The sequence below is a fragment of the Tachysurus fulvidraco genome, chromosome 13 (genome assembly GCF_022655615.1).
Source record: "Tachysurus fulvidraco isolate hzauxx_2018 chromosome 13, HZAU_PFXX_2.0, whole genome shotgun sequence".
Lineage (NCBI taxonomy): Eukaryota > Metazoa > Chordata > Actinopteri > Siluriformes > Bagridae > Tachysurus > Tachysurus fulvidraco.
Genome location: NC_062530.1, coordinates 6,144,896 through 6,289,074, shown reverse-complemented (window position 1 = coordinate 6,289,074; position 144,179 = coordinate 6,144,896). Strand labels below are relative to the sequence as shown.

At 36.4% G+C, this 144,179-nt stretch overlaps 2 protein-coding genes across 6 annotated transcripts in view; one reads left to right on the top strand and one right to left on the bottom strand.

The window, feature by feature from the left end:
* The first annotated feature begins 26,674 nt into the window (after positions 1-26,674).
* Positions 26,675-131,070, top strand: b3gat1a (beta-1,3-glucuronyltransferase 1 (glucuronosyltransferase P) a). Of its 5 annotated transcripts, XM_047822664.1 has the most exons (11): positions 26,675-27,199; positions 76,028-76,324; positions 95,874-96,011; positions 96,089-96,211; positions 114,707-114,821; positions 115,169-115,294; positions 118,399-118,470; positions 118,563-119,077; positions 126,740-127,036; positions 128,814-128,917; positions 130,600-131,070. In XM_047822664.1, exons 6-10 carry the CDS (start codon positions 115,183-115,185, stop codon positions 128,898-128,900), a joined length of 1,083 nt encoding a protein of 360 aa, XP_047678620.1. In that variant the 5' UTR covers positions 26,675-27,199; positions 76,028-76,324; positions 95,874-96,011; positions 96,089-96,211; positions 114,707-114,821; positions 115,169-115,182; the 3' UTR covers positions 128,901-128,917; positions 130,600-131,070. The 5 variants fall into 5 exon arrangements, with proteins under 5 accessions (XP_047678620.1, XP_026991265.1, XP_047678621.1 ...); XM_027135464.2 differs by lacking the exon at positions 76,028-76,324; XM_027135796.2 differs by lacking the exon at positions 118,399-118,470 and having other exon boundaries at positions 26,678-27,199.
* An 11,808-nt stretch (positions 131,071-142,878) lies between these two features.
* Positions 142,879-144,179, bottom strand: part of bckdha (branched chain keto acid dehydrogenase E1 subunit alpha) — an 8,124-nt gene continuing 6,823 nt past the window's right edge. Inside the window, exon 8 of the mRNA XM_027135351.2 lies at positions 142,879-144,179. This exon is cut by the window's right edge and continues 10 nt beyond it. Within this exon, the coding sequence (XP_026991152.1) occupies positions 143,847-144,179 (333 nt within the window). The 3' untranslated portion in view covers positions 142,879-143,846.

The following is a 144,179-nucleotide window of genomic DNA, read 5'->3' as shown; positions in this document are numbered from 1 at the left end:
ACTTAGATTCATGTAAATCCAGTTTTTTTTTTTTTCAGTGTTTCTCCAGTAGCACAGCTCATAACACCTGAAGCTGGTACAAAACAGAAAGATTTTGGAACTAACAAGCAATATGATTGACAGCCTCACAGAGAGGCCTCGCTGCTTGGATGTTAAAGACCAACATCATTTTTTCCCTCACATTTATAACAAAAGTATGGAGAGATTTTTTTTTCTAATGGCTAAAACGGTAAACTTGTGTTCCACAAGGAAAAAAACATATCATGGAACACTTGACTCAGAAAGAAACTTTTTTTCAAAGCTTGTATTGCCCAGAATTTTACCTCTAAGCTGATATTTTATTGACAGCTACCTGAACATGAGGAGAACTTTGGCAAATATTACAGAAGCTGCCTACAGGAGGCTTCTGCAACCCTCCTGTAATTTTAGATTTGCTGGTATAATAAGACAGGATTTGTTCTCTAACTATCCTTCTTTCTCTTGTTGGAAAAAGAAAAATGCTTAATAATATAATAATAAATAATATAATAGATAAGAAACTTGTCTAATGTGAATCATGGAGTTTGTCATGAAAATGAATTCATTTATCTTTAGTGAACACATAAGGTAGTTAATCTAACCTCTGGTATGTTTTGAGAAAACCCACACAGATAGAGTATGAGAAGGACCTGACAGCTTCTGAGATCAAGAACACATCTGGCAACCTGGAGCTATGAAGCAGCAGCAGCAACTGAAGTGTCTCAATAAAAATAAGTCCTTTGAGGGTCCTGTTGTCTTGATAGACCTGACTCCGCTGTGAAGCATTGGTCATTTAGGATTTATTGTCTTCATTACTGTCATACTGTAACTCTATCACTAGCATCCAGCACCTGTGCCTCTGAGACACACAATACAAAGCCTTATCATGGATGTAACCAGAATTTTTTGCATTTGTTAATTTTATGGTAAGAAAAAAACCTGAACTGTTAGTCATTTAAGTGCAAAATGCAACCATAGACGAAAAAGAAAGTTTGTAAAAAGAGATATTGTTGAGTTACAAAGGATAAATAGCACCACATTCATGGAATCACATTTTTCTTACTAGCTGCTATACTGTAAGTAACATAAAAAGGAAATCTATATAAATGCAGAACAAGGAAATGAAAACATTGTGTATTTCATAAAATGTGACACTTGACACTCATTCTTTCTTTTAAAAATGTACATCTTGATGCGGTGTCATATACTTCATTAATTGTGTAAGGAATTCGGTGTTCTTCCTATTGCATGTCACCCGGGTCAGATAAGCGCTTGACCAAAGCTTCATAGAAATCAGTGTAAGTGAAAGGCCGGAGTACATTAGACTAATGAAGTCAGATGAAAGATGAGACTGGCTGCAGCAGATTGACCCATTTTGTTATAAAGGGAGCTGAGGTATGCGCTGTGGGTTAGATGTGTCAGCAAATCTGTCTCACTGTCTGAAAACGTATTCACTTACAAGAGCATATGCATGACACCCTGAGATACAACACGAGCAGCCGGGGATTATATCCTGTACTGTATCTGTAAAGAGCGCTGGTTCTTGCTGGTGCAAGATAACCGAATATGAGCATATGATCTGGAATAAACAGATTATGGGTTTAAAACAGATATAGATGCCAATATGAGCTACACAATTGTTTTTATGGTTTATGAAGATTCACAGCCCCGTGCTGGAGAGATACAGAATATAGAGCTTAAAAACACTACATATTATACTGAACTGAAATAAAAAATGTTCTTGTACGGTTTAAAGTGATGTTATGAAACCAAAGAAGAAGAGGAAAAAATGATTCTTTCACTTTATTTTACAATAACAGCATTGGACCAGTGTGTTATTCCTTTCACAGGAAAGCAATTTTTCAAGAATGAATTTATTTTTTTTTCATTAAAGAATGACGCATTACATTTTTTTTTATCATATAAACTATTCCAACATCAGGCTCTCTTCTTTATTCTCTTGATTAAAAATACAAAAAAAGCTAACAAACAAAAAAACAGCTTCTGATGTTAAAAAACTTTCCGACAATCCATCTGTTTTTTTGAACCGCTAAATCCACACAGGGACTCGAGGAGCCTGGAGCTTATCCTCAGGGACTCTGGGCACATGGCAGGGGAAACCCAGTCTATCCTAGGGCACAATCTCAACATTGCACACACATTTACACACTCATTTTCACGCTACATACAATTTAGGACTGTCAGACAACTGCAATGCTTGTCTTTTGACATGGGGAAGTAAAGTGGAGTACCGGGAAATGCAAACTCTACACACACAAAGTGGAGGAACACAAAATCCTAACCATGAAGGTTGAGGCTTAGTGCTAAGTGCTAACCACTAAGCAATGATAGTCCCAGAAAGCTTTTACAAGATAGTTTGCAAGATTAATAAATTGATTGATAGATAGATTCACTGTTTTGATGTTAAAGGAAGAAAGGACATTGAAGTTCTTGGTATATATATATATTGTGTGTGCAAAAAATCCAATCCAATCATGGACAGCATTAAAATAGGTGCAAAACTACAAGAAGGTTTGGGAAAGCAGCAACAATTCAATTCAATTCAATTCAAGTTTATTTCTATAGCGCTTTTTACAGTAGACATTGTCTCAAAGCAGCTTTACAGAACAGAAACATAGAGCAGACGGTAAACATAAGGAGTGATAAAAGAAATAACGAATATTAAAAGAAAAAGAATTAACAGAATAAAAATTCTAGATTATTATTAGATGTATATAGTTCACAATGTGTATTTATTTATCCCCCTATGAGCAAGTCTGAGGTGACTCAGGCAGCAGTGGCAAGGAAAAACTCCCTTAATTTGGTAAAGGAAGAAACCTTGAGAGGAATCGGACTCAAGAGGGACCCATCCTCATATGGGTGACACTGGGGGTCGGATAAATGTTTATTGGTGTAAGGATCATGGACTTCAGATCTCCTTAACAACAACATACTTTTATTCATTGAGAACAACCAAGTGCTGGTATTCCATGCATGCTTTATATGTTTGCGTATAAATTAATTCTGTCCAGTTGTTTCTTAATTTTGAGAAGTCTCACTTTGAGGAAATGTCATGGAGCCTGATGTCAGCTTGTAGAACTGACCGCCAATCAGTCAGAAAATGTCAAGGGACAGCCTTAATTCTGCCAAATAAAAAAGCAAAAAGGATGTCTCCTTGCAGACTTTTATTCTATCGAGGAACATCTGCCATTCAAGGTGTGTTAAATAAGTTGGTAGATAAAAATGGATTAAATATTCAAACTATGATTTAAGCCTTGGAGACAGAACTGCTGTCAGAAATGAAATGATTACCGCTGTGGTCTAAATAGATTTATAACATTCCAGTGTGTTCTGTGTTGAAGCAGAAGTATCACGGTAATCAAACTAGTGATGCTATTTTAGAGTCTCCATAGACCTCATGATAAGATCAAGATCATAAGAGGTAGGAAAGGTCACTGCAGACCTAATCTGATATGATTACCAGAAGTAGTACAAGCCGGTCATAACTGTGACATGCCGTAGAATCATGAAATCACTAGGGAAATATACCCTATAGTTCAACAGGATGATATACACCGTATAGTGCAGTCGAGACACATCATTTTCTTCTAAATCAGCTACAGTCAATTTTCACCTGCTGGCCTGCTAGATTTTAGATGAGCCTTGGGCCTTCATAATGCATTAATAAGCATTTCATAACACAATGCTGGATCAATTTTATAACACTTTAGAAGGTGAAAGATAATATAGAGAAGATTACTATTTATCATTATGGCTGATTGTTCAAGACTGTCCTTGTATCCAGCATGTCCTTTCTTCTTAGCTATTAATAGATTATTAGCTTGACTAAAATCTCAACCATATACTGTAGCTTCAAGAGCTTGTTTAATGAAATATCAAGATTGCATATTATCTTTTGAAAAATGTTTTTACTGTGTTCATGTCATATTTGTATATATTCAGAAAATATATTTAAATGATTAGCTAGTCTGTTTGCTTTAAAAATGCAATAAAATATATTTGGTATAGAGAGCAGAAGGATGGCTGATAGAAAGAGAGAGAAAAAGAGAGAGCACGTCACTTTCATGAGTACTAATGAGCACTTGGTATTAATGATACCGCTTAAATGCTGTAACATCTTAAACGTAAGACTCAGAATGTCTTCACTGATAACAGCACATGATACAACCAACAAACCAGCTAAATAAAATTATGCATCTGTATTAAAATTTAATTTTGGTTATCAAATAAATTGGAATAATATGTTAATAAATTTGGTGCATCCTAACTAATGACACAAATACACAGTAATTAGTTGAAAATATCATATAAGATGATGTCCTAAGATTTTGAATGTTCTCCAGGGAAAGCATCTGTGCTATTAGCTTGGGTTAATTTATGTCAATGTCACTGCAGGTGGTTATTATGACTTTGGACTGCGGGTTTAAGCTTAAACACTGCTGCAAATACGCATGTCAAAGGAGCAAGAAAATGACACAGTGACTGAGTGTCATGCTATGCTAGGGGGTGGAAAAAAAAAAAACCTTGACACAAATACAGACACACAAAGGCGAAGTACTATATTCTTAACATCGTGGTATAAAATTACGACTAAAACTATGTCAATTTGACATCTGAACATACAACCATTTTATTCTTCAGACACAAGGAAAGCTGTGAGCTCCTGCAGTGCTTGGCGAGACGTGCTGGCTGAATTATAGGAAATTGTTCACTCAGGAGGAAAATGATGGTCAGTTCAGTAACTGACACACTGCTGACAGCCAGAAGGCAGAGAAAACACCCTGGCATATACCGCCAGGGCACAACAGGAGGGGGATAGAGCTTGTTTATATAAACTGAACAGAGCGAGAGACAGGATTGGAAGTGTGCATTGAAGACATGTGAGCACATATTGGATTTCCGCCTGAAACTGAAGCATGATGGATAATATATATCATGCTTCTGTTTCAGGCTGAAATTCAATATGCATGTATAGTGTGTATCATGAGTTTCTTATGAACTACTAACTCTAGGGCATCTTTGATGTATGTTCAGCATGTTGGCTGAGATTTCTTTCTTTCTTTCTTTCTTTCTTTCTTTCTTTCTTTCTTTCTTTCTTTCTTTCTTTCTTTCTTTATTTATTTATTTATTTATTTATTTATTTATTTCTCAAAAATAAGTCCAGTTCCAGTCAACTGGAACCAGCTGGGCATTTGCCAGTAAGCTCACTCCCAACCCTGACCAGTGTCTGACCATGAAAATTCAATCCCATTCAATTCAATTTACTTCCCTAATCCCAAAGGGAGGGTAACTTGCTGGCAGAGCGGGTAGTATTGCAACTTTAAGGCTCTGGGTTCCTTCAATCGATCCTTAGAATGAGCTATTCTTCTTTTACATGTTCTTCCTTTGTGTTTGTTTGTTTCTTCTGGGTTTTTCCCAGTTTCCTCTCTCCTCCCTAATACTCGCTTAGCAGGTGTCTTGACTGCACTCCATACTGCCCTAGGTGAGAATGAGTGTGAGAATCTATCTTTGCATGCTATCCTGCAGCACCTATTCATGTCCGGTCTTCCTGTGACAGGCTCGGAAACCACATACAGACATGTTTCTGAGAGATAGGAAGAAAAGAATGAACGCAGTTAAAACCAACACACAATAGGAGAACATGCAAAATTCCACAGAGCTGCCAGTAACCTGCGTTCAGAATCAAACCCCAGAACTTTATGAGTTGTTGCTTTTATTGATCCAAACAAATGATCAGCTTATCACGTCTTTATTAAGTGTTCAAGAAAACTGCATTATTGGGTTTTACCATCTTCAATAAAGAGCTCATTGTTTTATTTTTTATGGTGTCATTGCTCTTTTATCATTGCAAAACATTATTATTATTATTATTATTATTATTATTATTATTATTATTATTATTATTATTATTATTATTATTATTATTTTATTTGGAAACTTTATTTAAGAATGTTTAAATATTAATTTTATTTATTTATTTATTTATTTATTTATTTGTTTATTTATTTATTTATTTATTTATTTATTTATTTATTTATTTATTTATTTACTGTTTAATTTTAATTTTTTGTTTTAATTTTTACAATTTTTTATTTCTGAAGTAAAGGTGTAAAGAAAAACTTAGCGGTTTTTAGCACAGGAAGCAATGTCTCTATTTCTAGTGATGTCATATCCAGTTGACAGTAAAGAAGACAAAAGAATCATCGTCGGTACGCCTCATTTTATGTGATCAGTAGCGTGATTTGATGTCACGATGCCCAAATTAACTGTAGAAACATGTAGCTCTGTTGTTGAATGTTCCATCAGACTAGGAATTATGAACTGAACTTGCACTGATTTACAAAAACACAGCACAATGAAACGACTGCTAGAGAAATCAATACGTGCTGCATGTTGTCTAATATTATTATACCAAATAACAAAGCTAATCAGCTAGTTAGCTAACTCAGCTATCCCAGTTACAGCATCCAAATTCAATGTTGAATGTGATTTAGATTTGACTTGATTTTGAATGTATATTTGATTTGATCCCACCTAAAAAAATCACAGATACTATCAGAATAATAAGAACAAATATCCACAAATTCCACTTTTCCACCAAGAAGGAAACAGTTTGTATTCAGGATATGTTATGATTTCACCGCCTGTTCTTTTTGCAAACTGATCTGAAAACTGCGATCGATTTGTTTGTTAGAATTTTGACTCATGATGCTCAAGCCGGTCAATCTTTCGACAGCTTAACCGATACACTACACAAACAGACATGCAGAGCATCTTTAAAACACAGCCATGGAGTTGAGGATGTTTTTTTTCCATCAGGTGCACATTGTTTCAGTAATTATGCTTCATCTTGTTATCTGTATAATCATAATAATAACTACCAGTAAATTACCAGTACAGACCGACCACGTTTAAAATCTGCTGTTTTAAATGTAAGTAACAAGTAACTTTTAAGGAACAAATTTGTGATTTACAGGCATTTACTAAATATGGGAGAAATTGAATTCAATTGAATTCAAATTTATTTGTATAGCGCATTTAACAATGGACATTGTCTCAAAGCAGCTTTACAGAAGATAAAAAAACATAATATATATATATATATGAATATTATACAAAGCTTAATATAATACAAAAACTGAAGATTAATACTGGACTTATACAGTATTTAAATGTGTTTGTATTTACCCCCAATGATCAAGTCTGAGGTGACTGAGACGACTGTGGCAAGAAAAAACTCCCTTAGATGGAAGAGGAAGAAACCTTGAGAGGCTTCAGACCCAAAAGTGAACCTTTATATAGGGAAGTCGTGGCCTAATGGTTAGAGAGTCTGACTTGTTACCCGAAGGTTGTGGGTTTTAGCCACGACTGAGGTGCCCTTGAGCAAGGCACCGAACCCCCCCAACTGCTCCCTGGGCACCGCAGCATAAATGGCTGCCCACTGCTCCGTGTGTGTGTTCACTGCTGTGTGTGTGTGTGCACTTTGGATGGGTTAAATGCAGAGAATGAATTCTGAGTATGGGTCGCCGTATGTCACTTCACCATATTATATATATATATATACACACAGTCCAACAATTGTGTATAGATGAGGAGGTTGTTGTCCTCAAAGACCACATGTAGTTGGCATCTCCTTATAATATGTCTGAATACATCACGAGTCCAGCTGAAGCTGGTACATCTCTAGATGCCTCAGGATCCTCACAGGGTTGACCTCATCTCAATGAAGGTGATGGTGATACTTCTTCATGAATGGTATTAGAATATTTAAATTTCATGTTTCCACCATTTTTGTATCTATGTTAATGTGGACGGAGGGATGATTGCCTCAATGTTAATTGTTTGTTTTAGCCAATCAGCAGCACACTCTAGCAAAAATAACTAACTAAATAAATAAATAAAATAAAAAATAAACAAACAGAAACATGCATGCCCCATAGGACACGTCACTTTAAGCGGACCACTGCATCGTTAACATTCTATTGTCATTGTAGGAACTGGAAGTGAATACTAGGGGGGAGACTGAATTGTTTTTAATGTCTTTTACTTTCGACTACTACTTAATACCTAAATATCTTGACGGCTAGCAATAATACTACAAATGCATATTGCACAGGTCAAAACAATCAGATAAGCACAGTATTCGTTGGATTTATATACTGTATGTCTAGCAATTTTACCCCATTGGCTTTGCTGCATCTGCAAAGCCAACGGCATTGTGGATGACTCCATGAACCCCTGACACACTCTTACCCTCTTGCCATTTGGAAAAATCCTTCACAACCAGATTGTTCAACAGTTTCTTCCCTCAAGCCTTCAGACTCCTCAAGAACAAGAACTGCACTATTCTGAACACACACACACACACACACACACACACACACACACACACACACACACACACACACACACACACACACACACACACACACACACACACACACATACTCACTCACTCAACTGTGTGAACTACACTGAACTGTAGCAAACGCAAACACTCATTCGATACACATCCATATCTACTGCAACGCCTATATTAAAGTGTTTTTATGTTGTTTTTACACATGCTGTCTTGCTCATTCACTCAATTACTGTTTTGCACAACACATTTCAATACCTTATCCAACTGCTGCTATTACACAAGTCTATATATGTTTACAAGAACCCTCTTTGTTCAGATTCCTATATCTTTGCACAATGTACTGTACAATATACAGCATGCACACTGGTCGGTATTTTGTGTATTTGTCCTCTAGCGGTTTGTATTGTGTGTTCGCACTGTTTTTATCTCGCACTCTTTGCACTAGGTTGTCTTATGTAGCACCTTGGTTCCGGAGAAACGTTATTTCAATAAAACGTTATTCGACAATAAAAGCTTCTTGATTTGACTTGAATTGACTTGAATAAAACCCATGACACCGTCGGCTGACATCAGCATCGAGTGTAGCTCTCAACTCAGAGAAAATGCAGCATGCAAACAAAAAGAAAAAATGAAAGTAAATGGTAAATGGTTAGTTTCACAGCTGTTGATCTAATGATGTCTTGTCCCAGTTGGGGCTTGGACATGATTGATTGAAGTAATTTTTTGAGTGACTAAGGGGAAAACAGGGCAGTTTCCTCAAGTAACCTTAGAAAAGCTGATCATCCAGTGTAGCTTCATGCACTCGAAAAACAACAGAACACTTAGACAACGGGTTTTGTTTACAACAAAATGGCCTACTATATCTGTCTGAAATATTTTCACCACATATCACAGATAAACATCCAACAAATAAAAGCTTTTTCTGATTGTTATTCGGGGAAACTGTAGTTTACAATCTAAACCATTTGTCAGGTCACAGGAATAGAGGAATGAAAAAATAACAAATCTACCACAACATATAACAAATATTTGTTGAAGCTATCTTTCTGTAGATATTAAGGATATTCCTAGATATTAATGATATCAGAGTCAGTCCGCTAGTGCCATGTAGACTGTATTTATATAAAAAATATCATGTTTTTGTAAATCCCAGTGGTAAAGTCTTGCTTCTACCTCTTCTTATAGTACATCTTCTTCTTGTAGATAGTCAGGTTTATAATAAATGTTTTTTTCCTGTAATACATACACCAATTAGCATTCGTACATTAGTAACTGACCGTGTGTCATGCCTAAAAGCCTCTTTCCTGCAATAAATCCACTGTTATTAATGCCCTCGAGTGGATTGCGTCGCATTTTTAACGAAGGTGACAAAAACAATATGATAAAAATACATAATAGGAAATAATTGAATAAATAATTCATTATTATTAGCACTATTCACAAATGGACGATTATTCCACTATATTGCATTTTGGTAGCATTAAGCTTAAGTTGATAATCAGCATGAAAAAAGAAGCGGGCAAATAATTAAAAAGGACATAATGATGGCTCTCTCATTGATATTTTTGAAGACTTTTTTAAATATATATTTTCCTTATAATGCAAATATCTCTACGACTAGCAGCAGAAACAGAGAACTTAGAAACAGCCAATAGGATCGTGTGCAGTAGATTTTTGATCCTAGTGTGGGAGCAACTATGCAAATATTATATCTATATCATACCCAAACCATCATAACAACATAAAAAATAAAGAAAAAGAAACACTGAAATACTTCCAGTGTTTGAATTATTGAATAATTATATTCAATACTTAAGAGTATAATTACTATTATTATTATCAATACTACCGTCACGACACGGGGTAAGGAAGCGGACCCAAACGCAGGATAGCCAAAAAACAGGATTTAATAACAGAGGAACATGAAAGAGGACACGGACTAGAGACAGAACAGGATAACAGTAGATTCCGCGATGCACAAGGCAACGCGGCACAATTAAATAGACACGGTTATCACAATAGGAAACAGGTGTGTAGACAGGGAGGAGCAGACGAATGCGGGCCAGACACATGACGAGGAACATAAACAAACAACTGCACGTGGCCAAAGTCTGGGCTGAGTCATGACAACAACTACTACTACTAATAATAATAATAATAATACTGATGATAATAATCATAATAAAACATACAATTATTCATATTATTTTTTGTTGTTGTTTTGTTGCTGTTATTAACAACAACACAAATAATAATAATAATAATAATAATAATAATAATAATAATAATAATAATAATAATAATAATAATAATAGTTTTAATACAATTAATGATCCAGTGCTCCTATTGCCGTGGCCCAAACCCTAATAAAGAGTGGGAGGGTTGCATTAGGAAAGGCATCTATAATTTTATTTATAACATTTATCTCTGTCCTGACAGTGCCACAGTCCTTCAACAGTAGCTAACATTTAAATTTTATGGACTTTCATTTGTTTCCTGGAACTTTCTCTCTCCTTCTTTGCACGCTCTTCTTTTCTAAAATGCATAACAAAGCAGCAGGTCTGACTCTGGATGATACGTAATGGTTTACTGAAGCGTAAAATGTATTTAAAACACCTAGATACTGTTCTCTCCAAGTGGCTCTTTTTTGATCCGGTTGATCAAAGCCGAGGCTGCTACAAATAGACAACGATCTAAAACGAATAAGACACACCATGGAAAGCCGAGGAAGCCTATTCAACGCTAGACTTTGATTAAAAGAGTCTGATGACACATGCTCCACCATGATTCCCATTATCTTATTCTCACTATGACTACACTTTATAAATTTAGGTCCTATATAAATAGACAAAAGGACATAAAGAGGACATTGTAATAGACTTGAGGCTTACTTCGAATAAGCTGAAGCGATAACAACACCTTGGCAGCGAATGATAATTTCACACTTACAGAAATAAACCTCTCTTTGTTTTAACCAAATTCAAGCCTCAGAGAGAAATTGGAATAAATAAACAATACACAGCGCTACATTCAGCCATTTCAATCCTATCTTTTTTTTTTTAGTAAAGACAGGAAAGCTGACAAGAATTTTCCATGAAGAAGTACACAATCACTAGATAAGCTCAATTCAGGCATCTGTTTGTGAAAGCTCTAGAAAATGGAGCAAAGCACTTTGGCCAGAGACATCGTAGGTCATTTCTGCAACATGATCTGTGATTGTATCGAATGAACCGCTTTAAATCAATATGATGCTCCTCTGAAATGTGTCAGGATGAGAACAAAATATATTTGAGAATCTGGAAGGCTAATAACTGTGAGGTTTTTGGAGAACAATAGAAACACAAATTACTGTGTTAAAAAATTTACTTTTTAAGTTCAAAAGGTAATTTGCTGTATATCAAATTCATACATGAGTATGAAATTATATGATTTAATTAAAGAAATGAACAGGCTGTGATTGTAAAAATAATTTCAAATTTTCTTCAAATAGGGCAGGTGTATTTGAGTTAGCTTCAAAAGTACATTCATATTTACTTGGTAGATAGTTTCAATTGTTTTCAAGCATTTTAAATATATTAAGGTTACATTTATTCGAGTACCTGACACCTGAAATGTGCTATCCTGTGAAAGAAATGTAGATCAAATGTTAATCTCTTAAATGATCAACGTTCTAATCATTTCAAAGATTAGCAATACAGATGTTGTTGGTTGTTATAGAATTAGCTATATTATGTTCCCATTTCTCTTTGTTATCTTTGGTTAAAGGGGAACTAATTTAGCCTCATTTAGCGTCGGGAACTCAAATAAGATAAGATAATCATTTATTCATCTCACAGCAAGAAAATATGCATAGTTAAAGGGGGAAAGGGGTAGCTAGTAAAAGATCATATCAAAGTAAGGTGAGTTGAAATTATAAAATATATTATAGGAAGACATTAAAGGACTTAACATGAAAAGATTTATAGACAAATATATATATAAACGGTATGGGCAAACTCTCCATCCCACTCTGTGTAATGAATACAGTCTGGGCTAGAAAGAAATAAGTCCCAGCGTCTCAACTGCCATACAAGTAAGATTAGATTTTTAGGTATTTATATTTATTGTTAAATTTATTGCAAATGTCAAAATCCATCCGAATCCCTTGTTTGATTCTGGGAAAAGATTTGTTTGACAAAAGTAACACAAGTAATAAAAACACATATTTTGTGCAAAATAATATTTTAACATATTTAATATTTTTTAACATATTTTTTTTTTACTTTTTTATATACAGTATATATATATATATATATATATATATATATATATATATATATATATATATATATATATATATATATATAAAAGTTTTTTATATACAGTATATATATATATATATATATATATATATATATATATATATATATATATATATATACTGTATATAAAAAAGTAAAAAAGAAAAAGCTTAAATGAAATTGCATATATATTAATATCACAGCTTAAATTTATTAATTTAAGTTAAAGTACAAAAGAATAAACGTTTACTCAGGTCTTTTTATGTCTTCCTATAATATCTTTTACCATTTCAACTCACCTTGCTTTGATATGATCTTTTTCTTTAGCTGCTCTACCTTTACCACTCCCATATTTTCCCGCTGTGAGATGAATAAAGGATTATCTTATCTTATTTGAGTTACAGATGCTAAATGAGGCCAAATTAGTGCCCCTTTTAACAGAGATAACAAAGAGAAATGGCAATATAATATAACTAATGTTAGCTAACAACATCTGTATTGCTAATCTCTCAAATGATTAAATGCTGATGATGACTAGCTTAATGCTAATCATTATCTGTCACAATACAAACTGCTGTGATAAATACAAAGTGTATGTAGCAGCAGATGGTATTTGGTCTTATTTATGTTATAACATGTTAAAGTTTAGATTTCTTAGGAACAAAAGGACTGTAGTTCAAGTTCAAATGTATGTTTCATGACGTGGGGTAAGGAAGCGGACCCAAACGCAGGATAGCCAAATCAACAGGCTTTAATAACAAAGGACATGAAACAACACACGGACTAGAGACAGGAGCAGACGAAGGCTGGGCAGACACGTGACGAGGAACGTAAACAGATGCATGTGGCCAAAGTCCGGGCTGAGTCCTGACAGTATGAGGGTGAAGGAATTAAGCTATATATTTTAGATATTTAAAAACACTAAAAAAAAAAGGCTTTAGAAAAAAAATATATTTTCACATGTATCAGAAGAAGCGACTGATACTAGCGACTGATGCTAGTAGTGTTTGAGTGATAAGAAGAAATTAACCTCGATTCTGCTGCATTATCTCAATAGCTATCAGCATTATTCAAAGATGAGCTAAAAGTATATTTTTACTTCCATATGCGGTGTAATTTATTTGAAAGCTGTTAGTGAGAATGTGGATTTCCCCAACGTTGATCCACTAAAGCATGTTTTTTTATAGTCCAGCTGTGTGAATTGGGCCATTGTGCCATGAAGCTGTGGGCTGTGAAATGCATCAGGGAAATATCCAGCTGTGAAAATGTTATTCCCAAAGCAGAAGTACAATTACGGCCTTAAGATAAACTAAGCCTGTGTTCCAGACAGATGCTATTTGTCTACATTGTTTGTTGAACACCCCTCATGTGATCTGAAGCACTTCAGCTTTTTTCTACCATGGTGGTTGACCTCACACAATGTACGACTGTTTGCTACTGTATATTGATGCCTGGACAAGAAGCTGCTTCACCATTTGGCCAGGAATTTCACTATTGCTGCGATGAGTGGTGGATGAACAAATGGCCACAGTTTCAGTGATATCAAAGGATTTATACTGAGAGAATCCTGTATTTAAATATATATTTGCATCACGTTTGATCTGTCATACCTTGTTGGTTGACTTGGTTGGGGTAGCACCTTGGTGACCTTGCTGACCTTACATTTGAGATTTATACTGAATTGAATACTCATTACTCTGAAAATTTGTCTGAAGGTGTTGATTATTTTTCTATATCAGCAGCTCTGACAGTGGTCCAAATGTTTTCTGAAAAGGAAAGTGAAAAAGAGGTCTATATTAATGCTCTCATTCTACTATATTGTCATGTACCTACGGACTTATGTAGTGGATGCTTCACAGAAATGTATTTAAAAATTATCCAGTAAGGAAAATAACTATAACTGCCACATGGGAAAGTCTTCATCACAAATTGTTTTGTAGTTTGTTGGTAAAGTGAAAATCTGCATTGTTTTGTCTTATTAAACACTTCTTCTACTTTCGGCTTTTCCCGTTAGGGGTCATCACAGCGAATCATCTCTTCCCACCTAACTCTATCCTCGGCATCCTCTACTCTCACACCAATTAACTTCATGTCCCCATTTAACACATCCATACTGTATATCTCCTCTTTGGCCTTCCTCTTGACCTCTTACTGAGAAGCTCCAACATCCTTCTACCAATATAACCATCTCCCTCAAAACAGCCAACCTGAGCTGTCCCTCTGATGTGCTCGTTCCTAACCCTGTCCATCATCATAACTCCTAAAGTGAACCTCAACATCCTCATCTCTGCCACCTCCATACTTGTCTCATGTCTTTTCCTCACTGCTACAGTCTCTAACCCATACAGCATAGCTGGTCTCAATTTCTTTGAGATTTCTTAAAATGCTGGGATATGAGAATTTCAATGTACTATAATATATATGTGACAAATAAAGACTTATTCTCTACTCTTCCCTGGTGGCATTGCAGCTAATGTTCCTGTGCTCTTACTGCTGTGGCCGGGGATTTGATTCCTCGCCAGAGAAACAATGCAGCCAAATGGAGTCCTGTCGGCATCCGTAGTAAAACCCGTACCAAATATATGCCGATCACATGGCCAGCTGTGGTGATCCATAACAAGAGCGTCTGAAAGAAAAAAGAGACGTTTCCTAATATAAATGTTTCCTAGATTTTTCTAGAAGTTTCAAATGTTATTGATTTATTGTCAGATCTTGCTAATTTTGAGCATTTATATATATAAAAAAGCTAAATTAATGCTTTCAATTATTCAACGTAGAAACATAGAAATGATTATCTGGCTTAATGTAATCTTATTGAACAGAATACTAGACACAATTCAGTATACTAAAGATATTTTAACTGCTAAGAAGTCTTTTTCTGCAGCACCATTACAACAGCCATCCCTTGACTCGACCTATAGATTGTCGATATCTATAAATAGATGCCCTGTTGAATAGATCATTAAATCAGCAATGGTTAGAGGTCTTAGCTTCTCTTCAGCTTTCTGCTAATGTCCCTTCAGGAAATTTCGTATTGATGTAATATAGTTGTATTGAAAATGATATAGGTTTCCTCAAAGCTGCTTTGTGAATATTGAAAAAGAAAAAGTGCTTTGCAGATAAAACTAATTTACTTTATTCTAAATATTCATGTTTTACACATTTAATATGAACATAGAAAATGAATATAATGTGCCTCTAGAAAGTACCCATTCTCCCTCATCCCAAGTGTATTCAATTATCTTTTTTGCTGCATTGCAACCACAAATCTAAAAATCTGGGATAAAATTTGCTTCATTTTGAGGTGAGTGTCTACAGAAATTTTAAATAATAATAATAATAATAATAATAATAATAATAATAATAATAATAATAATAATAATAATAATAATAATAATAATAACAATAATAATAATAATAATTCAAACTAAATATGTTAACCATGGCACATCCATGTGAGTCTAATTATATACACAATAATTATCTGAAGGAGGAAAGTCTCAGTGCTAAAACAACAAATCAGATCATGTGGAACTGCTGTAGAATATCTGCTCTTATGAAAACCAGATAACTTCTCGAGGCTTTGAGAAATTAAGAGTTAAAAAAGATGCAAAATGCTTACAGAGTGATGTGAACTCCATTAAAATGGTGCACACTATTATAGGCAACACTAAAGAGCTTACAGATTTCACTGGCTGAAATTAAAGAACCTTTGCAGACATGAACAATACCATAAGCCCTCCAAAGTCCTGGGCCTGTATTTATGAAAATGATTGATTCTAGTGATGTAATTCTAATAAATTCTTAGAAATGTGGCCGTTCCCCTTAAAATTAAAGAGAGGATCCTAGTAAAGATAAAATGTATTCATAAAGCTTCTTGACCTTTAAAAGCTCATAGGGTCAAAAAGTGTTAAAAGTGTTAAAAGGTTTAAGAGTTTCTTTAGCAGAGGAGAAAATGGGCAAAAGCTGAAGAGTTCGTTCACAAACTTAATTCCTACACGATATACAGTAGTCTCAAATACTGTATCTTAATAAAGAGACAACAAGAAGGCTTATAATAGACCAGATTTTAAAGTACTGCTATTTTATTTATTGGACAACCAATCACAGTCTTCAAAAGAATGTGTCATACCTAGTAACGGGTTTAGCCCCGCCTCCTCTATGAGATAAACGGTTTCGTATTTTCCTCCATCAGAGTTGCTCTGAGATTAGTCCTGAATCACTTTTAAGCTAAGATTCCTAGTTAAAAAAGTCTAAGCCGAATTAGAAGCTCTCTGAGATCATTCTTAGAATCTTTATGAATACTGGCCCTGCTCTCTAATGAGAACTGACTAGACAGAAGCCATAAATGTAAATGTAAAATAAATGTAAAATATTTTGAAAAAAAAAAAAAGGATTTTGTATTGTGATTAGAGACTAAAGCTCAGGTGCTTGTAAATGCTTAGACTTGACAAGGATTTGAAGGTTTTTAGTCCACTCGTCAGTCATGTTCAGTCTTCATTTCATTTGGACATGATATTGACTTGCCCTCAACCCCCATAAGACAAGACCTTGACTCAATCTTTGTTAGTTTTTGTCTTGGACTTGACAACACTGCTTTGATTACGTCCATACATAAGCTCTACTCTAATACCAAAAGGCTGAGAGGAGCATTTTACAGAATAATGGTGTATACAGTAACACACTGCCCATATGCATGCGTAATCTGCTTCATGCTCTCATTTTCTGTCTCTCCAAAACACAGAAAATCGAGAATGTCAGTAAGCATGCCAGGGTTACTCAGTATATTCATGCTTCATAGCATTTCTGTCGTTATTAAAGTCAGTGAACTGGGACCATATAAATAGCACAAGTGATGCGGTGTTGTTTTGTTTCGAATGCTTTTTATTGATAAGAATCATTAACGCGGCTTTACTTTGTAACAGCAAGTTAAAGCCAATGTAGGTTAGAAAGGCTAAAATTGAGAGCCAGTCAAGTTTAATGGATTTAACTAGATGTAATGTTAAGTGCATACTGTGTTGAGAGAAAACGCAAATCAAAAATGATTGCCTGTGTAATTTTCCTAAGTAGGGTGTGATTTTCATCTGGGGAAGGTGTCAGCGTTAAGACTTAAACACTGTTTAATGACACAGGAAAATCCCATACCAGCAAAAAACAGCACATGTACAATTGATTTCTTTCTTTTTTTTTTCGAATATAACAAATCTCTTGCTTAAATCTTTGCTTATATGATATATGACACATAATGATAATAGATTAAACAGTGTTCGCTATGATGTTTGCCAGCTAAATAAGACTAGTTCACAATCAAGGATCTGTATTGTGCACTACATCAGGATTAACGCTATCTTTTCCTCATCATGCTATCCATCCTCTCTTTTTCAGTCTAGTTCCCGGAGGTTAATTATGAGGACACTTCACTTAAAGCCTCCGCTGGCTACATCCGTGAAATAACGGCCCCTAAAAACAGTGCCATCATCATTAGTGTAAAAGGCACATGACTCAAATCATCTCTGTTTGTGTTTAATCATCTCAGTGAGTCACTAGGGAAACATAGTTGTTGTTTTTTTTTATTTATTCATAATGAATAAAACATGCTAAAGCTGAATGCAGTGTAAATTTTAATCATGTTTGCTTCAGAAAACCACTGTACTTTTCTCGATATTCCGCTTCCTCTACGTTTTCCCATTGTATTCGACGATTTGTATGCATTTCACAGGCAGCAAAATGATGTACATTACATTTGTGTTTATGCCTCAATTTTTTTCATAAGTTTCTTAGCAATGCTTTCTTTGCAGTTCACTAGCTACAAGCTAACAACAATTTTGAATCTTATTGAAACCTTATAGAAACACCATAACAACCACATGGGACCCTAGAAAAGACACCTAACAACACCACAGGATCCAGTTAGCACAGAAGTTTAGCATTTTAATGAATTAAACCTGAAACGCTTTTTTAGTTACTATTATAACATTTATATACTCCAAACATTTAGCCTTTTCACATTTACATACTTAACTGTTAAATATTTTAACATTCAACAATCAATGACAAAAATAACAGTGTAATGTTGTTTTATTGCTTTTCAGCATTTTTAGCAGGCTCTAACCTTAGCGTACTAGTTAATCACAGTTTTATGCTTTCCATTATACCAGTACCTTAATATAACCAAAATTTTGAATTGAATAAAGAAAAAGACAGATGAATACCTCTTCCTAAAGCATTTAAACTACTTATTTTCCCTTATCTTTTATCATATATTTTAACAGAGTTTTAGGTTGATGGTATTCTAAGCCTGTAACCCAGAGATCCAGTGTCAGTGTATTTATTGGTAGAGACTTCAAATCAGTTTTGAACGTTGCTCTGGATAAGGGCGTAATTAATCATTTTCATTTGGATTATCCCTATTGCATTATACAGGCATTACAAGTGTGCTTATAATATGTGATCATTTCCCTGTTTGTCACATGATTTCTACAGCTGGCTTTACAGAAAGGAATGACCTCTCCTTTTAGGAACACCACTGAGCTGATCTTAGATAGGGGACACTGACACACTTGGACATTGTGTGTGTCCATTAATGGATGGAGTCAAATGGATGCCATGATAGCAGCCAATAATTGTAAACTACCTGACTGAAATCTTTTTCATTTTAGGATTTGTTTGCAGTTGTGTGTGCAGTTGTGTGTGTGTGTGTGTGTGTGTGTGTGTGTGTGTGTGTGTGTGTGTGTGTGTGTGTGTGTGTGTGTGTGTGTGTGTGTAGTAACATGATAACTACTGTATGTCTGTATAAAAGTCTTTATAGACTTAATAGATACTCTCTGGAAAAGCCATACAATGGACAATTGCCACCTCCAACACAGCCTGTTCACACTCCTACCATCAGAGTGCAAAAGCAAGAACAACAAGATTGAAAAACAATTTTTACCCACAGGCCATCAGGCTTGTGAATGACATCCACTGCCTCTCCCCCCAGCACTGCAGACTGCAGTTTGCTCTGCTCTACACACACATTTACAAATAAAAACATCTGGATCATGGATCACTTCCGAGTTTTTTACAGTACATGTGCATTGTTAATACTGCACATTAATTCTTATGTACATTGTTTACACGTGCTCTTTTTTTAACATGGCACATATACATTTCCGGTATTTCCTTTACATGTGTATGAATTATGAATCATAGTAACATCTTATCTTTTTTTAAATTATTTTAACATGAATTTTATTCATCAGTTAAGAAAATGTTTAATGAAGTATGCAATCGTACCTTCATTTTCAGCCGATTCTCATTCTCAAGAATAGCTGAAAAATATTGCATGTATAAGGAGACAAGCTTATGCAGTATAGGATTGTACATTATTGCAAGCTGTGTGATGACTTTATATTATATATACATTTTTATATATAATTTTTGAAGGCATACAGAAAGCTTCTTTAGACAGCTTCCGAGAATCGATCTAAAATCTAAAAAGCTGTTCTTTATATTTTAGGAGACTATTTAGTTAGGTGAGTAATTGCCCATTAAAAGTCTGAAAGCAAAAAAGAACTACACTGTTGCTATGGTAATATTTTACAACACAGTGACAAAAGGAATTAGCACAATGCTCATAACCTTTTTGCCAAACTTAAATTGGAAATTAATTCTTGTTTTTTAAGTACCTATTTTTTTTAAACATTTGTTTTACCGATTAAATATTCGTAAATATACAAACGTAAAAAAAAAAAAGATGTGTGCACTAAAAGGACATGTTCATGCTTGTAGCACCTTTAAAATCCTCATGATTTTTTAGCTGACATGTTGTCTTCTTGTGTATTCTTAAAAAGTCACCTACAAGTTTGAAAAAAAAAAAAAAGACCAATTTTAAATTCCAGGAATGTTTCCTTAATAAATAAATAAATAAATAAATAAATAAATAAATAGTATTGTTCCACCTAAAATCATCATTTTTTTTTAATTTTATTTAAACAAAGATAAAGTGCAAAGAAATGCACATTTTTAACCTTAAAGTTTGAAAATTGAGTCATTTAATGAGTTGATAAAAATGAGCTGTAGTATTGAAAAAAAAGGAGAGTGAGACTGAGGTACGTCCATAAACTGAGGTTAAAAAAAATCAATTGTTTCTATTTTTTAATAAAAAGACCTGAAGTCTGCTCATCCCCATTACCTACCGAATCACTCAAGCATTACTGATGTCAGACATATTAGTTCACAAAGCTTTGGTTTTATATGTGAACATTACATGAAGACACACTGAAAGCATTAAAACCTCTGTACCTTCTGTAAAAAAAAGGGTCAATATTTCCTCATGGTAAACATCTTCTTTCGAACATTGAAGCAAAGCTGTGAGTTATTGTAGATTGTGATGCAGAATGTAAGCATATTAGAACCAATTTTATTCATATTTGTGGCTTAATAGTTTACTGAAAATGTCGGTCTGAGATGACGTTTTGCCTAATGCACATGATGTTCTTTACTAATAGTGTCATTTTTATGCTTCTAAATCCATGGTTCTTGCCAAACTGTGGTTTGCAGTTGGGCTGAGTTTTTGTTCCCATGGTTACCAGACAGTCTGCCTCCTCACAAGCACAGCGACTGTCAATCGAAGATTTGAGGATGCCTCAAATCAGCGACGCTCCAACTGTGCTTGATTTTACGTGTCGGTGCAAAAACATGTCTATGCTTTTTAAGAAAACAATAGTTCAAGTGTAGCCCAGTTTTCTACCAGCATTGCCCAAATGTTTCTTTCAGAGAATGTTGCTTTAGTTCATGTGGTAATGTCGGCATGTAGCCAGAGAGACTTGGAAATGTAGAACGCTTTGTTATGGTGTAGCTTAACAGGTAAAATGTATGACTTCACATGTGAACATCTGAGAACTGAGCTCACTTAAAAAGCAAACCTGATGCTGTAAACTTAAAAACCCAGTTACATCATTTCTGTGTGATTTACCATTGAATGAGGAGATGTACTCCAAGCAAAGCCATGTCAATGGATTCATCTTCAATCTACCATCCGAATGCAAAAAAAAAGATAGACCTATTTCAAAAAAAGAAAAAATCATCTGAAAGAAGACATCAAGTTATCAGAATCCAAACTACCATCAGAGATTTCTTTTACTTTTATATAAAATGTAGATCACTATTAATGTATCAGTGCCAATACCTGATTTTGTTCTCATTTATACAATGATATTGTTTTAATTTATACAAAAAAATAGGCTCCTATACCAAAAATCTGATCAATTGTGATATTATAAGGTGAGTATACTGTATGTTGCCATGAAAGCCAATTAAACTATCAATCAATCAATCAACGAATCAATCTGGACATATTTCACTACTAATAATTATGACAATCAAATCCAAGTAGTTGACAAACTCCAATGCGTTATTAGTTATGAAATTTCAAGACAAGGAACTTAATAATTTTACTATGCTAAAAATAATACCAAGTGATCTACAATTTTGCAGCATAAGGCAATTAGCAACACTCCAGCAAACGCTGACTAGCCAAAAAAAGATTACAGTGCTAGGTTAGTTGAAGTAGAGAATCCTTTACCCAGTACGTTGCTCTTGATGTTTTGCTCAGCCACTATTAATCATTTACAGAAAGTCTTTACTTATAGTTGAAAAGAAGTGTGTTTCTAAAGTGGAACAAAACCCACTCAACTCCAAACCCTACTCCATCTGAACGAACTAATATAGCTAGCTAATGCATTTATACAGTATAAACTCAGCTAACTACTGTAAATGTACAGCTGTACAAACAAAGAATAGAGCTGAGTTGAGTAAGTGCTTGGCCAGTATTTTAACCAAAGAAACATAAACAGAGCTAAATTTCATGTTCTGTGAAGTGTTTGATTGAAGTACTGTAGGTGACTCTATTGGTATTGGAATTAATGAGTACTAAAAACATGTACTTTTACTGGAGCTAAACTCTATAATACTTTTAACACAGCTTAGTGACATTTAATTATTATCTTAAGTGAACTTTTTTCTCCATGGTTTGCATGCTTTAGTTTTTAAGCTGTTACATCACTACAAAATTTGACCTTGTTTGTCATTAGGATTTGATGAATTTACACTATTGAATGAAATTTTTTTTCCAACTGAAAAATAATGGACGTTAAAACTTTCACCATTTCGGTCCAGTGTCAAACAGAGGAAGTTGTGGTGTCACTTCTCTAATGACAGAACTCAAGGCTGAAGACACCATCACACTGAGATATTACTGAAATTCACACTCGCCTATGTATCAGCCTTGACGGATCATCATCATCCTCACGCCGAATTGTTAATCACTCATGTGCAACACAGTGTTCGTTCGGATACATGTCTGTCCCTGGGCCTTTGTGTGCAGAGTGTGCATGTATTTGCACAGTAATACTAGATGACTTCATCATTATAGCCATATTCTATCCTTGCTGACTGGGCAGCTCACCATGAGGTTATAGCTCTTTCCGTTTCATCTGGACACTGTCTATAAGACACACACGTGTCATATGAAGTGTTCAGGAGTAGCAGAAAAAATACATTAGTCTTCATAAACAGCTTCAAATGCCAAGGAAACTTCACATTATCTAATTAAATAGTGAGAAAAAATGCATCATTAATTTTCACATTATTGTTACATACATGACAGATGCACTGTATATCATCTGTGAGTGTGTTAGAAGAAATCTTGAATTTAATAGTGACCACCTACAGTATGTTATGTAAGAAATAAAATACTTTGAAACATAATCAGTAGTGGAGTCTGATACAGCCTGATGTGTAGTGTAGCTCCACTTAACACCTTGAAAATGATTCATTTTGAATAACAGCATTTATCAGTGTTCTCTATTTCTATTATACCACGGATATTCTCCATTGACATTTTGAAATATATGACCTGTGGTAGCCTAGTGGTTAAGGTGTTAGGCTACCAATTGGAAGGTTGTGAGTTTGATCCTCGGTCCACCAAGCTGCCCCTGTGCAAGGCCCTTAACCCTCAATTGCTCAGGTGTATAAAAAAAAATGAGATAACCTAAGTTGCTCTAGAAAAGGGTGTCTGCCAAATAATGTAAATATATAAATGAGCGTGTTATTCTTTTGTATCCATGCATAGATAGTTCCTGTTATTATGTATTGCTCTTTCTTTTTCCCTTTATATGAACTATTATAATATGATAAGACAAAAAAAAACATTGTATGTTGTACTACTGAGAACCCAGAAAGTAAAAACCATTCATTCTGAAGACTAAGCACTTACTCTGGTGACTCCTTCCATGGAATTTAACTGTTGGAATCATGTATTCGCTTTGCTTTGTTAAATAGCTGTTTTTTTATGTTTATTAATAGATATAAACCCCATCCACATGCATACTGATGGTTTCACAATATTACAGTTACTATGCCTTTTACTACTGTAGCATGTTTTAACCACAAAACCAGTTCTTATAGTGAGCCTTAATGCTTTTAGTTGAGCAGTCTTGATGCACACAGATCAGTGACTCATAGGGTCATGTTAGGCAACTCTAAAAGCCATAATAAAGTCATCCCCAAAATACTACATAACACTCTTTGGACAAATGTAACATGAGGTTGCCAGATTATCTGACAGTTCACTCTGCTGGCACTCAAAGCATCAGCCCACTAACTGGCTCCTCTTTGAGCCAGTTATACCCACAATTCATACCCACAATTCATGTTACTGTCTCCAACTCAGATCATAAAGGGTACTTTAGAAATTGTTGAAATAAAGGAGAATTATGCATGTTAGTGTAAACGTTATAGTATTTATCTTTAAAAAAGAAAAAAATAATAACTCTTCATATTGGCTATTATACCTCACTTGATATCTGGGTCAAATCTTAACCATTAGAGCATTAAACTGGGTTCTATGTAGAAGGATGCAACCCTGAATCCCTATCATAAAGGGTCTAACAAATAACCATAAAGCAAAGAATTCTTCACTGTCTACATCTATATCTATTTTCCATATACACTTCATATTCCTATTGGATATCTGTTTTTCATTCAGAACTTCTTTGGGAACACTCTTAGAAAATGTGCTTCTTCAAAGTTTCTTTGGATGATTAATATTTCAACCCTTCTGAAGAGTTCCTATGAAGAGCCTTTTTAAGGGGCTACCCACTGTTCAAAGTTTATATATCGAACCATTAAGGGTTGACTAGACCATTGGAGGACTAAATGGACCTGTCAGGTGGATGTATGTACCCTTGGTTGCTGGACCTATGAACCATTGGTTTGTAGCTCAGTGGTAAAGACTCACTTAACAAATAGAATTGAGTGTGTTGCAGTGCAGGGCACCATTTCAAAGGTGAATTTAACGAATATATGTCTTCTGCAAAAATGATCAGTTTAGGACAGTTACATAGTGACTGTCATTTTGCTATTTTAATATTCAAAGGATTTGGTTAGAAGGTACAATGCTAAAGTGAAGATTTAAATGAACATGAATTGATTCAGTCAGCAGTAACTTAACAGTATATGAGCAATATACCAACAAGGGCAGAATTATGGTGTATGCTGGGGTAGCAGGGAATATTTAACCACCCTGAGCCATCTGCATGGCCACACCCCTGAAAAGCATCAGACAAATGAATAAATGGAAAGACAAATGGTACCCAGTCTGGTGTGTAGTAGGTGTCTGTGGTTGAGGTCAGTACTCAAATGTGTCACTTATGAATCATGTTCTTTCTCCTGGGACTTTTCTCGCTGTGGGTGGGTCCCTTAGTGTTTATTCTAAATGCCTCACCATGTTACTGCCCTCTCACATGTCTATGCTGGTCCAAGGTCCTGGATGTGTCTATGCCTCAACTGTTTTCTCTTGGTTTGCTTTCTTGCTGCCTACTTTGCAACCTTTGTAATTTTTGCTTGATGAGCTTGATGTGTATCGATTGCAAATATAACCCTGAAAATTACACCTTCATATAATTATAAGCTAAGGTACACTATGTATAATAGTTTTCTAGAAACATCATCCTCATTAGAGGCCAATCACTGATAAATATTCCCCCGCAGTCTGTATCATCAGCTGTAAATCAAGGGGTCTGTTGTTCTGGCTTTAGAGCTTAGTGCTTGACGGAACAATTGATTAAGGATTAATTACCTTGGGCTTGTTTATGCATTATTCATGAGCATAAAATTAGCTGCTTAAAACAATGCAACAAGGCTGCTAGAGGTGATAGCTCAGCGCAAACTTGAATAAGAATCTAAGAGTTGGCGAAAATGCAGCTGTTGTTTATCTGAAGAGTTTGATTTGGTGTCTATTGTGTGGTTACAGCCACACCTGCAAGATTCCCAGCCATAGATCCTAGCCCCTACTAAGGGATACTTCTACAAAGGGATAGTTTATTGCCAACTGTGAGTTATAGTTTCTCCAGCAGGTCCTGGGTCTGCACCAAGGTCTCTGTTAGTACTAATGCCTGATATAGTTTTATCTAGACCCAGGTGGAATCCTTGTAAGGTGCCTAAACCATTGTAACTGATTTTTCTTTATTTCTAGAAGCAGTAGCTTTACTCCATGACTCTTCTGGATTGTCAAGCTGCTCCAAACTGCCTCAGAGGTCCTGCCTCAAAACCATGTGGAGGAATCTCATTTCTGCCACCAGCACCTTATTCCTTTGGGGAAAAAACTCGATTTTTCTTTGAAATATTCCCAGTTGATGAAGCATACCTGTGAATCTGGTGGTGGAGCATGGATTAAAAAAGTTCTTTTGACATAATCAGGATTCATAGTACAGAGTACATACCAGAAACAAATCCAGTTGCAGTGCATTATTGCGTTAACCTGACAGATTAAAGGAGGGGAAGAGCTGGAGGAGGAGATGTACCTCACATATACACATGTACACACATACATATATGCACACAATTTGAATACCCACCAACTCCTTCTTCCTCCCTTGTGTCTCTTCATCTCTCTGTCCTTCTCCCTCTCCCCTCCTTTCTCATTTCTTTGCGACAGCCCACCCTGCTACAAGCTGTAATGGTACAGGCCATTAGCAAGACCATCTCAACTGGAGGAGGGGGGCCCCTCAGCCTCAGCGAGGAGGCGACTTTGGATCCAGATAAACACATTCGCAGATGTCTCTCCATGCGTTCTGACAGCCTGCCTCCGCGTCAGCCATCTCACTAATCAGAGAGCGAGAAAAAAGGACAGAGAGGGCAAGCATCACCCCATCATGCCTGCTTCTTGCCTACCTCTCTTCTTCATTAGTCTTTAGTCGTGAGAGGCGTGGAGAGAAAGAAAGCGTGGTGTATGCCAGAAGAGGACAGCAGTGAAAATACGCCGGCAGCTTCCATCCTCGAGCATCAGATTATTGAATCCCGCTTTCCTCAACGCTGGACCCTGAACATTCACAGCGGGAGAGAAATAAGGACATGATTAGAATGCAGTCTGCAGTTTGAAAGGAAACAAAGGAGGGAAGAAAAACAAGCTGGCAAAAGAGAAGATGGTTGGAATGAATGAAACAGCCTGTGGAAGGAGTAGAGCTGTCTGAACAAGGTAAGAGAGCTTTTCTGCCTAATATATAGATCGTATTAAATAAATAAAAAAAGTCAGAAATATGCAGCATGTAATAAGCAGATAGTCATTAATCTGAGACTGGGGACTCTTTCTATTGACACTGTTATATTGAAGTTCAGCGGAAAACAAGCCTGACATTTGTTAAGCTGCCCACATGCATGGGCTGTTGACGGGGACCTTAAGCCCTGAGAGGAGAAATGACTGATTGTCTTCATTGAAGCTGCACACAAAGCACTGAGGTATTGGCAAGGCAGACTCGCGTACCAGCTGGGAATGGTCATGTGTATAAATCTGTGTGTCAATGCAAACTATCTTTGGATTAAATATGATGAATAGTTACAGAATGCACAATTAATGATCATATAATTATGCCAGATCAATTAAGCTAATCTTAATAAGATGCCTCTATTACCGAGAAGAAGAAGTTTTGTACTGAGTCTGACGGAAAGCTCGTACAGTAATGACTGCAAACTGTCAGTACTATTACCACAACAGTGTCATTGAGACCTACTTGAAAGGTTACACTTGAAAATATCCCTGGATAGACACTTATTACAGGTTTATCACAATTCATGCCCTTCCCCCAGTCTGACCCAGAGAGGCAAAAGACTTCTCACGATGAAAACAACCCTGAGAACAAAGCACAGGGGAAGATACAGTATATGAGTTCATACTAGATCAGCCTTTTCTTTTTTTGATACAGATCTTGATGCAGCTAAGCTGCAAAGCTTTTGATTACCTACCTGACCATTAGGTGTTGATTACAAGCCAGTGACCAGTGACTTCTATAATAAATCCCTTCAGCTGTAAATCCATGGCACATGCCCTAGGATTAAAAAGCAAAGACTAAATTTCTTGATGACTTGATGGTGTTATTTACTCAGGGAAACCCTAAATGCATAAATATAATTGTAAAATACTGCATAATGTTGTGGGGAAACTTGGGAGAGAATTATAGCATCAATGCCATAATGACTTCAGCGATTCCACACAAAAAAGCTTTTCACGGAACACATTTGTTTAAAGCTACTGACAGAAACAGATGCTACCTATCCAGGTCAGTCTCATTTGTCCAATAATTATTTTACGACTTGTCTCAGTGTCAGCTAAAATTCTAATTGCTGCCTTCTTTTTTAGGTCATCCTAAAGCAGCATACTGTACATTACAAAAAACAGTATAAAAGCCTGCTTTTGTACTTAGCATGCAGACTAGTGTCAATTTGTTTCTCTTGAACGGAAAAGCCTAGCTGTCCATTTTTAGCCTGTCCTCTGGTCGTGTATACTGTATGTCAGCGCATTGCTGAGAGAGCTTGTGTAATCTGCGGCCATGGAGCTTGTATTTCAACTTGCAAATGTTATCCAGGAGTCACATTTAAATGGCACATGCCGTCGAGATTCTGTCATACAATTCATCGCTTGGAATTAATAGTAAATTTCCCCTTTTTTTTTTTTTTTTTTTTTTTGGGGACGACGACGACAAGAGTGTTGTGTGTTCAGATAAGACAAGGAACGATTTCCCGGGGAGTGTTATAATAAAACTTTAATTTCTAAATCAAGCATACAACAGACTTAAGCAGCAAGATGTTTTTTTTTAGAAGAAAAAATGTTACTCTAACAGGAAAATTCTGAAATAGACATGTGAAGCCTCACTGATATTGGCTTCAATGTGTAAATCCAGAGGATGCCAGAGATTATTGATAACCCAGACAATATTGAACTAGGATAAACTACAAACAAGAATTGTACTTAAGTAAGCAAGTTTGTCTCTAAATAGATTAATCAAGGGCTTACACAGAACAGGTGAACAAAAACAGAAGATATTATTCGTCATGGGAGAAGTGACACAAAGGGGAAACCATGATGAGCAGTTATCACTGTTAACTTTTTTATTGTTGTGCATCATCTGCAAAACAAGCCCTGTGACGCACATTATAGCAGTTGTAAACAGACTTTCCAACAAGCAAGTATTTTTCTCTGTCTCAAAGCTAAAAAAATAATAGTTGCAGCTTGTCTTGGTACGAACAAACTGCAAAGCATTTTGCACTGAAATCTTTATTGTACTGTAATAGAATCTTAAAAATGTCACCATATCAATACTTACAAGGTTTTTTTTTGTGATTTATCAATAATATTAACAAATATTTCCGTGTGTAAGTTATTACTGTATAAACCCTGTATTATACTAAGAATATTCACAAAAACCTTGTAGCCAGAACACATGTACTAGTAAGTACTAGTTACAATAATAATAATAATAAAAATAAAAAAATAAAATAATAATAATAATAATAATAATTACTATTATTATTATTATTATTATTATTATTATTATTATTATTATTATTATTATTGTTGTTGTTGTTATGAATAATAATAATAATAATAATAATTATAATAATAATAATAATAATAATAATAATAATAATAATAATAATAATAATAATAATAATAATAATAATAATAATAATAATAATAATAATAATAATAATAATAGTTTATGTCAGAAAATCTATTTTACATTATTAACATTACTTGATTTAAGTAATTAAATAAATTACATTAAAAAGAGTTGTTAAATGTTGAAATAATGTATTTTCTGGCACTTTATTATCAGCCAGTAATATTATGATTGTAGTATTTTAAAGATATTTACCATAAAATGTGCATTTAATCATCTAGATTTATTTATGGAATAGTGAAACTTTCCAATTATATGACTTCAGAAGATATTTACCAGGCAGAACATTAGAGAAATCAAAGTATAACCTTTTTTGCCATGACATTTTTAACTGACACGAATAATGTCATATCAACACAACAGTCGTAATGATACAACAGATGGATGACTGACACAAGTAAATGACAGAGATAAATAAATTAAAAAAAAAATACACATCAGTATTTGATATTTATCCTAACAACAAAGCCCATGACAGTCAAATCTGACAAATTATTCTATACTTTGAGCACTTTTCTGGCAGGCTTTCTCTCTTCTTTTTATATGGAAATCTTAAAAAAAAAAATGTGTTAACACGTGCCGCTTATGGCATCAATATACTGTTTGGGTTCTGCTCCTATAAAACAGTTATGTGTTTCTTGAGGGCCTCTAAATGTGCATGCTGTGAATATTAACCAGTGCAATTGTTCCCTGAGTGACACTACCGTGAATGCATTATTCATCTGGTCCTATGCTGCCACTGAGAGTCACAGTGACTCAGGGCAAGAGCGACCCTGTACCAGCCCTGAGCTCCACACACAGCCAAAGCCCCAGCATGCTCTCTTCAATGGTCAGCTAATGAACAGCTGAGAGGTGGAATATAAGCAGAGGAAGAGAGGAGAAAGCAGGGAAACAGATTGCCAAGCCTCAGGCTGAGATCTTATTGTGGCTTCTTGAGTTCTGCACTGCAGGGCTTCACTACTTGTATTTGGCAGCTTTTCTCCTGCTTACATTACTTGTGTGCTTACAATAACATACACAATGTCATCCTTGACCCTTGAGAATACCCCGAGGGATGGCAGCTGTTAAACCAGAAGAGTTCAACTTATGACAGATAATATGGATGAAGGCGGTCAACTGCGGTTGCCAGATCATTTCCACTTTGCACATGATTCCTAAAGAGATGCTTATCTACACACTGTGTTCATAATGATATTTGCCAGATGTACATGTCTGAGCATAAACCCATTACGTTTACTTGTTTGCACTTGTTAGTTTTTCTGGTTGTGTGACTTGGAGGTTATGACTAAACGGGACAGAGGTCATTCGTGTGCATGTATCTGTGCGCTCGATGCCAGTTACAATCACAAACAAAATCCTGTCTATTACAGCATATAAGCTTAACATGCAATGACAATGTGACAAATGGCAGATTCTCCTATGCTTACAGTTGACAGATAAAAATGTCAAACTGAACAGTTTTCCAAACCAAATCACACTATGTTCACAAAGTAACAAAGAAAGAAACACAACAATTCATTTACTCTCATTTATTTATGCAAATCACATATGAATCAAGTGACAAATACAAATGCGCAGCTCAAATGATTCCTTGGACCAATCCTATTAGTCCTATTTATTTTATTCATCTATTTATATCTCTCTAGGGGGTTACAGACTTCACTTTATGTGAATGTGTTACTCTACAACAACAGAGTTCACCATCAACAGGGTCCTAACTCACCTGAATCATTTCTTTATTCAGAAACACTATAGAAACTCTCACTTCTTAAAGAAGGCTTGTCTAATTGACCGCAATTCTGAGTCATTCATTATTTCTTTTTGGACATTTTGATACTCAGTCTGCTCCTTTGGTTTACTTCACTTATTGTCCTAGCTTGTTTTTCTACAATTTAGTGCCATTTGATCCAAAAAAAACTCTGCACGTGGACCATACACACTCGTTTGATCGTTACACTTATGCTTTTCCTTCTGTAAAAGATTTACCTCAAGCATATGACCAGTAAAGGCAAAAAGAGTGAGCAAAAAGGCTGAGAACATTAAAACTGGTGGTGTTGGTTTAAAATTGAATGCCTGTGGTACCACAATCGGCAATTCACAATGCTATTATTCAACGTCTGCAGATGAGACTGTCACTGTGCTGTGCATCTCCAATGACAAAGATTTTCAGGCCCACAATATATGCAGAAATTACTTGAAATAAATTGTGAGAGTTGGCCAGGAGGTCAAGTGAGACCTGGTTTAATATTCTAAGGAGCACACTTGCATGACATCCCTCTGTCTGAAACTCCCATCCTTCTATATAATTGTTCTATCAAACACAAAGAAGCTTGGTTGAGTCCTCAGTTGTAAGTAGTTTTACTACACCTTTAGCGTTAAAACAGCTTTATTTGACATGCATATGAAAAAAGCACCAATAGTCACTCTAAATTGGGTAATAAGAAAATGACCTTTAAAAGCAATAAAATCCCCTGTTAGTCAACCTAATTCAGCTGATTAGAAATCTTCCTTTGGGGCTGATTCTCATCGTATTTTTTATCTCGATTTATCCCAACATTTCCAGTCCAGGAAATGATTCACGTGATCATCCTGGTAGCAATTTGATTTTCAGATCCAGTATTTTGCCGATTTCTTGACTGTAACCATTGTGTCTGTGGGAGACAGGTACACTCGTGTTTAATTTAAGGCATACACCTGTAGTATGAAATAGGATTGGTATAGCAAAGTGTCTGGCTCAAATGTTTTTTTTTTTCAGGGGATGAGGGTTAAATGTCGATGCCACATTTGTTATCATGAGGCTTAACTGGCATGTCATCGGCATATGTTCTTTCTGAAGCAGAGTGATGTTTGTGTTTCACTAAACCTCATAGCTGAGCGCTTTGTCGTCACACTTCACTGCTCCTAACCCACCAAATCCGCAAACAAATAAAGCACCTTATGCGTTATTCCTACTAATTCTGTTATCGGAATTTGTCATACCAACCCATCTGTGCACAACCAGCTGACAGACTTGTATTTGTGCAGGAGTTTTTTCCGGGTTTTATTTTCTGGTATTGTACATCAGTGTACTATATTAGCATAGCTTCATGGACATCACACAGGGGATTGTGGGATTGGCGACAATTTCCAACCTAATCTTCCAAGTGATGCAATAGAAAGGCATTTGCCATTTCATCAAGAGATCACATGTTTAAATGGAGATAATATCCCAGCCACCCTGGCTAGGAATGATGACATACTCTTTCTCCCCTATCAATCACAGTAACACTAGCCATTACTGACCAATAAAACTCTTCAATCATGCATCACAGAAGATAGTAATGATAAATGCAGCTTTCTAACAGCATCATAACAAGCTTTTTTTTTTTTTTTTTTGTATTTCAGGATGATGGTTCTTCACAGCAATATCAGGACCATCATTAAAAAAATACTACACTGCAATTTATATTCCGGATGAAACTAATGGTCGTCCAGTCCCGTGAAAGAAACCATAATTATGATGGAGGAAATTCAAATATCGAATTTGATTGAAACATAGCCTAAGGGTTAAGTGCATTACAAAAACAGTCCAATATCTGTGTCTCTAAAAAGATCAAATATGCAGTTGCTGCCTCTTGCCCTTGGCTTTAATTAACTGGTTAAAAAATCAGGGCTTCCTACTCAACCTCAATCTGGCCTGCTTTCATTTACATAAGTAAGCACCTTCACATTCAGCTAGAGACTTCAATACAGTCAGTGCAGCACAAATGTTAACAAGGAGAAACGTGAAGTGCAGTTACTGCTCGTTCGGCTGAAATGGATCACTTGGAAAAGAATGATGTTTTAACGTGACGTAAACCATAGCACACTATCTCAACTGACCAGTATGTCATCCAATTCTATTGTTTAACATTAGTAATACTAATTTACACAACTAATAATCAGTACAGACGTTGCTATATAATTTATCCTTCCTTTATATATAGAATATGTAGAAATGACAAAGCGGGAGTGAAACAAACCACATTTGATCTGAGATGTGTTCAATTCGATTCTATTATTCTATCATTTTTCGATTTTGACAATAATACAGATTGAAAAACTTTAAACATTATATCGTCATATCATTTATTTTTTTCATGTAAGCTTTAGGGTCATTTGGACATCACTCGCTGCTGCTGAGGATGGACTGGACAAACATGGACAGTCAGGGATACATGAGATTACTGTGGGCAACTGTAGAGATTACCATGTACAATTTAGAAGCCATGCAGATGCATGCAAATCTCCATCAGTGTACAGTTGATAACTTTAACAAAATAGACTTCATATAAGAACGAGTTTCCTGCTTACACAGCTGTTTGTTTAGACCATATAGTAAACAGTTATAGAAGGAAAATGATTTACAAAGGTACTATGCAGTGTCACCGAATTTTTACCTTCCACTACCTTCCTCATTAGAGATATATTTTTATGAAATTATATATTTAAATTTGAATGAAATTATATATTTCTGTAAAAGCTGCTTTGTGACAAGGTCCGTTGTTAAAAGCGCTGTACAAAATAAAATGTTATTGCATTGAATGTGGTCAGATTTAAACACTTTATTTTAAACACGATCTTTGTAATATGTGTCATTCATATACTGTAAAATTTCATATAAAATCCTAACAGGAATATTCATTTTAAATTATCTAATTTTTTATTTTACAAATCAAATTTATTATAAATTTTCATTATACATTTTAATTTCCTGAGATTATTCCAACAATTACAGTAGATTTGATGGTTGGGTGTTGAAATATATATTAAACTTAACAGATACACTATATTAAACTTACTTCCTGATCCTTTTCTGTAATAAATATTAGTCATTATTCAGATATTGACTGTAAGATATAGTGTGTGAATGTGTGTGCATGTGTGTGCGTGTGTGTGTGTATTGTAGATACAGTATCTTGTGTATTGTGTACTGCTAGGTATTATGGTATGGTAGTTTTCCCATATTATAATTTTTTTTGCCATATTTTTGCCTAGTTCCATCCTGCAACGCGCTCATAACAGATAATAATATTATTACAAGCCTTTATTACCTGGTTTAGATATAGAGCTAAAATTGTGTAAAAAAAAATTACTCAAAACTTTCTGATGCTTGTCAGTTCTATATTTCTATATTTCTATTCAGGCTTTGCGTGCCACCCCTTCAGGACGTTATATTCCACATTGCAGTAGCTGGAGTGCTGAAATATTAAGCTATTAAGCCAGAAGACTCAGACGGATATTTTATAGCGGCGAACTGCCAGATGTTCACATTTCAGGCTCATCTAATGAACATCAGTGCCCTTCGAAACAGCAGTCTGTCTCTGTAACAGACAGACGAGGCTCAGGGTACAATTTGGTTGAGCGCTAGAAGCCGACTATTCACTGAGAAATGTTTTCTAACCCTGACTTGGTTTGTTTAATGCCTTCGACAGCCACTGCATTCTTAAATTATTCATTAAACACACTTTTACATTATAATTTTTTTTTAATGCACATACTGTAGTCAGACAGATATTGTGCATTTCTACTGGGTTCAACTATGGACCTTATTAGATAGAATAGATACCAAAAATGCCAAAAAAAAAAAAAAAAAAAACAGCTTGTTCCATAAGAGGTGTGATTTAATTTATAATTTAGCAACGAACAGCACTATATTGCAGACATATTTGAAAGTCCAGTTTTCTCCAGTGTGCCATGTAAAGCTTTTTCCTGGATCTAACATCTTACCAAGTAAATCTGTCACCAGCATGATTGACCATGGTCTTACACACATTTCCTGTGATTGCAGCATCGCACTGAGAATTGCTTGAAGCGCTTGCAGAACTCTATGGGAGTAAATTTAGTTCACTCATCCAGGACACATTCAATTCTAACAGACAGTCTATTTGTCTTATTTAGGCCATCGTTCAGTCTGAACGCAGTATGCCATTTCAGCCCAAAAGACATTTTTTAAATTTGAAAAAAAAGGGAGAGAGAGAGAGAGAGAATGCATTCTTCCAGGGCAATGGGCTTTCTACAGAAGCCACTTTAACATGCTGACGAGGTGTTATACGATGCATACACTATATTATATAAGAAATAAAACACAACCGGTTTTGCCGCTAGACTGTCAAAGATGCACAGTTGATTATTTTCCAATAACAATCTGTCGTGAAGTGTTTTATTCCTCACATACCTTTGCAAATTTCCAATGGTTACTATGGAAATTCAGTTAATTAAAATTTTGACACTCTATTTCTATTATGTACTATTATTTTATTTATTTTGATACTTTTTTCCATTAATATTTAAATGTAATTGTTGTCGAAAGCTCCGGGTACTCCGGTTTCCTTACCCGGTCCAAAGACATGCATGGTACAGTAGGTTGATTGGCATCTCTGGAAAATCGTCTGTAGTGTGTGAGTGTGTGAGTGAATGAGAGTGTGTGCCCTGCGATGGGTTGGCACTCCGTCCAGGGTGTATCCTGCCTTGATGCCCAATGACGCCTGAGATAGGCACAGGCTCCCCGTGACCCGAGGTAGTTCGGATAAGCGGTAGAAAATGAATGAATGAATGAATGAATGTTGTCGAAAGCCAATAATCACTTACATTACAACAGACACTTTTAAAGAAAGTACTAGAAATTATAGCACCTACAGAGAAGTTTGTAAGAAAAAGTATGCAGTTGGGAGAGTAAAGAATGGATTCAATAATAGATCCTGAAAGTGAACAATGTTATTGTACTGACTATTCATTTTAATGCTTTAGTATTTATTTATTTATGAATAGTGACATGCTCATGTGCCTTAATATTAACTTAATCATCTTCTTAAGTACTATAAATTATTTGGTAACTACAGTAAAATTGGAAGAGGTCTATACCCAGTATAGATAGTTTTTAGACGTGAGGAATTCTTCAGAATGTTTGGCCTTTTTTCAGTTATATGACAAGCTGTGCAGTTTTTTTTTAAGAATCTTAAAAGAGAAATTACGAAATATCGCTTTATAGCTGTTATAGCATAAGTGATAACAGGAGCTTTCTTGTTTCATCGACGTTCCACGAACACGGACATAACTAAGCCTGCTGAAGTTCAAGTACGAGATGAATAACTACCATTAAGATACAATAATACAGATAATTAATTGCATGGATGTGGTCTGCATAGCACAAGTGGGGTCACCAATTCTAGACATACTGTACAACAGGCTGTTGCAGTAGGATGTTGTCTAATTAAAACTTTCAGTATATTAAAGTTTACAGTATAACCTCCAATTCACATGTAGACACTCTAAATTTAACAAATATTTCTTATAATTGTATAGTATTGGAAGCAGAATATAGTAACAATCATGTTGAATCATCTATACAATGGCTTTTTGGAGGCGTTAGCCGTGATTGTTCGGCTGAGTGGGATACATGCAGATTTTCTCCACAGAGAGCTTAGACAATGATGAAAGTAGTGAGGATGCTCTCTGTAATAGCAGTGTAAAAAATGGGTTAGAAGAGCCTTAAGAACTTGGATCTTTGTGAGTTTGACAGGAAGAACAGCATGAGAGTGTGGAAACGACACCGCTTCATTTCAGTAGGATGCAGATGGCGTTCCATAGGAATCTGAATGACTCAGACGTACTTATAGCTGTGTCATTTATTCCCAGGACATCACATGCAGTTGGATCTTTGCAGATATTTTTTTTTTTAATGTTCAGCTGTTGAGCTGCAGATTGCTGACTGAGTTCCATGACACTAGATCTTTTTTTTTTCCCCTCCTTCTTAGAATTCATCTATTAGCCATTGATATGGAAGGTGCAGGCATTTCCAAAATGTCTGCTGCAGCTTAATGAATAGCGGACAAATCCCATTAAAGTCCATCAGTTGCACAAATGATGTTTACACAAGAGCATTAAGCAGCTGCTGGTAATTTCTCTCCAGAGAGGTGAGGACTTTCTGTAGAGAGCATTAAGGGATTTGCAGTGTAAGTAACAGACCATGTGCATTTCCATGGCAAACATTTCAGCACATTGTGTCACTGATCACTTAATGACATGGCAAAATATTTCACAAGGATCTGCGCTCATTGGCTTAGATTATACTTTGTTTCCTGAACATCAATTAACTTAAATTCTGTGTTGCTTTAAAGCATGTCACAAAGAAAAGTTACAAAACACTAACCCTATTTATGGATTGTGAAATTTAACTGATATATTAGTATCAACCCCTGTTCCCAGATTTAATGGTTGAATGTATGAAAGTAAGTATTTCAGAATTAAGTATATAATTACAATATATAATCTGTAGTTAATAGATATACAGTAAATACAGTAAGTATACTATATATTATTGGCACTATTAATTGGTAGATACATTTCTATGCATTTTTGTATTTACATTACCTGCTTAATCAATCAATTAATCGATCGATCGATTCAACCATTAAATAAATCAGCACTTCCAGAAATGCTTTAGTTTTCTTATTCCACAGCAATTTTAAACCATTGTATTTTTAAAATATTACCAATCAATCAACTACACTTTAGTATGAAGCATGATGTCTATAACAAAGCAAAACTTACAACCCTTTATATATTCAGATTCGCTTAGAAGTTGTCTGACAAGCCTATTTGCCTGGAGGGTTGGTGCATTTTGTCAAAAGACTTTCCAAACTACCTGATTATCTTGTCTATCTTCTTTCCTCACCAGTAACTATTTAAAAAACAACTCTCTAATGACTCTTAAAGATATGATTCTGTAAGAATTTTCTGTGCAATAACAATAGCTTGCACCAAAAAGTCCCTGTTTTATTTTGTTCAAGCGTCAATATACTGTAAATAGCTAAATCTAACATCTCTTGCTATTTCTACTGACTCTAGTTTGAGTAAAAAGTGAATAGAATTCATATCTTTGTTACATACATCTAATATGTTACATACAGTATTGTCTGAAACTATTGGAATGACGAGAGTATTTTTTTTATTTATTTTTTTCATAAGACATTTTGATCAAATAAGATGATTGAGGTTCTTTGTATAGCAAAAACTGCTAGAACTGCTGCTGTTCCAGTACTTTTCTTATGTAAAGAATGTCTTTAAATGAAAAGTTTCAAAATATCAATAAAAATGTACTATATAGACTTCCTTTATAGTAAGGTCTATTACTTACAATGTTACTCTTTATAATAAAATACAATACAAGCATTTCTTTTTTTGGGTGGGATTTTTATTTACTAACAATAATGAAGAATATGTAATAAAATCTAAGCCAAGATTGTATACAGTACTCTATATACACCTATGTGCACCTATTGTATATATTTTATCTACATACAGTAAATAGTGGAAAATCTAAAAACTACATTTTTGGTAATTTACATAAAGACCTGCATAAAATGTTGATCATTCTGCATTCCTTAATAATCAGAAAATAAGAAAATAAATGAGTTATATATTATATTAAGCACATTGACTAAAAAAACGGCTAATTGGAAAGGGTTTGAGTGCCAGATGTCATGTCATGTTATCAGGAGCTGTGTAGTGCTCTTTCTGACAAGAAGCTACTGTAGAGCTTCTTCTAGCTGTTAAAGAGAATGACAGACTGTATTCCACCACACTGGCTCCATAAATCACACTGACTCCACGAATGCACAACAACGGGGATGAGAGTCTGAAGTGCCACATTGGTCTGCCTGTTATCGTTCTGTCTCAGCATCATTATAAACGAAGGAGCCATTCTGTGTGGATTAAGAGAGTTATTGTGTGTGTGTATGCCTCGCATAACCGATTACTCCTTCATTTTTTGTGTGGATTTTAAGATGGTAAACTGAGCACTAAGCAGAAGGATAACAATGTGGCTCACTATTTGATGTATTGGAGCATTGTGAATATTGCATTTACTGCTTGTTTAATTTCCACACTGTTTCAAAATTCTGCCTGTCATCAAAGCTGTACTTTTTTCACTGGGCAGTGTTATCTAAGTGGTCAATTCTTTGAGATAGTGCTCATGTCGTGGGGGCAAGTCATGGCCTAATGGTTAGAGAGTCTGACTCGTGATCCTAAGGTTGTGGGTTCGAGTCTCGGGCCGGCCACGACTGAGGTTCCCTTGAGCAAGGCACCGAACCCCCCAACTGTTTCCCGGGCGCCGCAGCATAAATGGCTGCCCACTGCTCCGGGTGTGTGTTCATTGCTGTGTGTGCGCTTTGGATGGGTTAAATGCAGAAAACGAATTCTGAGTATGGGTCACCGTACTTAGCCGTATGTCACTTTCACTTTCATGTCTTGAATTCAAATCTCAGCACTGCTAAGCTTGGTCAAACCCTTAAAGCTTCGATTCTTCATTTGTAAAGTTTGAGGATTTTGTAATCTGTCAACTATCAGGTTAAATTAAACAAACAAAAGTAAAATTTGTGTAAATACATATAATGCAACATGCATAATTATGAATCTGTTTAGTTATCTCTTTAGAGTTGGGGGGGGGGGAGTCGTGGCCTAATGGTAAGAGAGTTTGACTCCTAACCATAAGGTTATGGGTTCGAGTCTCGGGCTGACAATACCACGACTGAGGTGCCCATGAGCAAGGCACCGGACCCCGCCCAACTGCTCCCCGGGCGCCGCAGCATAAATGGCTGCCCACTGCTCCGGGTGTGTGTTCACAGTGTGTGTGTTCACTGCTGTGTGTGTGTACTGTGGATGGGTTAAATGCAGAGAACGAATTCTGAGTATGGGTCACCGTACTTAGCCGTATGTCACGTCACTTTACTTTATTAAAAAATCATGTATGTTTTGAGGATGTAAGAGTCATTACTTTAGATGTAAGTATGCAAGAAAGGAGCAATGTAGTAGCATAGTGGTTAAAATGTTGGATTACCAATCAAATGGTTTTGAGTTTGAATCCCAAGTCCTCCAAGCTGTCTCTGCTATGCCCCTGAGCAAGGCCCTTAGCTGTCAGCTGTATAAAAGAAATATTGTTAGTCCCCTCGGATAAGGGTGTCTGCCAAATGCTGTAAATGTAAAAGGTTAGTAAATATGTAGGAACACTTTGCATAAGTAACAGTAATTAAGCTCTTGTTGTCCTTTAGATGATCCGTGATTGGGGTCATTCAATCCACATATTTGTTTCTGACCCAGTTTTTATGCCAAATACCCTTTCCGACGCAACCCCTCATTTTATCCTAGTTTTATTTTGAAAAGATTTGGTCACTAAGTAATAGTAAGTAAGAACAGTTAAAAAAAAAGTAAGTAAATAAAAGTAAGTCATTAAATATAAAAATAAATAAGTATGAAAGTGTGATGTACTCTATTTAAACTATAACATTTCCACTAGTTAGTAGATTTTACCGATACACACAGATTACACATACACATACAATAAACAGTACACTCAGACTTTCCCAAAGATCGAGGAATAAAAATATATTCTGATTTTTTTATTTAAAATTCAACCTAGAAGAGATATGTCTTAGATTTATTGGTAGAGTGACTCAGCTTCAGGACAGAGATAAAAAAGCACAGACACTTTTCTGTTTTAGTCAAGATAAAGGAACACAACAGGCAGCAGAAGTTGTGTGGTGGTATGTGTTAAAAGTCCAGATGCGATACAGATACAAAGCATATTCCCAATGCAACAGGCAGCCAGTACAGTATATTTCAACAAATCAACAGTCTTCCTTTTGCAAGCACCTACTTGTCACATCAGCACCTTTAGGTTTGGTCTGTCTTAAAGAGTCAACAATATTCTGTTGCATTGTACAGCGTCAGCACACTTTACCTAAAGCAAATCACTAGAGATTGTTATTAGCTTGAGGGAGTGATGTGCCGCCCACTTGAAAAGTGCTGACCCATGAGACAAAAGTTGACTCTCGTATCATCTTTCTTGTAGACAGCCTGTTCCTTTCAGTGTGAAGCTCTATTTATCATGCCAACATACTGTATATAATAGCTGTTCTCAAATATGCTAATGCCATAGAGTTATGTTTATAGTCTCTTTACATTATTTACTTTGACATTCAGCTGATAAATAGTTTTTATCTTCGCCATAGGATGTAGCTTCATAATGGAATAGCCATTAGGCAGTGCGTAATGCAATAAATAAATTTTTACCTTTTGTCTGTGAATTGCAAGAAGAAGTGACTCATTAGTCATACCAGGAAATAAAAAAGCAATGAAATATGAGTAGATGAAACAAAAGTGATGATTGTGCAATTAGGCACACAAAGAGTTCAAACTGTAAAGGATTATTGCATGGTAACTGTAGTCTTTCGGTTGTCCATGAAAATGTTCGAAAGAAACTGGAATTAAATTGTATAAATATTGTGTAATACCCATTCATTCATTTTCTACCACTTATCCAAACTTCTCGGGTCACGGGGAGCCTGTACCTATCTCAGGCATCATCGGGCATCGAGGCAGGGTACACTCTGGACAGAGTGCCAACCCATTGCAGGGCACACACACACACTCTCATTCACTCACGCAATCACACACTACAGACAATTTTCCAGAGATGCCAATCAACCTACCATGCATGTCTTTGGACCGGGGGAGGAAACCGGAGTACCCGGAGGAAACCCCCAACCCTGGAGGTGTGAGGCAAACGTGCTAACCACTCAGCCACCATGCCCCCTGTAAGACCCATTATTATATTTTATTTATATAGTAATTCCAGACTGTTTTTATAAATTGTGATGTAAAGTTGTGATGTAAAATGATGTTAAAACCCCTGAGAGAAGGGACAAAGTTTGTTGGTGTAGAGTTGTCTCATGATGTTTTTTGACGATTTCCAAGCTGACGTACACTACAGTCACACTTGAGTGTTTAGCTTTAGTTACAGTAGTTCTGGAATAATGTAACATAGTTTAGAGTAGTTCTGGTATGTTCTCATATAGTAAACATTAGTTCTGTTCTGTTGTAATGTAGAATACAGTAGTTCTGGCATGTTGTAACTGAGTGTACTGTAGTTTTAGCATGTTGTCGTCATACAAGAAACATTTGTTGTAGTGTGTTGTAATGAAGTATATAGTATTTCTGGCATGTTTTCACATAGTATATAGATGTTCTGGTACATGCCATATAGTAAACATTAGTTCTGACATGTTTTCATGTAGTTCATTAAATCGATTTCCAAGCTGACATACACTACAACCTGACAATGCTTGTGTTGTAGCTTTGTATACAGTAGTTCTGGTAAGTTGTAACTTAATATAAAGTAGTTTGGGCAAATTCTCACATAGTATACATTAGTTCTAGTATGTGGAAGCTTTGTATAGTAGTTCTGGTGTGTTGTATTATACAGTAGTTCTGGTACAGCATGCTTTCATGTAATAAACATGTATGTTGTAATGTAGAATACAGTAGTTGTGGTATGCTGACATATAGTAAAAATGAGTTAGGGTATGTTGTAGTATACAGTAGTTCTGGTATGTTGCCAAGTAGTAAACAATAGTTCTGGTATTTTGTAGTGTACAGTACAGTAGTTCTGGCATGTAGTCACATAGTATACAGTAGTTCTGTAATGTTGTAATGTAGTATATATTTGTACTGAAATGTTGGAATGTAGAATATATTAGTACTGAAATGTTGTAATGTAGAATATATTAGTACTGAAATGTTGGAATGTAGAATATATTAGTACTGAAATGTTGTAATGTAGAATATATTAGTACTGAAATGTTGTAATGTAGAATATATTAGTGCTGAAATGTTGTAATCTAGAATATATTAGTACTGAAATGTTGTAATGTAGAATATATTAGTGCTGAAATGTTGGAATGTAGAATATATTAGTGCTGAAATGTCGGAATGTAGAATATATTAGTGCTGAAATGTTGTAATCTAGAATATATTAGTACTGAAATGTTGTAATGTAGAATATATTAGTGCTGAAATGTTGGAATGTAGAATATATTAGTGCTGAAATGTTGGAATGTAGAATATATTAGTGCTGAAATGTTGGAATGTAGAATATATTAGTGCTGAAATGTCGGAATGTAGAATATATTAGTGCTGAAATGTTGTAATGTAGAATATATTAGTACTGAAATGTTGTAATGTAGAATATATTAGTGCTGAAATGTTGGAATGTAGAATATATTAGTGCTGAAATGTTGGAATGTAGAATATATTAGTGCTGAAATGTTGTAATGTAGAATATATTAGTACTGAAATGTTGTAATGTAGAATATATTAGTGCTGAAATGTTGGAATGTAGAATATATTAGTACCGAAATGTTGTAATGTAGAATATAGTAGTACTGAAATATTCAATTTAGAAGGCAGTAGCTCTGGTATTTTATAATGTAAAAGACAGAAGTACTGAAATATTGTAATGCAGAATACAGTAATTTTGGTATGTTGTAATGTAGAAGACAGTAGTACTGAAATGTTGTAATTTAGAAGACAGTAGTACTGAAGTTTTGTAATGTTGAATACAGTAGTTCTGGTACAGTACATTGTAATGTAGAATACAGTAATTTTGGTATGTTGTAAAGTAGAATACAGTAATTTTGGTATGTTGTAAAGTAGAAGACAGTAATTTTGGTATGTTGTAAAGTAGAAGACAGTAATTTTGGTATGTTGAAATGTAGAATACAGTAGTACTGAAATGTTGTAATGTTGAATACAGTAGTTCTGGTATTTTGTAATGTAGTATACAATAGTTCTGATGAGCTGATTCCACATAATCAGGAAGTAGTGACATAGCTTTGCAAGATTTTTATAGATAACTATAAATACTTATAAATATATATTAGATATTTTATATTGTTACTTATGGAAACTTAAATCCACTGGCATGACATAATGTATTTTGCCTGTCCTTAAGGAAAGCTCGTTTCTTTTATATCATGTAAAATAGATGCAACATAGCAACAGACACAAAGTTCTTAATTTTATCTGAAATGAGAGCTAGTTTGGTTTTGATATTTGACACATCAACAAATCATCATTATGATGTCAAATCATAACTCATCCCAGAAAGTGTTATACTGTAATACATTCTTATAGCAATATACAGATCTATGTTATTCAACAAATGTAGCTATAATCTGATTTGCTCTTAAATAATATTATGAATTGCTGTGCTAGAAAAGGAAAAAAACACTCTTACAGAGAGAGAGAGAGGGAGAGAGAGAGAGAGAGAGAGAGAGAGAGAGAGAGAGAGAGAGAGAGAGAGAGAGAGAGAGAGAGAGAACTGTCAAGAAGACCAATTAAAGTTCTTGCATTCATTGCACTCCTTCAGTGCATGACTCGTTTGAGGAAGAACAGCAGAAACATGTGAATGTAGATTACTGTTCAGTGAATGTTAAAAAATTCTACTATTCTAAATCAAGTCTTAATATCAATATATTGACCTAATAATGACATCATTCTATCCATTATATCCACTTGGTTTGACCATGAAGCCTGATGAATCATCTCAGACCATCGATTTATTTCAATTAACCCTTGATGAACCCATTACGAAATCCTTTTGTTTGTCAGAAATAAAGTGTAAGTTGTTTGGTGTACTTTTTAAAGTACACCATGCTTATTACTAGATAAATAGAGAACAAAGACGAGACACGCTTTGGCTTCCCACAATGTGAGATGGGCAAAAAATCAATACAGTTCTATACAAGGCATTGTGTAGCTGATGAAAAACCCACACAGGATGATAATGGCTATGGATTTTTAATCGGCTGTTGTGTTTTATTCCTGGCTTTTAAGTACAGTACATATACTAAGTCATGATTAATGTCCATACACGTGGCTATGTGCGTTTATTGCTCATTATCACTTGCCTTATTATCTCGGTGTAAATACAGTTGGAAAGAATGATACGCTTCAAGGATCTGGGTTTTGTGGCAAATACGATTGTCCCAGCTTTGTTAAATTTTTATTCTACAGTTGAAAATGAATCTTGCTGTTTCTCATTTCAAATCAGAATAATTGCTGATCTATCGAATAAAATGGCTTCCAGAGTGCACTTAATTTTGGACTGATGAGAACTACTGTATTGATCTTTTTTGTATTTTCATTTTTGTATTTGTATCATAAGACAAGCTGCACTGACACAGTGGTCATTGTTTAGTCACATGATTTGACTGTGGATTATGAATGAATCTTTTTGTGTTGACTCCTAGTTGATTCCCATAATAATTCATATCAATGATTTGATTCATCCTATAGTTGGAAATATTAAGAGAAAAAGGCAAAAACCTGAGATATCATACACACACACACACACACACACACACACACACACACACACACACACACACACACACACACACACACACACACACACATTCTGTCTCTCTGTAGAGTTCGGGGTTCCTCTGAGGCTGATTTGGAGTCACTCCAAATCCCAACTGGTCCAAGCGAGGTCGGGGCCAGGGCTTGGCATGGCTCGGCTGACTGACACAGTTCATTTGGTCCTCCTGTTTCCATGGTAACAGGCTGCATGTGTGTTTTGAATGTTTGCCGGGTGGAGCGAGAGCAGGAGTGTGTGTTTTTGTGCACCTCACAGTGCACCTTTAGTGCAATTTAGGGGAATTCTTTCAAATCAAAGGATGCAGTTATTTGAATATAGGAGCAATGTAGAATTGTTTCTTTGTGCTCCTGTAAAAGAGAGCAAGAGAATGAAATTGAGAGAGAGAGGGGGAGAGAGAGAAGAGAGAGAGAAATAGAGAAAGCAGGTGGAAACAGTACATAAGGTTTACTTCGTCATCCCATAAACAGATGCTGCACCGCCAGAGCAGGACGTTATGTCTCCTGAGCATTGTGCAGTCTTGCTCTTAATCTTTTTCTCAGGTAGTGTGTCCCGTATATCAGCTGCATTGAGAATTCCTTGTTCCGTGTTGCTTTTTTTTTCTTCCAATTTCCATCCCTTTCTTTATCAGCATCACTCTATTGACTAAGAAAAATAAGTGCAAATTGCTCATTGAGTCTCCAGCTGTGTGAGCTCTAGTGAGAATTGAGCTGACAGAACCAGATGCTGGGAGTGTAGCAGTCCTCTCGCTTTTCCTTTCTCGAGAGCACATGGCTGTAGCAACACTTTTAATCAAACTGCCAACCTGGATGGCAGACAGGACATCTTTTTCATCTTCATCCTCTTTCTTGTATTATTATAGTCATTTTGATTAGACACCATCTTGTATATGTTCCTTTCCTGGAGATTCATGAAAGACATCACTATTGAGTAGGAGGTAAAATATGGAGAAGAAGAGAACAGATATCACATAATAATTCGCATCACAAAATAAAGCCTAAAATATTCATTCATTCATTCATTCATTCATTTTGTACCACTTATCCGGACTTCTTGGGGAGCCTGTGCCTATCTCAGGTGTCATCGGGCATCAAAGCAGGATACACACTGGACGGAGTGCCAACCCATCGCAGGGCACACACACACTCCGGACAATTTTCCAGAGATGCCAATCAACCTACCATGCATGTCTTTGGACCGGGGGAGGAAACAGGAGTACCCGGAGGAAACCCCCGAGGCACACGGAGAACATGCAAACTCCACAAAAACAAGGACGGTAGCGGGAATCGAACCCCGAACCCTGGAGGTGTGAGGCGAACGTGCTAACCACTAAGCCACCATGCCCCCCCAATTATATTGTTATATAAAAATGAAAAAAATTTACTGGTGTTTGATCTCATCTGCAAAGGATGTGTGTGTGTGTGTGTGTGTGTGTGTGTGTGTGTGTGTGTGTGTGTGTGTGTGTGTGTGTGTGTGTGTGTGTGTACGTACTGTAAGTGTGTGCAGGTTTTCATTACAATCAAGCAGAAGCCGCACCTGATTCCAGCTGGTTAATCAGTTGATCTTAGCTTTCAGTAGACTCAGGTGTGGCTTCTGTTTGGTTGGAATGAAAACCTGCACCCTCGCAGATCCTTTTGCGAATAAGCTCGGACACCCCTTGTCTGATCGTTTATATATAATATGTTAGTATTTATGGAAGGAGTCTTAAGTGTCAACGCTTTGTAACAATCAGTAATTTTTTCCACCACAGACTTTCAAGTTTCTTGGTATAATAACAAGCTGTGATTTTTTTTTCATCCCATTAGCTGTAATAGAAAAATGATTTATAGCTGTTATATATAAAGTAAGTAATAACAGAAATACATTTCTTTCCTTGATGTTCCACAGCCTTCAATGTACCTATATATTGGAAAATATCTAAGATTTATAGTATAAATAGTATAAAATGCATCTAAATCTCAGGACATGCTTTTAATATACAATATATGTATATGTTTTAAATAATACGTTGGTAACAGTACCTCCGCTTTGCATCAGGCATCACACCGCATCATTTTTTTTTTCCAGTACCAGCCAAGCTAGATAAAGGAAACTCATGACATGACAACAGGAAGGAAATATGGAAAGAAATATGGAAATAAAGCACAAGTCAAGGTATTTCTATTTCAGTGTCTAATTTTCAGAAGATTTGAATCTTCTGTTAATCTTGAAGGAAATACTGTATGGTTCGCTGCTGAAAACCAGAAGCATCAATCAGACAATGCAATCTTGTAGGTTCTGCCTGGAGAGCAATGTCGTTTGTTACTTGTTTTATTGCAGCATCTTATTGTCCGTTTCCTTCTCTGATCATAATTCATGTCTAACATTAGATCATTTCTTACATCTCGTTCTGATATACGACATGCCGATCAAATAGGTTTATTCATTTGGATGCTCCAGGTTAATAAACATTAGCAAATGGTACACAGCAAAAATATAATATCTTAGTACAGTAAGTGAACCTATCCTCAAATATTATTATTATTATTATTATTATTATTATTATTATTATTATTATTATTATTATTATTATTATTATTATTACTATTATTATTATTATTATTATTATTATTATTATTATTATTATTATCATTATTAATAATAATGATAATAATGATAATAATAACAATATTAATAATAATAATAACAATTATTATTATTGTTGTTATTATAATAACTATCATTATTATTGATAATGATATAGTTATTATTATTATTATTATTATTATTATTATTATTATTATTATTATTATTGTTGTTATTATTATTATCCTCAAATATTATTATTATTATTATCATCATTATTATGATTATTATTTATTTATTTATTTATTTTACAACTATTTTTTTATAACATGAGATAAATTCATCTGCCAAAATAACAATTTTATTTATTTATTTATTTATTTGCAAATGTATTTATTTATTTATTTATTTTGTATATTTAATATTTTTTATTGTTTGTTTGTTGACTGCTAGATGAAATGGCGGCTGAAAAAAAGGAGGCTTCAGCTGCGTTAACGTGTTTTATCTAGATCTTAAAACCATAAAGGTTACATGACAAGCACGCTTGGAGCCTTAGGGCCATTGGGGACCTGTGACACACTTATTGAAGCCGGGAGAGTGAGTAGTGTCCTGCCACTGAGTTTCATTACCATAATACCTGCTCACCTCGCCACCCTCCATCTCTCCAGAGCCCTGTTATCCGTGTGGTGTTATCCGCACTCAGAGAGTAAGCAGAATCAGGCTTTAGCCCACACAAGCTGCAGATATACAGGACTGGAATCCTGCTGAATGTGTTATCCTGGGTTTAGTGCCATCAGCTACAACATTCCAACAAACTAAAATGTTTTCTTGCAATAAATACATCACTGCTATATTAAAAAACAAAACAAGAAAAAAATAGTGTTAGTGTGGTTGAAAGAAATTACTATACACTCTAATACAACTAATACACTCTAATACATCTAATCCTTCTTTTATGCTTCTCCAGTTTCCAAGTTTGGTGCAAAGGTGAGCATTGCGTTATCCGAAAAATGAGGCAGCTGAGCCTACAGGGGCACTTAAATGGCTGTTAAAGCTCTTTAAATGAGCAAAGAGAATGAAATCCTGTGAGCGCGACAGGCTAAAGACAAATCTGATAAGAGTCTAGGTCTCTTTAGAGCGCTTGGAAGATTAGAGCTTAGCAGATAAAGCAATACGTGCAAAAGGGCTCTTTCTCTTCACACCACTAATGGATGGAGCAGAAATTCAGCGGTTTTAAGGCACATCTGCAAACCTTAAGTACGGTTCATTTTATACACACGAAACCAGTATGTTCTTCTTTTTACCCACCAAGACCAAGTTCTCTTTTTTATTTTGTTAAACTGCTTTTCAAGGTACCTCTTTAATTGAAGCTTTTTTTCCCAACCCTTAATTATCCATTCTCAAAAGACATCTATTCCTAAATGTTCTTCCCTCGACTCGACAATTGGTAAATTAACCTAAATTATAGCATCCATCATCTAGAAGAGGTGAGTTTATCTCCTTAAAAGGGGGACTTAATGTTTGAATCCTGAATAAAACGAGGGAAGGAGAGGAACATTTGCATGTTAGTGAATTTTTGGTTCATGATAAATTCGCTTTGACTTGCCAGCTACTATGAACTTTTTTTTTTCTTAAAAAAAACAAAAAAAACAAAAGAAATTAAATTAAAATGTTACATTAAAGCTTACAGCCCAGTTTATACTTTTCTAAAAGCAATTTGAAAATGCTTGTAATTTGCCATTTAAATGGAAAGTACATTTGCTTTTTTTGGATTTATACTTAAATTAAATTTTAATTAAATTATTTCAGATTTCTTTTATTGGATTTTAATTTACTGTACACATTTTTACACTATCTAATTGTACATCACTTTGCACTACCATGTATATGAGATGTGTTATTCTTATAATAACAATTCTGTTATTGTTCTATTATAATAATAATAATAAATTAATAATATAAAAAAGTTAATAATAATAATAATAATAATAATAATAATAATAATAATAATAATAATAATAAAATCACAAACTCAAACAAAATCATTTACCCATAATATACATTATTTATTTATTTATTTATTTATTTATTTATTTATTTTTATGAATAAGTTATTTACATTTTTTGGCTGTTTCTGTGTTTTAAATAGAATTTCTTGCTTATTCACTTATTTTTATTGTTAATACCATATGCCGTGGTATACTCCCGTGGTATATCAAACAAATAAAACAAACAAAAATCTGTGCTTTATTTGTGTATATTGTATATTGTACTGTCCTAAATTTCCCAGGAAATGTCCCTGAATAACCCACAAACTCGGACATTGCTGATCTGTAAATGTAGCCTTGCTCTGAGTGCAGCACTAGTAGGTTTATATGTTCAGCATGCAGTTCATTTAACATGTGAACTCACTTTCATGACTACTTCAGTCTGTATTGCTCTCTCTTATAAACTGCAAGGGTCATTTCGCAGAGGACTATATTAAGGCTCAATGCTGTTGGAGTCAGATGCATCAACCCTTAGCTTTTAAAGAGAGCATGCTATGGAAATGGAGTGAAACTATATAGAGAGAGGGATGGAGATAAAAGATGCAGGATTGGATGCTTTAGCATCACCAGACACCAGTAATGAGGATGAAGAGTCAATCGAGAGCTCCGGCGTCTTGTCAGAGCCAGACGGCTCTTCTCGTAATGGCTTGTTAGAAAGAATCACAATGTCAGGGCTATGAATAAAGGTGCTAACATGACAGCAGGGTCCTATTTGTCAAAGCACAGGGATGTGCAGCATCCCGATAGAGACAGCCACAGAAATACAGATGTGTGACTGAAAGCTAAGCAATTCATATTAATCACATGTCTCACAAGTTTGTACTTAAGACAAATGAAATTAATGATGCTTACCATAATTTAGGTTCTAAGATTTCAGGAATTAATTCCAAATCACATTTGCTATCTAGACAGCAAGTTGCTAAAAATAGAACAAGAGACAAAAAAAAAAAAAATACATCCCCCCCAAAAAAAGTCTCTGTGTAGAATCTACAGACAAATACATATAAAATGGCACTTTAAAATGATACTTGAAAATTAGGACTGAGTCAGAATTTATTTGGTCTCAGATATAATGCGTTGTCATGGCCACCATCATGGCCCCCTGGATGTCTATTAAAGGTGGATGGATAACAGAAAGAAATGATTCTTCATGAGAATTAATCATAGCCAGACAACCTTTTCAGCACCTACAGTACTGTACATAGCCGTTTCGACAAAATGATTCATATTACTGCATGCAGGCACACCAGAAGGAAAATTCTGGTATGAATCGGCTGCACTGTAGGACCTGATTTCTCATGCGTCCCACTTATAGTTCAAATCCCATTCCAGCTAATGTGTAAAGCGCTAGCTGGCTAGGTAATGCACGGTAAATTGATCCCATTGCTTTTAGCTGGCTTCAATAAAGTCCCAGTTGCATTTTGAAATCGAGAGTGTGACATACCATTAAAACAGGCTGCAGAGAATCAATTCAATATGAATCTTAGATCTCAAACTATAGGAGTGGATACACTGATTAAACTAATTTCATATTCTTTATATCTGGAGGCTTGAGTTGATACTTTTATTACAGTTGGATGCATTAATGTTTGTAGGGATGTGGTCGCCTAGTGCTTAAGGCGTTGGACTACTGATCGTAAGGTTATGAGCTCAAATCCCAGGTCCCATTGCTTTGCCCTTAAGCAAGGCCCATAATTCTAAATGTATCTCCAAGCAATAGGTAAATATTCAGTATAATGCTGTGTAATGTAACCTGAAGGCAAGCAAAGTTATTGTGAACCATAATTTTTCTCAGCAAATCTTTATTTCCTTTTTTTTGAGTGAATTTTGAATTTCATTTGAATTATATAGCTTTAATGGAAATCACAATTCAAACAAAACCAAAGATGTTTATAAATTATATTATCTCGTGTTCTGTCACTGGAAAGTTCAGGAAAAATATATTTGTAATGATCTTGTATTATTATTTATTTATTTATTTATTTATTTATTTATTTATTTATTTTTATTGTTGTGCACATGAGAATAAAATGTAAAAATTCATTACTTTGCTCAAAACATAATTCTGTGCTGCAGAGATCTGTGAAATGGATGTTATAGAACATGTTCAGAGCTCATCTCAGTAAGACAAAACGTCTAACATGCATCTGAGATCATTAGGAAATCCTGGTTATGAAACTTGGTACTGAAAATAAAGCTGATATCTTATATATATATGAAATCCATGTTCATCTTGTCATTTCAATGCATCATAGCATCTTTTTTTGCAGCATACAGAGCAAAGCGAGATAAACGCACAAACACATCACAGATAGAGAGGTGTGAAGTCGAGCTGTAGTTTCCAAAAAATGATGATAGCATGATGCCAGGTGATAAGATAATAACAGCGCCAAGTCTCTGAGCTAATGAAACACTGATTTATTGCACATTTCTTTGACACTACTTTGCAATCTCTACACAAATTTCCTAAGGAGATGAAAATAGCTTTAGCTTTGGGCAACGTTTAATAGCTCTGGGACATTTGAAATGCTCTGGGAGATGTTTCATGATGAAAAAATAAAAATAAGAGTCTTGTCAAAAATATACAGGTGATATGGGATAGACTTCTCTGCTTATAAGTGTTTTATACAAGAAAATGGTCTATATAGAACTTTCAGGGATTCAATCTGAAGCTTCATATTTGAAATCTTTAACAGGTTTTATTTATAAAACCCTACACGTTTCTTTGTTGCCTGTGAAAACTTCTATATCGTCAATTCAGTTCTTTACTGTTATGCCAAAAAAACTTTATGTCTTTATGTTTGCGATGGATGAAAACACAACATACAATAATTCAATTAAAATAAATTAAAAATATGATTCATATAAACAAGAAGAATCAAATGAAACAAACCTCTGAATAAGAAATGTATATTGGGATCAAAATAATTCACAATAAATGACAATAGATTAACTGTAACTAGTTGCAGACACATTTTTGTAAGTCCCTTTTCCAGAGCGACTTACATTTTATCTCATTTTTATACAACTGAGCAATTGAGGGTTAAGGGCCTCAGGGGCCCAGCAGTGGCAGCTTGGTGGATGTAGGAATTGAACTCACAGCCTTCCGATTAGTAGTCCAACCCCTTAACCACTAGGCTACCACATTCCCTTGATCTTTGGACTTTACTGGTTTCTAGCAGATAAAGATAGATTTTCTAGCAAAAGGCTAGCAGGTTACACGAGACAGAAATAAGTATTGCCTATACAGTATATTCCCCATATACAATATTAACATTCAGGTACAACTGGATTGAAATGTGCCCTTTTGTTTATAATTATCTGTTGAATCATTTCTTGTAGTATTTCTTTTTATAATAATAGTAATAATAATCATGCAAAAATTTGATTGCAATATACTGAATTATTACAAATTATTTTACAATGAAACCCAGCAATGTAAAAGACAATTCCCTAAATTTTGTAGAATACTATTGCATAAAGAAAAAAAATCAAAGACCAAAGCATTCTTTGTGCCAAAATCCTTTTCTACATAAAAGTAAAGAACTACAATGAACCATAATTTTCTGGGGGTAAAGCGGAGGCTCAATGGATACAGCTGTGAGTTGTTGCTCTGGAGCTCAGGGATCGAGCCATCAGACAGTCGGGCCCTCTGGGGTCCGTTGGAATTAGGGAAGCTGTGATATGGAACGACAATAATTCTGCTGAAATGTATGTAATGTGACAATTAAAGGCTTATTCATTAACAAAAGAAAAAAAAACACTTAAATAAATCCTAAAACTGTAGAGACTGTGTACCGGATTCACAGTGTACCGGACAAATTGTACACATCTGGATTCAAACCTCTGACTACAGACTTAAGTCCTATTCAAAGAACAGATGTATATCTTATCTTATCTTTATCTTAGACATGCGTGATTCTATAATTACTTTCTTGAATGATTTCAGCATGGGTGAAAAACAGAATTAAATCCACTGCTATTGTCTTGACAGTTTGATCAAAATGTGACACTGAAATGTATGTTTAGGGCTGTAAATATACTCAAAATACTATACAAGACCGATATATAATAGATAAATAACACAACACTATTCAGTAATGTGTAGAAGATATCATTGGAGACATCGTCTCTCTAAAATCCAGTATTTAATGAATAACATAAGTAATTGCACTTAAAGTGAGCGGTAATCTTAGCAGATGAGTTCTCGATCATCTTATCCTTCATACTTTCTTTACACAAAAGGGATCAAAACATGGCTATCATTTTATGATTTTAACACCTTAAAATGGTTCAATAAAAGATTCAGGGTCTTTTATTTTACCAGCCTGCATACCAAAGTACCAGTCATACTCAGCTCTACTGCCTGAGCAGATTTCAGCAGCATGAAGCTGCTACTTTCAGGGTTTTGCTTTGATGTCAGACCGAATAAAACCCTGAATCCATTTCATCCCCTCGGTTAATAACTCTTTTGGTGAACCACAGGACAGTCAGCACAGCGTGCATTACCTGAGATAAAAGATGCAGATTTTATTTCAGCTTTGTAGGGGACAACAAAGAGCATGTTTTCTTTACAGCAGGACACTGCAGGAACATTTGCACTTCCATTCATTTTGAGTCATTATAAAAAATAAATAAATAAAAAAAAACCACCAACATTTTATTTTGTTTGCAGTATCATTTTAAAATGTAGGCATCCTGGCTTTTTTAAATTTGTTTATTTATTTATTTAATATTTATTATTATTATTTTTTTTTATGAAGGACAGGAAGTAACCTGTAAACATCTTATTATTCTGTTAATAATGACTATGCTTTTATCATTTTTTATAAGGAAAAAATTGACCACACAACACATTAAACTGGGCCATGATAAATCTCACAACAGACACTACAGCTGTCCATTTGAGCACTGATTGATTTCCGGAGTGATTCGATTCCTACAGTGAGTTGTTCAAAATATCCTATTCGTGCATATGTTTTTTGTCTAGAACAATTAAAGAGATGCTATCAGCAGTCATTATTATCAGTTAATTATATTTGCCACATTGGAGTTATGCTAATCAGACCTTTAATTAGATTTTAGTCATAATAGGGAAACTTTGTAAGAAAAAATATATAGTTTTATTCTATGAACACTTTTTCTTTAAACTCACTTACAGTACAATCTACTTTACCATCCACTTTATTAGAAAAAACCTGTACATCTTCCCATTCATGCAATTTTCCTAATTAGCCAATCAGTTTAGAGCATGCAGACATGTTTAGAGCTTCAGGAACTGTTGAATCTCCTTTTGAATTTCCATCACAAACAGCAGTCTGTTAGGTTTACACAGAATTATTTAAAAAAAAAACAAAAAAAAAACGATTCTTATAAAAATATCAGGAGAATGGTCAGACTCGTTTGAGCTGACAGGAGTCAAATATCTGCTCCCTACAATTTAGCTGAGCAGAAAACCATCTCAGAAAGCCTAACACACAGCACCTTGAGGGCTACGACATCAGACATCCACATCGGGATCCATTCTTTTCAGCCAAGAACAGGAACAGGAACCTGAGGCTACATGCACACTGAAACAATGATTGGAAACATGTGGTCTGACCTTTTTTCCAGTCTTCGGTGATCCTGTGCCTGCAGTAGCATTAGATCTGTCACATGATTGGATGATTATACTGTATGAATGTTACTGCTGTGTGTACGTACATTATATCTTCACATAATTGCACTAAAGTAAGATGGTAATATTAGGAGAAACATTTTTTTTTTCCACAAAGCACATTGTTGATCAACAAAAAGATCCTTTACTCCAAACTCGATAAAAAAAAGGGATATGTGAAACAGCAGTGGACCTCTCATAAATGCAGCCCTGATCTGATTAAGAAGAAAAAGGGCCATACTTAGGCCATGTTCTTTAATTATTCATCTTTGTATTTCACTTGGCTGCTTAATTCCTCCCTGCTGGAAAGTGGAGAAATTTGTAGTAGGCTTGTGCTCGCAGGCAGGCATAATAGCTCAGTCTACAGCCAAACTCATTTCTCTGTTTGTTTCAGCACTGCATTTGTTTTATGGAGAACGGTTCGTGATTGGTGTTTGGTCGGGTGTTTGCATATGTTATCGATTTCTTCTAAGCGTTCACAGAATAAATAATCCTTGCAGATTTATTACCTCCATGGCAAATACAGCTTTATTTTCAAAGCCATTTGGGGTCTTTGTTTTTTTAATCAAGCTGTTAATTGTTGTGATTCGACCTGAAGTGCAGGTTTCATCACCTAGTTGCTGCTGTGTAAAAACTTATGATGGGGGAAAAATTGGGGGACAAAATGACCTTATTGTCATGCAAAAATTATCATTTCTCATATCCCTGGGGATGTAAATTCATACCTTGCCTAGCTGGTAGTGAATATTAAGTAAGACATTAAATGCAGCTGTCTAAAAGCAGATAGGAGCATAGAGGCCCAGGTGAGATTCTGCCTGCCTGAAATCATTAGAGTGCCAGTCTGCATATTCTCTGACAAGCATGGCATTGATGTTGTCTCCTCTGTGCTAGCACATAAACCACACGCAGTTGGTTTCTCATCATGCCTTGTGGGACACAATTCACCAGGGTGGAGCGATGATTGCGGTGTCTTTTTAACCCTTGCATCACTTGAATCCGGGGGGGAAAAAAAGAGAAATTATATTAGAAAGTGAATCATTTTATTTTTTTCAATGACATTCAATAACATCCTGCACGATAAACAACATAACAGCTGCACCAAAGCCATTCTGTAAAAGAACAAAGGTCATGTCACACATTATAAGCATTATAGCAAGTAATAGACTGTTAAAGAACTATGTGGCTCTCCGGTTCACTCCCAAATCTCAAAATACAACTCAGTAGACAGACTAAGTACTCTAAACTACCCTTACATATGAGTGAGTGTGTTATTGTGTATGCATGATGCCCTGTGATAGAATGCCATCCAAAAATGTAGTATATTAACGATTCCTCCAGATCCGCAGAGAACCCGAATAAATAATGAATGATGACAGATAATTTAAAGTGATTGCTCAAAAGGTGTACGTTATTTTTGTATAATAGCAAGACTCGGAAAGTATTTTCAGCTGTAGCATGAAAAGGGTTTACAGTATATTAATGTCCTCACCTAATACATCATCGTTTCTATAGTAACAGCTCATACAAAGAGATATGGGAACAGTCATGGTGGTACATAATCGTAGACTAATAGGAAACAAACTTTTTTTTAAAATATGGAGTTAAGAGGATTATTGTTGATATGATTACTTTTTTTTTTGGTAAGAAACATTTGTTTTTATTCGTATATATTTATAGAAGGCATCTTTGTTGTCATCACAGTACCAATCACAGAGCTTTGCAGTTTTCCAGTATGGGAAAGTCTTCAGAACAATGGATTTTTAAGAAGAGGGAGTGAGAAAGAGAAGCAGAGAAACAACTGTTTAATATGGATCACAGAATCTAACTTGTCTCTTGAATGTTCCACAGTAGTACCATTAAAACGTGCGAGATGTTGTTCAATAATAAATTAAACATCATTAGCAAATTAAAAAATCTATTTTGAGCTTTCTTCTCTGGAAGACGTTGCTGTTTCATGACAGGCTATTAACAAGAGCTCTTATAATAACTGGATAACTGGAACTAACTTGTCTTGTAGATGTTCAACAACATACAATCTAATGATAAATGGTTAAAATGCATGATGTGTAGTTTGGTAATACAATCAAACCTGCAGTTGTTGGCATATTGCTTTGGTACATTATATGGCCAAAAGTTTGTGGACACTTGATCATCATACGTATACGTTGAACATACAGTACCTATATTTTAAACATCCTATTACAGACATAGTTGTGCCTTAAGGTTTCACATTTTTAGATTTGTGTCATTTGGCAGACACCATTATCCAGAGCAACTTACATTTTTATCTCATTTTATACATCTGAGCCGTTGAGGTTTAAAAACCTTACTCAGGGGACCATCATTGGCAGCTTGATGGACCTGGGATTCAAACTCATGACCTTCAGATCAGTAATCCCATGTCTAATCCCATTCTAGGAATCTTTTAGGAAGGTTTTAGATTTTGGATTGGCTGTGGGATTTTACTCATCAGCCAGATTTCATCTCAAAGGTATTTGGTTGGTCCTCTGTGCTTTGTGCACAGTTGCATTGTCATGCTTGGAACAAGTTTGGGTGTGATCTATAATTTAATGAAATGAAATTATAAGGCTACAGCATATGAAGACATGCATCCAAACAGTTCGGGGAAGATCTACATATAGGTCTGATGGTTAGGTGTCCACATTCTTTTGTCCATACAGTGTATATAATAGAACATGACTGCTATTATCGGAAAACAAAATCCATGCCAGGGTGGTAACTATAACTCCACTTCATGTAGGGCTGCATCGCATCATCCTGTCATGGACTATTTTATTGTAACAGTGTGCACCCAACCATATTTTGCTTCTTTATTTCTTTCTAAGTTTAGGGAAGAAACTTCTAATACTGTTTACAGTACTGTGAATGGGCCACCATACAAATAACATCTGGACAGCTGTGGTCATATTATGTCCAGCAATAGATCTCCTGGAGAATGAATAGGCAGACACGGATGAGCTCTGGACTGAAAAGGCTGAAAAGACTAAAGAGAAAGAAGTGTAGCATTGAGTGAAGAGAATGCAGAAGAACAAAGTGATGGGGACAGACTCATTTCCCAGCCTTCTTCAGGGCACGGATGGAGGCAATCTCATTTAAAGTCAAAACCTCTTGCTTTCTCACTCTTTTTCTGTCATCCCATCTCTGTTTCTCTCTCCCTGTCTTTACTCCTGCTCCCAAACTTTCCCTGCCATTTCATTCTCAGGGTTCATTCTCAGGGTTTCATTCTCTCTCTCTCTCTCTCTCTCTCTCTCTCTCTCTCTCTCTCTCTCTCTCTCTCTCTCTCTCTCTCTCTCTTCCTCTTTCTCTCTCTCTCTCTCTCTCTCTCTCTCTCTCTCTCTCTCTCTCTCTCTCTCTCTCTCTCTCTCTCTCTCTCTCTCTCTCTCTCTCTCTCTCTCTCTCTCTCTCTCTCTCTCTCTCTCTCTCTCTCTCGCTCGCTCGCTCGTCCTCTGTCTTTAGAGTTCCTCTTTCAGCAGTGGGCTGAGACTTGACACCCACCTTGCTGGTAATTCTAGTGAGAGCCTTGGCATGGCCATGGACCGAAACACTGACAGAATCTTGATTAGATTCCACATGTGGCTGTTTGCTGGGGAAAATAATGGACAATACGCTAGTGAAGAACAGTATGAAAATTAAAATGTTGTGCAAACTTTTCTGTACCATGTCAGTAATCATCTTTTTTTTCAGCCATGGGTTATTGTGTGGTGTTTTCTGCTAACTCAGCTCTTAGATAAATATTTAAAACCCACAGTCATGGTTTCCTGATCCATCAGCATGACTGATTTTGCCTGGATTTCAGCAGACTCAATTTCCACATTTATGCTGTTGTTGCTCTTTCTGATTATTTGTCACATTTCTACATCACTGTTTGTGAGATTATAGTTATAACTTATTCCAATAACTCTGTCTATGAAGAGTTTTTTGTGGACGCCGAACAAAAATGTAGTCACATATTTATTCACAATGCGACTAGGATAAATATCGTGCAAGAGGCACAGCAAACAGAAAAAGTACATATTAGTCAACGCTTATGTAATACTGCACTGATGGAATTAAAGCTATAAGAAGGGAGGATTTGTGTGCTGGGAGAAGAGAGATGAAAAGAGTAAAGTACTGAGAGATATGACCCTGCCATTATATTTTGCCATAGCGAATTCAACAAAAAAATAAATATTTCTGCTTTTAAATTACATTTCTTCCCATTATAAAATACCAGAAAGAGTCTATTCAATAGTGCTAAGACTAAAGGTTGAAATCCTTTGAGTAAAGAAAAGAGTCAAATATTATGTTTTGTTCGGATTTACGTTTTGTCTGCCTCTCTGTGTTTATGTCTAAATTCTGACACCATAGCAACCGACTAATAAATATATCGGTGCCTGACTCCATACGAAATGCCTCACATTTCCAGCGTATTATTGAAGCCGTAAACAGTTACTTAGCGAAAGCCTTCCTCTGTCCCCAAGGGGCTGTAATTACACAGGCATGCAGATGGTGCCAAGTGAAATTTCACTTCTAGCAGAAGGCACAGCCGTCCAGTCATGAAGCTCAGGGTGCCGCATGCAGCTTAATTTCCACTTTCATTCAATTCAATTGCTGGAGCATGTTAATGGGATTTCAACCTTGTGGGGTGAATACACCTGTTAGTGTCTGTTCTCACACAGCAACGTTCTGTTAAAACCAGACAGTGTAACAGAATGTCACACACCATTGGAGGTCATACTGTATAGATTTGCATTACATAGCGTTTTATATGCCAAACTGACAAGTACAGTATATGTGATTCTTCTTCTTCTTCTTCTTCTTCTTCTTCTTCTTCTTATTATTATTATTATTATTATTATTATTATTATTATTATTATTATTATTACAGATATATTTAACAGCAACAGTGTTATTTCAGTGAAAGGTTGGAAATCTTGTCATCTTCAGTTGAAGGCTACGGTGGGATGCTGTAAATGTACTGTACATGTTAATGTTGATTTAATCTTTTCTAAATGCCAGTAAGGCCGCAGTCACTTGCGACGGCTGTTGTTCCAGTTATGGAACATCTAATGAGAGTCTGAGAGGGTGTAAGGTAAAGGTGAGATGTGTGTAGGTGGAATAAGATTGGTTTATTCTGCACACAGAGTAGCTAAGATGTTCTGCAGTAACTAAAGGAAATTTCTGAGCAGAATGACTCGAATCGATTTGTTTCAATCAATAATTGTTATTACTTTGTTTGGTTTGTGTGGCTTTGACGTGTAAAACCGATTTTAATGCGATTAAAGCTGTCTTTTAAGAATATTACTTGTCACATGGTAAGAAAAGATTCTAATAAAAAAGGAGTTTAACAATCCAACCATTTGGAACGATGCCGTTAAAATGAATCAGTTCATTAATCGTAATTTATTTCTCATGACATTATTATTTATCAGGATAATAATAACTCTGATATTTTTAAAGCAGTCCATTTCTACATTATTGTCATTCGTGAATAAACGATACGTCGTACCAGATTGTGAACCTCGGCAGATGCTATTAAATCGTATATATCGTATCATATCAGATAATGTTTTGCCAAATATCGAATCCTTGCCATATGAAGTTTCAATTAAAATCAATTCAGCACTTTTTAACAATTGACGTTGTCTCAAAGCAGCTTTACAGAAGATAAGAAATAGAGTACAAAACATTCAAGATTAATATTAGAAAAAAATTGAAATCACATGGAGTTGGCATCTTCTCTTTGAATGTCTGAAATCTTTATGAAGATGAATTTATCTAAAAACTAAATGTTTACACTCCAGCAGTAACCTTTACTCCATGTCATATGACTTGATCCAGGTTCATGCAGAAAACAGGTTACCTTAAAGAGAAACTACACCTCAGAATGAGCTTAAGGTAATAAAGACATTTTGCCATTGATGCTGTCATATTTGTGGGAGTTTTGCATCTTCAAACTCTTTTTGACATTAATCTGGTCAGTGAGAATATCATATTATGCCATTTAATTATATTTCATATGTTTTTAGAAATTTTTGGCTAGAACAGAAAAATCGTATTCAAAAAGTATTCATGCATTTACCAAGTTTTCTTTCACTTAGAACATTCTGAAGAGTGAATTATTTGGACATTTTCATGATTCCTGAGCTATGGATCTTACTTGCTTTATGACAACTCCAACTGGGACAAGTGTACAATCAGCAAGTTGAATATATCATGGGTATGGGTATTTCAGTGCTAGCACAAGAGAGATGCCTACGGCTATTGTTATTCAGGCAGCATATCGCTCACGGCCAGGAGAAAGACACACAAAGAGAGAAAGAATATACAGAGCTAGGGTGAAGAAAAAATAGGTGTGAGAGAGAGAGAGAGAGAGAGAGAGAGAGAGAGAGAGAGAGAGAGAGAGAGAGAGAGAGAGAGAGAACTGCCACTCCATGGTTACTGTGATTAATTGAACACTTATGTTATTTAAAGTGACCAGGAGAGCTTTTTGACATCACATGCTTTTAATCTGAAAAAGCCCTGGACCATGCAAGTCTGGCTCTCACTAACAAGTTTACTTGATAGTATATCTCTTTTTATTGAATGGCAAGTGTGTGTGTGTGTGTGTGTGTGTGTGTGTGTGTGTGTGTGTGTGTGTGTGTGTGTGTGTGTGTGTGTGTGTGTGTGTGAGAGAGAGAGAGAGAGAGAGAGAGAGAGAGAGAGAGAGAGAGAGAGAGAGAGAGAGAAAGAGAAAGAGAGAGAAAGAAAGAGTGAGAAAGTTTGACTGTTTGTTTGTGTGTGTGTGTGTGTGTGTGTGTGTGTGTGTGTGTGTGTGTGTGTGTGTGTGTGTGTGTGTGTGTGTGTGAGAGAGAGAGAGAGAGAGAGAGAGAGAGAGAGAGAGAGAGAGAGAGAGAGAGAGAGAGAGAGAGAGTTTTACTGTTTGTGTGTGTTTGTATGTGTGTGTGAGTGTAGGTTATGATTAGGTTTAGTTCCAGAGTAGTGATATGGCTGAAGTGTTTGGCTTTTTTATTCGTTTCTATTACAGAGGAACATAAGCTGCAAGCTGGACTAAAATGCAGCTAATACACAGGTTGGGTTGCTATCTGTGCCCCTGCAGCTGCTCTAACATTACAGTGTCAGCATACCCCGTACTCAGCTTCAGAGACATCGGGGTAATGCAATACATTCAGGAAAGTACTGATTATCCAATAACAGGTAAAAAATAACCTAGGGAAAATGGACAGAAAACTGCTGCCTCTGCTGAAACTGAACTGATTCACCAGCACTGCAGATGTTTCTCAGGTGGCCCTAAGTGCACTTATAATCCTATGGACCATGTGAATCAGTTAAACCCAGGGTATACAGAAAAATTACAAAAATAAATAAAAAAATAAATATATACAGCAGACTGTTTCAGAACCAAACACAGTTCTGAAAAAAAAAAACCTTAACAAAGGTTAAATCTGAAACTTTTAACAAAATTAAACACTGAATACTGAACAACTGAATACATTGTTTAAAAAAAAATTAAGCTACGAACATCTTGTAATCAAACACAAATCAAATCAAAGCACAATTAGAACCAATCACTGCTCATAGTACTGAAATCTAATTAGAGAACCAAACATATCTCAGAACCAAACAAATCTCAGAACCCTGTGTCACAATCCAAAACACGTTACAACCAAATGTGTCACAATTCTAAACACATCTCAGAACCCTGTGTCACAATCCTAAACACATCTCGGAACCCTGTGTCACAACCCTAAACACATGTCAGAACACTGTGTCACAATTCTACACACATCTCAGAACCCTGTGTCACAATCCTAAACACATCTCAGAACTCTGTCACAATCCTAAACACATCTCAGAACTCTGTATCACAATCCTAAACACATCTCAGAACCCTGTGTCACAATCCTAAACACATCTCAGAACTCTGTATCACAATCCTAAACACATCTCAGAACCCTGTGTCACAATCCTAAACACATCTCAGAACCCTGTGTCACAATCCTAAACACATCTCAGAACTCTGTCACAATCCTAAACACATCTCGGAACCCTGTGTCACAATCCTAAACACGTCTCAGAACCCTGTGTCACAATCCTAAACACATGTCAGAACACTGTGTCACAATTCTACACACATCTCAGAACCCTGTGTCACAACCCTAAACACGTCTCAGAACCCTGTGTCACAACCCTAAACACATGTCAGAACACTGTGTCACAATTCTACACACATCTCAGAACCCTGTGTCACAACCCTAAACAGATGTCAGAACACTGTGTCACAATTCTACACACATCTCAGAACCCCGTGTCACAATCCTAAACACATCTCAGAACCCTGTGTCACAATCCTAAACACATCTCAGAACCCTGTGTCACAATCCTAAACACATCTCAGAACTCTGTCACAATCCTAAACACATCTCAGAACTCTGTATCACAATCCTAAACACATCTCAGAACCCTGTGTCACAATCCTAAACACATCTCAGAACTCTGTATCACAATCCTAAACACATCTCAGAACTCTGTCACAATCCTAAACACATCTCAGAACTCTGTATCACAATCCTAAACACTTCTCAGAACCCTGTGTCACAATCCTAAACACATCTCAGGACCCTGTGTCACAATCCTAAACACATGTCAGAACACTGTGTCACAATTCTACACACATCTCAGAACCCTGTGTCACAATCCTAAACACATCTCAGAACCCTGTGTCACAATCCTAAACACATCTCAGAACTCTGTCACAATCCTAAACACATCTCAGAACTCTGTCGCAATCCTAAACACATCTCAGAACTCTGTCACAATCCTAAACACATCTCAGAACTCTGTATCACAATCCTAAACACATCTCAGAACCCTGTGTCACAATCCTAAACACATCTCAGAACTCTGTCACAATCCTAAACACATCTCAGAACCCTGTGTCACAATCCTAAACACATCTCAGAACTCTGTCACAATCCTAAACACATCTCAGAACTCTATATCACAATCCTAAACACATCTTACAACCAAATGTGTCACAATCCTAAACACATCTCAGAACTCTGTCACAATCCTAAACATATCTCAGAACCCTGTGTCACAATCCTAAACACATCTTACAACCAAATGTGTCACAATCCAAAACACGTTACAACCAAATGTGTCACAATTCTAAACACATCTCAGGACCCTGTGTCACAATCCTAAACACATCTCAGGACCCTGTGTCACAATCCTAAACACATGTCAGAACACTGTGTCACAATTCTACACACATCTCAGAACCCTGTGTCACAATCCTAAACACATCTCAGAACTCTGTCACAATCCTAAACACATCTCAGAACCCCGTGTCACAATCCTAAACACATCTCAGAACTCTGTATCACAATCCTAAACACATCTCAGAACTCTGTATCACAATCCTAAACACATCTTACAACCAAATGTGTCACAATCCTAAACACGTCTCAGAACCCTGTGTCACAATCCTAAACACATCTCAGAACCCTGTGTCACAATCCTAAACACATCTCAGAACCCTGTGTCACAATCCTAAACACATCTTACAACCAAATGTGTCACAATCCTAAACACGTCTCAGAACCCTGTGTCACAATCCTAAACACATCTCAGAACCCTGTGTCACAATCCTAAACACATTTCAGAACCCCGTGTCACAATCCTAAACACATCTCAGAACTCTGTATCACAATCCTAAACACATCTCAGAACCCTGTGTCACAATCCTAAACACATCTTACAACCAAATGTGTCACAATCCTAAACACATCTCAGAACCCTGTGTCACAATCCTAAACACATCTCAGAACCCTGTGTCACAATCCTAAACACGTCTCAGAACAAACACAGCTTAGATCCAATGGGTTATACTTAACATCTCTCAGAACTAACAACAACTCAAAACCAAACACATACAGTAACAGAACAAAACATAGATAGATAGATAGATAGATAGATAGATAGATAGATAGATAGATAGATAGATAGATAGATAGATAGATAGATAGATAGATAGATAGATAGATAGATAGATAGATAGATAGATAGATAGATAGATAGATAGATAGATACTTTACCGATCCCATATATACTATAAGTATTAGACACGGTACTCAAGACTGTACAACCCATGTAAGTTAAAAACCTATGTTACACAGTAGAATTGTCTATAAGGACTTAAACACATTGTCTATAAGAACCAAACGCATCTCAGAACTAGATACCAGATCTTTAACTTAACACAAATCAAAACCAATTTCAACAATAACAATAATGTTTCTGATTTTGAACACATCTCAGAAACAAGCACAGCTTCTCAGGCTTTTTGGGTCCGGTCTCCACTAGCTCTACATGACCGCAACTAAGCTGTACTATGATCAATTTAATCTCACCACAGAGCGCCACTTAACTGTGGTGTACTTCTCTAGATAGACTGCCAATCCCCCCCCACACACACAGACACATACACACACATCCCTAAACGGTCCTCTGGAGGTGGAGGGATAAGTTAACTTGTTGTCATGGCAACTGCAGGGCTTGTAAATTTGTTTTTGTTCACATTCTCTTGCTTTGGTAAGAAATGTTTGTTCCACAGAAGTGATGGTAAAGAAAAGAAAGCAGTAGAAAAAGAGCCCAAGCCCTTGAGAACAAGCGTGTAATTAATTCATTAATTCCTCATTGATGCAGCAGTATGCAGTCTGTACAGCATCACCAAAGCTCTTTGTGTTTATTGTGCTGTATTATTATGTTAGGGTAATGGTATATGAAGTAAATTAAAAACAAACAACCAAAAAAAAAAACTCTAAGCTTTAGCTAAGCCAGTTGTAATTCCCTGTACCACTTACATTTAGTCATTTGGGCAGATGCTTTTATCCAACTAAACTGAGCAGATGAAGGTTAAAGTCTGGGATTAAAAGCATCTGATCAATAGCTGACAGCCTGTTGTTGTTTCTTACAAAAGATTAAGCTATAATGTAAAATAAATGCGGCCAATTTGATCACAAGTGTCCCTTGTAGTCCATTCTTCCGCTTCACTGGAGTCCCATTTTTAATCCAAATCAAAGCTCATTTATTCCACTGCACAGTTTCCAGTCATGTTTTCAGCTGTGCTTCAGAACATGAGCTCAACTGTAACTATTGTAGTACTGAAAATGGATTATTCATGCCCGAAGGTCAGTTTGGATCTGTTTAGCTAGTCATACAGCTTTCCTTTTTTTCATTTAAAGGGAACTAGTATAAATAAAATTAGTTTTTTTGTTTGTTTCTTGCATTCGAAAAAAGAGCCCAAACTAGCTACAACTTCGACAAACTCCACTGTGCCCTAGTCACCAATGATTAATCTATAACTGTTTGTTAACATTAGCAACAATCAGTCACATATATTTCTTTAATGTTGCAACTGTATTCTTTGTTTTACACTAACCGAGGTTTAGGAATTCTGGGTCTTTTAACCACGTCAGATTAATAATCAAATCTTGATGAAGGTTTAAGTGTCAGGGAGGGATCAGCCCAGACTTTTGGCCATGTGCTATTGTTGTTGTTGTTGTTGTTGTTGTTGTTGTTGTTGTCACGTGTCTGCCCCGCCTTCCCACGTTCTCTCCTCTCAGTGTCTCATTGTCTTTCATATAAAAGTGAGCAATCATTAGTTACATTTAGTTAAGTTAGTCATTGTCAGTCGTTGTTAAGTGTCATCGTTTGTATTGTTTTAGTTATCGTCTTTTACTGTGCTGTCTTTATTATTTATTAAACACCTTTCATTTGAAGCTATCCTGCGTACGGGTCTGTCTCCTTCCTACCCTGGTTGTGACAGTAAGCCATAATTTTAGTGTTAGAAGATAAAAGACAGCATTTATATCACAACTATTTCTGAATTGCAGTAACATATTTTAGGTCCTATTAATAATTAGCAATAGTGACAGATTTTCCCTATTCGGCAGCTTGAATTTTCCATAAGTCGGATGTGATCTCGTTGCCTAATCATGTTAATTACTTCTCCATTTAGTCAGCAATGTCTTTTTTGTCTTTATCTAATCGGCTGACCTTTTTGTCTGCTTCACTAAATGAGTTTCCAATATCATGCCATATTTGCATTAATTGGATAGAAAACTAGCCTCGGCCTCATCTTTCTCTCTCTCTCACTCAAAAACAGAAGCTGAGACAGCACATCTTGCCACATCCCGATCTTCTGAGACCGATACAGGACTTTACTCTGAACTTGGCCGCCAGTGAATTATTGATTTTGCCCACTTACAAGAGCATAAAGAAGCATTTACTTGTCCCAAGTTGCCCTGAATTAATCATAACACTGGCACGAAATGTGGGACAAATCCTTTCATTACAAACCCACCAATTTCTGCTTAAACGACAGACATCTTCAGCAAGCCTGAATCCCAGCTATTATCTGCAGTATCGGTTGACCGTGCATCAAACATTTAATACTGAGGCTTTTGTTGTCTATTTTCCACCTGTTGCATCAAAGCTGCATGTAATTTTTCCATCAGCATTCCGATTGTACTTTTCTTAAGCATGCTCAGTGGCAAGGTTAATTAGTACCATACCATGGTTGGTGAAAGGAGTTAGAATAATTGGTAGATAAAAAAGAAGAACCTATTATTAAATTATGCATCTGGGCCCAAAAATGTTAGTTGAATGTTAAAAAAAGAAATCATGAATCTCAAACCTAAATTGACTGAAGTTTTCCTTTCATCTTTTCTGGAAAAAAAAAATCTGAGTGTATGAAACGATTTCCAAAAATCATATTGATTTCAGAATCAAACAAACAACAACAAAAAAAGAAATTTGAATGGAAAGTTTGCTCAGGATTAAAAAAAAAAACATTAGGCACTGATACTTCTTAAATTATTCTCAATACTAAACCTACTGAAAGTTTAGGTAGAATAGCTGAGCAGTCTATTAACCAGGTTCAAGTATCATGTCAAAACTGTTTAAAGCCTTAAGAGCTCAGTCAGATTCCAGGGTTCAAGTCCCTGTTTGGTACTGGGCGCACTGGGCATGCCATCAGATCTTTGGTGGCTCCTTGGTCAAGGCTCAGTTTTATGGTTAAGGAGGACAGGGATTCAAACACCAGCACTAACAATCTGCTGGCCTTTAACCCCAGATTCCTAATAAGCTGGATTATGAAAAAAAATTCATTATTTAATGCCAAAAGGCATTATTATTTAATGACACAACAAATAAATGAATAACTTAAATAAAGTTAAAGGCTGACCTTATTATAACACTTTAATTCTCACAAGTGCCTCATGTGTTTATAATTATTATTATTTTTTAATGTATTTATTTATTTATTTTGTTTCAACATGTACTGTACACTACCTGTACAATAGATTAGTAAATCTTAGTAGATGTTGTCTGACATTTCGATTTCTGTTATGGTTCTGCACATGCTTTGACATAACCATGGTAAACTGCAGTAAATCAGAACACTCTGTAGGTTTGCAGTGATTCTTTCTCTTGCTTGGCATTTGACTTGGTTAGGAGCCTTCAGCATCTTTCCTTACCAAGGTTTCAATTAAAGCAAAGTGCACTTTGTGGGAGGCAGTAAAATGTGCATGAAATGTGTCATCACTATTCCTCTGACTGATTTACTGAGAGCAAAATAACTTTGGGAGTTATTTGCGATTACGCAAAGTTCAGCAGAAAGAGCACTTTTCATTCCCCAAACAGAAATAAAGCTAACAAATAAACATTTTACTGTTAAAAGATGCAAGAAAATATGATGGTGAAAAGCAGAAGCCAAACTGTTGTGTTATTAATTTTTTTAAAAAATGCATTAGGACCAGCAACTACCAATGCGTACTATATAGATGCTCTACAACATTGACCAGCTCGCCCTGGATTTTGGCAGCAGTCTGATTATGTTGAATAATAAACCATAGACTTATTGAAGCCCAAATGGAAATACTATACACAAATTGTATCCACACAGTAACAATGGTGTAATATCTTCTTATTGTAAAGTAGCAATGGGAAACAACACAACATATTTTATCAAAGTGTGCAAATAAAGTTAAGCTTCAGTTGTACAATACATTCATTAGGCTTTAAAATGAATTTAAAAAAAATCTTTAAAATTGCTTTATAAAATGCTGTCATTTTATTATTATTATTATTATTATTATTATTATTATTATTATTATTATTATTTCTCCTATGATCAAGGCACTGCATGCTGCTAAAGTACAGCAATCAAGAGAAAGAAAGAAAGAAAGAAAGAAAGAAAGAAAGAAAGAAAGAAAGAAAGAAAGAAAGAAAGAAAGAAAGAAAGAAAGAAAGTGCATTGGCCATGTGACAAGGTTTTGCTTATATAATGAGATTATTTGCTTGCAATCATTACAGTTATAATTTAGCTAAGCTCTTTTTCAAATTAAAATAATAAATACATTTGATTCCTACGTAAAAGGTTGTATGCCCTATTCCTCCCTTCCAAGTATCAATCACAATCTTTTTAAGTCTCCTTATGATTAGATTGGGATAGGATCACTCTTTTAACACAATTATTGGCCTGGTCTGTTAAAATAACCAGTTAGACAGCAATAATGGTAGGCAACTAGATCTAAGCAGGCAACTGGTTGTATCAGTTAATCATGTTTACCAGTAAGGGTAAGATTTTCACCACTTAAGAAGACTTCATTTCTAAGAAATGAAACTATTGCAGTAATTCTAGGTGTTCAATTTGACACCTCTCTAAGCTCATTTATTCTCAAAATACTAAAAACAGTGTTTTTTGACCATTTATGGACAAACATTTTGGTTGGATACCAAACACCTATACAACTATATAGCCTACTAATGCTAGCTACTGTATGTCAATCATACACTTCTTTTTTTTGCATTAATGAACTCAAAGCAGTTTCCATTTACCTCCACAGAAAGCGTGAGTGTGTTATCAGCATATTGGTCATTTGGGAAATTTAATTTGTTTGAAAGATTACTAGTATAAGATGAGGAGAATGGGGTGGGGCTTCAAAGGGTTTCAGTTAATATCAGAGTGTTTATAAAACCTACAAAACTGTCAGTCATTCTAGATTTAAAGGTTTACTACCTTGCATGCAGAAGATTCTTGGCATACCTTTTGGATATAACTTGCATAATCGAATGTTAAAATGCAAACCTTCAGCACAAAATGTGTGAGATGGAATAAAAAATTGAAGGCACTTATTCGAAGGTGCTAGCTGAAGATCTTGGTGGCACAGTCACATCCTGGCACATCCAAAGCTATAGAGCAAAATTAATGTGGCAGTTTTTAAGGACTTTGATTGAGGAACTGTTTAGCAAAGCTGTCGGGTTTCAGGACAACTTCATTATAGATAGTATGTATATGTTGCTATATGTTGGAATAGTGATACTATACAGTATAAACAGGGGTCATAATTTAGGATTTTAGTACAGGTTTCAGTGGGTTTGCAATTAGACTGATTTTGTTATGCAAACTTGGCAACCTTGATAATTCTCTATCTCTCCATCAATGCCTCGAACAATCCCTCCATACATCCCTCCATACATCCCTCAATTCTTCCATCCATCTATCCATCCATACATACATCCAGCAATCTAGCCAGTCAGCTAGCCAGCCATTTATCTGTTAGGACCTCTGTGATTCTCTTCTTACCAAGTTAATGAAGGGCTGAGCGGTTACCATGGTGACAGCTCCAGGCTTACACATCATGGTGTGAACTGTGTGTACTGGTCTATGTCCACTAAGCGAGTAGGAAGTTGATATTGCCTTTTAATGCCATATGTTGAAATATGAGCCAATTATAAATAAATTGCTAACACATATGAAACTGCTAAACATGATTTGTCTTATGTAGATATTATTTTATTTAGTGATGTTCACACACTGGGAGGTTCAATATTTATTGTTCTAAGGGCTATTGATCTATAGAAAAGCCTAGTTGTGTGCAGAGGCCATGGAAAAGATAGCAGTAGCACTGACTGTGGCTCTAAGCGGAGAGCTCTACGAGTACATTGGGACAGATGGAGTCTGATGAGCTGCTGATTGATCCCTGGTGCCTGTGGGCTGGCCAACTCCATCAATACTAATCCACTGATTCCCCATAGGTCATATTCAGCTGCCCATTTCTCTTAGCCTGAGCAGGAAAGGGACCAGGTTAACCGCTCCTCAGGCTAACGCTGCTGACATATAGCCAAATGAAATAAGCTGGAGCTTTGGGGCTTTAATAGGTTTTTTCCTGTTGGGGCAAAGTGTTATGATAAATCATATAGACCTTTTATCAGGATGGTCTTGTTCCCATGTTTATTTTCAAAGGACGTGTAGATCATAACTTCCTAGTCTTTACAATGGAATGAATTCGTCCAACTGATTCAACATTATTGGACAAACCAGTTTATAGTGTGCAGAGCAGTGGAGGAGAAAGGAGGAAGTGACTGAGGCATTTGTTGGCTGTTTTAAAATATGGCTATGTAAAATGACAGTTGTTATGGTTGTTTTTCATAACTAAAATGTCTTTTATGTCTGAACTGGTTTTAACAGAATAAGGTTTGTGGGTGGAATAGCTGTATGACTACAGTCTTGAGATGTTTCTTGTATTCCCTTGGATTCATCTTGGACTTACAACCATTTGCGCATGGATTTGTCTCATCCCTGGGCATTGGTCTTGCTAATTTAATAATGCAATGCATGAATGAAGCCAACTAGTTAAAGGAAAGGCTTGGCCTTGAAAAAGAATTGAGTGGTGTTCAGTCTCTCAGTGATCGTCCTGGTCTTGGACAGTCTTTATAGTTGTAGACGGTTATCTGTTAGGAACAAAAATGAAATGGTAAAGATACTGCAGACTATTCCATGCTTAATGCCATCAATACCATATTGTTGTAGCCTAGTCATTTGCATTGTGCACCTTTAGCTGTTTTGCTGTTTTAGCTTAATTTCTGATTCTACTAAAAACATTTACATTTCTGGCATTTAGCAGACACCCTTATCCAAAGCGATTTACAATTTATATAACTGCACAATTAAGGGTTAAGGGCCTTGCTCAGGGGTCCAGCAGTGGCAGGTTGATGGACCTGCGATTCAAATTCTTCACCTTCCAATCAGTAGTCCAGCACCTTCACCACTAGGCTAACAGATCCCTACTAAAGCCAAACAATAAACAGTTTGATTGTTTTGGTGATTCCTTTAATAAACTTATATGACACAAATGCCACATATTCCAGAAACAGCAGTGGGTTTTTTGAGTCATTATAGACACCCTGGACCTACTATTTCCTGATGCAACTGACCCGGCAGTGTGGAGGATAGTCTGGCGCAGTGTTGTAATGTAACGAAGTAAAAATACTTCGTTACTGTACTTAAGTAGAAATTTCACGCATCATTTCACTTTGCTATTTACATTTATGTCAACTTTCACTTTTACTCCACTACATTTCCTAGATAAAATGTATACTTTTACTCCGTTATATTTCCAATAAGCATCTTCGTTACTCGTTACTACAAAATAAAATCAGATGAAATGTGTGCGACTGCAATAAGGGAGGTTTGGCGAGTCACTGCTCCTAGATTGTATTACGCTCCGCACGCTCTACAGAGAAGCACAGGCACGCGCAGCGTGTAAGAGCTGGAGGCATTTATCTACTGTATAACGGCGTCATCCAAAAGCAACCAAAAGCAGTGAAATGTCACTATTCTTATTACCAGAGTTGATAGCACAAACAAAATATTAAGGCAATATCAATACTAAATAAAAATAACATTTATTGATTTGGTCTTTGTCTTGTGAATATTAGTTTATTAATGACTGCATTCATTGGACACACTGTTAGTAGAGATTGCACACATACATGAACTGATTTGATTTAAGACTGGCATCATTACATCATGCATAAAATTTTGGTGTCTACTTTTGCCATTTAATAATACCATAACTTTTGGCTTACTATGTAGTCATATAATATATAATATAAAACTCTTCTTGTTTTAAATTCTCACTGAGTTCTAAACCCCCTAAAGATGAAATCCTAGAACCGCCCCTGCTCTTATGCCTACCGAAAATCACTGAAATTTCAAATACTTAAGTACATTAAATATCATAAAATTACTTTTGATACTTAAGTACAAAATATCAGATACTTTAAGACTTTTACTTGAGTAATATTCTAAAAGGTGACTTTCACTTCTACCAAAGTCTTTTTCTAGTACGATACTTGTACTTTTACTCAAGCATTGCTTTCTAGTACTTTATACAACACTGGTCTGACATATGAAGACTTATTAAATAAATTATGTAGGCAGAGCTAAATCTTCCACAAATGAAGACTTATTTTAGATCTTTTACAAAGTGGAGGTCTTGAAACTCTGCTTCCTGGAGGGCAGACCACAGAAGCTTTATTTATAGTGGATGCTACGGTTCCTGTCAGAGCTGCTCAAGAGTGGGAGAACTTCCTTTATGCGTTCTGCAGGTTGGCTCTGAACCTGACACCTACACACAGCAGTTTCACAGTGTCTTACAGTCTCGTGGTAACAACACAGTGAAGGAAAGTCTATTTAAGATAATGCTCATTATCAGGATCTTGCTGTGTTCTTTGAAATTATATAGTACCTATAAGAGGTTGATGAGAGAAATTGATGTTTTCTGATTGAAAGTGCTATTATATGTGACCTCAGCCATGTACAGTATACCGCTATAAAATTTCTATATTAGTATAATTTTCGCACCTTTTTTCTTGGTATTAATATTATTTTAGTACAACATTAAGGAGACACATTTGCACTTGCACCTCCACAAGGTTTCGATTCCCACCTCCACCCTGTGCATGCTGAGTTTGAATGGTCTCACTGCTTCAGGAGTTTCCACTAGATGCTTTGTTTCCTACCCAGTCCAAAGACATATTTTGTAGTTTGATTGGCATCTCTAAGTTGTCGATAGTGTGCGTTTGGGTGTGAGTGTGTGAGCGATTGTGCCATGTTATATGTTTCACTCCATCAAGGGTGTCAATGTGATAGACTCCAGGTTTCCTGTGACCCCATATAGGATAATGGAGTACAGAAAATGAATGGATGGATGGATGGATGGATGGATGGATGGATGGATGGATGGATGGATGGATGGATGGATGGATGGATGGATGGAAAGTACAAGTTCGAGAAACATATGTTCATTTTTAGTTTATCTGTGAAACTCCTTATAAAAATTCTCACCCTATCAATGATTGCCCATTTTACTTTATTATACAACAGGATGTTTTATAATGTTTTTTATTTATTTATTTATTTATTTATTTATTTATTTTTATGACTAGTCTTAGATTATTGTAGTCCATCCACAGTACATGTCCTTGTAAATTAGCTGTTAATATTAGGAGAATGTCATAGTTGCTGTTCTGGAAAATGTATGCACACTGCTGATTTGATATTTCGGCAATATTGCAATGTAACAAAACTCTTTTTTAACACAAGACTAGTCAGGACCAATCAAAGTTTGGCTGTCAGATTACCTTGAGCTCAGCTTTGACCTCTGGAAAAACTTGTTTCATTTCACACATCATCTACTTTTATGTTTAAATGTTATTCACTATTTTCCCCAGAACCAATAGAGGTCTGATTTCCATGCATGAATATGCCTAATATTTGCCGGGAATGTGACAGCTCACAGCTTTCGAGAAGTTTTGACCATTTTGAAGTTTTTCTACCTGTGATTTGGTCCGGCAGATACAAATACATCCTGCCATCCAGGTTTCAGTCCTTCCCTCCCCTTGCCCCTTCAGTCTCAATGTGAGTCTTTGTCTCTGCACGAGAATGGGCCATTCTCCTTCTAACACATGAACGCTCTTGTGTCCACAGCCGCCCGCTCTGAGGACGTGACTAGACACGTGGTGTGCATCCCAGCGGTTCCTGGGGACAGATTCTCTCTCTCTCTCTCTCTCTCTCTCTCTCTCTCTCTCTCTCTCTCTCTCTCTCACACACACACACACACACACACACACACACACACACACACACACACACACACACACACACACACACACACACACACACATCCCTCTGCTTTACCCCCTCCATAAAGATGTGTTAGGATAAAGCTTTGGGATTACCAAAAGTGTGCACAACATCTGTGGGAGGAGAAACAAGCCATTGATCGTGAGTACCCTCCATCAAATTCTCTGTGCTTCTCTTCCTGCAGCAAGAAAAGGCTTAGTGCTTTGCTTCAGGTTGCTGCTGTGAAACAGGGAGAATTTGGATCAGTTAAAACTACTGAATTGTTTAAAACAGGAAGTGATTATAGCATATGGAAACTTGCCAAGTAGTCTAATATTCTTGTTGTGCCTGGATCCAAAAAAAAAAAAAAAAACACTAGACAATAGAGAGTGCATCTGTGTAAAATGCTGGATTAATAGATTGGCTTACAGCGGTCCTTATAGACACAGTGATATGAAGACATGATATTAATGCATGAAGATATAATTTTCTGAGGGCATTATGGGTTTTGACAGAGCATTTTTTTTTAGCACCAACAGACTCCACTGATACTCAGAGTAATTTTTTTTTAATATTGCATTTACAGCTACCGTTTAGGCAACACAAATATGTGTAGGATGGAAATGTTTAAGTGTTCCAGTGTGTTGCGATATTTCTTGCCGTGTCACACATCCGTCATCATTACATCTATATCTTGCCTGGAAGACACTTTGGGCAAAATAAATATAAAAAGAATGTGCTCATCATTTTGCCAATTAGAGTTGGTATGGTGTTGTGTGTCAGAGTATCATGAATGTGTACACACTGTATATATTCATCCTTCATGAATTTTGTATAGGAGCTCTGCATTTTACATTCAGAGTATGCTGCTATACATACATACACAAAAATACACTAGAGTTTCTCCCCACAAAGCGCAGGCAAGCCGGTCGACAGGCGAATTCAGAATAAATGACAGCTGCATAAGTGTGAACTCGCCGATATTAACTGACACTCTGTAAGCCCCGCCTCCTTTCTCCTCATCTCTCATCGGTAATCGTTAGATTTCTCTTAATTATTGTATGGTTGAAATGTAAGCACCTTTTATGTCGAATATTTTGTGTCATTTAATATAAAATAAAATCTATTCATGTTTGTTTGGCTTAGCTAACATGAAACAAGTACACAGTGTACTCACACATATTCATAACACGTGATGATATTTATTAGGAAAACCTTCAGCGTAAAACAGTTCCCGATTTTTTTTTCACGTCGAAAAAAGTGTCAAATTGAAATGAATCACTTTTTGAACAGCTGCGTTCAAACAGCATCATCAAGTCCGCTGAGGTTAAAACTAGAAGAACTAGAACTAGAAGTTTTACAGTAACTACCAGTCACACGGCTGCTGAAACTAAACACCCACCCACTTTAAAATCATAATATGCATTAGGGATGTATACATGTGCAAATACATTACAGAGAATGAACACAGACTGTGTTGTAAACTGTGTTGTGTATTTTTAGAGCCTGTGGGACTCAAAGAAAACGTGGAAAGTTTATAACTCATGTAGCCGTGATAAATATGAAGCTTGCAGAACAATTAAAGCTCACATTCGTTTTCATGAACATGCCGTACTGCGTCGTGACCTTTAATGTGACTTGTACGGCTTTATGCTGTGGATGAACGTGACACTTGCTGGTTTATATTTTTGGAAATAGCTTCAATTAATTTGTTAAAACAATCTTGTGGGCAAATACAGTACAAACAATAATTACTGTTTAAGCAAAAGGGAAAAAAGCCCTGCTCACATCTCTATTACAATTAAGTATGTAGTCGATGCTGAGGAACTGTAAGAGCCTTCACACACCATGCTGTTTTTTTTTTTTTTTGTTTTTTGTTTTTTGTATGTGTTTGAATATGGTATTTTAATGAAACACAAATATATACCTGGATCATTTGAGCACTGATGCTGATGCACTCACAGATAGTGGCGTTATGTTAAATCCCCAGCCTACATAGTGTGTGACTTTATGCCTTGGTTAAAATGAGGTCAGTCTGTCACTATCCTGCCACTCTGGTGTTTCCATTTTCACAGGGAGAAGGGTGAAAGGGATTAGAGAAGAGTGACACATCTACTTATTTCAACCATCTGTGCAGTCCAGGCTCAGTTTTATTAGTGTACTAGACCTTAGGGCTGTGTTTGTGTGTGTGTGTGTGTGTGTGTGTGTGTGTGTGTGTGTGTGTGTGTGTGTGTGTGTGTGTGTGTGTGTGTGTGTGTGTGTGTGTGTGTGTGTGTGTGTGTGTGTTTGGCTGGTTCAGTTATAAAGGCAGAGTTGTAAGAATGGAAAAGTAGATGTTCCAGAAGCCATGTGTATAAATGCTTCAAGAATCGGAGATAAAAACTGTGTGTGAGTGTGTAAAGGAAGTAGTGTGTGCTGAAGAGTGAGACGCCTAGAGCGAGACACTCATTCTCCTGATGTAGGCAGGCAGCACAGTGAGAGCTGATTGAAGCTTTATCTGAATAAAATCCCTTCCAGTACAATGTGCAGCTGTATTTTTGCTCTGTGTGCTTTGGTTTGTTTGTATTTTTTCAAAGATTCCTTTGAGACTCAAGGAAAGGAATCATAAGTGCAATTCGCGGGCTGCTATTTATGCCTTCGGTTGGATGTGACGAGCAACGTGATGATATACCGATGCATTTGGAGTGTTGTTTCATTACTTCTCTATGATATTCAGCTGAGTGAGCTAGCTATTAAGCCGAAAGCTATTATATTTGAAAGATGAATTTACAATAAGAACACTGGTCACTCCTGTTCTAGAGAATTGGGAAATATTGAAAAAGCGATAAAACTCATTTCCTAAGAGGACAGATGTCTAATCAGGCCGTTTTTTTTTTTTTTCAAAACTGACAGATTGTCCTTATAGATCTTGTCTAAATGCTTACTCAGATACTGAGCACTGCTGAGAGAGGTGGTGCTGAATCTCAGTGTCAGCACACACACACACACACACACACACACACACACACACACACACACACACACACACATATTCGCTGTAGACTTACGTCTCAATCCGCTCCATGGTTCAGTCATCGGGGCAATGATCAGGGTGTTGCATCAAAAATGTGTGCACTGTGTGATTCTGCTATACATTGTAGATCAACCATTAAAATGGCAAAACACCCTGACTACTGCGCTAGGACGCTGATTGAGACCACACACAAACATGCACGTCATACTTCACACTGAGGGCAGTCCAGAGAGGGAAAATAGAAAAATTTTGCTCTACTATAAAATACTTATAGTTTATAAAATTTTTAAAATGATCTAAAATAATTTTTCCATTCTCAACGAGGTGTCTTCAAGTAAAAACATTTATATGAATTCTTCTTATTCGACACAATAGAAGAGCTGAGAAAGAATATATATATATATATATATATATATATATATATATATATATATATATATATATATATATATATATATATATATATATATATATATATATATATATATATATATTATTTATTTATTTATTGAAATTGTTCTTCCATAGTACAGTATATGTCAAGAGCTTGGTTCTGTACACTTTAATGCACTATCGAGTGTGAATCTAGTCCACAGCCTCCAGAACTGATCTCCACTGTCCAAGATGATGAGATGACTTCTGTATATAATCTTTATTATAAATGTAGTAATTACTACTACTACTACTAATAATAATAATAATAATAACAAAAACAACAACAACAACAACAACAATAATAATAATAATAATAATAATAATAATAATAATAATAATAATAATAATAATAATAATAATAATAATAATAATAATAAAAAAAACAGTACACTCAAAATTTCTTGTTAGACAAATTTGGCTCCATTTGACTAAACCTTCCAAGTAAAAAAACACATTAGTTCTGGCCACTAACGGGCCATTTACAATGTATTGCAGCAAATGAGATGGTACACCACACACCAGGGAAATCATTTCAATTGATTAGGTATTGATGAGGTGTAAGTACAGGTTCTCACTGCATTTGTGTTTGGCAGATGCTTTAAAAGCAGCATGCTAGTAGCAGAATCCAAGAATACAGCACATCAAATGATGCCTAAAATGCCTCTGGCTGAAAGACTGAGATTTGAACCCACAAACATCTGGTGACCAGAACAGTAATTTAATGTCAACATAAATGTCAAAGATTTGAATAGTGTAAGGTGAACAGACATTATAACACATTAATCATATCATTCATGCTAAAGACTAGATGAATAGTGTGCTTTAAAACGATACAAATAAAGACAAGAATTTGAGTGATGTATTGTTTGTGTTGTTGTTTTTGGCTTTAGTTCACTGGTTTGCTCCAGTCCCTCCATCTAAATAAATAAAAACCATACTTCTCCCATATTTCTGTACAATCTGGCCTGAAATTCCCATAAGTATTTATCAATTTATTTGAACTGATGAAATGAATCTAAACCTAATATGCCAATTTTGATTATATTCAGCATTGTTATTTAAAAAAAAAATCTTTGAGGAAAATCATTTTATTATTATAAAAAAATAGAAGATGTAGTAGTCTGTATTTCTTACATATACATTACAGTACAATGATATTCTTTACATCACATATCCCAGCTTGTTAAAAAGTCAGGGTCTGAGCACAGGGTCAGATACAGTATTCCCATGAAGCAGAGAGAGTTAAGGACCTTGCTCAAGGGCTCAACAGTGACAGCTTGGAGTTGTTGGGACTTGAGCTGCCAACCTTCTAATCCATAACCCAGAACCAATGCCGCATAATGAGTTTTGATCCAGCTTTATAGCAGATTCTGACTGAGTATTCAGTGAAATATTTCCTGCCCTTTTTTGGAGTGTAAAATAAAAAACTCACATTTTGACAAATTGGGAAAGTTATTGTGGTATTAACCACACATTAGATAGAAAGCTTGCCAGAAAGATCTGATTATTAGCTTTCAGTTTCTGGTGGTATAGTATTAAGGCCACAATTAAAATCAATCAATAAGTCAGTCAATCTATCAATCTTCTAGCCTAGACGATAAACCTCCGGTTCAAGTCTGAATAAAGATTCAGATACAGATAATTGGAGTACTAACCCGACAAAAATCTATGCTACTGCGTTATACTTCTTATTCATACTGTAAAATCAGTATATTCTGATCTCATGTATAAAATGTATATTTTTAAACTGACTTATGTAAAGGTCACTGCCTTCAAATGAGTCCAGCTTCTTTGAAAGAAAAGCTCATTTGTCTGGAAGCTCTACTGCAGTGGCGTCTGCCTACCAGGACAAACTTTCACTAGATACAGTGTATTTCCTCTCTCTTTGGCAGTATTCAGTGACACAGCCACTTCCTACAAACGTTATATTTCTTTCTATTAGGCATAAGTTACCAATTTGTCCCCTTCTCTGCTCGTATTATGTGATGACTCTGCTATTCAGTTTAACTCACACAAGAAAACTGATTCACCTTCCAAGGCCATGAGCCACGTATTCAGTTATGGGAATTTAAGGTTTTACACTTTTCTGTCTGCAATGTTCAACAGCTAATCTGCACACTATAACCCCGACCACAATAACATAAAACGGTTCAATCCAAAGCTCTTTTTGGTTTGTCCTAGTGGGAAAATCCTTAAAGGCTCTATGTAGAACATTTCTGTTAAACCTCTCTTAAGATTCCAAAGAACCCTCATGAAACACACATATCTCTCTCTCTCTCTCTCTCTCTCTCTCTCTATATATATAAAATAATATTATCTATATATATATATATATATCTATATATCTATCTATATATATCTCTATATCTCTATATATATATATATATATATCTATATATAAAATATCTGCATAGAAATGTTTAGATATTTATATTTATATATTCATATATACATATATTTTTTTGGACTGTTTCATTAGGAAATCTATTCTAATTTTCTATATATTGTATACGGTATTGTTCATTGGGAGATTTTTGTAAAACAGATATGATTTTTAGATTCAGCCCATTTCCAGATAATGAACTAATTTTAACCTTAAAACGATCGTATTCCGTTGCCAGATCGTTTAATTTTCCCTTTATGAAAAATAAATGCTTGAATTCGTGTACATGATCTGCCAATTTTCATTTGCTAAGACATCATTTTTCCAGTTGGCTAAAATATGTGCTACCCAAGAAAGATCTCATCGGTTATATAATAGTGCATGTGCAATCTTTCTCTTCATATTGTAAAAGCTCTTTTTTTTTTTTACCATCTTGCTTGAGCTCAAGTCTATGTGAGATTAATTGCATGTTACAGAAGAACTGAACCACAAGCTGTGAAAAACATGTCGATGTACTATAATGTGATTTCTAATATAAGATTACTAAAACATTATGTGATTATTTTGACATAATATCTCATTTTCTTGACTTAATATCTCACTTTTTCAGAATATCATGTCATTCTAACTTACTCATTTGTTATTTAAATAGAATTATTTTGACTTAATATCCAATTATTTTGACATAATACCTTATTGTTTCCAGATATATTAATAGTCATGTTCTATTGGCAGACAGCTTTTGCTCTTTTTATGCATATAATTAAAGAATGAAGCAAAACTGTCTGCCAATAAAATAACATTTAATGCTTAAAATTAAGTAAATAAATATCTAGAAATGGGTTTATCTTATATTTTGTTTATACTAGCAGATGCTATAAATATTTTAAGATTTTTAGCAGTATACAAAAATATAATAAAAATAAATCTTACTATAATGTAGTATTATGTCTGGAAAACAAAATGCAAGGTTCACACTTGAGGGTCAGCATTTTGACAGTAAAAGAAAACCATCAAAGTGAAACATAAATAAGAATTTATAATTTTTTTTATATGAATATAAATGCTCATAAAGACACTAAATAAAATGGAGATAATCAAATATTTGACACCTATTTGAAAGAAACAATGCACAATTCACCCCATTTGACTTACCGTTGTTGGCGACATTAGAACGTTTTTCTCTATATGCAGTGAAATGAACCTTGCACCAAGAATATAAAATACATGGGTAAGTAAAGGCAAGGAGGCAAAATTTTGCCTGCTGGCTCCAAACTCTACAATGTAAGCTGTGCATTTTTGCACGTTATTCAGTACTGTGTTTCACAGTTGAGGTGAAAGTATCATAAATATTTTTTTTTTTTAAATCTCACTGTCAATACAAGCAAAAAACCCAGAAAACAGAAACTCCATGACTTTGAACTGAAATGTTGTGTAAAGACAGGAGTGCTCCCCTCCGGACTGATTACATCCCGGAGGTATTCAATCTCGAGACATGAGAGCTTGATGCTGAAATGTCTTCTCTATTTTTTTTTGTGTGTGAGTTTGGAATATGAATAATTGAGTGTGAGATCCCTCCCAACAGCATTTCTATAGGTTTTCCAATTACATGTCCATAAACCTTCTTCGCCATATCCAGACGGAGGTGTGCAAAGACCTCTGACATGCATCATTTATATTTTTCCATAAAATAAAAATCATCCTGTCAGTTTTTTCACTCGTACTGAGATGCGTGTGAGCATGTACAGTATATGAAAGAATCAATATTTGACGCTCACACTCATCACAAGCCTGTGCGTTTACTTGGGAACAGTAATCTGTTTAATAACCTTTAAGACTAGTTTATTTGAAGTTTAATGCAGTGTGTGACTTGGCAGTCATTTGAGGTTTAGAGGAAATTTGTGATACAGTGTTGCAGTGACAACGTAAATGAAGCACTTTGGATTCATTGGTGTTAACGTGAACAGCGAAAAATTCAATTCGATTCATTTTTATTTGCATAGCACTTTTAGAATGTGTTTATAATATTCACTGTCATGAAGCATCATTACAGAAGCATATAAGTGCAGGAGATAAATAAAAAAATTACCAGAATCAAAAGGGAGCTTCATCTGGGTGACACTCGACAGTTTGTGGACAGTATAATTAATTTCCCTTCTATTACTGTTGAAGTAATTTATAGTGACGTACATGCCCCTTAGTGACACTTGTTTTTCAGGTTGCGTAGGAAACCCTTGCACAATCCCTCAGCCTTCTAACAAAGGATCCTCTTCAAGTTCTTCTACTTAATCTATTGTTTGAATCTTTAGATGAAGGAGTCAGAATTAGACCTTCTTGTCTTTTCAGGGTCCTCACAATGGGAGGCCTTGTTTTATTAAAAGCAAAGTAATACAGATAAATGTGTGTAATATATGTAAAGTAAAATAAAAGAAAATTACAAATAAAAAATCTCCTTTAAATAATCAAACAGTATTAGAATAAGTAAGTAAAGTAAAAATAAGTAAAAAGTAAGTAAAAAGAATGCAAAGACAGTAAGTAAGTAAAGTAAAAATAAGTAAAAAATAAGTAAAAAGAATGCAAAGACAGTAACAAAACAAGATACACTGTTCAAAGTGTATGCCTGTGTTTGTTTTCTGATGCACACAGTGTATATTTCAAGATAGGTTTTTATACACTTTTACTACATCAGTTGTTGTTCGACATTACACATAGGTTGCAGCAACTCTTGCTGTTGCCTCTATTTCTTTCTGTCAGCCATACCCGCTGCAGCGTTACATGTACATCAGAGACTCCTCCGAAGAACATGACTATTGCTTGTTTAGCATCTTGTTTCTAAGATGCTAAACAAGCAATAGTCATGTTCTTCTGTGAGTACACAAGATAATCATAAGATAATGCAACTTAATCCTACATACATTCTGAAAGGTTATATCAGGTTATACAAAATTACATAAAAGTAATAAAAGAAAACACTTCAGAGTTCTATTGAACTTCTGAAAAATGAAACTCAAACGAAGTATGATCTTCTACGTCAGGCTCTTCATGCTTTTTCCAACTGTCTAGGTACAGTGTCTGATCCGTGATGTCTTCATTTGTCAGGGACATTTTATTTTATATTAATATTTAAGTTCCTCACCTCCTCCACTAGGGCCTCTATCTTAATCAGGTTTTCATCTATTTTTATTTGATATCTTTTCCTGTCCCTTTGTTTATCTTTTCTTATTTTGTGCTTTTTTACTTCTAGCCTGTTTAATCTCTCACTGCTTCTTTATAGGAATTGAGTTATGTTCCTTTTTGCGATAATCCTTTGCAACTTTACTCCACATCTCATTCTTTCTCCAATTTCCTTCAACACTGTGTACTGCAATTGCATAACCAGGAAAATCATTCAAGTTTTAACATATAGTTCAGTTTTAAAACTGTTTTTTAACCAGGTTTTTAACCTCTAATCTAAATGAAGACTATCTAAATGTAAATTAAGGACTGTAATTGAAATCATGTCGTTACAGGTGTAACATGCCAAACGATGGGGTGATACAATTGTCCAGACAAATGTCTTTCTGACTGATGATTACGGTCATGTATGTCTTTGCTCAGGAATCATTCTTGATTGTCCTACTTCCGCTCCCATGCTATGATTGATTGAATGTCACTTCAGGAGATATTACCCACATCTTGCTGAGAGATGTATTGTACATTTGATCATTAAGCCTTAAGAATGAGCTTGTTTTATCTCTAAACTCAGAGTAGCACAGATTTTATTTCTTATAGTTCCTTTCAAAAATAAGGTTTATATTAAACGTCCTTAAACTTTAAAAACAACTTTTTTCTCCTGTACATTTCTAAATCTCATTCATTTTTAATGGATTAGGATTTTCCTGCTTCGTGTCAAAGAACAAAGGACAATTATGAAATATCTCTTGCTGCAGCCGCATGTTTAAACACAATCCATCCAAACAGATCGATTCCCCAGTTTCCGCTCAAGAGTCCTCTATTAATAGGCTCCACGTCGCCTATTCATTAAAGGAGAGAAAGAGCGCTTTCATTCTTTGAACAGAGTGTAACCTCTGTGACCAAGACCTTTCAGATATTGACTGCAAATTATTCTACCTCGCATCTCATTGCAGTTTTTTTCTGCACATGCTCAATAGGCTTCTTAAGCATTTTTTGTCTAAAACAGAAAGGCTTTTAGGCTACTCTGGTGCGTAGGGGTGGGAATTGTGTTCATCGTAGCTGAGCGTGTTTAGCTGTGATATATTTTTTTTCAGTTGCTTGGTTTCTTGTTTTGTCTTTTATTTATTTATTACCAACTAATATATCGACTCAATAACATTATCTGCATGATGCCTTTATGGGTTTTGTCGATATTTGGAGAAAACAGTTTTATAACAAAAGCATTTTTACAAGAAGTTGATTCGAGTTTATTGGTTTGTCTACAAAATCTTGTCCTTACTTTAATACATGAAGCAGAGGTTAATACATAGTCTGAGGTTTCTGAAAAAGGATACCTTAATATTGTGATTAAATAAAAGATAATGCATAAGGCATAAAAAACAATAGGATCTGCTGCTATAGAAATATACATAATGATGGGGTTAATGTTGATTCATCTCATATCATAACATGTTCTGATGTGTTTAATCATCTACAGAAATTTGTTAAAGAATCACACATCTTTATAGCTCAATTGTAATGGATTGTTCCGAGCCTTACATTACTTACGCTATAGCATATGTTATACACAGTCATTCCATTTCCCTTTCTCTTAAAGTTGATTGACATAAAATTAAAAAATCAGTCTTCCATACTGAAGACTCTTTTGTACTGGAACAATAATTTCAGTGATAAACGGCAAGACGTTTTCAGGTATGTTGCAGTTAATCGATTTTCACACGACCGACTCATATGATTCCTTGGATGAATCATATAATGTTTGTACTACTACATTTATTCATTTCCTCCTTACAATATTTCCTACCAGACTTTCTGGTTCCTGAGTACTTTTTGACTCAAGAAAATGAATAAAAACATTTTCATCATATTCAGATCAGCGCTGTATCTGGAGAGTGTTTGTGCCTGGTACATTTAGCGAGTGCTACAAATATGCCTGCCACATTACATATTATATCAACAGCCCAAAAACACAATTACACTTCATTTAAAGTACATTTTAAAGAGATATCCTGTTGTAAATATTGTGCTTTAGCCATGACTCTCTCTCATTACAGCTAGACAGACAGCGCTCAATAATTTGAAATAAATCATTTGTTATTTTTCAAATTATTAATGGATAAACATGACAGGAATTATTTGCTCCACAAGTAGGCTTGAGATTAACTATACTTATGAAATGAACACACAGATAAAGTAATATAGTCACACTCGTGCATCATAAAAACCTAATAAACAATAATGGTGGAAACTGTAGCCTAAGACGGAAGCTAAGACTTATAAATACTGTAGAATACTAGCAATCAGCACATAATATAGGTGTATTTAATTAGGTCATCATTAGGTTAGGTTCATTTACCAATTATGCAAAGGTATTAGCATATGCAACGTAGCTACAAATCTCAGGCAAGATTTTAAAGGAACCTAGACTAAAGGACTAAAGCATTGTTAATTAGGAGCATATCAATCAAACCGTTTAATCAGGAGCTTCCACAACTGCCCCAATTACCAAAAGCTCAGGTGGTATGCATGCAGTGTTTCATGCTTCTTGTTCTCTTTGTGGGTATCCTCTGGGTTCTACATTTTCTTCCCACTGACAAAATCTTCCACTATATATGAACAAACTATTACTCAATTGATGACATCACTTCTAAATTCTCACAAAAGACAAACTTTCTGTGAACGGGGAAATTTATACCCAAAATATAGCACACAGGTTCGTTACTGAACACAGGAGACATGGATATAAATACAAAATACTTTTATTGCACAATAATTAGTTAAAATATGGAAAACTATTGACCGGTGAAGCTACAGTAAGCAGGCACCGTTAACAGCATCTCTCGCTTAAATGACGGCTCGGACTAACCACACTTCACCTAAACTACCAGCATGAGCGTGAAAAACAAAGAACAAAGCCAGAACGTAATCAAATACAAACGGCCACAGTCGTAAATATGTGCAGGCGATCTAGAGCACACACAAACTGGAGTGAAGGACAGCCTGTACCCAGCCTGTGAAAACCGTGTTTAACCTGTAACCGCAGTACCTGTACTGCCCTACTACACTTTTCTGTGTTTATCCGCTAAATATTTGTCCACTTATTAAAACCTTGTTGTGTCGTGTCATCAAGGTGAAGCAATAGTGTTGTACTTCAGCCATGTTGTACTTAGCCGTGTTTTTCAACACTATTTCTTCACACTGATGACACGACACACTAAGGTTTTAATAAGTGGACAAATATATTTAAATATATTTGTCCACTAATTAACACAGAAAAGAATTATCAGTACACAATTCGGGAACGAACAATGACAAGACTTGGCAGAGACAAGACAAACAGTAAGTCATAGCAAGCACTCGTGGCAAAGAAAATCAACAAAGAATAAAGATTGTATATTAAATTAAAGTTTAAAATTATTTTTAAAATATTAATTTAAAACTTTAAATATTACGGAAGTGTATTGCATTCATCCGAGGAAAAAAAATCTACTCTGTTTTTCTGAATTAACGACTTAATTATCTCAGAATTATGAGATAATTTTTCCTGAATAAAAAGTTTTTTGCTTTGTTTTTCTGAAGTAACGACTTAATTATCTCAAAATTATGAGAATGTATTTTTGAAAAAAAAATTTTCACTCTGTTTTTTATGAATTAATGAGCTAATTATCTCAGAATTATGAGAATAATCTTCATGAAAAAAAATATTTTGCTCAGTGAGAATTTAAAACAAGAAGAGTTTTATATATTATATGACTACATAGTAAGCAAAATCCCTCACATGTGATCTGACCCTGGGTGTGCCATCTTTCTGAGTGGCATATTGGTGACACTGTTATCCTCCCATCTTGTACAAAACATGCCAGTAGTTGCATTTGCCACTGCAAATTGCTTCCTAGGTGTGTGTGTGTGTGTGTGTGTGTGTGTGTGTGTGTGTGTGTGTGTGTGTGTGTGTGTGTGTGTGTGTGTGTGTGTGTGTGTGTGTGTGTGTGTGTGTCTGTTTGTGATATCCTGATCTGGCATGTAGGATACATTCCTGCCTTGTTCTCAGTGTCTGTAAGACAGTAGCCTCAAACCACGGGAACAAAACCTAAAACTGTGAGAAATAACAGATCTACTAATTATTAAGGACAGACATTTTTACAATATCAATTCCTTTGGACTTCTGCCTAAATCTCACATGTGCATCACAATTGCAAGAAGTGTAACTCATCAGTGCTATTTAGTAAGCCACTACATCACCACATTTTCCCAAGACTGTCCAAAATCACAGATTTGCTCTATTGAAAGAAAATAGTAAGACTGGTAGATTAATGTCAAAAAAATAAGAAAAACAGAGCAAAATCATTTTTTTCATGAAGATTATTCTCATAATTCTGAGATATTTAACTCAGTAATTCATAAAAACAGAGTGAAAAAATGTTTTTCAAAAAAATTATCTCATAATTTTGAGATACGTTAATTCAGAAAAAACATAGCAAAAAAATTTTTATTCATGAAAAATTATCTCATAATTCTGAGATAATTGACTCGTTAATTCAGAAAAACAGAGTCGATTTTTTTTCTTCAAGTGAATGCAATACGCTTCCGTAAAATATAATATATCTATAATAAAATTAAAATATTAATTATCTATTTATATATCTATCCCTATCCCTAGATTCGCTGTCCTGTTTTCTGATGTGCTGCAATATAACAACAATAAAAAAGTGCTAGTAATTTTTATATACAACATTATCATAAGGGTTGATGTATATCGTTATTGTGTGATACTTAAGGTTTCATTATCAGCATAGTGTATTATCGACTCTCTAAATATCCATTCGTTATATTTTGGGTATCCTCTGGGTTCTACATTTTCTTCCCACTGACAAAATCTTCCACTATATATGAACAAACTATTACTCAATTGATGACATCACTTCTGAATTCTCACAAAAAAAAAAAAACTTTCTGTGAACGGGGAAATTTATACCCAAAATATAGCACACAGGTTCGTTACTGAACACAGGAGACATGGATATAAATACAAAATACTTTTATTGCACAATAATTAGTTAAAATATGGAAAACTATTGACCGGTGAAGCTACAGTAAGCAGGCACCGTTAACAGCATCTCTCGCTTAAATGACGGCTCGGACTAACCACACTTCACCTAAACTACCAGCATGAGCGTGAAAAACAAAAAACAAAGCCAGAAAGTAATCAAATACAAACGGCCACAGTCGTAAATATGTGCAGGCGATCTAGAGCACACACAAACTGGAGTGAAGGACAGCCTGTACCCAGCCTGTGAAAACCGTGTTTAACCTGTAACCGCAGTACCTGTACTGCCCTACTACACTTTTCTGTGTTTACCCGCTAAATATTTGTCCACTTATTAAAACCTTGTTGTGTCGTGTCATCAAGGTGAAGCAATAGTGTTGTACTTCAGCCATGTTGTACTTAGCCGTGTTTTTCAACACTATTTCTTCACACTGATGACACGACACACTAAGGTTTTAATAAGTGGACAAATATATTTAAATATATTTGTCCACTAATTAACACAGAAAAGAATTATCAGTACACAATTCGGGAACGAACAATGACAAGACTTGGCAGAGACAAGACAAACAGTAAGTCATAGCAAGCACTCGTGGCAAAGAAAATCAACAAAGAATAAAGATTGTATATTAAATTAAAGTTTAAAATTATTTTTAAAATATTAATTTAAAACTTTAAATATTACGGAAGTGTATTGCATTCATCCGAGGAAAAAAAATCTACTCTGTTTTTCTGAATTAACGACTTAATTATCTCAAAATTATGAGAATGTATTTTTGAAAAACATTTTTTTCACTCTGTTTTTATGAATTAATGAGCTAATTATCTCAGAATTATGAGAATAATCTTCATGAAAAAAAATTATTTTGCTCAATGAGAATTTAAAACAAGAAGAGTTTTATATATTATATGACTACATAGTAAGCAAAATCCCTCACATGTGATCTGACCCTGGGTGTGCCATCTTTCTGAGTGGCATATTGGTGACACTGTTATCCTCCCATCTTGTACAAAACATGCCAGTAGTTGCATTTGCCACTGCAAATTGCTTCCTAGGTGTGTGTGTGTGTGTGTGTGTGTGTGTGTGTGTGTGTGTGTGTGTGTGTGTGTGTGTGTGTGTGTGTGTGTGTCTGTTTGTGATATCCTGATCTGGCATGTAGGATACATTCCTGCCTTGTTCTCAGTGTCTGTAAGACAGTAGCCTCAAACCACGGGAACAAAACCTAAAACTGTGAGAAATAACAGATCTACTAATTATTAAGGACAGACATTTTTACAATATCAATTCCTTTGGACTTCTGCCTAAATCTCACATGTGCATCACAATTGCAAGAAGTGTAACTCATCAGTGCTATTTAGTAAGCCACTACATCACCACATTTTCCCAAGACTGTCCAAAATCACAGATTTGCTCTATTGAAAGAAAATAGTAAGACTGGTAGATTAATGTCAAAAAAATAAGAAAAACAGAGCAAAATCATTTTTTTCATGAAGATTATTCTCATAATTCTGAGATATGTAACTCAGTAATTCATAAAAACAGAGTGAAAAAAATGTTTTTCAAAAAAAATTATCTCATAATTTTGAGATACGTTAATTCAGAAAAAACAGAGCAAAAAAATTTTTATTCATGAAAAATTATCTCATAATTCTGAGATAATTGACTCGTTAATTCAGAAAAACAGAGTCGATTTTTTTCTTCAAGTGAATGCAATACGCTTCCGTAAAATATAATATATCTATAATAAAATTAAAATATTAATTATCTATTTATATATCTATCCCTATCCCTAGATTCGCTGTCCTGTTTTCTGATGTGCTGCAATATAACAACAATAAAAAAGTGCTAGTAATTTTTATATACAACATTATCATAAGGGTTGATGTATATCGTTATTGTGTGATACTTAAGGTTTCATTATCAGCATAGTGTATTATCGACTCTATAAATATCCATTCGTTATATTTTGGGTATCCTCTGGCTTCTACATTTTCTTTCCACTGACAAAATCTTCCACTATATATGAACAAACTATTACTCAATTGATGACATCACTTCTGAATTCTCACAAAAAAAAAAAAAACTTTCTGTGAACGGGGAAATTTATACCCAAAATATAGCACACAGGTTCGTTACTGAACACAGGAGACATGGATATAAATACAAAATACTTTTATTGCACAATAATTAGTTAAAATATGGAAAACTATTGACCGGTGAAGCTACAGTAAGCAGGCACCGTTAACAGCATCTCTCGCTTAAATGACGGCTCGGACTAACCACACTTCACCTAAACTACCAGCATGAGCGTGAAAAACAAAGAACAAAGCCAGAACGTAATCAAATACAAACGGCCACAGTCGTAAATATGTGCAGGCGATCTAGAGCACACACAAACTGGAGTGAAGGACAGCCTGTACCCAGCCTGTGAAAACCGTGTTTAACCTGTAACCGCAGTACCTGTACTGCCCTACTACACTTTTCTGTGTTTACCCGCTAAATATTTGTCCACTTATTAAAACCTTGTTGTGTCGTGTCATCAAGGTGAAGCAATAGTGTTGTACTTCAGCCATGTTGTACTTAGCCGTGTTTTTCAACACTATTTCTTCACACTGATGACACGACACACTAAGGTTTTAATAAGTGGACAAATATATTTAAATATATTTGTCCACTAATTAACACAGAAAAGAATTATCAGTACACAATTCGGGAACGAACAATGACAAGACTTGGCAGAGACAAGACAAACAGTAAGTCATAGCAAGCACTCGTGGCAAAGAAAATCTACAAAGAATAAAGATTGTATATTAAATTAAAGTTTAAAATTATTTTTAAAATATTAATTTAAAACTTTAAATATTACGGAAGTGTATTGCATTCATCCGAGGAAAAAAAATCTACTCTGTTTTTCTGAATTAACGACTTAATTATCTCAAAATTATGAGAATGTATTTTTGAAAAACATTTTTTTCACTCTGTTTTTATGAATTAATGAGCTAATTATCTCAGAATTATGAGAATAATCTTCATGAAAAAAAATTATTTTGCTCAATGAGAATTTAAAACAAGAAGAGTTTTATATATTATATGACTACATAGTAAGCAAAATCCCTCACATGTGATCTGACCCTGGGTGTGCCATCTTTCTGAGTGGCATATTGGTGACACTGTTATCCTCCCATCTTGTACAAAACATGCCAGTAGTTGCATTTGCCACTGCAAATTGCTTCCTAGGTGTGTGTGTGTGTGTGTGTGTGTGTGTGTGTGTGTGTGTGTGTGTGTGTGTGTGTGTGTGTGTGTGTGTGTGTGTGTGTGTGTGTGTGTGTGTGTGTGTGTGTCTGTTTGTGATATCCTGATCTGGCATGTAGGATACATTCCTGCCTTGTTCTCAGTGTCTGTAAGACAGTAGCCTCAAACCACGGGAACAAAACCTAAAACTGTGAGAAATAACAGATCTACTAATTATTAAGGACAGACATTTTTACAATATCAATTCCTTTGGACTTCTGCCTAAATCTCACATGTGCATCACAATTGCAAGAAGTGTAACTCATCAGTGCTATTTAGTAAGCCACTACATCACCACATTTTCCCAAGACTGTCCAAAATCACAGATTTGCTCTATTGAAAGAAAATAGTAAGACTGGTAGATTAATGTCAAAAAAATAAGAAAAACAGAGCAAAATCATTTTTTTCATGAAGATTATTCTCATAATTCTGAGATAATTAACTCAGTAATTCATAAAAACAGAGTGAAAAAAATGTTTTTCAAAAAAGATTCTCATAATTTTGAGATAATTAAGTCGTTAATTCAGAAAAAACAGAGCAAAAAACTTTTTATTCATGAAAAATTATCTCATAATTCTAAGATAATTGACTCGTTAATTCAGAAAAACAGAGTCGATTTTTTTTCTTCAAGTGAATGCAATACACTTCCGTAAAATACAATATATCTATAATAAAATTAAAATATTAATTATCTATTTATATATCTATCCCTATCCCTAGATTCGCTGTCCTGTTTTCTGATGTGCTGCAATATAACAACAATAAAAAAGTGCTAGTAATTTTTATATACAACATTATCATAAGGGTTGATGTATATCGTTATTGTGTGATACTTAAGGTTTCATTATCAGCATAGTGTATTATCGACTCTCTAAATATCCATTCGTTATATCCAAGGTAGGCAGAAAATGAGCCTAGATCACACAACACATTAAACCTTGAGGAGGATGGACTGCAACAGTAGAAGGTCATATCAAATTTCACAGAAATATGATGCTACAGCTGGCAGAAATTGAACAGTTGCAGATTATTAAAATATCTCCTGGTCTGAAGAATCTTGAGTTTGAATAAAATTTGTGTCAACATGAATGCATCCTCAGACATAAACATTGACCTTTTTATTGTTAACACCAATCAAGCATCATTTTCCAAAACACACTGATCAGCAGTATTGTCCCTGACCAGTGGGTACAATTTACTTTAACTAAAAATGGCATGAGTAAAGTATATAAAGTGGTGGCTCAGATGGTTGGGGTTCTGGGTTGTTGATCAAAGGATAGGGGTTTGGGCCCAAGAGCAAGGCCCTTGCCCCTGACTGCTCCAGTGATTCTGCATCATGGCTGACCCTGTGCTCTGACCCTAACCTCTAAAGTTGGAATATGCAAAGAAAGAATTTCACTGTGCCATAATGTATATATGACAAAACAATTCAGTATCTTGTGGCCATGACTAAATTGTGTGCACTGTAACCCATCTATGGGAAAATACACTGCTGCGAGGTTCGTTGGAGTTCAGGCAAGACAAAGCAACACAACAAACAAACAGAATCACTTTAAAGAAGTTTAGTGAATTAACAAAATAGTACAAATTTACAAAACTTAAAATAAAAAATGAATGTAGGTTTATGTTTATCAGTGTATTTTCATTATGTACAGTATACGTGCGTGTGTACAGTATGTGCAGAAAAATTGTCAATATGACTATTCGATTTCTTTGTCCTCAATGTCCTCCCAAATAGTCTTCAGGTGGACTCGTGTAGATACCAGTCATACCACACACTGCAGGTTCTTTGATGTGTCTCGGAATTGAATCTGTAAGGACAATCGTATCTCCTCCTGGATACAACGATAGATTTCTCAGCAAACTGGGTGGCTATATCACAGTGCAATATTACTGGTTTAGAGTTAAAAGAACAAATTATAACAATTTTCCTCTTTTTAATAATTAAATTAACATTATGAACTGGGTTACACTCACCCACTCTAAATTTGCAGAAGTCCCTATATGTTTTCCTTAGAAACATTTGTGCTTCCAATATCAACCAACACCTTCCAACAATGTTTAAGCAATATAAATAAGGGGATTACCAAGTGTTGGTTAGTAAATGTATTTGTTTTTGTTAATTATCATCTCTCACACTCTCGCTTGTCTTGGATTCAGAGCGTTCTCGCAAGGAGACATCAAATACATCTAATGACAGTGACAATGACAGTGACGCTCTGACAATCAGCACATAATTTAGGGGTATTTAATTAGGTCTATAATAGGTTAGGTTAATTTGATGGCATCGCTTCTAAATTCTAACAAAAGACAAACTACTTTGATGTTAAAGCTTCAATTACTCCTCTGTTTGCTCTTGTTCTTCTGTAGTGTCATTAAGGGATGTGACAGGCATGACTTATAAGGACTGGGGTGGAGGTTGTTCCAATTCCGCAAATGATGCCATAATTTCATCAACTACACTTCCATCAGTAGATATTAGAGCTTCGGGTAATACATACGGTTCAGGTAAGTGTAATTGAGACATATTTTAGTTCTTTTGCCTTGGAATCTATAGACTTGAGTAAATCTTCTCTCTGTAATAGGATCTACAGTGTCATCTTCCTTATCCATGCAAGTAATTTCCTCATTCCACTGAGTGGGACTTCTCCTTGTCCTGAGCTTGCTCTGGGCTGGTTTTGAGCTCACGTCAGAAAGAAAACCACATGGTAGGTGCAAGTCTCTCTGTAAGGTATTAATTGTTCCATCTTTACCATTGGGGCACACAGTATAGACAGGTAAATCATCTGCCATATTTTGCACAATATAGACCGCAGGCTCCCAGCGATCAGAAAGTTTGTGTTTACAACGAATACAATATGATTGGTTTAGAGTGAAAATAACACAGGACAAGGTATCACAGTACAATATTACTGGTTTAGAGTTAAAAGAACAAATTATAACAATTTTCCTCTTTAAAATAATTGAATTAACATTTTGTAAATGGGTTACAGCGCCATTAGCATATTGTGTAGGCACAATTAAACAAATTCACTCAGCTACCACTGCAGGGGCCTGTCAAGAGACAAGAGACCACAAGGATCCTCTGAGGTATCCTCTATCCCTGTGCCTAGATTCAGTTTCCTGTTTTCTGTGTTCTCATCATAGCCTATGATATTCTGTGGGCATATCCCCCTTTAACACAGAGAACAACAGAGATTTGTCTATAGCTGCTACAATATAACATAAGGAACTTTCCACAATACTACTGGTGGACGTTCCACAAGTTTTTAGTAATTTGAAAAATTCTTGGTGATAAAATTGCTATATCGTAAGAGGAATAAAACACATCAGGATGAGCTGTTATTGGAATCTTTGAGGAGGTAATGGTAACTTCGCTTAACATTTGATCCACATCAAACCGCCCCGTCACTGATCATTTACAATAACAGCACACCTTGTTGTGTTAGACTAGGTCTAAGGTGGACAAATAACTATCCTGAATGTCTTTGGTCAGCAAAATACAGCATCTTGCATAAGGATCAAAGTATTAATTTTAAGTCGTAATAAATTTAAAACAAGACCTTTGAAGGTGTGCTGTGGTGTCCGGCACTAAGAAGTTAGCGGTCATTGGTGGATGTGGTAGCTCACTGGTTATGTTGTTGGACTACAGAAAGGAATGTTGTGAAGTCAAACCCTACTGTAGGTCAACCAAGCTGCCACAGATGGGCAACAATTGTGGTAAAAAGTATACGTTGATAGAGGTATCTGCCAGATACTGTAAATGTATTAACACTTCTTGAACGTTTCTGCATTTTGTAGAGTTATAAACTGCATGACGATAAGTCATTTGGGAGTCTGAAGAGTCCCTAAATAGAGCTGAAAGTCTTATCACTTATCACTTATTATAAAGTTTGGAAAGTATTAGCATTGCTCGGCTGGTCCCACCATCTCTCAGGGTAAGAAGTAGGTATACTACTGTGTTAGGTTGATGGTATCCTTGGTCTTTAACCTGGTGAACCATTGTTAGGTTAATATATTCATTGATAGAGACTTTGATTATACGTCACTCTGGAGAAAGAAGTCTGACAAATGCTGTAAAAGTAAATATACTGAATACTGAATTGTTGCTCTTAATTCCTGTGCAATCCCTCTATCCCATCCATTATGTTGTTAAGAGTTCCTGCAGATGAATTACAGCCTTTTGCAGTTCACATAAAGCTTTATGTGAATTAATAATCAGTCCTTTGTGCATATTTTATGAGAAACAAATTTTTAAAAAGCAAAATTCTTGTGTACCCGTGGATAGAAGTCTTCACCGGTCCACTTAGATCCGAAAACTCGAGGTCTGACCCGAGACCCGAGCGGGTTCGGGTCTAAAAGTTTCACGTGTACCTCGGACACGGGTCGGGTCTAATAATAGCGGCATCGGGGCTCAGGTAATTTAAAATGAATGTGTTTTTACCGAACGGACCCGAGAAGACCCGAACTACTGTATCGCGTGTGTGTGTGCAGTGACTCGAGTCCTCTTCCAACCTCTCCTCTGTTTGCCAAGAACACTTGCGACATGTGGTTAGCGACATGTGGCTGGCAGTAAGCTAATTTTCGTTGAAACAGACCTGTCAATCAATTTTGAATCCACTCTGTAGCGGTTACTTTAGTGTACAGTTACGCAACATTCGGGTCCAGTCGGGTTAAAAAAAATTGCCAATGGGTTGGGTCAGACTCGGGTCGAATTTTTTCGGGTTTGTCTCGGGTTAGGTATTTCTTTAAAAAAAATTATGCATGTCGGGTTCGGGTAAAAAGTGATTCGGGTCACTTCGGGTCGGGTGGAGCGTGGGAGTTGCATATAATGATCCTGACCTGCTTTTGGTGAAAATATATAAAAGTTGAACTTAATCAGGTCAGTGTTACTCCTGCCACTTGTGATATTTATACCAAGTGCAGTCATTTACTGGGCAAGAGACTCACCGTACAAAATTATAACATACATTAATGAGGCAGGTTTATACACATCAAGAAAGTCTATAGGGTTAATGTATTTATTGTATTAATTATTAAACGTATTAATTAAATTTACAGAGATAAATCTGCTGGGAATAGAAGTCTATGATTGCTTTCTAATTAGTTTAATTACTGGCACATGCGGCAGAGTGTCACGATGTGACATGGAGAGACAAAGGCAAGTGAGGATCCAAATGCAGTTTACTATTTTAATGAACAAAAACAGGCAGGCGGGACAGGGGACGGGACAGGGGACGGGACAGGGGACGGGACAGGGGACGGGACAGGGGACGGGACAGGGGACGGGACAGGCTAAACACCCATAACTACTCACAACAAGGGAATGAACAAACAGTGTATATATAGGGAACAAGAACCAATCAGAAGACAGAGGCAATCACAGACTAAGACAAGCCACCTGAGGAAGAAAATGAGTGTAGTTAATGTTCATGGTAACAGATAGGTGGGCGGGGTCAACAATTAACATCAGGGAAATGACAGCAGACAGAAACAAGGGGAAACACAGACAGACTCGTTACACAGAGACTTGAGTCCTAAATTTGCATCAATATTTACACAGGTGAAGTTAGTCATACTCGGATATGGAATACGCAAGTGCTAACGTAAATTTTCTGTATGTAGTTCTGAACTTTATTAAGCCAGAATAAAAATAAATCAAGGAAAAATTATGAATTGAAAAAAGGGATATAATGCAAAGTAACAAGTGCAGACAATTAAAAACAATTCATTTAAAAAATGATTCAAATTGCAAGCCTTGAAATAAACATCTAACAGGAGTCTAGAATATTGTCAGCATATTGTTCTATGAATAGTCCAAGTAATTATTGCATTTATCACTGCAAATGTGGTTTAATAAAATGATATTCCTTGCACCTCCATTACTCGGAAGTTTTTCCTATTAATTAGATTTTTTTTTAAATATGTTGTGCACAGACAGTTAATTGTGTGGCCATGCTATACTAAATCGTGCTCCTGAAGTTATACAGTGTGTGAAGGAAGTTATTTATCATATTTATCGTACTTTTAAATTGCTATTTTGAGTTGTTCAATTATTTTTTGCTAATTTCATGTGATCTTCTAATAATAAAACATCCACAAATATCGATATGTGCCCATATCGTGTGGGATTGTATCCTTGTGATGGAAGGAGACAGACCCGTATGCAGGATAGCTTCAAATGAAAGGGGTTTAATAAATAATAAAGACAAACAGTAAAAGACGATAACTAAAACAACACAAATGATGACACTTAACAGGGACTAAACATAACTAAGGGCAAACATAACTAATGATTCCGCGCTGCATTCGGCAATGTGGCTCACTTAAATACAAAAGACACGATTAGGATCAGGCGAGGAGACAGGGAGGAGCAGGCGAAGGGGGGCAGACACATGACGAGGAAGGTAAACAAATGCACATGGCCAAAAGTCCAGTTTGAGTCCTGACACCTTGTTGATGTGCTGAAGTTTTCTGTGAGGGGACATTTATTATAAGTCCACAATATCATAGGCTTGTTACAAAGTCATAAGTGTCATGAAATAACCCCACTGCAGAGTTGCAGCTCAAGAGTTGCAGCTGCTATGGTGTTCGTGTTTTTTAATATATAATCTTTCCTCTTTGTTTATTTTCTTTGCCACGAGTGCTTGCTATGACTTATGTCTTGTCTCTGCCAAGTCTTGTCATTGTTCGTTCCCGAATTTTGGACTGATAATTCTAATCTTTTCTGTGTTTACCCGCTAAATATCTTTTTTTTCTAGTATTTTTTTCTAATATCTTTTCTATAGTATTTTAAATTTTAAATTAATATTTTTTAAAATAATTTTAAACTTTAATTGCATGTATTTATTTATTTATTTATTTATGTTTATTCTTATTTTATCTCATATATATATATATATATATATATATATATATATATATATATATATATATATATATATATATATATATGAATGATTGTGCATTGTATGTGAGATGGTTAGAAAAAGTACTTCAAAATGTTCTTTCCTACTGTAGCTTTGTTACTCTTCTGTTTGAAACTGTTTATCCACTATGACCTTTACTGCACCCTAATGAACCAGCATGACTGAAAATTCAGACCTGCCTCCCTGCAGTTTACAACAGATTGGTTTATTATCTCAATCAGCTTGTATTCTGCCACAAAGAATGCACAATAAATCTAATGATTGCAAGCATTGCAGCAGCCCTAGTGTTAATCTGATTACTCAAAGATTTACAGTATCGGCTCCCGTATGTCATCGATTAATCATTAGCGTGATTAATATGGAAGCGCTCCGTAATAAAATATGGACAGGCATAAAGCTGTGCTGTAAATAACAGGTATTAGGGTATATTTTGCAGCATGCTAGTTTCTAATCAGCAAGTATGAGCTGTAAATAATTATAGTTTGTACATTCTTGGTTAAATTGTGATGTTAATTCTTGCTCTTAATTCCTGTGCAATCCATCTATCCCATAAATTATGTTGTTAAAACTTCCTGCAGATGAATTATAGCCTTTTCCAGTTCACATAAAGCTTTATGTGAGTTAGTAATCAGGCCTTTGTGCATATTTTATGAGCAAGAAATAAAAAAAAGGCAAAATGCTTGTGTACTCGTGGAGCGTGGGAGTTGCATATAATGATCCTGACCTGCTTTTGGTGAAAATATATAAAAGTTGAACTTAATCAGGTCAGTGTTACTCCTGCCACTCGTTGTGATATTTATACCGAGTGCAGTCATTTACTGGGTAAGAGTTTCACCGTACAAAATTACAGCGTACATTAATGAGGCAGGTTTATACACACCAATAAAGGGTTAATGTATTTATTGTTAGGATTAAGTTCATTTACAGAGCTTAATTTAAATCTTCTGTGAATATAAGTCTATGATTGCTTTCTAATTAGTTTAATTACTGGCACATGCGGCAGAGTCAGAGACTTTTGTCCTAAACTTGCTTTGATATTTACACTGGGGAAGTTAGTCATAATCGGATATGGATTATTGTCAGGACTCTTGGCCACATGACTTTGTTTACCTTCCTCTTCACGTGTCTGCCCCCCTTCGCCTGCTCCTCCCTGTCTCCACACCTGTTCCTAATCATGTCTTTTGTATTTAAGTGAGCCACGTTGCCAAATGCCCCTTTTTTTTTACCCTTTGTTATGTTTAGTCCCTGTTAAGTGTCGTCATTCATATTGTTTTGGTTATCGTCTCTTACTGTTTTGTCTTCATTATTTATTAAACCCCTTTCATTTGAAGCTATCCTGCATATCCTGCATTGGCTGTTTATTTATCTTGTATAGATCTCATTACTGCAGGGCTTAAAGTGTTAAAGTGTTTGATCAACCTGCCAATTATCTGTCATGGAAGTCCAGCTTCAAGTTTGATTCAAGTGCACGGTTTAACGGCGTATCCTTAAATGATGTTCTCCTTCGAGGTCCAGATCTTAATAATAGCTTGCTTGGGATCCTCATGCGCTTCAGAACTGAGCCAGTTGCAGTGATGACAGACATCAAGCAGATGTTTCATAGTTTCCAAGTTAAGGGGTAGGTTAGAAGAACAGAGAATGGCAGACCTACCTGCTGATCACTTGAGCACTTTCGCCTTCCATAGCTGTCCTCTTCAGACCATAAATGGCCACAGCGGGTGAAGGGCATTTATGTGGCGGATTGAACAACCAACACAAATAAGTATGAGGTTCCTTTTTGTGTCCGGTTCCTGTGAAGGCTTCTTCTTTTTCCATCTAAGGGACTTTTTCCTTGCCACATTTTTTTTTCCCCTTATAGAAATGAAAATATTAAAACGAGTGCATTTATAAAACTTGCAGCTGGAATTACTGAACACTTTCTGACCAACCAGAACTGTGAATTCAAAATTTAATTGTAGTTCAAATTAGAATGTTACGGTTTAATGATCTTTTCGCGCCCACGATTGAACAAAGATTTCCAAGTTCTGCAGACTGCAGGCTGTACAACTGATATTAAAGTCTGGACAGAAAAAACTGTGAACATTGTGAATGTACTGTACGTATACAACGTTGCTGTCTATATATTTTCATCCTAAGAGCTTCCTAAAGTGCTTCTAGATAGAATAACTTAAGCCATCGTTCGGTTTGTGCAGTATATTAGCTTTGTTTTTCTAATCAAAGGCTCATCATTTATGCCTCTGGAAGCCACCAACAAAAGATCTGGAATTCTGACTTGCTCCATGATTGAATAGAACACTGATGACATGATTACAGCAACCCCCTACAACTAAGCACCGCTCCTCCCTTCTCCCTGCAGCAACTCTGACCCCGATGACTCCATTAAAGCTCTTGCACTTTGTCTTCTTCAGGAATTTATCATGGGGAGGCCTAATCGAAGCCATTTCCATGTGTAATGTGGCCGTCCCATGAGAGTTAATTAGGGTTTGTGCTTCCCTCCAGCCGCTGTTTAATGGTTTGGTTGGAAGCCAGTGCAGTTTGTGCTCCGGTTCCCTGAAGCACACTAGTGCTGTCACTAAGCCTTTCTAAACTTGGAAGAGGAGAAAGTGAGGAGCTGTGCAGAAACTGAGATAGTTGACACAGGAAGATGTCAACTTGTGGCTGGATTATTCTATTTTGTAGACTCTGGCTTGAATGTTCTCATTCTGCCTAATGTGGATTAAGTATAATTGAACACAGGGCAGCTAAAAATGTCCTGCGTTTAAGCACAAACCCACATTTCATCAAATAGCTTGTAGTTAATCTTTCCAGATCTTTTCTTGGGATTTTAAACCCACGTCCCCTTGAGCACTCGTTTTGTTTTTGCCTATTGGTTACATACTTTTACTGCCTCGCTGTGCTCTCTGCATTCTCTATAGAACCTCTTCTTGTTCAGTGTCACAGCTCCTTAGAAATGACATTGGTAATGTTGCTGCATTCTGAGGTTTCTCAGCAAAATCATCGCTCAAGTTCCAAACCACTGACACAGCACCTCAGTTGCTACTGATACCCGGCAGCATCAGTGTGTCAGTGTTTCCCCAAACTGCACATTTCAATGTGACTGACTGTGACTATGCAGCAATATGAAATGCCAGTAAGTGCTATAAAGGATATGTCTTTTCAGGTCATAGCTGAACTGTAACCGATGCTGCATGACATTTTCTTGCTTAATAAATGCACAGTCATGACCTCCAGCAAGTCCCTGTGAGCATATAACTCTAATCTTTCCTGATCTGTAGAGCTGGAAACCCGAACAGCGGGATGAATCCGTTCACACTTCACTGGTTAAGACTGAACCTAATCGTTGCACATCAAATGTGAAAGCTAATGCAGTTCAGGACTGTTGCGTAATTCATGTAAAAATCCACAAAAGACATGATAGTTAACAGTAACCAGGTTTCTACTGAGGCTACAGTGTGCATGGATTCATTGTGCCCCAGATTCCTGTTCTTGGCTTCCAGAAGTAGAACCACAACTCGCACAACTCAAGGTTCATTGTATTGCATTCTGAGATACTTTCTGTTCATCATGGGGTAAGAGTTACTTACCATGGCCTTTCAGTCAGCTTAAGCTCAAGCCATTCCCCTGCGTCACCATGTGTAACCCCTAGACTGCATTAAAATATCTCCGTTTCTGTCCACTAGCCACTACAATCAAGGCTACTTAGATCACATTATTCACCATTCTGATGTCTGATTTGCAGCTGCTAGATGAATGGCTGCTTGTATTATTGCATGTACGTGCAGGTGTTCATGATTGGTTATGATGCTCTTATCACGCCTCGCATTGTAGATCGCTCCCTCGGAGCTACCAGGACTGCTCGACTGGTCCCATCATCTGTCAGGGTAAGAAGTAGGTATAGAGAAAGACTCTTTTCTGTTCTGGCACTGAGGTCCCTGGCTTTAAACACCGGGGGAAGATCTACCTCTTCCTGAAGTGGCTTAGTGCTGAGTAAAATATATTTTAATACTGATTGAAATTCTAGTTTTAAATTTGTACAGTTCAATTGATCTATTCATTCATCCATCCATCTATCTAACCATCAATGCAGGGGACTTGGGGCACATGTCTGGGGTTTTCTTGGACAGGGTTCCGGTACACCACAGGGTACAATCGCGCACATACACATACACCAATTTACACACTACAGACAACATAGAGATGCCAATCAGCCTGAACAAGAAACCACAGAAGCATGGGAGAACATGCAAGCTCATGTTCAGAGAGGACTAAAACTCAGACAGAACGATGGCAATAACTCAACCAGTCTGTACAACTGTGGTAACACAGAACAATATCGAGTTCAACTTATGTCAGCCAAGAACAGGAAGCAGACGCTGTTGTGGGCACAGACTCACCAAAATTTGCCAGCCAAACACTGGAAAAGTGTAGCCTAGTCTGATGGATCTTGATTTCTGCATGAATCCATGGACCCAACCTGTCTTTTGGCAACAGTGTAGGCTGGTGAAGGTGGTGTATTGGTGTGGGGAATTATTTTCGTCATACTTCGGGCCTGTTAATACCAATCAATCATCACATGAATGCCAGAGCAAGTATCTCAGCATTGTTACTGAGCATGTGCTACCCTTTATGCAACAATTTCCCCTCTCCTAATGGTTACCTCCAGCAGGATAATGACCATGTCTCAAAGCAAAAGTCATCTTAAACTGGACAATGATCACCGCACATGAATGTTCCTGATAAAGTCATCTGTGAGTGTATGTCAAGTCTACGGCCCAATGGAGTCTGTATTTGCACAGATCTATGTGTGATATCTTTTAAACATAAATGCAGGAACATTGCCCATTTTACATTATCGGCTTGCTCCCATGAATAAAATAGCTTCTTTGTAATTCACTGCTGCTTTTGTTAAAGAAAGATGTCCTTTATGCTACTGCGGGTAGGGATATTCAGCTACATTATGCACAAGGCATTTAAGAAACGTTATATGTGTGTGTGTTTGTGTGTTTGTGTGTGTTTGTGTGTGTGACAGAGAGAAACACATTTTCTGCAGTCATCTCCGTGCCCTAAAATAATAAAGCAAACAGTAGTGGAGCACATATACATTTTAATTACTTGCGACATTAAGAAGTTCATCAGCGGAAATCAATCCTGGTAGCAGGTTCGCAGCTAATGACGGTGTGTCAAAGGAATATATCACGCACATCATCAACCTGAATAATTATACAAGTAAGAAAACACCAGAGTTGAATGGATGTTTGACTGTATTAGTAAATTACATGGTATGAGAGCAGAGCAGAGTATTGAAATGTTGATAGTGCAAATTAAATGAGTACATGAAGGTCTTGCTTTCTGTGCTGGAAAATTATACCCATAGATTATTTATTTTTTGTGTGTGTAACCTTTTAATGATACCACAGTTTAATTAGGGGACTAACCCAACAATAACACCGCGGTATAGAGTAATATCAGTGCAGGACTTTTAGCTGCATGTTGTTTATGAACTCTGCTGAATCATTCAGAGGTTGGTGGAAGGTAACTGAACCGTAGAGAATCTGATAACCCTCTGCAACTCTTAAAGGTCATGTTTCCTATTTTACAGCAAGCAGTAAGATGAGTCATTTTTTTGACTGAGATTGCTTTTGTTTTTGTTTTGTTTTTTAATCTTTTATTCATAGTCGTGGCTGATTTGGTGTCTTGCTCGTCATTCTATATATCTTCAGTATTCATTTGCTTAACACAATCTCTTACGATTATGAGCAAATCCGAATTTTCTTTATTTGTTGCATATAATAAGTGGACAACACATACAATGCTAAAACTCTCAAGTATCTAGGAGGACATCTGTGCACCTTTCATTAAAACCATTACTTTTCCACCATCCAAAAAAGCTCGCTTTGGGTTATTTCCCTATGGTTTAATTAGCACTGATCAAAATCATATAATTATGTGTTTTTGCCAACACACAAGCCTGTAATTATGGATCAGGGACTTGAGGATCTTTTGAAAGTGGAATCTTCCCTCATTAGAGGAGCTTCACTTTTCTTGCCTTCTTGCTGCAGTAGTTCATTCAGTAGATACTCTTACAGAGCAGGAGGATTTTAATGGTCTTGTAATAAAGTTAGTGCTGCAAGACTTAGTGCTGTCTTATACACACACACACACACACACACACACACACACACACACACACACACACACACACACACACACACACACACACACACACACACACACACACACACACACACACTGCATACTTAATGCTAAGTGCCTGGATTGACCAGATAGGCATTCTTGAAAAAATTGTCAGAAATACCAGTCTGTCATTTTTTTTGACAGTTCTTGAGTAATAATTTTGTTAATTCATGAACTCATCTTATGTAAGCACTTTATCCTGGTCAGGGAACCATTGTGAGGTGGGAATACACCATAAATATGATGCTAGTCCATTACAAAGCACCATGCTTTCACACTTACACATATAGGGGCAATTTAACGGAGCTAATACACATACCAACGTGTTTCGTATAGGTAGGAGCAAACCAGAGAACCTGAAGGGATCCCAAATGGACATGTGGAGACCGTATGAAGCTCCACACAGGTGGTAACCTATGAGGCAATATGAACTCTGGATTGAACCTAGAGCTGTGGTTCCTACAACCCATCGAAGCACCAACTGTCCAAGAATAATTATAGATGTAGTAACATTAAATTTAAGCATGATAGAGAAAGTTTCTGGGGATACAGGAAAATACATCATCTGCCAAACACATGTAATGTAACTTACGGATGTCACATTTGATTGATAATGACGTGTTTGATTGAATTAACCTCCAGACTTAAATTCCTTGCATCCTTTTCAGTGTCTACTGTGATTGCGGACAAATTCACAGCACTTACTGAATAATATTCTCCAAGATTAACAAATAAATAATGAGCCAAGAGTTTAAAAGGTTAATTGCTTGTTTTTGAAAAATCACTGTTATTTGGCACGAAGACCAGATTAAAATCCCACAGTAGCCTCGTCTCTGCTTCCTGATTCATCTTTGCACCCACACAGAGCGATGAACTTTCACACCTCATACACGCTGTCCCAATTTAGCGAATGACTGTTTGATGAGAATCTCTCGAGTATATCTCAGAAAAGAAAAAGCTTGTGTTTGAAAAAGTTCTTGAAGTTTATTTTGAAGCAACTGTACGAGCCGGGATTTGTGCATCACGAGTGTTGTGTTAGGATCTTGAACTCCTGCTTTGTTTTTTGTTGTGTAGGTGTGTGTTCTGCTCATTAGACTTGTGATGCCTGTATTTGTGGGTTGCGCGTCTTGTGTATGTGTGTGTTACTGTGTGAAGCCAAAGCATGCACAGCAATTTAAATTAGCTACAGTCACAGTCGGTTTTGGCTTTCATTTGTTTCCATATTTGAAATGTTGTTCAGTTCTTCAGCAGCAAGAGCTTCTTTTCTCACTGACCAGTTGTCTTGGGTGGTTAGTAATGTAGTAGAACTTAAGCATGATGGCATTGATGGTGGTATTAGCGTTAATGTCGACGGACTAACGTACCGATGCGATACTAAAAGAAAATGGATTAGAGGTAAAAATAAATAAATAAATAAAAAAATCTCAACACATTGTCATATCAAATGAAATCTTAGAAGACCAAGTTACTTAGACAATTCATATGCACGATTAACATGGAAAAATTCAAAGTTTAAATAACATATAATTTTCTTATTAAGACAACACAAAAACATTAATAAGTGATAAATAATATTAATGAGAATATCAAATAAAGGGTGTTAAAAAAAAAAAAAGTTTTCGCCCTGGCCTCGGTTACACGTCTGCCCGAAGCTAATGCATGTAAATATATTTATCACTTTCTTGTACGAAATTCAATATGAATATTTCAGTTAAATTGCATCAACTGGAGTGTATAAATCTGTGTAACTGCTGGCAATGAGCCTGCAGGAGAGAAGCCAAGCCCTATCCATAATAAGTAGTCTATTAATATTTGATTTTGAAAAAGAAATTGAAGAAGAAGATGGACAATTCAATTCTTGAGCATCAATAAACCCTAAAATGAAATATACAGAAATTAGAATAAAAAAAGAAACATTTCTAGTTATTAGTTCAGGCATTCATGTCGGAGGTTATTAAAGGATTTCTCCTGGCTTTGTAAAAGAACTGAAAAGGTTAGGATATGAGTGGAAAATGTGTAAAGAATCGTATTATTAAAAAGACATTATAATAATGATGTGTTGCTTGGCTTAGAGTTTGGACAAGGCTTTAGTTAGAGTGGTCACACAGGTGATTGCTACAGACCACCAGTTAAAAACTATTTCTTCTGCATCGTATTGAACCTTAGATGAACATCTACGGCAATGAAGGCATTCGGTGATCCGGACCTTTTATTTTGTGTCCTGACACGCCACTCACATGTTCTACCTCATGTTCTGTTTTGCCTCACCCATTCAATCACACAATAGAAAAGGAAAAAAGAGGTGGAGACAAAACAAGAAATGACATAGACAATGACAATTAAGGTGAAAGCACTCATTCAAACAACACTTAGGTTACGTTTTGTGTGGAGCCTAATGGTTAAAGTATTGGACTAGGGCTTTGAAGGTTGTGAGTTTGAGTCCCAAGCTGCCTCGGAGCAAGGCCTTTAACTCTTAATTGTTCAGGTGTATTAAAGTGAGATAGAATAAGGTACTCTGGATAAAGGCATCTGCCAAATACAGAGAATTGTAAATAAACAAATCTAATCAGCATCTTCACTCTGCTGACCTGTTTAAATTTTTATCGAGGTGTCGAGGTGAGGCAGATGTGTTTGACACAGACACGCCCCTCAACATCAGTTTTAGGGACCTCCTGCTTACTCGCCTATTACTGAGAATGAAAAAAATCATGCGCTTTAACTCAGAGCCGAGAAGCTGTTCAGCACAGTAGTCTGGTTACATTACTGTTTATTTATATAGTTTGATAATGAGTAACCTGAGGCAATTCTGGCATTTAGTAGTATATAATATCAGTGTACAATATAGACATCTTTAATCTCTTAATCTACAGCTTCTGTTGACTGCTTAACAATGGATGAATCACTGATTTATTTAAATTTCACAGCATTGTGCTTGTAAAACAATTATACTGTATTAGCAATCTGAAAAAAAAACTGAACTATCTATCTACATACAGCAGATTCAGAAAGAATTCAGACCTCATTTATTTCACTTCACAAAACAGATTTCTAGAGATTTATTAAAAGCAAATAAAATATGAAAATTTAATAACGAAAAACATGAAACATAACACAGACTAGACCGGACAAAGACAACAGTTGATTCCGCACTGCACAAGGCAACGCGGCACAGTTAAATACAAAAGACAATGAGACACGATTAGGAACAGGTGTGGAGACAATGAAGATTTTGCACCTCCACTGAGATGAGGCTGACTCTATGAAAATCCTGAGACATCTACAGATCTACCAGCTCTATGATACCAAGAGGAGATCTGAACTCCATGTGATCTTTACACCAATTCAACACTTGTTTGACTGTATATTTGTAATCACACCCCCAGTGTCACCCATGGCCAAAAGTCCGGGCTGAGTCCTGACAATAAGTATTCAGACCCCGAATTAATTTTTTTAATTTTATTTGTTGTAATATATTTACAGACATCCAGAATTCTGTTTTCACTTTGTAATTCTGGGATACTGATTGTAGATTGTATCAGGCTGTAATATAACTAAATTATAAAACTATATCCACTTTGTTTTGCAAAATGTTTCCTGTATTATTTAATTCTTTCTTTCTTTCTTTCTTTATTTATTTATTTATTTATTTATTTATTTATTTTAACAAATTGCGTTATATATTCTTGTTTTATAACTTTTATATCAATGAATCAGAACAAAAGCTTAAACATTTTATATTTCAAAACACTCTTTTACCCGTATATTGAGTAAATGTTTGAATCTCAGTAATGAATGAAACATATGATGTTTCAAAAAACCTTTTACCAGACGAAAAAAAAGAAAGAAAGACAATGAAGGCTGCTGCATAATAAAAGAAAGTAGTGAAAAAAGGAGGTGTGACTGACAGAATAACACTTTCTCCAAACCAATATCTTTCACAAAAACAGCACAATTTGTGTCTGGATTTTCTTTTTTTCCTCTTTAAATCAAAGAGCTGGCTTTGTTTAGTTTATATTGATGTAGTGGTCTTCGTACAGTAGTTCTGTTTATGTAGAAATGTTTACTTCATTATTGCTTCCAGCCTTTTTTGACATGTAGCTATGATTATACACATTGAGTTGAACTCATAATAATGATATAATGCCATAATAGTGATCATTTTGTTTTAAAGAAGGTATTTGATAACAATAATGATAATTATTGCCTCTGCTGGGCCCTTGAACAAGGCCCTTACTCCTCAATATTCTAGGGGTGCTGTATCTGAATCTGCACTCTGACCCTAAACTCTAAAATCAGGATATGTGGAGAAAGAATGTCTCTGTGCTCTAATGTATATGTGACAAAATAAATGCTTCTTCTTTAAAAATACACACAAAAATCCCTCCACATGCTAGAAGATGCTCGGCAGAGTCAAACAGACCTGAACACAAACTCTTATCCAAATTAGATTTTAGTGTTTTTTAGAGAACTCAATCTGAGCACCTGGAAATTACTTTTCTGTAATATTCTGCAATTAGATAAAAGCTTTAAAATGGGTTATTTTGAGGTGAACGGAACACACAGGTTCTGTAGGCTCGATAATGGTCATCTACCAGAATAAAAAATGAGTATCGTGTATTAAGCTGTCAGAAAGCGCTGGAGATTCTAATAAATAAAGTCAGAACAGACTCTGTAGCATGACTTTATTCCCTAATGTGCTTTCCTTTTGTCAGAAAATCGCTCATTGTCACATCACAGTGAAGAGCATCATCCATCCATCCCTCTTTTTTTTGCAGTTATTCTCTGACGCCCAAACTGTTTTTTAACTCGTCCTGAATGTAATCATTCTATCAGGTGTATCTGTTGAACCGCAAAACGTCCTTGGAGAATATCGCTTTATTTACTCTGTTTTTTTCTACATCTTCTTCATGATACGTTCTTTGAGCGAGCTGTATTTTGTGCATTCGCTCAGAATTTTCTGGCTAAAAAAAAAAATCCTCTGCCTGCTTTGACCTGTTTGCTCTTTTCATTTTTATGTTTGTGGTCTAAGAGGTCAGAGTGAATCGTGCTGAAAGCTTTTTGTCTCTAGTCTCCTGTAAATAAAGCTGTGTCTGCGGAGAACGACTGCAGATACGCGCATGATCACACAGCAGACTCTTAATGATGATGGATTATTAGGCAGTCAGTATTGAAGTAGCTGAGGTCAAAGGACAAATGAACAGAAATCGAGGAGTTTTTCCCAACACAGAAGAGTTGTATCGACCAATAGCATTAGATTATCGTATGATGTTTGCAGGTCAAGCGTCTGAATGTTAAAGAAATAAAGTTCAAACAAAAATAAAAATCATGAAACAAAATCGAATCCAAAATACAAACAATAAAATAAAGGTAATCTTTAAAACTAGACTACTAAATCTAACTTTCAGCAATCTATATAACAAAAATGGAACAAAAAGCTCAAATACCCTAAAAACATTATTTTATTCTAAGCATTCTCAGGATTTAACAAGAGCCGAAAGAAAAAAAGAAAAGCCATATGCAGAGGCTTCGTGTGTGATAGCTGTTATGTTACAAACCTGTTATGAGTAATAGAAGAGACAGAAATTTAACATGTTTCCAACCTTCTGGAGATACAACATGACTAACCATGACTGAAGCTCGGGTTTAAAATATATTCTCACCAAATTAAGAATATAAGCACATGTAAATTATTTCTTTATTCAGCTTGAACAGATATAGTGGTAGAAATATGCAGTAGAGATGAATACTGGGTGCATTATTGTTTTTCCCCTGTTATGAAAGGGAAGTTCCTGGTAGTCAAGCAGCAGGTTCCTTGCGTTCTCGATGTCATGGTCTGGGTTCAATTCCTGGAGAAGGAACAAATGCCGGCAGCTGAGGGTCTAAAATCTTAGTGGCATTCCCAAGCCTGGATAAAATGTTTGGGTTGCGTCAGGTGTAAAACCTGTATCAGAATTAAATATGCATATATATGTGGCGACTTCATACAGGGAGCGGCTGAAGGACAAAAACAGAAATGTGAAAACTTGCCAGAAATGTTCATGTCTTTGATACTAGAGGTGTGTGTGTATTTTTGTGTGTGTGTATGCGTATATGTGAGTGAGTGTGTGTGTGTGTGTGTGTGTGTGTGTGTGTGTGTGTGTGTGTGTGTGTGTGTGTGTGTGTGTGTGTGTGTGTGTGTGTGTGTGTGTGTAAACATATATACGTATATGTGTATATATATATATATACATATATATTGAGGGGGGGGGTATCATATCCTCCAGACATCCTTCTTTTTTCAGTGTTTTAGTGAATTTAGCGTTTCCGTTTAAATAATTAATTATTTTAATGGCTGAACCCACTATGTATTTAATTCATAATGTGGAAACTTGTACATATATTTAAAGCTCTAAATAGATACGGGTAGTGGAGTTTCCTTACACTTTATTACATGTTTAGAAAATGATACCACAGAGGTCTGCAGTATTTATTAGCGAATTTTACAGTTAGAAACTTTGCATCCGTGCCATGGAAAATTTAGAATTATTCAGAACAGGTAGAAAACACCAAAATAACTACGGGTTAAATTTCCATCCATTTATCTGAATATGATGATAGCATCCTCAGCTGACAGGATGATTGCCTCCGGTGTTTAGGTGAGAGAAGGTGTAATCAAGCATGAGAAAAGAAATGGCACTAATTTTTTTTTTTTTTTCGGTCCAGGGAGCGTAGATGGAAAGTGACGCACATTTTTGTACTCTTTTTGTTAATACAGCTTCAGGCATCTGAAATCAATACATCACTTTTAGATTTCACCTCCGCTGACGTGCAGAGATAAAGTGACAGGCTTGTCAATAACGACCTATTGTGGCTGCTCCCCTCAGGGAAGCTCCAGTCATTACAGAACCGTATTCAAAGCGGAGGCTAGACTTAGGAAATGAGCTGCTAAGTATACATGCGGCTCTTCATTAAGCGCCGTCTTTGTTCAGCGACCCAAACATTAGTGAGCGCGTCCGAATCAGCATGTTGTGTAGACACAGCAGAGATAAGACATTATTATTTGAACAGAGGGGCCTTGCTTGTCTCCGGCGTAATAAAGATTCAGAGTGTCGCCGTGTCATGAACACGGCAGAGTCATCGCTGTTAAATTAGAAGCTTGTGCACTGAACCGCTCCTGTCGTACAACTGTAATCTCTGTGACAACTGGTTAGCCACCAGTTAGCTGATGATTTTTTTCACGGCTGGTTAGATCCGCCTGACTGTCTGGACCTTAGAGTATCAGACATTGTTTTTGAGGTCTGTAACTCAAGGTCTGTCATGGTTAGCATTCTCAGCCACATGCTTTTGCTGATGATATATGCATTGCCCGTTGAGGGAAGGAGGAAATTGACAGATAATTGAACTCCGCCCCCTCCACTCCACAAGCGTCCTGACCTGGAGATGCACATTTATTTCCCTAGCACAGACTCAAGGGATTTCTTCAGGCATCAGTATATCGTCTGTACGAAGTCCAGACCTGCCTGAACAAATCTCTATTAGAAAACTCCTGATGCCTTCACACGCTCATCAGACCGCTCTCCATTTTCCACGTCCATAATAACAGTTCCGTTCTAGTAACATGTTCAAACAAGTTCTTATTATATGTGTATGTATGTGTAATAAGCCAAATTTCTGTATCCTGAGAGAACTAACACGTCAAACACTACAGTGTCATAATAAAAGCCTCCCTTTAACAGAAAACATTTACTGCATTAATAATGTCCTTTTCTATACTATGATAAAAGTGTAAAGGTCAGTAACAAGTTTCCGAAGCACCAGCTTGTTATTATGATTTGAAGATGCGTTCATTAATTAATCGCTATCAAAATATCTTCTCATTTGTTTTCCTCCAAAGACACAATAGAGGCTCCAAAACAGATCGAACACATTTTTCCTTTAATGAACAAATGCATTCATAATGCAGTTGGCAGGCGTCTTGATTGAAAAAATCATTTTGATGCTTTGATAATAACGGTTAATCTTTGTATGTGTGTGTGTGTGTGTGTGTGTGTGTGTGTGTGTGTGTGTGTGTGTGTGTGTGTGTGTGTGTGTGTATTGTAGGTATTCTCTCCTGTAAAAGATGACCTGAGCAATGATGGCCCGTTGCGAGATCTCTAACAAGCGGCTTTTGCAGCTGCACGTCACACACACATTTGTCCATTGCTTATAACAACGGGTAAGAGATGGTGACCTATAAGCACACACACACACACACACACACACACACAAACATACAACACAGTGTACTAGATCATAAATTCAGTCAGCAATGTTACAGGATTTTGCCAAGGTAAAAACTAATGCTTTCACTATAAGGTTATATCACACCCCTTGTTCATGTTCAGCTATAACCTTTACTGTAGAGTTAGTATAACTTATTACAACAATGAGCTTGAGTGTATTCTTTGTTCTGATTGGTCAAAAGGCATTTCTGTAGTAACAACTAATTTGTAGGGACTTCATACAGTATGTAGCTTTCTATGCGACCTAAATGTAATAATACACAAATTTGTGTTAACACAGAAACAACCCTGGAGATGCCGAAGAGAAGAGACATTCTTGCCATCGTGTTAATCGTGTTACCTTGGACTCTGCTCATCACTGTTTGGCACCAGAGCGCCATCGCGCCCCTGCTCGCCATCCGAAAGGGTAATCAGACCTCTTTGTTTTTTTTAAAATGACCAGAATGACTCATTCACCAAAATATTCAAATATTCAACTGGTTATTTTCCTTTCTACAGTTTGTACATTAATCACACACTATCAGTAAACTCCTGCTCCATTCAAATGCTCAATAGACGGTCCTCGATTTCCCCCTTGACTTAAGCGCACTGCTAACGTCAGCTTGTTATGATCTCTTTTAACATAATTTTAATATGTATCGATATAAAATCTGTATTTATTAAAGTAAAGAACTAGGTATTTATGACTGAAAAGGTTTCTTCTATTTCTTCTATCTATAGAATGAAGAATTAATAATCATTAATAATAGTATATATTCAATGGTCTTTTTAATCTCCAGTTTATTCTTTTTAAAGTACGTCATTTAGACCTGCAACAAAAAATATATATTTATATATGTATGTTTTTTATGTCCCAGCAAAATTTTGGAAAGGCTCTAAAGTGAACAGTGCTATTGACGTTTTGAACGAGATCGGTGATACAGATATTTCTCAATTTCCTCACAACATTTTCTTTTTTTCTTTTTTTTTGCAGTTTCTTTCATTCAGTCTCAATAAAACTTGCTGATATTTGCTCTACTTTGACAGCAATCTCCAACTCTTTACTCATTTACCTGACTGAAATCTAAACTTGTTCATGGCGAAAGTCATCAGGCAAATCTCTTTAGTACCTTGAACTGTAGTAGCCAAAGTACTCTGAAACATTTTAATCTCTTGTGTTATCAGAGCCGGTTATCAGATTTCTGGTTCAGGTCTCGGGTCAGCTCCGCTGCTGTCCATACTGATTTGTCATTCTGTCCTACGTTTCAAACAGAAGCAGTTGCTAACACTCAGACATGCTGCACCATTATAGTTTCATCTCCTGAATAATTCCAGAATATTCCATGCTTCCAACGAACAGCACATCAGGTTACTCATATGCAGTACACTTAGACACCTTGTGTACTTATGTCATACTGTATAACTCTGATGACAATGCAGGATGATGTCAGTGTTCTAAAAAATACAACTACTCTTCATGCATTAAGACGGATGATGCTAAACACTGATTTTAAATTTCTGATTAACCTTTTCTTCTTTATAGGCAGCGAAGTGTGTGTGAGGAGTAGAATGTACAGTATGATAGGTGGAGATTTTCATGCTGAAAACAATACAGTTATCTCTGAAAGTATTGCAACGGCATTTTTTTCGCTCTGTACTGGAAATATAATATGGGTTTAAGCTCAGAAGTTCATGGGTTTAAGATCAAATTAATGGGAAATTACAGCTAAGAAGTTCAGCTTTCATTTCCTGATATGTGTATCACGATGTGTTAAAGAACTTGCCGCATTATATGGCAAGCCACAAACGTTTTGTTAAGGAAAAGTGTTAAACTAAAAGTTTTTAAATTAATGGAAGTAATTAACATATAAAACTTGGGTGCATATTGCTTGCTTGCAATAAGTGCATCAAGCTGGTGGTCCAGTGACGTCAAAAAAAACGTTGTGTTCTTCTTTTGTAGAGCTTTTCTTTTTCAAGTTTCTTTTAGTTGTCCTTTGTTTTGTGCAGGTTCTCCATTCATGCTCCTCTTCAGGAGGTGCAATGCTCGATTGGGTTCAGGTCCAGTGATTGACTTGGCCAGTCTCAAGCCTTCTGCTTTTTTCCCTGATGAAGTCATTTGTTGTGTGACCAATGTGTTTTGGGTCATCGTCTTGCTGCCTGATGAAGTTTCTCCTAATTAGATTGGATGCATTTCTCTCAAAATTGGAAGACAAAATGTTTCTGTAGACGTCTGAACTGATTCTGATCCTACCATTATGATCAGCATCAAGATTAATGAGAATATTACAGATCACCCATGCAATGCCAAGACACAACACTACCACCACCATGTTTCGCAGATGAGCATGTATGTTTTCAATTATAAACAAATTCCATAATTTTAGTAGAGGTTCTTCTTGATTTCAGACCTTCTGTGGCTCATCTCTTTAATTCTTTGTAAATTCTAATCTGGTCTTCTTACTCTTACTGCTGATGAGTGGTTTGCATCTTATAGTATTTAGACTATAGTTCTCTAAGTTCTCTATTGATTCTATTACTTTCAAAAGATGCAATGTGATGCCTTCACCCCTGCCATGTGGTGGTTGGATTTATCTTAACAGTTCTAACAATACTTATATAATCAGCTGCTGTTGTTTTCCTGTTGCCTGACCTGTTCACTGTCTGGATTTTGTGATACTGGCTATGCCCAGTGCTTTTACAACATGCCTCTGACATGTTTTTCCTCTTTTATAAGATTCAAAAAGACTCGCCTTTATCCCCACAGCTCTTTGGTCTTCATGTTGGTTTATCCTTTTTAATAGTAAGTGCAGTATTTACAGGTGAAACCTAGGGCTCTGTCCAAGAGTAAACATTCTGAGCTATTAATTATTTAATGAATCTGTCTTGCAGGACACACCTAGGTAACGTGAACCACCTGTCAGTCACATATCCCAATTTTAATCTTAATGAAAATGGCTGGGTTTAAAAATAGTGCCATGTTCTTCATTTTTCTGTTGTTTAACATTTCTAGGTAGAAATATCAAGAAATGAAAGCTGAAATTTTGGTGTTTCATTCCATATTCATCTATTGAATTGGACTTGCTGTTACTATACTTTTGGATTTCATCTCTACTCACTGACGTGGTTATTTTATTAATGTCAATTCTATAAAATTTGATATTGCCAAAGTTTTATTGCATTACATTATGTTAGTTAAACCTGCGCCCTACTTCCTATTGCTAACAAACACCAGAGTGCACATCATTTGGGTTAGATTTACGACTAATTGCTTATATTTAACCTTTCTGTGTCATTTTTTAGTTAATATGTTTAATTAAAATATAAATTAATCACTAAGCAAGACAGATCTCATGTTTAGGATCATTGAGTGTGTAAATGATTATATTTGTTCAAGTCATCCAACTCTACTCCTGAGCTTGAATGCTAAGACAGTGCTTTCCAAAAGCTTTACTGGTGAAAATGTGACGACTTGCATCAGGTCTGAGATTGAGGGTGTTGCCCTCTTACATTGAATACTTTCACTCTTTCCAGCTTGTCACCATCTAGTTAAAGAGATCTTTATCATACCCGAGCGGCTAATGGTCCAACGGCATCGCCTGTCAGGTACTCCTCTTGGGATCTTGGCATGTGTCAGAAATAGTGAGAGCAGCTCCGGGGCGTGCTAATGCCTGAATTCTTTTTCTCTGTTCCTGTAGATGATGGAACTGGTGAAGGCAGACGCGATGCAGGAAGCCAAACAAGCGACTCAAAGGAGTTCTGCTCCTCTGATAAGGACATAGTGGAGGTTGTGCGCACCGAGTATGTGTACACACGGCCGCCTCCATGGTCCGACACCCTGCCCACCATCCATGTAATCACACCAACTTACAGCCGGCCGGTGCAGAAAGCTGAGCTTACTCGGCTCGCCAACACCTTCCTGCACATCCCCAACCTGCATTGGATCCTGGTGGAGGATGCACAGAGGAGGACGCCGCTGGTCACGCGTCTGCTGAGGGAGACAGGCCTCAACTACACACATCTAAACGTCGAGACTCCTCGGAACTACAAGCTACGAGGAGATGCACGGGATCCCAGAATCCCACGGGGAACCATGCAGAGGAACCTGGCTCTCCGGTGGTTACGGGAGACCTTCAGCCCCAACAGCACTCAAACAGGCATCGTCTACTTCGGTGATGATGATAACACCTACAGCTTGGAGCTCTTTGAAGAGGTAAGTTGAAAAATACAACCTGTTTTGTCATGTTATTTGTGGGTCTTTCGGCTGCCGATCATATCGTCCACATATTGTATTTGGCACAGGATTTATGTGCAATTCCCTTCCTGAGGAATTTAAACCCAGACCATGGCAATGAAAGCACAGGATCTTGAGGCTGGACCACCAAGCAGCCTGCTATGTCATTTATATAAAATATATAAAACCCTTAGTTGGTAAGCTAAAATTAACCATTGAAAGGTAGAAAGTCTACACTACAAGAGGAACCAAGACTTATTGGTCTCTTAGGACAACAACCACCTAATAAATACAAAGCTTTGAAGTGTATAGAATTGTAGAAAGAGCATTATTCACAGTAACACACTTATGGTGTTTATACCAATTTATAATCACACTTTCTATTGTCACCCAAATGATGATAATGTTCCCTTTTGAGTCCGGTCCCTCTCAAGGCTCTTAGGTGCGCCTTATAGTGCGGAAAATACTGTATTTATTTAACTCCTGCGCTAATTCAGATCGACATGCATGAAATGGAAGCAAGTATAAAGTCCTCAACATCCAGAAGTAAACTAAATCTAAATCTGCATGTGGACTTTTCCACCTTGACAGCAGGACTATATTGATCAGATGACAGGGTAGCTATGGGTGACGTATGTGCTTCCTTTGTATAGGTGACACTGTCATTACCTCTTAGGAACACCCATAGTCCTAATGGAGATTCAGACATGTGTTCCTTTCAGAGCCTCTTACTAGATAAACTTTTTGAGACTTCTTTTCGTCTTTTTCTCGGTTCACTTACCGATCATTACAGGCGTTAAAGTCTATAGCCTGGTTCTTCACCTGATGTTAAATGCCGCTTTCTCATTACATACGCTTGGTAAAAGCCTTTTGCTAATGAGAGAAAGAGAGAAATGATCCCACAAGTCCTGTGTGCATTTTGTAAGAAAATGGCTGCACCGTTTATAATATCTCACAGTTTTCACACATACTGTACGTGTGCGCTAAAAGAAGCATGGACTCTCAGCAATGCTATGTGAATGAAGCACTTTTTTGTACGTTTCCTACTGATCTAGAAATTGTGCTTCAGAACAAATCAAATCACAATCTCAATTTGTCTACTTATATTACACACTAAGAATCTGTGTCCCAAAATCCCTTGCTCTGGATAACAGTGTCAACCATCATACAAAAAATATGAAGTAATTCCAGTAGATATTTCAGTGTCCATTCCAAGCATGCAGAAAAGTCTATGTAGAACAATTACCCGTTAAAATATGTATTTGTATTATATAATAATTATCAATTGATAATTATTAATCGATTGATTAAAGTATAGATTAATGCATATTTCATTCTTTCCATTTCAGCTTTGTTTGTATCATAATATCTGTTTGATTAGAATTACACCCATCCTTTTTTTTTCGATGATTTGCTTGTTACTGAGCTAGCATGAAATAGGTTTTTCACAAACATCTCACTATCTCGAACAAGTTAGTGTTGTAGTGACATCACATAAATTAGCAAAATGTTGAACAACCCTCTCTCTCTCTCTCTCTCTCTCTCTCTCTCTCTCTCTCTCTCTCTCTCTCTCTCTCTCTCTCTTTTGCTCTCCTTGTCCCCCTTCATGAATTATGAATTTTCTGCCGCTAGAACACAACACCAGGATTCGGCTGTATTAATTACAGAGCTTTTATTAAATCTGCTTATGTAGGCGGTCTATATACAGAGATTTATTTACAGATCGCCTCTATTTTTAACCTCTCATCCTTTCTTCCTCCTACAACTCTGGGTAATATGAAACATACTTAGCTCATAAGGTTGTCAGGGCTTCTATAAACAAAACTGAACTGCTGCTGCTGAAGAAGAAGAAGAAGAAGAAGAAGAAGAAGAAGAAGAAGAAGAAGAAGAAGAAGAAGAAGAAGAAGGAGTTTTCCAGTTTTATCTCTATTTCTCTGTTTTTTCTCTGTTTCTTTCAATCATGATAAAGATTAAAACAAACAAAGTTTTTGTAATTATACAGAGTACCATATCTTTTTGTTTGATACAAGGCTTTAGATTGGATACATCTACATATCAAACAATACATTCAGCAGACTGCATAATACAGCTGGCTTTTCATTATAAAATGCAGACAAACCAGCTTTCTCTTTGTCTCAGTTCAAAGAGGATATGGGGATTGATGTTGAGACATGGCAACCCTGCACATCTGTCAAAAGCTTGGGTAAACAGCTAATGTGTCATTGTTTGGTTAAAATATTTATTTTCTGTAATATGCTACATAGAGGCTGAATGGATGGTCTAAACACTGTGCCCTTGAGATTTAGGTATTATACTTAATCCAGCTAGACTTAATCCATCTGCATATTTTAAAATCAATTAAAAGATTAAACTCAGGGCACATATTCAAATCCTAAACGTGTCGTATCAAAACACCACGGTATCATACAGTAACAAATTAGATTGTTCAGTATCACAAAGAAACATTTAACGTCACTTTTTTTTTTACTACAGTGGATGATAAATATATTGATTTGGCAGTTTTGTGAAAAATGTCATTAAATGTCAACTGAAAAAGACACAGAAACCTGACTACACCTGTCAATCAAGATGCTATTGACATGCAGGTGGTTTGTGCTGTCTGCACCTCTGCTTAATAATGCACATTTTGTGGACGGAAGACACTTGTGTTTAAGATCAAAAGATGAAATCAAGAAGAAAGATGTGAATTTCAGAATTTTATTTCCTGGTATTTTTATGCATATATAATCAACAACATAGAAGATGGCATATTTTGCATCAGATCATCTGGTTTTTGTATAATAAATCAGGACAGATGATTGACAGGTGTTTTTGCTGTGATCAAGGTGTGTCTTGTTAGTTTGATGGTTTCAACAATAAACAGCTCCGAACATCTACTCATCTACTCTTTTAGCCTTTAGTTTCAGTGAAGAGTGAAGCTCAGAGAGCTGTCTATGGGAGAAAAAACCCAACAACCACCACAGAGCAGGAGTGACGGGATCACAGCCCACCTTTTCTTTACTTTTTTTTGTGAAGGTATCACAAACCAGATTCCAGATCATCTACCAAAGTGATGAAAAGATCACAATCCAAGCTCATGATCCAAAACTTCTCATGCAGCCTTTAAACCTGCCATATTTAACAGGACCTGGGTTCTTCTGATTGAACTAGATTATGAAATACTTTGGAACGTAAGGTCGGAGATTTTGATTTGAGGCACTCATGACAGCTCATGACGACAATCGTGACGGTGGATTGTTTGGAAGGAAAACGCGATAGTGTGGAAAATTTTTAAGAGAAACAGAACCCAGTTTCATTGTGGTGTTATTCGACCAAAATGTCTGGCAACCCCTGAATGACAACACAGTATACAAAGATAAACGGAAAGAGTATTTTTAATCGCACTTCCTGCATATAATCCGTAATATTTTATATTACTGCTCCTACATTGTTGGCACTCTTTGTAGCCTTCGCACACCTCTTAAAACCCTAACAAATTCACGACAGTATGTAGTGAGGAACTATTGTGTATACACAGATCTCATCCTTGCTCTTGGAAGCTTCAATGGGCTTCTGTCTCTGTGTTCTGTCTGCCACTCAACTCCACTTCTCCTCTTTTATATCTCGCCTGTATCCGTTGTCATCTTCAGTCATGTTTCTGTTGTTTACTCTTCTCTCCCTTTTTGCTCATTCACTACATTCTCATCCTGGCAAAACAACAGCAGTAAGCAACAAGAAGAACTATTAGATCAATTACCTAAAAAAACACACACAAATCAATGCCTTCAAGCCACATTTTTCCTTCTAATAACTATACAATATTTATATATATATATATATATAAATGATGCTTAAAGCACTGTTGCGACAGAGGTTGAAGCATCCATGGGTGATGTGTAAGCGTAAATGGAAAGGCAAGTTTAGGCCTGAAGTGTTGAATTTTCCTAAAATAGAACAAGGCTGGTGGTGTCTCTGCAAATAAATGGCCACAACCGTGAAGAACAATCGTTGTTTCCGGCTCGTTCTGACACTAGTAGACAGTGATGCACAACAGGGATGTGTTCCTGTACAGAGTTTTTATTTTTAACCGGAACACATCGGATGTGGAGTTAAAGTGTGTGGTTTTGAATATGTTCTCCATGCCCAAATAACCAGCTTAAAGCTGTGGTATCGGGTGGGCTTTCTAAAATACGTAAAAATGTACCATTGCTTAAGGTATATGAAAACATTAACCAAGCAAAACCTTTTTTTTTTTTTTTAATGTTTGTTTAAAAAAGGTTTGTTTACAGGTTGCTGTTTTACCACATTTAACCACTAAAGCTATTTTTATTATTATAGTTAATTATTATATAAGTAAATAATAAGGAAACTTCTCATATGAATCTCTAAAATCTAAGATCCTCTACTCACCAATGGGATATAAACTGCAAGTCCATGTGGAATCATTTACAGTGATGGAATTGACTCACAAGAGCAGAAGCTGCTTTTCAGCTGAGTGTCCATCATGCATGTAGAAGAGGACCAAACACTCAACAAGCTGCCTGACTGGTAGATTTACACCCAGTCAGATCAAGTAGAAAAAAAAGAGGGGTTTATGAATTCATAACCTTTATAGGAATTCAGACAGTAGTTCTCTCATCATTCTATCATTCCCAGAGGACATGTACTCTTGATGTCCTACTCAATCTATGTGAAAATCAAAGTAGAGCATCTCTGTGTTGTAGCGGCAGCGGCGTCATTCAGCAACATAATTCCGTCAATTCCTCATCAATTTGTAGTCAGAATAAAAACAGCTACGCTATCAGGCTCAAACCGGGAGTCGGAGTCGAAAGCTGAAAACTCATCAATCCCCTTGAGTGCTAGTCTGTTTCTGATGACTGTCTTCAGAGTTCACTACCTCGCTACCTCTCTGACATGAGCACGATCCCCAACTCACTCAGTCTGTCAGATTCAAGTATAACCCAACCCAAATCTCCCTTTAGACTGTCCTGACTTCAGATGTGCAATTCTGCCTCATCAGATCTCTCTCATCTCTCATCTCGTCAACACAGCAGAAAGCAAACACAGCTTAAAGAAAGACCAAAACAGAAAAAAAAAAATGCTGTACAGTAAACTAGGCCAGCTTGCCGCTGAGAGCCTTCCCCTGGGACTGTCCTGGATGTAGCTGTACTCTATACAGTATTCCAGTAAATACTTTTTTATAGAAATTATATAAGGGGAATTTTATTTTCTCTAAATGACACCAAGTGCCAAGTACAGTGTGATTTTTTTTTTTTGCAAAAATGAATTGCAAAATGATCCTCACACAGTTAAGTTAATGGAGAATAGATTATAGAATTAGAGATAAATAGTTGTGGGATGTGAGCCAGATGTCCCATTTATATGACTGATACAAGCACCGGCTTTCTGTTGAATATGGTTGGGAAAAAATAAAAAATAAAAAAAGAGTTTCTCACTCCTTTTAGAAAAGCTTTCAGGTACTTCTGGCTGGTGGAGTAGATGCAAGCACAGAGCAACTACAGTGCTCCGAGCTCCACTTTTACCATTCATTAGCCTGATTCCTTTCATGATGTGACCCACTCGTGTTGTGTAGCACACGGTGGATAGAGGAAGTGAGTGAGGAGCAAGGAGGATGCAGTAAAGATTAAAGCCTCTTTTTCTTTCTCGGTCTGATACCCGCTTACGTCCAGTCGTGCCACTTTATCTGTCTGTGAGGTCTGTCTGTCTCACCAGTCCTCAGAGATCAGGGCATACAGACTGCCTGGATGTCTCTAATAGGCTCTGTGCACAGGCTGCCCACTCCAACCATTAGGGAGAAAATGGTTTAGAGCGGGAGACCTCAGTAGCACATAAAGAAAAAGGGGGGAATTTCTTTTTTGACTGGAAAATAAAAACAAAAAATGTCTGAACAAACCGTAATATACACTCACTGACCCTATCAGGAACACCTCTGTACCTGCACATTCATGCAATTATTCAATCAACCAATCATGTCTCAGCAGTACGATGCAGAAAATCATGTAAAGCTTCTGTTAATATTCAAATGAGACGTCAGAATAGGGAAAATGTGATGGGAGAGGTTAGTTGGAGTGTTTGAGAAACCGCTGATCTCCTGGGCTTTTCACAACACTTATTAGAGTAGAAATTGACACCAACGATGTAGACGAGATTGCCCTTACCACCAAGTCTAGTCACATTTTTAGTCATTTGTATGTCTCAAATACCCTTAAATATACTTATAACACAGAGAAAACCTATTTCTGATATTTTCCCTTGATGTAAGCATGACCTAATTTGGGTCAAATGCAGAACTTGATAAGTTCATCTGATGATCATTAAAAAAAAAAAAAACAATTGTACTAAACACATCATGCTAACACCCTGGATATCTCAGATAGTGAGTGGCAGCAAAATCCTTTGTTGATGAGAAAGGTCAAAGGACAATAGCCAGACTGGTTGAGCTGACAGGAAGTATACAAGTAGCTTAAATAACAAAGCAGAACACACTGTTGGGTTACACTGCAGGCAGCTAAGAACTGGAGTTACAGAGAGAAAGTATCACTCTGTACAACAGTGTTGAGCAGAAAAGCATGTCAGACCACAGAGCGTGGATGGATTACAACACCATAAGACACTGAACATAGGTCACGTTTTCTGGGAGGGTCTTGCAAAAAAAAAAACACTTTCACTCATGGACAGAAAAACAACAAAAATAGCATGAAAATCAAACAAGCACCAAAAGTACAGAGTCACACGGCTAAATAATTGATCCAAGAACGTTTTGTATTTCATTTGTTTTTATAATCTTTTGGTCTTTTGGTACGGTGGCTTAGTGGTTAGCACGTTCTCCTCACACCTCCAGGGTTGGGGGTTCGATTCCCACCTCCGCCTTGTGTGTGTGGAGTTTGCATGTTCTCCACGTGCCTCGGGGGTTTCCTCCGGGTACTCCGGTTTCCTCCCCCGGTCCAAAGACATGCATGGTAGGTTGATTGGCATCTCTGGAAAATTGTCCGTAGTGTGTGATTGCGTGAGTGAATGAGAGTGTGTGTGTGTGTGCCCTGCGATGGGTTGGCACTCTGTCCAGGGTGTATCCTGCCTTGATGCTCGATGACGCCTGAGATCCCGTGACCCGAGAAGTTCGGATAAGCGGTAGAAAATGAATGAATGAATGAATGAATGAATGAATGAATGAATGGTCTTTTGGTCCAGATATCCAGAACAGACTGTATCAACACTGGAGTAATAATCTTCTTGTATCAACATTTCCGCTCTGATCCTAGGAGTTTTCTTTTCAACGTCTTATGATGGCACATTTGACCCAAAATACCAAAAGCTCAAAAATCATAAGCCACATTTTCAACACAGTCTAACAAATACTGCTGAACTTGTGCAACTCTTTTCGCAAAGGTCAAATCTGTAGAAGTCTCTCTAACTACAGAATGTGATTAATCTGTTTTCATTATTTTGATTATTTGACAGCCCTGGAAAAAAAATATTTATGATGTATATATTTGTGATATATGATATCATTCTAGTCGGATCCTTAAAGTAGTGTAAAGGAGAAAATTGAAAAGATGATTGTGACGTTTTACTGCATTAATAGTGTACACACTGATTAACTTTGTGTCTCTGTCTCTGCAGATGCGCTCTACGCGTATGGTGTCCGTTTGGCCCGTAGCTTTTGTTGGAGGTTTGCGTTACGAATCCCTGAAAGTCAACGCTGCTGGTAAAGTGTACGGATTTAAAACAGTGTTCGATCCTCACCGTCCTTTTGGTATTGACATGGCAGGATTCGCCATCAACTTGCGGCTCATCCTGTTCAAACCACAAGCCTATTTCAAACTGCGGGGGGTCAAGGCGGGCTACCAGGAGAGCAGCCTGCTCCGAGAACTCGTCACTCTCAACGATCTGGAACCGAAAGCAGCTAATTGCACTAAGGTTAGCAAACACAACGTGTGTCGTGGGATCGGGGTACTATAAAATCGGAAAAAACGGCCCATTTTCCTGGTGTATTGATTTATGCTATGCATATTGACATAGCAAACACTATAAGAACAGCAGCAGAATGGTGGTGAAATGAGTCACCTTGGTTATTCAGGACTGGCTGGAAAAACACCCACAAAAAGAAAAGGCCAGAGTCCTGATTTATTTATTTATTTATTTATTTATTAATATCAACACTGTAAACACAATGTAGGCTTTCCACATTAGAAACTTTGCTTTGAAGTGTAGGATGTGTTTCCCTTAATCTTTATTAATGCACTTTACTAGCTAATTAGCTCGCCATATGTTATTGCGTTTCATTAGCTAGCATTGTTAGAGTCAGCTAACACATCCAGTCAGTTTCAAGGGAAATAAAACATGAGATTGGGCAACACACTGGAGCTTTCATTTGCCTGGTAGGCTTGATGATAAATTTATGATTTGGCAACCTTTACTAAGACTTGACAAAGCTGAATATATCAAAGCATTAAAACTTACAGTACTTTCAATCAATAAATTCAATATCTATGTATATATATAATAAAACGTACAGCAATATTATTTCGTACACTGTAGTAAATAGTCCACGGACGTTCGTATTTTGTATAAGAGGTCGTATCAGTAAAGCGAAGTAACCTTACGTGTGTTTGTTTGTCGTGTGTATGTGTGTATTAAAACATATAGTATGCATTTTTCACTTTGCCGATCGACCCCAGACGAACTCAACCTGAGCTTGCTGGAAATTCATAAGATGCTAAAAAAAAAGGAGTATGTACTGAAAAAAGGATGCATCGTTAACGACTGTTTTTCCTCCATGGAACAGTTTGCAGTAGCTGCGGTGACATTTCAGACCACTTCACACAAACACGATCCAGAAATCAGTCTTTGAGTTCCTATTGCTTTATATTCATCAGTCTCGACTTGTTTATAAACGTTTATAATATTGTATAAGTCATCATTTCTTATATTATACTGTATACGGTACTTTATATACAGTACAACCCTAAAATAAATATCCAAGAGCAAATGTAAACCTATTAAATACAAGGGAGTTGCAATATTATAAAACACACACACACACACACACACACACACACACACACACACACACACACACACACACACACACACAAGAAAGGGGAGGTTTATCTTATCCTTTATGAAAAATCAGCATGAACGGCCGTCTACGTCTAAGCAAACATTATTAGCGGTTTCCTGGCTAGAACGCTGCATCCTGCTTATTTTGCAGCACAATAACAAGTGTTTCATAGGAAGCATGGTGGTGCATATTTACAGGTGTGATCAGGGAGCATGATGCTACATATTTATAATAGTTATTAGGCACCGTGGTGGTGCATATATTACATATTATTTTTTTTATCGTTGATGGACACCGAGTAGACTTGAAATCTAGTTTGAAAAGCATTTATTCGACTGCGCTGTGTTTATCGCAGTGTTCGGTTCGGAAAAGTCTGCAGCTGGTACACCTCTGCTGAGAGCTCTGCATGTGTGTGAGTGTGTATACGTGTTTGTGTGTGTGTAGACGCACAAGTGGCACCAAGTGCACTACAGCACTGAGAATTCAGTGTTAGAGAAACACATCACACATGAGCAGCTGTGAACATCGTGAAAGTTTAAACCCTGCAGATGCACAAGAGCAGATGTTGTTGTTGTTGTTGTTGTTTGTTTGTTAGATAAATAATGCTTTTCATTTTGTGATACATTTATGCAGATTCTCGTGTGGCACACAAGGACAGAAAAACCTGTCTTGGTGAACGAAGGCAAGAAAGGCTTCTCAGATCCAAATATGGAGATCTGACATCCTCTTCAACAATGGTACGTAGACAACAAAACACACAAACACACACAATGTGTTCAAATACAAATTACAATTTTATCGGTCACAGACAAGCATACGATGTCAGACTGGCCGTGTCAAAAATTTTATTCTGTAGAAAAAATATTTGACTAAGAATGGAAAGAATTGACATTTGAATAAGAATTGAATTACAATAAAAATAGTAACTGTCACTGTCAATAAAGATCTATAGAACATATAAAAACCCCGATATAGATTCTGAATGTCTGATATAAATAAGAATATGAACATGATGATATGAATATACTTTGAACTATTAGGAATAAAAAAATGACCAAAGATTTTAATATGTTAAGTCGGATTTTAAAATCTAGTATAGAGTTACGGGACACGTGAGAGAAAGGTGTTATCGCGTCATAAATCATTAAAGCCAATCTTGTTGCTGTATGCAAATATAGGCCATATAACAGCAGTTAGAGGATTATTTGTGTGTGCGCGCGTGTGTGTGTGTGTGTGTGTGTGTGTGTGTGTGTGTGTGTGTGTGTGTGTGTGTGTGTGTGTGTGTGTGTTGGGGAGTATGGATGTGTTTGGATGTTTGTGTCACATTTACAACATGGTATCCAAGCAGTCAGCGAGGCACTAGAATATTCCCACAACAATATAAAACTTTTTAAATGCATCCATTTATCATTTTTCAAATATCTGCTTTGGTATCAGTCATACGCATGCTACTTATTAAATACACCAAGTAGCAGCTTTTTTTTTTGCCAGAGACTGCTTCAGATTACAAGAAAAATAAATTTCAATGAACTATCCTATATGTACAAAATGTATTTTAAATACATGTGATATTGCACATGTTATGATATTGGACATGTGATTATATTTCACATGGTATTAACGTACGTATTGGAAATATTTTGAAACTGGAATAGTGCATATTATGGCACAGTGATACTGTCAGTGTTAAAAAAAAATATACATATATAAAAGATATACATTATGATCACACACTATAATTTAATTATCCTGATTTAGAAACAGGGGGCATGGTGGCTTAGTGGTTAGCACGTTTGCCTCACACCTACAGGGTTGGGGGGGTTCGATTCCCGCCTCCGCCTTGTGTGTGTGGAGTTTGCATGTTCTCCACGTGCCTCGGGGGTTTCCACCGGGTACTCCGGTTTCCTCCCCCGGTACAAAGACATGCATGGTAGGTTAATTGGCATCTCTGGAAAATTGTCCGTAGTGTGTGTGTGCGAGTGAATGAGTGTGTGTGTGTGTGTGTGTGTGAGTGTGTGAGTGAATGAGAGTGTGTGTGTGTGCCCTGCGATGGGTTGGCACTCCGTCCAGTGTGTATCCTGCCTTGATGCCCGATGACGCCTGAGATAGGCACAGGCTCCCCGTGACCCGAGAAGTTCGGATAAGTGGTAGAAAATGAATGAATGAATGAATGAATGATTTAGAAACATACATTAAGAATCAAGTAAGTCAGTACACGATCCGATCGGAAAGAATAGAACGCAGTCTAATAGGATGCCTCTGGAAACATCTGGCAACCCGTGGAGATGTAAACTTCATGCATGCGATTTGCTAAAGATGACTTATGTGTGAGATCGTAGTCACAGTCCAGAACAATACAGTGATATGTTGAACGTAGAATATGGCTTTTATTGATTTATGGCTGTTTACTGTGTTTCAGGCACTTTTTGGATAATTCAAGGCCCTACAGGAACAAAGAGCAGCATCTCAGAACCTAAGCTTCAGACATGCTTTCTTATTGCTGCTCAGTACAGCGAAATCAATTGACTACCACAACTATATCTTTCAAAGCACAGAATGGTACAACACGGCAATATCACGGTATTTTGTATGTAAAGCTGTTCATGATTGCAACATAGACAGGAAGCGAAACAGCAGGACGTCTACACGTTTGTTCTCAAGACACACACACAGAAAAGTGATGTGACATCGCTGACTCAGGAGTGTATTCATGAAGAAAAAAAAAAAAGACACACTGGATCGGTATAGACCTGCTGAACAACGGAGGACGTATCGGCTCGATCTGCTTGATCTTTAAATACGTGAACAAACTCACAGACAGAACTCTTCTCAGAGATAAAAACATACATAGAAGGGAATGGGTTTTTCTTTTCTTTTTTTTTCTTTTAAACTTAACACGATGTCTTCTTTTTATTTGATGTCTTTTTGGGTTGTTTTGTTCACTCTCTTGCTAGTTCAGAACTACTGACTTCTTGCTTTCTGTTTGACTAAAACACAGGTTCTCAAAGTGTTTCCAGGAGCATCACTGCGATATTTACTGACATCCCGAGCCTAGCTGCCATGTTGGATTTCACAGTGAGTGACCATATAGCACTATTCATATGACTAGGATATGAACGAATATGAACCGCACTTTTTCTTTTCTTTTTTTTTCTTTTTTTTTTTTTTGGGAGTGGTTGGCTGTTATAGTATTGTAAATATGAAACTTTACACAAACAATCATAGGCTTCAAAATGAGGTGGTCATTTTGAAAAAGCAATGTAACTACTGTATTTAGAACTGAGTATATAGTGAGATTAAAGACATCAACATGCCACAGCAGAAAGCCTCGTGCTCAGTGAAGGTGTTTTGTTAAAACAGGGTGGGAGTGTTGAAGAACAATAAAAAAAAATCACTTCATCGTAAAACTGGATTTCGTGCCACGCATAAGCCATGGACTTTTGAGAGGAGACCTCTCAGGCGAAGATGAGATGCAAAGATAATTTTAGCCCAACGGCAGCTTTGTGGGGTCTGCAATAAAACTTTGTGGTATAAACGTATTAGGAAGATTCTCATAAAGCACTTCTCCTTAGTATTGTTTAACATTTCCAAACGGTTGGTTTTCTGATATTAAAATAAGAAAAGATGGCATAAATGATGTCAGTTTTGTTCAGATCCTAGTCCACAGCCACCATAAACGCCGAATAACAAACAGGCTAAACAGACGGAAAACATCAGTGCGGTTAGCATTAGTAAAGTTATCAGCGGTGCCTTTGGGTAAAAACAAAACAAAAAAGGCTTGTAATCTTTCCTGCATGCCACAGAAGCTTCTCCTTTTTACGGGTAGAAATGAGTCCCTGTGCACAATTTCTCACTGCTACCGACGGTACTCGGCTAAATATAGCTAATCAAGCACAAGATCCTGACCATGTTAAAAAAAAAAAAAAAAAAAAAAAAAAAAGGTAAAATTGCTATCATTTTTTATACATCATTCATTCTGGACAATGTTATTCTCACGAACGTTTATTTCTGTGTTATCGCCCGGCATTTTTCCGATCCTGTTTTCACAGTTTAGTAATCAGTTACCTGCACATTATATTAGACGTTAATGAATAGCTAATAAGTGGATAAGAAGTGAATTCAGCACTTATTTGGGATCTTTAATAAGAAGTTGAGTAGCTTCGCCTGTTTTTTTTTTTTTTTTTTAGACAGGCTTGACATGATAATAATTTGACTTCAAACTCTGATGATAATTAATGCTCGTTAGTGATTTTATTATGCTTAAATTTTATCAGAGGTGTTAACGGGTGGTTTCCTGTTCATCAAATCTGTCGGGGAAAAAACGAGACCATTTAAATATTCATATATCGCTGAAACTTGAATGAGATCGAATATTTACTTTAAATGAATTGATTGAATATTAATATTCTGCTTACAGGGGCTATGCATTTGCTTTAATATACAACCGTTTTGGCATTTCTCATAAATTTTACTGATATTTTACTTCACTGACTCCTCCGCAAAAATGATATCAAGAGAGAAAGAAAGGAAGGAAGAAATCGTAAATTGGTCAATCATTTCGATCATTTTTTAAGCATCTATCTCTAGAAAGTATCAAAATGATCTGTTAAGAAAAGTGAAGGGTTACCATGAGTAAAAACGCTTAAGTGTGTGTGCTTATGTGTGTCTTGTGTGTAGAGCACAATGTTATAACCTAATGCTAGTATTAGTGACTAGATATGGGCGAGTCCAAAGTTAAAAAAAATTTATGCAAATTTGGAGCGACAAAATTTTGTTATTATTAAGTTATGTGAACTTATTTCTTCTCTTTGACTCGAACTTTCAGGAAAAGTTTTGGATATTGAACTAAAGTTTATAAGTCCAATTGTCTTGATTACTTGTGAGTTGAAACAAAGTTCAACTTCTACTGAAGTTTACTCCCATTTTTAAGGCAGCAGGTACATTTACTTTCTATTTTTAAGCATCTTGAAATGTTTTACAGTGTTTATTCACTGCTGAATTTAATATACAAACACCAAATCTCCCTCCAGAAATTTCCATTAGTTATGCAATCCCACTGATCAACGTAATTACTACAGAAACCAGTAGCAGAAATGCCTACTGGAGATTTGTGACAATAAGATTGCTGTATGGTTGACCTTAATTCAATTAATTAACCTGTGCATTTCCAGAAATAAGCAGAAAATCAGGACAGGAAGCAAGTAGCAGGCACTTAAAACAAAGTTAGCAAAACTGTCGTATCCACTGTTGATCTGTAAGGAATAAAAAGACTGCTCTTATAGAAAAGTAAGAGTGTGCGTTCACACTCTGAAGTGGATTATTTTTACAATAACATCCTGAAGTGGTTCACAGCATTTTATTTTTTTTATTTTTACAGAATGACGTGATAGTTTTATCAATTTATAGTTTAACCGATAACACTTTACAATAACAACAAATGGATAATAATGAACTAATACCTGATTTAATACTTAATACTTAAATATGAACTAACAAGTTCATTGACGCATGTTCTAATCAGAAACTAATGAAGAGCTAACTGACATGAATCATGAATTCACATGTGAATAACAAACACCTTGTGCGTACACGTTAGCACACGTGTATTTGTTAATGTATTAATGAACATTTAGGGGTAAACTAAATCAAACCTCTTCCAGAATTTTGCATTATTGTATTTGCCATATGCAGCTGCGTATAGAAACATGACTGGATGGCGCTGGGTTACTTTCCTAATGTAATCCTAATTTAATCCTTTTTATCGAATGAAGAAAGAGTCACGAATTATAAACTCCAAGCATTTTATCTCAACATGTTTGCCTGATACCTCACATTAGTACTCGTATGTGCTGTGAGTGAAACCCTGAGGCACTAGTTTACCCACAATAGTGAGAATTTAGCATTTCTATTTTCTATTAATATTTAAAAACAGTGAATAAGATTACTTTCAGGTGATTTAGGCTTACATTGAGCATGTTTGATATACTAACATGGACTTAAGGTGGTTGTTATTTACATTTACAGCATTTAGCAGACTCCCTTATCCAGAGCGACTTACATTTTTTTAATACAACTGAGCAATTGAAGTTTAAGGGCGTTGCTCAGGGGCCCAGCAGTGGTAGCTTGGTGGACGTAGGAATCGAACTCACAACCTTCCGATTGGTAGCCCAACACCTTAACCACTATGCTACCACATCCCACATCCCATTAATCACGCGTGAATTCAAAAGACTTCATAAGGTTAGCTTTTCATCAGTTTGTGATTAGTACATGCCTTAAAATATCATTAGTTGATATTAACATAAGTGTTAATTCAGGTGTTAGTGCAGATTATTCATGTACTGTTATTATGAAGTGTTGCTGTTAAACTTCTTGTTCTCTCACAAGAGAGCCCACGACAGTCAGAGCTGTTATAGAAAATGATCAGAAATCACAATTAATAATTCATCAGTACAGCTCACTTATTAGCTACAAACATTTAATGCCGTATACGACTCCCTAGTCTGAACCGAATCTTTTCATTAAATTTGTCCTCACCAAGAAAGAGAACATCTTTTGTCGTTATTTATAAGACACATCTCTACGTACAATATCTTTGTGTAATTCTCAAAAACTCCTTTTGCATTTCAAAAGCCTCTTGAGCTCGCAGTGAAAGGCGTTTGAGTAATGAACGACAGAAACGACAAAAACACGAACAAAAGCCCGAGCAGCCCGAGCAGGTGTCTGAAGCGACACTCGGCCTCTTCTCATCTCGGCTACTTCATATCCAAAGCCGTCCTGCCGCTGCATGATTATACATTTCTCTTCATCAAGTTGGATAGAACTTGAGAAGCTTGTAACGTTTCCTGTGCTTTTTTTTTCTTTCCGAGACACTTGACACACCATTAATTTGACTCCACATGCTAATGACAATTATCTGCGCTTCCTTTTGTTTTCTCCGAAGCTTTGACGACTTCAAAGTGCTTTGTGAAAATTGATTTCCAGCAGGTCCCGATGTTATTTATTTATTTATTTATTTTTATCACTGCAAAGTCTTCTTATTATCACCTACAGTACCTGCTTACACTTCATTAGCACAGAAATATATTCTGTCACTTTGTAACCCCCCCCCCTCTTTTTTTTTTTTTTAGAAGTCGAGTCGATTTTGAGTCATAATCAAAAAAGAATCGTGTAGAAATGTGTCAGGATTCGCATCGACAATTGTTACTTTAGTCAAATATATAGATTCGTTTGAAATAACAAACGAAATGTTTCAAAGTCGATATTCTACTTACGAGTTATTGTTTCGATCGAGACCCTTCAACCACCTGATTTCATTCCTTGCAATGTAAAAAAAATGTGACTTTTTTTTTTTCTTATGCATTTATTGATCTAGATCTATTTATTTATTATATTTATTTAACACGCTTATGTCCTGATTACAGTGTTGACATATCAGTTAAGATGACGCTTATCCCCTTAAAGAATCGGATAAAAACCTTTTACCCGGGATGAAACTGAGATCGGTTGACATGTGAGGAAATAGAAGATAAGGATCGGTTTCTTTGTAGCCCTGTAGCATTTCTCTTGAGTTGCCAGGTGTGTTAAAAACATATATTTTCACCACTTCTTGCCTTGACGTTTTGACGTATTTTCCCACCTTCCCTGCGTTTGTAAAATAAACTCATTAGCCATGATGATATTCTTGCATTACTTGAAAATATGTTCTCTGTGGTCACTGATATTTCGTAGAAATGCACAGTATAACAACATCTCACTAAGGCAGAGTATTTATACTGGCTCACACACTCACACACAAAGCCTCTCCTGCATGTTACTCTTGTAAATGTTCTTCTGTTTTTCTCCATGGCTCATTTCAGTGAGAAAGAGATGAAAATGACCAAAAAACAATAAACAGTTAAAAAAAAAAAAAAACAAGCAAACTCTGTGCATCATTTCTTGCATGATGGAACCTGATCTCATGAAAGATTCATATGAATTAATACAAATGAAACAAAGTCATAAGAAAAGGTATTCAAGTGTAAGATCCTGTTGGATGAAGGAATTTATATGATGCAGTTTATTTTATTCAGATGCAAAGCGGAGTCACCAAAGTGGATTATTTTTCAATAACAGCTTGTCCCTTGTTCTGTTATACCACAGAAGGGGGAAAAAATGAATGTATTTTCAGCAGCACAGTCAACCTGACCCGAAGTAAACTCGTCTACCAGATGGTGTAAAAATATCCTATTCAATACAATTCAGTTTTATTTTGTGTAGCAATTTTAACAATGGATATTTTAAGGCTTTTAAGAAATAACACAATGTAAAACATTTTTAAACTTATTCCTAGTGAATAAGCCAGAGGTGGTGAGTAAAAAATAAAAAACTCCCTGAGACGATATGAGGGAAAAAACATCGAGAGGAACCAGATTCAAAATTCATTCTAGTTTTAACAAACTCGCTTTTGTTTAAGTTAACTGTTCAGCGATGGAGATTTGAGTGCAGTGGTGATTGCAGTCCAAAGCCAGTTACACACTCCAGATCAATCCCATGTATCTCCAGCAGCATTAATCAGCCTCCACGTGACAAGAACCAGAAGTAGTGTGACATTGTTAAAAATTAAACTGAAATGAATAAATCTTTCTGCACACCGCTGATCTTTGTATTTATTCTGTATGTAGTGTATATTTCATTATATACATTAGGGAAAGAATCATCCCTCTTCAAAATCACATTTTGTTACCGTACTTTTCATCCTGAAATAAACAACACCATTTTTGTTTAATCCTGCTGTATTGACTCAGTGTATCTTATAGCATCCAAGTGAACGATACCACAGCAACAGTTCAGGAAAAAATCAGAGCCACTGAGTTGGATAAAGTATCACTCAATTCTAAAAATGACTCAGTCAGGTGTAGCTAATAGAATAGAAGAGAATAGGGGCATCGAAGCCTTTATTATCGCCACATATACATTACAGCACAGTGGAATTCTTTTCTTCACATACCCCAACTGAGAAGGTTGGGGTCAGAGTGCAGGGGCAGCTATAGTACAGCACCCCTGGAATAGGGAGGATGGAGGGCCTTGCTCAAGGGCCCAGCAGTGGCAGCTTGGCTGTGCCAGGCCTTGAACCCTGACCCTTCGATCAACAACCCAGAACCTTAACCAGTTGAGCCACCACTGCCACTAATCATCATCTCAATGGCGGACCCAAGCCATTTGAATTCCACCTGTGATCATTTGTGATCATTTTGAATAACTCAGCATAAAATGAGCTATTCCTTGGCTCTAGTCCATGGTAATGCAACTGAAGCAAACAATCAACTACTGTATGGGTGGCGAGGCACTATGAAAAGATCTCTGGGATAAAGTTGTGGACAGACACAGGTCAGGAAATGGGTCCAAAAAAATTCAAAGGCTTTATCAATCCCTAGAAGCACAGCGTAAATGTATTTGGATGAAGCAAAAAAACTGCACCTTTCTTTTCTTTCTTTTCAAGCTGCAGAGCAATAAAATATGATTATTATGAAGTAGGTGATTCTTTTCTATACCCACTTATAATCAGGCCCTAGTTCTGTAGACTTTCGGAGTAAATCCGATTTTCCATTCTACGTCCAAATTGCCTGTGCTAATCCTATGTACACTATAGAAACGGTGAATTAAGGTTGAACATGCTCTAGCATTCCTTTAATTAGTGATCGTACAACTCTTGAATAAGCCATTATTGATCAGTCTGTCGATCACACAGAATAATCTCTGGTAAACCAGCTAAGAATACAGAGACCGCTACATCCTTGCTACTCCGATGCTGTGACTGAGACAAACAGGTGATCGGCTGTCCTCACCCGAGGTAATATCCAGTCCTGGGATAACAGAGTGTCATCGTAATCTGAGAGATCCTCCACTAGAGACAACGTCAGGTTTCATGTCAACATTAAAATCTGGGGAGGAGAGCAAAAATTTCTCTGCCACGTCTTATCAAAGTAAATGATCTGGGAGTGTTGGTTTCGTCTGGAGAAATAGATTACTCCGAATTTGAAGGACTCTACAGAGAATGATAGAAGGAAAGGGAGTGGGTGGATGAAAAATCTGCAATAAGACCGAGACGTTGTAAACAGTGGAGCAATTCACAAGAGCATCGTTTAGGCTGGATAAAGGAGTTTGTAGCCTTTCCAGTGGAAAAGACTTTACAGTATTTATTTATTTATTTTATTTTTTTAACTAAAGCCTGGAAGGTACTGTGATGCTCAGACACAGTGGATGGATATGAGTGTCAGTCAAAGTGGTCATCCTGAAAAGATTTTCCAAGTTGATTGGCTTAGAAATAGACCCGAGACCTAGAATGATGTATTACTTTCACAGTTAAGTATGATGAGGAAGTGAAATGTTAATGTTAATTAACATTATTCCACAGTGGTACGGAGTCATTCACTAATTCATCTGGAGTAAGTGGTTCAATTTGGTCAGCTTTAATTTAGATACAGAGTCTATCTATCTCATCAAAAAGTGGGAAAACGGCACGGTGTAGAGTGCGTACTGTACCCCCGCTTAGCCGGTCCACTTACCTACATGTTTTTGGACAGCGTGAGGAAACCCCATAGCATCCACACAAACACAGGAATAGAAATTAGCTAATCCACCTGTGAGGAAGCAATAATAACCCCTGTAATCACCATGTAATCCCCTACAGGTACTGATAATTACATGAAACATTTAAAAATACACATTTAAATAACCAATGCTGAATAATACAATGCTTTTAGAAAGTTGTCCACATAGAGCAGTTATAACCTATTCATAAGAATTGCCTACATCTGTAGGCAGAGGCGAAGGGACTGTAGGAGCCCCAGGCAGGGAAATGGAGATCCCCGTGGAATTTGAAGGAACTGGAACATTTTTGCAAAGAAGAGTGGGATAAAATTCCTTAAAAACGTAATACACCAAGACATGATGCTGTAATAAAGCAAAAAGCTGCCTCCAGATCGTATTAGTTAGGAGCGTGTTCAGGCTTATGCAATCAAGATGTGGTAGTTTAAAAAAAAAACTCTGTTTGTTAGAAGTCTGACATTTACAGTATGTTGTTATTCCTGTGTATATTTTAAAAATCTGCAATTTCGTGAGGGCGTGTAGACTTTATATCCACTGTACATCATATTTAAGGTTATTCTGAAATCATTATATGCAAAACACCTTGTCTTCTTTACACAAGGAACAGAATAATGCTAGTTTTATTTGGTCTATAGCTCTATTTAAGTGACAAGGAGTTGTGGAAAGGTTTCAGAACTGTAGAGATGTTATCTCTCCCCCTAATGGACAAATGGACCACTACATTTCCAGGACTCATCAAATAAAGCTGGGCTCACACGGTTTGCTTTTTCATAATCTTTCATGATTGTTGCTTCAATTCAACACGTCAGACTGCACGACAGTCAAGACGCGTCAAAATCAGACGCACACAAGGAGACATGTCCAAGGTTTTAGGTCCTCAATCCATGACACGTTCAGACCAGCATTCTTGCACTAAAATTGCAGGTAGGAGCAAACGAATACAATCACAAATAAACTACACAAACACAAATACAGTGTTTTTAGTATTTGTTCCTGCTGTACTGTCCACCTGACCCATTTCGACACCTTCCCTGAGGTGGTTTGAAGTCGTCACGCTAAGTGCGTCACCCTGGGATTCTAGAAATCTTTTAGGATATTCAAAATTTGTCTCAGATGACCAAAAGGTGGCCAAAATCTCACAGTGTGAGCCCGGCTTAAAGCTCTGTGATTTGTGAAAATTATACACACACAGTATATATGTATATGTGTATTTATCTAAGAGCATGACAAAAAACGACCACTGGGAAAGACATATACGTCCCAAGATGTATCACACACACACACACACACACACACACACACACACACACACACACACACACACACACACACACACACACACACACACACACACACACACAGATACACAGACACACAGATACACAAAGCATCCCAGAATTCGATATGAGGTAAGAACACACACTAGATACCAAAGACCCAACCACACACTCATATCTGGGGACAATTTAAAGTAGCCACTGGTCTGGTTTTGGGGAACACTGGAGGAAACTCAGGATGGTACCTGCTGCACCACTATGCTACACATAACACATGACACTGCTAATCACATCACATTCATGTTGGATCAACTGTGAAGAAAAAAGTGCAGACAGGACAGAAATCCTCATACTCCAATCTCTCAGGCCCGATTCATAATTATGGCATATGATAATGATGCTGATCATTATTATTATTATTATTAGTAGTAGTAGTAGTAGTAATTCATTCATTCATTCATTCATTTTCTACTGCGTATCTCAGGCATCATCGGGCATCGAGGCAGGATACACTCTGGACGGAGTGCCAACCCATCACAGGGCACACACACACTCTCATTCACTCACGCAATCACACACTACGGACAATTTTCCAGAGATGCCAATCAACCTATCATGCATGTCTTTGGACCGGGGGAGGAAACCGGAGTACCCGGAGGAAACCCCCGAGGCACGGGGAGAACATGCAAACTCCACACACACAAGGCAAAGGTAGGAATCGAACCCCCAACCCTGAAGGTGTGAGGCGAACGTGCTAACGACTAAGCCACCGTGCCCCCAGTAATAATAATAATAATAATAATAATAATAAAATAATAATTTTTTAGCATGCCATATGTGCAGAAGTGAAAAACCTATAATGAAAACAAGTAAACTAAACACAGAGACACAATTCTTCTGCCTGTTGGTTAAGTTTAAGGCTCCATTGAGCTGAAAAGCAAAGCTCTAATACAGCTTTTAAATCACGTCTGTTGTCTTGCTCCTTCATCTACTCTTACGGGATTTCCCGTCTCCTTCTTAAGGGTCATTTTGATATTTTACAAGCTTAAAGGTCATTTAAGAAGCTTTACTTGAGCAGATAAAGCAATGAAGTGGCCCTGAAGATGGCGACTAGGGCTCCCCTCAATGGAAAAATGGATGAAGCGAAGTCAACGAAGATGAGCAATACTGGAATAAATCCTTTGTCAATTTATTCTTAGTGTCTTCTAACTCACCGTAGTTCTCTGTCATGCAGAGAAACCGTGTGCACGGATTTGTCAACAGATTACTTATTCGACAGTTATGTCGGTCTGTTTTCCAGTGCCAGGTCACGTTGACGTCTTACTCGGACTGACCCACTTTACCGTTCTGATTAACAGCCACTGTGACAAAGCCATGGAAAGTGACACAAGCAATTTCACATTCAAATTGAATCAGCAATCCATAAGGGCACAGAGATAATGAAAAACAATTGCGGATCAGGATAAAAGATTATTTCCTCGCGGGAGGTCGGTCAAAGACTGGCTGCACAGAAGAAATACAATTCTGTCCATTTAACAACAATAAATAAACAGGGCACCTTCAAAAAATAAGTAGTGGACTTAGAGTTAGGAGTCAACAGATCCCTTTGTCTTTCGACTCTAAACTCTGTTGCGTTGTCGATTAACACAAACCCTTACAGCGCTTGGGCTTTTAATTAGGTCGAAAATGAGATGAAATGATGGTATTACTTTACCAGCTGTGGATTAATGATGGAAGGACAGTTTGTACAGTGTCACTGCTGGGGTCAGGAAACAAGAGCATCATCTAAATGGATCCCGCAGGCCTGTATTCAGAAAGTGATCTTATCAGGTACGGTTGGATTTTGCGCTTTGAAGACAAGAGCGTCAACGATTTTGGTACAGTGACGGGAATATGTCATCTCTTTCTCTACATCTACAAGATGGAATAAGGTAATCATGTCTGAGAAAGGTGGAATAGTTCTCTTTAGTTAGCATCGTGTTTGGTACACACAAATTAACACCACACACTGACAATGTGCACTACGCAAAATATATCTGGTCAGTGGTAGTAACAGATTTCCTAATGAGATGTATAATAAGAAACCTCAGTACACACACACACGTACACACACACACAACCTCACTCGCACACTCCCATCCACACACCAAGCCACAACATACAATCTCACACACACATTCCCCTCCACACACGCAGACTCCCGTCCACACACGCACACTTACACTTACATCCACAGCATACCTCACACACACACTCCCATCCACAACATACCTCACACACACACACTCCCATCCAGATATGCACTCCCATCCACACACGCACACTTACATTCACATCCACAACCTCACACACACTCCCATCCACAACATACAACCCCTCTCACACACTCCCATCCAGATACGCACTCACGTCCACAACATACAACCTCACACACACACACTCCCATCCACACACACACACTCCCGTCCACACACACACACTCCCGTCCACACACACACTCCCGTCCACACACACACACTTACACTCACATCCACAACATACAACCTCACACACACACTCCCGTCCACAACATACCTCACACACACACACTCCCATCCCGATACACACTCCTGTCCACACACACACTTACACTCACATCCACGAAATACAACCTCACACACCACAACATACAACCCCTCTCACACACTCCCATCCAGATACGGACTCACGTCCACAACATACAACCTCACACACGCACACACACTCCCATCCACACACACTCCCATCCACACACACACACATACACACACACTCCCATCCACACCCATGTTCGAGAACAGGTCACGTAAAGGTTTTAAAGTTTCACAAGCATTTTATTTATAACTATTATAATTATTCAAACAGTACACCTGACCAAATGTCCTCCTAAACAAATGTAACAGTGAAGGAAAGCTCTCAGAGCAGCAGATACGTTTTAAATTCATTTCATTAAAAACCAAAGAAAAGGGATCATTCAAATGTATAGTTCATATTTAAGGACACAGACTACATGTTCTCACCCATATACAGCTCCTACATCTTTAACGGAACAAAAACTCACAGTACATTAAATCCTGTTGCCCTTCTGTCATGAGTTTACACTGATCAGAATGTACACAGCTTACACGAGCTGATCTAATCATGTAGGCTTATAATGCATTTTTCTCTGTTAATGAGCGTTATAAACAGATACCGGGGTAAATTATGAGAATACGGCCACAAATTATGAGAGAACAGTTAATACTTCCTCATGCACTGCCACGCTAGTACAGTATCAGAAAAGGCACAACAGAGTGGCCTCTAGTGGCAAAAAAAATCTTGTGTGTGTATATATATACACATATATATACACATACATACACACACACACACACACACACACACACACACACACACACACACACTATGTATATATGTGTACGTATATTATATATATATATATATATATATATATATATATATATATATTGTTGTGTGTATATATTCAGTATACACACTCCATTCTGAAACTCTAACAGAAGGCATGGACAGAACCAGGAAATAATGTGTAACAGAATTGTACAGCGCTTGTGTCTCAACAAGCTGAGTATTTCATTGTGTCACTTCATAACTCTCTAAGTCCCAGACGTACATGACCTGGGGGTATCTACATGAACGTTACTGTGCTTTATGATGATTTAAACAGTTTTAAATGATACCAGGTCTCCCATATTAAATTCAGCATCACCGGCATCCCCCTAAATGAAAGTAGTGATTAGATTTGAAATTGTGAAGGGAGTGCTTATTGCTCGTGTTGGTCTAATGGGTAGTGCTCTTTGTACTGCTGTAAGTGCCTAACCATGCTATCTTTCTGTTTTTCCAGATCTGGAGTGACATCCTTATATACGTCAGTGAACATTAACTCCGGCTTCGGTTTGAGACGCCGCTCTGCTTTTTCTAAAGCCTCCATGACGAGTTTGCGTGACTGCTTCCTCCACGTGCGCTCCTCGTCCTCTCCCCACCAGCTGCGTGCGGTCATGTAGTGGCGGAGACGGGAGATGGGGTGGTCCTGCTTGTCCCAGTAGTTCACCTCGTCCACCGAGCGGTAAGCAGAGCTGTCGTCACTCGTGCTGTG

Coding starts and splice junctions, on each gene's coding strand:
- b3gat1a (XM_027135710.2), top strand. CDS start 115,183: ATGCCGAAGAGAAGAGACATTCTTGCCATCGTGTTAATCGTGTTACCT. Junction 119,078..126,739: donor GCTTGGAGCTCTTTGAAGAG/GTAAGTTGAAAA, acceptor CTGTCTCTGCAG/ATGCGCTCTACGCGTATGGT. Junction 127,037..128,813: donor AAGCAGCTAATTGCACTAAG/GTTAGCAAACAC, acceptor ACATTTATGCAG/ATTCTCGTGTGGCACACAAG.